The following is a 144179-nucleotide window of genomic DNA, read 5'->3' as shown; positions in this document are numbered from 1 at the left end:
TTGCAGAGTGCTGACATGGCAGCTGCCTCAGATGTGCTTTCCCAATGTGGCAGTAAGATCAATAGATTGGGATTCATTGGGACCTGCGAACAGCATTGTGAAAATTATCCTATATGGAGTTCAGAGAATTGCCTGTCTAAGGGAAAAATAATCAATTAATCCCTACAGAAAATGTACAAGAGATTGATTAAAAAGCAAAAATGGGCCATTTCAGCACCACCACGGGTCATATTTAAGTGATAATGTCTGAGAAGCCGGTGTTTGGAGGATATATTGGCATGGGTGTTAGTCGAGGGCCTGCAAACCGTGACAATATAAACTTTCCAAACACCGGCTTCGAGGGCATTACCACTTTCATACAACGGGTTATTTTCATTAAAAACGTTATTTTGATGAATGTATTCATACTATTTCATCCTTCCACAAGATACAGTCCCGACATAAATCTAGGGTTACTAGAGATGCGACCCAGTCGTTCAGTCTTGTTGTTCTGTATCCAGTCGTTCGTTCTAAATGTGGCTGGCAATGTTCTTATCCCTTGCTTGATAGCTAGCCAACTGCGACTAATTTACAGTCACGTCAAAAAGTGCAGCCAGAATAACAGCAAAGTAGTTGCATTTGCATTTGCTTAAGCTGTTTTCTAGTGATATTTATTTGGATACATCTATAACAATGAGCTCTGAGGCACGATTTAGCCTGGCATAGAAAATGTGCTCACTCGTCAGGACACTGTTGTTCAGAGGAGCTAGCCAACAACACAGCAACAGTAACACAATCACTTCAAACTGAAGCTGGAAAGACTGCAAATTAGATGCGTTTCATTTTTAGCTTTTTCAGTTGACATTTTTTTGTATATATCCATAAAAATGATGTCAGCTGATTCATGATTTCGACTGGCTGAGAAACATTGACTGCCTTTCTGGCTCGTCCCGATTCCTGACATGTTCATTGCTATGGGACAGCAGGAGATTAAATTTGAATATTGAAACAATGTCGCAAATGTCGGAGAGACAGACAGCAAACTTTATTCAAATCTCCACTGTTGAAAATAGTCTAAAAGAAATGTGAGATAATGTCTAGATGCTTTTTATAGTGGAGATCAAGTTTATAAATTGCCTGGCTGGGCTGATGAGACAGTGGATTGCGCAGTCAAATGTAACAGAGTAAATAGGCATTTTACCGTCATAGATTTAGCCGGTGGAAATTTGTGTAATAGACACCGGCTGAAATGCGCTTTTAACCAATCAGTATTCAGAATGATACACACCTGTTGTATAAATGCACCATACTCTATAGGCTGGATTCAACAGACAAGGGATGTGGCAGTGTTTTGCAGTCAATCTTTTTAAGGTCCTTGGAGGGAATGTGTGACTGTGAGTGCCTCAGCGCATAGCCTAGTTGTGTGCATTCAAGTATGTGTGTACATGTGCACGTGTGTGTGTAAGTTATAGATTCAAAATTCATTTTGTACAATAGCTTACACACACTCAATTATTCATGATTTCAACAAGCTCTCAATAACTCATTATCTGTTGCATTGAAAAAGGGCAACATCATGAGTAATCTGACTGCTGAATAATATGTCTCACGTTATTCAGGAAGAGAGTGTTGTTTTCACGCAGCACACCCACTGTGTCCTCCAAGGAGCAGAGCTAGTCTATACCCTGTCAGAGATCAGCCCACTCTGTGTATGTTTGTAGTGTACTGGATGATTCCCAACCTTTCCCTTGATGTGTACTTTATCCAATGCTTAAGTTACTTTAGTGGGCCTGTGATTTATGTGCTTTGGTCTGGGGAGAATAGAGTCACCCAAAGGATGCATGTGTGACAATAAGACTGATGAGATGCAAACTACTCTCTTCTATGAGTGGAGGCACAAAAACAGATGAAGCATGTAAGCATGTTGGAATGAGGACTGTGGCGGTCATGAAATTTTGTCAGCCGGTGATTGTCAAGCAAGTAACTGCCAGTCTCATGGTAATTGACCGTTAATTAGCAAAATCACATTTAGCATCTGATGGCTTCCACACATAGCCTACAAGCCAATAACGCAGCATTTTGGAAAATCTACCTTTGAAAAAGTCTAACAAATCCATGTAATATAGCCTACACCATCAAAATTATTTTAGACAGGTCTAAAGAAGTTTAATATGAAGAACATGTAGTATATTTCAGAAGGACAGAATAGCATACTCTGAGTTGTCCTAATGTTAGGCCCTGATCTGGCTATGCCATATGGCTGTGGGCTATACAAGCTCATTTAGCAGACAAGATTTGCTTAGAATTCCGTGGCATTATTTTATATTATTTTATAGTATGAAGAATACAATTGAACATAGCTGAATAAAATGGAAAGGATATTTTCTCCAAATGATTTGAGGGAGTGCACACATGTGGCTATTCATGTTGAGCAGTTAACAAAGAAACAGGTACTCCTATATGCTTAATTTAGAGTTATTTATGTAACTTCAGTTGTGATATAAATGTTGGGCTATATGTTAAGATTTATAAGACATTCTAAGGCCGCATGATGCGACTCTAATGATGATTTGAAAAAAGTTGCATGAAAGGTCTGAGCTCTGCTTTGTTTATTTTACAGGCTGTACACACGTCATCAGTTTCTCATTCACAATTTGACTAGCATAAAAAAAAACAGTTTTAGGGCCTTCTGAGTGGCGCAGAGGTCTAAGGCTGGAGTCTGGGATCGAGTCCAGGCTCTGTTGCAGCTGGCCGCGACCCGGGAGACCCATGGGGTGGCACACAATTGGCCCAGCGTTGTCCAGGTTAGGGGAGGGTTTAGCCGGCAGGGGTGTCCTTGTCCCATCATGCACTAGCAACTCCTGTGGCTCGCTTCTGGGTTAAGTGGGCATTGTGTCAACAAGCAGTGCGGCTTGGTTGGGTTGTGTTTCGGAGGACGCATGGCTCTCGACCTTCGCCTCTCCCAAGTCCGTATGGGAGTTGCAGCGATGAGACAAGATTGTAAATACCAATTGGATACCACGAAATTGGGGAGAAAAGTGGTTTTTAAAAAAACGGTTTTAATGAGCCTGGGGCAACAGATTTAGCCTAAATGTTTAGCCCTAAACATTTAGCCTAAAATGTTGATATACTATTAACGCTATTTCTTCACATTATAACCTCAGCAATGCGCACATGGTAGTAGGCTATAAGCGTGAATGTTCCATTACACAAATAAGATTATGCATGTAATGCCTTTATTGTAAAGGTGCATTTTTATGGTGAAAGTTATCTTCCCCAAACTTGAAACTCACCCGCTACATATGTATGCCAGTTAGGGTCTACACCCCTTGTAAAACGGGTTAAGGTGCTTCATTTTAAGAAGTTATTTTTCCGCTTTAGTCATGAGCCAACCCTATCAAAACATATAGACCTATGGGCTTCATGAGGTGTGCAACTATGATTTGAAAAAGTCACAAAAAAAAGCATGCGCTGTTTGGCATCATTCACAAGTGACAGGCTAATATTTTCACCCATCAGACTATTCTTGATTTAATCTTGTCTTAACATATACTAAAAAATATATGTGGGAAATTTGTTTTGATTTAGAATGGACATTATCATGCAACTGTTTCGAAACAGGGGCAGTGGGGGCGGGGGGGGGGGGGGGGGAATACATGTCATCTATGCACTTAAATAGCGAATGGAGGACGCTTTCCCATGGTTCATTTTCATGCTAGCCAGGTAGGCTATACTCCTGTTTTAAAGAGAAGCAATGTGCTTAATATTATGACGGCTGAGAATAAATATAGTAGGCCTAGCCAAAAAAAGCTGATGGAATCCTCCTCTATTAAATAGAGGCATTCACTCTGTTTTCTCACGCAATTGCATAGCCGATAGAAATGTTAGGCAAAACATGAGCTCATGGGCTCTCGTGTTTGATTAGATTTTAGATTATATTTGCATTGTCGAGTGATTAGAGGGACAATAGAGTGCTGAGTTCCAGGCAGTTAGCAAGTTTGGTAGGCTACTAATGAACATCACCAGCATCAGAGCTTGGAGAAGCCTAATTATCATAACTAAATAGTCACATGGAATTTGACTGCCATCATGATTCGTGACCGCCGGTGTGGCAGTAATATGTTCACTGTAACAGCCCTAGTTGGAATGCACTTTATTTCCTTCCAAAGTTCCATGCTGACCCCAGAATAGACTAACTAATAAGATAAAGCCCTTCTTACATCAACTGATGTCACAAAGTGATGTACAGAAAACCAGCCTAAAACCCCAAACAGCAAGCAATGCAGGTGTAGAAGCATGGTGGCTAGGAAAAACTCCCTAGAAAGGCCAGAACCTAGGAAGAAACCTAGAGAGGAACCAGGCTATGAGGGGTGGCCTCTCTGGCTGTGTCGGGTGGAGACTTTAACAGAACATGGCCAAGATGTTCAAATGTTCATAGATGACCAGTAGGGTCAAATAATAATAATCACAGTGGTTGTCGAGGGTGCAACAGGTCAGCACCTCAGGAGTAAATGTCATTTGGCTTTTCAGAGCCAATCATTCAGAGTATCTCTACCCCTCCTGCTGTCTCTAGAGAGTTGAAAACAGCAGGTCTGGGACAGGTAGCACGTCCGGTGAACAGGTCAGGGTTCCATAGCTGCAGGCAGAATAGTTGAAACTGGAGCAGCAGCACGGCCAGGTGGACTGGGGACAGCAAGGAGTCATCAGGCAGGTAGTCCTGAGGCATGGTCCTAGGGCTCAGGTCCTCCGAGAGAGAAAGAAAGAGAGGGAGAAAGAAAGAAAGAGAATTAGAGAGAGCATACTTAAATTCACACAGGACACCGGAAAAGACAGTAGAAATACTCCAGATATAACAGATTGACCCTAGCCCCCCGAAACATAAACTACTGCAGCATAAATACTGGAGGCTGAGACAGGAGGGGTCAGGAGACAATGTGGCCCCGTCCGACGATACACCCGGACAGGGCCAAACAGGCAGTATATAATCCCATCCACTTTGCCAAAGCACAGCCCCCCCCCCCCCCACCACTAGAGGGATATCTTCATCCACCAACTTACCATCCTGAGACAAGGCCGAGTATAGCCCACAAAGATGTCCGCCACGGCACGAACCCAAAGGGTGGGGGGCGCCAACCTGGACAGGAAGATCACGTCAGTGACTCAACCCACTCAAATGACGCACCCCTCCTAGGGATGGCATGGAAGAGCACCAGTAAGCCAGTGACTCAGCCCCTGTAATAGGGTTAGAGGTAGAGAATCCCAGTGGAGAGAGGGGAACCGGCCAGGCAGAGACAGCAAGGGCGGTTCGTTGCTCCAGTGCCTTTCCGTTCACCATCACACTCCTGGACCAGACTACACTCAATCATAGGACCTACGGAAGAGATGAGTCTTCAATAAAGACTTAAAGGTTGAGACCGAGTCTGCGTCTCTCACATGGATAGGCAGACCATTCCATAAAAATGGAGCTCTATAGGAGAAAGCCCTGCCTCCAGCTGTTTGCTTAGAAATTCAAGCGTCAGTAAGGAGGCCAGCATCTTGTGACCGTATCGTACGTGTAGGTATGTACGGCAAGACCAAATCGGAAAGATAGGTAGGAGCAAGCCCATGTAATGCTTTGTAGGTTAGCAGTAAAACCTTGAAATCAGCCCTTGCCTTAACAGGAAGCCAGTGTAGAGAGGCTAGCACTGGAGTAATATGATCACATTTTTTGGTTCTAGTCAAGATTCTAGCAGCCGTGTTTAGCACTAACTGAAGTTTATTTAGTCCTTTATCCGGGTAGCCAGAAAGTAGAGCATTGCAGTAGTCTAACCTAGAAGTGACAAAAGCATGGAGACATTTTTCTGCATCATTTTTTGGTCTGATTTTTGCTGTTATGTTATGTAGATGGAAAAAACCTGTCCTTGAAACAGTCTTGATATGTTCGTCAAAAGAGAGATCAGGGTCCAGAGTAACATTGAGGTCCTTCACAGTTTTATTTGAGACGACTGTACAACCAGCAAGATTAATTGTCAGATTCACAGAAGATATTTTTGTTTCTTGGGACCCAGAACAAGCATCTCTGTTTTGTCCGAGTTGAAATGTAGAAAATTTGCCGCCATCCAGGGAGGGCAATTTTGGGGCTTCACCATGTTTCATCAAAATGGACAGCTATGTGTTGTCTGCATAGCAGTGAAAGTTAACATTATGTTTCCAAATGACATCACCAAGCGGTAAAATATATAGTGAAAACAATAGTGGTCCTAAAACAAAGCCTTGCGGAACACCAAAATGTACAGTTGATTTGTCAGAGGACAAACCATCCACAGAGACAAACTGATATCTTTCCGACAGATAAGATCTAAACCAGGCCAGAACTTGTCCATGTAGACCAATTTGGGTTTCCAATTTCTCCACAAGAATGTGGTGATCGATGGTATCAAAAGCAGCACTAAGGTCTAGGAGCACGAGGACAGATGCAGAGCCTCAGTCTGACACCATTAAAAGGTCATTTATTACCTTCACAAGTGCAGTCTCAGTGCTATGATGCGGTCTAAACCCAGACTGAAGCGTTTTGTATACATTGTTTGTCTTCAGGAAGGCCGTGAGTTGCTGCGCAACAGCTTTTCAAATTTTTTTGAGTGGAATGGGAGATTCGACATAGGCCGATAGTTTTTCATATTTTCTGGGTCAAGGTTTGGTTTTTTCAAGAGCGGCTTTATTACTGCCACCTTTAGTGAGTTTGGTACACATCCGGTGGATAGGGAACCGTTTTTTATGTTCAACATAGGAGGGCCAAGCACAGGAATGCACAAAACATTCCCCTAATGTTGCCAACATTTTCATATATATTTTTTAAATGTTATTTTCTGTTTAAAAGTTTACAAAATATTTAATGAGGTTGTGGGAACAGTCTTGGGACATTACAAGAGATTCCCAAAACACAAAATCTGTCCAGTTGTTCTGACATTCATACAATGTTTCTTTAACGGTGCACAACGTTCTCGCGATGTTGCAGTTCCCGCGATGTTCCAGGAAGGTACACATACATTTTTTTATGTATTCTTTAAAGATTTCAGAAATATTGTATTTAGGTTATACCAAGCATTGCCTTAATGTTCTTAGAATGTTAGTCCTATGTTCATAGAACAGTAAAACTAAGTTGAACAGTCCATGGGGGTTTCTTTCATGTGTTAGTGCTATCTTACTGTTGATGTAGAATTCATGTAGAAACACACAGCAGTTTCTTGTAATCACATGACATTTTATTAAATTATAATATTGGCAATTATTTATAGTAATGTGACATTTTACCAGATTATTATTGTGCAAACACAGTTTAACCAAAAACATTTTGATAGCTCCAACCAGGGATTAAACCTGACACAAACACTTACACAAACAGTCTGACACTATTGCAGCAATAGGATAACTAGGGCTCTATCAAATATTTTGGATAATTAACCCAAGATAGACCACAGCCTGTCATTTCAAATGGGAGCAAAGGAATCATAGTGGGCTGAACAAGCAAGGAGATGGGCAGAGCCAAGCACGAGCTAGTGAGAGGCTATTGGTATGTTCTAGCATGTATTTGCATATTTATGTAAGGGAACACCTACGATGTGAAGTGTTCATGTGCAGTAACTCAATTCACCCTTGCACTCCTTCTAAACAACGCAATTTTAGGCAAAGGATAAAGTCCACAAAACGCAGTCCACTCTGTTCTAACAGATTCTAGTTTTGGAAACAGAAAACTGTACTGAGATTAAATGTTTCATAGACGAAAAAATTAGCAGAATCCATCTCACTCCATCTTCCCAAACACTGGGCTTCCTCTCACCACCATATTTGGTAGTGAGTGCAAACGCCAACCGCATGCTTCACATTTATACATCTGGTGAAATATCTGTCTCGTTGTTCTATCTCTGGCTCTACTCAATCAGTAAAGCTGAAGTGTTACAGATTCCGCAATAGAAATGTAAAGGTAATTTCTGATTGAACCGACATATGCATCTTTTACTGTGAATGCAGTCTCCGCTAAAGCGTGAACATTGCTTTTAAATTTCAATCATGCTGTAAAGCTGAACTTCCAAGATGAGGATAGAAAATATGTATCCTCAATTTCAAATCTTCTGTTTCATTAGAACGTTGCAAGAACATTAATGTGTCCAGTTTTCTGAGGGTTGGGAGAGTATTCCATCACCAATGTTTCGACTTTTATTTTCCCTACAAATCTGAATTGAGAAATCATATAATTTTACATTATTGCCAAATAGATTTTGGTGAGGTGCAAATATTTGCTAAGACATTTAGCCATAATTTGCAATGTATACTGATCAAAAATATAAACACAACATGCAACAATTTCAAAGATTGTACTGAGTTACAGTTCATATAAGGAAATCAGTCAATTGAAATAAATGATTTTGTCCCTAATCTATGGATTTCACATAACTGGGCAGGGGTGCAGCCATGGGTAGGCCTGGGAGGGCATATGCCAAACCCACTGGGCAGCCAGGCCCAGCCAATTATAATGAGTTTTTCCCCACAAAGGGGTTTTCTTAAAGACAGAAATACTCCTCAGCATCCCCCATTAGCCCTCCTCAGACGGTCCCACAGGTGAACATGCCGGATGTGGAGGCCCTGGGCTGGCGTGGTTACACGTGGTCTGCGGTTGTGACGCCGGTTGGACGTACTGCCAAATTTAAAAAAAAATAACGTTGGAGGCAATTTATGGTAGAGAAATGAAGAATTACCCTAATAAAATAGAATCACGTAAGACGATTGAAATGCCGTTTGTAAGATACATTTCTAAGTTTGGGGACTTCATATAATAATATTGCACATCAATATTATCAGAACATTGCAGCAACGTTTTCAGAACCACATCCATTATCACTTACAAAAACATTATTGGAACATCATGTCTGTCACAACATTACAGAATAACTTCATAAGACTCGCAGGAATGTTTGTTGTTATAGGTGTAATGAATAACATCTCCATCAAAATTTGTCAATTATTTTCTCTGAATAATTTTACTAGTGAAAGTATGTTCTTAGAATGTTATTGGAACATGTCAGAAACATCAGACTATAACTTCATGAGAGTCTTATGGGAATAGTCCCTGTTTGGTATCATGGGTTTGAGATTGTCTCTAACGTTAGCAGAACGTTCCAGTAATGTTCTTTTTAACGTACCACTTGTATTAAATCCAGACATATTTGCTGAAGTTTGTTTAGAAAACATTATTGGAACAATCATGTTATAACATCCAACGATGACTTTATGAGAGTCTTGTGGGAATGTTCCCTACACGTTGTTATGGTTGTTTAGGGTGACGTCTCCATCTACGTTTGCAGAACCTTTCTTTAATGTTTCAGAATGCCGACGTAATTGCTGGAGTATGTTCAGGGAACATTTTTGGAACATCATGTTATAATGTCATACTATAACTTTGAGACCATTGTGGAAATATCCGTCCACTTCAAATGAAATCAAATGCAATTTGTCATATGCGCCGAATACAACAGGTGTAGAACTTACCGTGAAATGCTTACTTCACAAGCCATTAACCAACAATGCAGTTAAGAAAATAGAGTTGAGAAAATATTTGCTAAATAAAGTAAAAAATAAAATTAATGTCGCACAAAAAGATTACATAACAATAACAAGGCTTTATTCAGTGGGTACCCTGGAGGTTCTTGTTTAGTTCCCGGCTTGTTCCGGGGACATCTGTAAAGATGTTCTCCCACCTCATTCCCAGCCCATCAAGGACATGATTGGTGAACCACTGATCCATTCACAGATCCTTGCCTGTTGGCAAGATTAGGGACACACACATACACAGTGCTTTCAACTTACATATTTGACAGACTTTGACATATATGATTGCGTTGCGCATGTTCATTTATGCTGTTATTATGATTCAACATGTTCTCACCTGAGATTTGAACTAAAAAAACTCTTAGTTCACGGAATTCCGGTCTTCCTGCTGCGTCATCATATCTGTATCAATGACTGATTTCACCTTTATTTCTACACTTAGCACTTCAAATCTCAGCTCTGTTAAATGTACACTCAAGAAAAAATATTTGATTTGTCATAGTGATGAAGAAGCTACATTAAAACAGAGTAATATGCCCCACCAACCCCAAACTTGCTGAAATAAGTCAATAGAATAGTTAGATTAACTGACACAGACATGGTGGCGTAGCAGGAAGATCAAAATGCCATGAACCAAGAGGTTGTGATTGCACATGTGCACCTCGGACTGTGTGCTTTGGCATTCTAACCCAGCAGCTCAGATCGATGTCCCTGTGATGACATTGGCCTGTGAGAGGATAGATCTCCTCCATCCTCTCACTTCTCTTCCTTTTGTCTGACTGGCTCATTCATTAATTGGTCCAATGGGAGCACATTCTGGGAGATGACTGTGGAGGGCCAAGGCTGAACCACAACTGGGAGAGACTCAGTGGTGTGAAAAGGTCAGCGGATTACAGGGGTTAGAGTTAGAACATGAAAGGGGCATCCCTCCTGTGTTTTCTTTTCTCTTTGTATCTGTAAGGGCCACAACATGGCTCCCAAGTGTGCAGACTGACTGAGAGTACTTGGTACCGTACTTTGAGATGACAGACATTCTACTGACACACCTACACAGGTATATAAAGAGTGCTTATCTTATATTATACTACCACCTGAGTGCCCTCTGATAAGACATTGCAGACCGCTCAGCAGGTCAAGCGAATGCTACACCTTCACGTTATCACTTTTTTTTTCATACAGTAATTTTGTTATCATTAAGGATGTATTGCGTTACAGTGAGGGGGAAGCATGTTCATATGATTGAAATGTGTATGCCTTCTACCTGCAGGCCCCAAGACGTGGGACTGAACCATGTCCACTTTACTCCGGGTCTGTGCGGAGTTCACTGCTTTCATTTTTTTTTAAGCCTCTAGAAAGGTTTTACTTTCCATTTGCTGTCAGTTCTTCCCTTGCTTCCCATTTTTAAATCTCAGTCGCCCCATTTCTCTGTGTGAGTAAATGAATTCCTCTCTGATAGACAGGGTGAGATCTGGGCGCAGCGATCGGGGGGATTTTAATCTGAGCGATCCATCCGGGAGGCTCTCCCACGCCTCAGTGCTCTCTGTTCAAACACAACACTTCCTAGCAATCCGAAAGGGATTACAGGACGGTCAGATCTCTATCTCTTTATCCAAGGGGAGACCTTCTCTGTTGGAAGGAAAACCCTGTGTGCTCTTCCCAGGGACTGAATCAAACATCCCATTATACAATATGCATTTTTGTTCACCTCAAATTTGCAAGTGTGTCTGCTGTAATGTAATGTAAAACATGTTTGTAATAGGTCACCTGTACAATACATTGATTGTATCATGCAGGGTTCTGGCATCACATTTTACAGATTGTGTGTGACATTTGCAATCATGCAAACCAGCAACTACAGAGCACAAAACGTTCTTTAGATTTTGTCATTTTAATAAATGCAATCATAACAAACACAGAAAAACAAGGCAGCACAAGTGCACATAACTAGAAATCCATCATCTGTGAAATTACTGTTTCAGAGACATCTGCACCATCTCAATGAGACAAAAAGGAAAAATAGTCAATGAATAAATTACTCCTCAGCTGCAAGGGCCCTATATTTAGGCTAGGGTAGACAAGGTTTGGTTGTCACACTTTTCTGTCTTGTGTATATCTCAGCGGGAAGGTTCCTGTCTTTTTCTGTGGCTAAACCAACTAGGCTCGTAATTTAACAACTTTATTCATACTTACAGCTGGCATACAAGTTTATTATTTAAGGCACATGAAAGTTCAAAAGTTCCAGAAGACAATTCAACATTTCAACTTTCAAATGCCTCTCATGTGAAGTTGTGACTTGCGACATATACTATTTAGAGAATAAAAAAACATAGGATCATGTGAATTTGGAGTGTACACATTTTTTGCAATTTTCCTTCCATTATGGTGTCACGACTTCCGCCAAAGTCGGTCCCTCTCCTTGTTCGGGCGACGTCGCCAGCCTTCTAGCCATCGCCGATCCACTTTTCATTTTCCATTTGTTTTGTCTTTGTTTTACACACCTGGTTTCAATTCCCCAATTACATGTTCATTATTTAACCCTTTGTTTTCCCCATGGTTTTTGTGTGTGTTTGTTTTATGTATTTCGGTCCTTTTGTGTGGGCTTGGTATTACTACATGTAGACGCAGCACTTCCCAGGAGTCACGTGTATCCTCTGTCACATGAGGAGATGGCGGCTATGGAAACATATGTCTCCGAATCCCTGGGGCAGGGGTACATTCTGCCCTCCACTTCACCTGCCTCTTCTAGTTTATTTTTTATGAAGAAGAAGGATGGAGGTCTGCGCCCGTGCATTGACTATCGAGGTATCAACCAAATCACTGTGAGGTACAGCTACCCGCTGCCTCTCATAGCTAGTGCCATAGAGTCAATGCACGGGGCGCGCTTCTTCACAAAATTGGATCTCAGGAGCGCTTACAAGTGGAAGACAGCATTTAGTACCACCTCAGGGCACTATGAGTACCTTGTCATGCCGTACGGGTTGATAAATGCTTCATCAGTCTTCCAGGCATTTGTAGACAAGATTTTCTGGGACCTGCACGGGCAGGGTGTAGTGGTGTATATCAACGACATTCTGATATCAGAAGGCGAGCGCCGATCGCCACCGCATTGAGGCCCCGGTGTTCGCACCGGGGCCATTCAAAGTCCTGAGGAGACTGAGCGAGGTTTGCTACAGGTTACAGCTTCCCCCAGATTACCGTCTTAACCCCTCGTTCCATGTGTCTCTCCTCAGGCCGGTGGTGGCTGGTCCACTCCAGGAGTCTGAGGTGCGGGAGGTTCCTCCGCCCCCTCTGGACATCGAGGGGGCCCCAGCGTATGCTGTTCGAGCCATACTGGACTCGAGGCGTCGGGCAAGGGGCCTTCAGTACCTCGTGGAGTGGGAGGGGTGCGGTCCAGAGGAGAGATGCTAGGTGCCAGTGGAGGATGTTTTAGACCCTTCGTTGCTGCGGGAGTTCCACTGTCTCCATCCGGATCGCCGTGCGCCTCGTCCTCCGGGTTGTCCCCGAGGTCGGTGTCGACGCGCTGCTGGAGCCGCGTGTCGGGGGGGGGGGGGGGGGTACTACATTTATTTGGTAGTTTTGAGTAAAGTTACTTTTATTACTCATCTCCGCTGTCCTGCGCCTGACTCCCCTGCACCAACTACACCCAGACCTTTTACATATGGATACACTTAAGGAAAGTGATTCTGCCTTCTCGGTCTTCGCCTTTACCCAAGATGGGAATTTTGAGTTTCTTATGTATCATTATGATTACATCTTTAGTTTTGTTTGGAGCTGATGAAAAGCACCCAGTTTGTACAAATGGTTCTCTATTCTATGCTAGTCCTTTTGGAGCAGGTGTGTTTCTTGGAACATTGCTATATCAACATGGTTTCTTGCTAGGATATCAAGACAGCCGGACAGTTTAAAATTCTAATTCTAAGAGAGAATAGCTAGTGTTGCCATTGTGGTTTAAAAAAAATGTATTATTAATAACGTAACTGTAGTCTTTAGTGTTAGTAAGCCCATGGATGTGAAACAAAAAGCAGGACCCACAGGGAAACCCACCGAAGGTCAAAATGAGTTTTGCCGGATGGATAAATCCACAGCTTGCATACCTCGGATCTCACCTCGTTGAAGGTCACCCTCTGTTTTAGCAGTTCGGCACTCATATCTGGGTAGATGCTTTTCTCCTCATAGATCACGCACCCGTGGGTCAATCTAATGAACAATATATTTAAAAATCCCCATCAAAACCTGTCAGTTGAAGCTAGGGATGTTTTTTTGCATGGACTGCGTCTCAATCCACCGCATCCTATGTCGCTCTCCACATCCGGGGTTGGAAAATGACTGAAAGTGATAGTGCTTTTTGTCAGACAAGGAGATACCGAAAGTCTGTCTTCTTACGAAAGCGTCTGTAATGTCCAAACAGATTGACCTACTAACTAATATGACCACTCTATGGAAAGATGACTCTCACGAACACTTCGTGTTCTAACGTTTTGGTCTACGACCCTCTGTAACGGCATTCATTAGAAGAAGGTGAAGACCAAGGTGCAGCGTGGTACGTGTTCATATTATTTATTCTGACTGAACACTGAACACAAAATAACAAAAAGAATAGCCGAAACAGTTCTGACAGGTGCAACAAACAGTAAACAGAAAATAACCACTCACAACCCATAGTGGGAAAACAGGCTACCTAAGTATGGTTCTCAATCAGAGACAAAGAAAGACAGCTGTCTCTGATTGTGAACCATACCTGGCCAAAACATAGAAATACAAAACCTAGATATACGAACATAGAATGCCCACCCACATCACACCCTGACCAAACAAAAAATAGAAACATACAAAGCAATCTACGGTCAGGGCGTGACACCCCCACAAGTGCCAGGGGACCCATATGAATTATTGGAATTATGGAGGTAGTTTTGCCAACACAAATACCTGGCCAAAACATAGAAATACAAAACCTAGATATACGAACATAGAATGCCCACCCACATCACACCCTGACCAAACAAAAAATAGAAACATACAAAGCAATCTACGGTCAGGGCGTGACACCCCCACAAGTGCCAGGGGACCCATATGAATTATTGGAATTATGGAGGTAGTTTTGCCAACACAAATAAATAAATAAATAAATAAATATGTTTTTTTTTTTAAACAAATATTTCCTGAGCCTTGTTCTTTATGATACATTTTTTTTACCGTCTTTTTAGCCATTTATGAATGTGTTATTCAATGCGTTGCTATGGGCTATAGTAGTAAAGGCCAAATTCTATATTTTATCAACGGCTTAGACTTTTAGAGTTTAATGTGATGCAGTGTTGTAGTACTCAAGATGGGTCTGTTATACTCACGGACAATATTTTGACAGTTTTGGAAACTTTAGAGGGTTTTCTATCCTAATCTGACAATTATATACATATTCTAGATTCTGGGCCTGAGAAATAGGCAGTTTAATTTGGGTACGTTTTTCATCCAAACATCAAAATACTGCCCGCTACACTCAACAGGTTAAAAGTCGTTTTTCAACCACTCCACAAATGTCTTGTTAACAAACTATAGTTTTTGCAAGTCGGGTTAGGACATCTACTTGAGCATGACACAAGTCATTTTTAATTAGATTTTTTTTCTTCTATTTTGTGAAGTGCACCTGACCCTCCTGCAGCAAAGCACCCCCACAACATGATGCTGCCACCCCATGCTTCACGGTTGGGATGGTGTTCTTCGACTTGCAAGCCTCCCCCTTTTTCCTCCAAACAAAATGATGGTCATTATGGCCAAACAGTTGTATTTTTGTTTCATCAGACCAGAGGACATTTCTCCAAAAAATACAATCTTTGTCCCCATGTGCAGTGGCAAAACGTATTCTGGCGGTTTTAGAGCAATGGCTTCTTCCTTGCTGAGTAGCCTTTCAGGTTATGTCAATATAGGACTTGTTTTACTTTGGATAGAGATACTTTTGTACCTGTTTCCTCCAGCATCTTCACAAGGACCTTTGCTGTTGTTCTGGGATTGATTTGCACTTTTCGCACCAAAGTACATTCATCTCTAGGAGACAGAACGAGTCTCCTTCCTGAGCGCTATGACTTCTGCGTGGTCCCATGGTGTTTATACTTGCGTATTATTGTTTGTACAGATGAACGTGGTACCTTCAGGCATTTGGAAATTGCTCCCAAGTACACTGCTCAAAAAAATAAAGGGAACACTTAAACAACACAATGTAACTCCAAGTCAATCACACTTCTGTGAAATCAAACTGTCCACTTAGGAAGCAACACTGATTGACAATAAATTTCACATGCTGTTGTGCAAATGGAATAGACAACAGGTGGAAATTATAGGCAATTATCAAGACACCCCCAATAAAGGAGTGGTTCTGCAGGTGGTAACCACAGACCACTTCTCAGTTCCTATGCTTCCTGGCTGATGTTTTGGTCACTTTTGATTGCTGGCGGTGCTTTCACTCTAGTGGTAGCATGAGACGGAGTCTACAACCCACACAAGTGGCTCAGGTAGTGCAGCTCATCCAGGATGGCACATCAATGCGAGCTGTGGCAAGAAGGTTTGCTGTGTCTGTCAGTGTAGTGTCCAGAGCATGGAGGCGCTACCAGGAGACAGGCTAGTACATCAGGAGACGTGGAGGAGGCCGTAGGAGGGCAACAACCCAGCAGCAGGACCGCTACCTCCGCCTTTGTGCAAGGAGGAGCACTGCCAGAGCCCTGCAAAATGACCTCCAGCAGGCCACAAATGTGCATGTGTCTGCTCAAACGGTCAGAAACAGACTCCATGAAGGTGGTATGAGGGCCCGACGTCCACAGGTGGGGGTTGTGCTTACAGCCAAACACAGTGCAGGACATTTGGCATTTGCCAGAGAACACCAAGATTGGCAAATTCACCACTGGCGCCCTGTGCTCTTCACAGATGAAAGCAGGTTCACACTGAGCACGTGACAGACGTGACAGAGTCTGGAGACGCCGTGGAGAACGTTCTGCTGCCTGCAACATCCTCCAGCATGACCGGTTTGGCGGTGGGTCAGTCATGGTGTGGGGTGGCATTTCTTTGGGGGGCCGCACAGCCCTCCATGTGCTCGCCAGAGGTAGCCTGACTGCCATTAGGTACCGAGATGAAATCCTCAGACCCCTTGTGAGACCATATGCTGGTGCGGTTGGCCCTGGGTTCCTCCTGGGTTCCTCCTAATGCAAGACAATGCTAGACCTCATGTGTCTGGAGTGTGTCAGCAGTTCCTGCAAGAGGAAGGCATTGATGCTATGGACTAGTCCACCCGTTCCCCAGACCTGAATCCAATTGAGCACATCTGGGACATCTGGGACATCATGCTCCATCCACCAACGCCACGTTGCACCACAGACTGTCCAGGAGTTGGCGGATGCTTTAGTCCAGGTCTGGGAGGAGATCCCTCAGGAGACCATCCGCCACCTCATCAGGAGCATGCCCAGGCGTTGTAGGGAGGTCATACAGGCACATGGAGGCCACACACTACTGAGCCTCATTTTGACTTGTTTTAAGGACATTACATCAAAGTTGGATCAGCCTGTAGTGTGGTTTTTCACTTTAATTTTGAGTGTGACTCCAAATCCAGACCTCCATGGGTTGATAAATTTGATTTCCATTGATAATTTTTGTGTGATTTTGTTGTCAGCACATTCAACTATGTAAAGAAAAAAGTATTTAATAAGAATATTTCATTCATTCAGATCTAGGATGTGTTATCTTAGTGTTCCCTTTATTTTTTTGAGCAGTGTATGAACCAGACATGTGGAGGTCACAATTTGGAGGTCTTGGCTGATTTCTTTTGATTTTCCCATGATGTCAAGCAAAGAGTCACTGAGTTTGAAAGTAGGCCTTGAAATACATCCACAGGTACACCTCCAATTGACTCAAATGATGGCAATTAGCCTATCAGAAGCTTCTAAAGCCATAATTTTCTGGAATTTTCCAAGCTGTTTAAAGGCACAGTCAACTTAATGTATGTAAACTTCTTACCCACTGGAATTGTGATACAGTGAATTATAAGTGAAATAATCTGTCTGTAAACAATTGTTGGAAAAATTACTTTTGTCATGCACAAAGTAGATGTCCTAACCGACTTGCCAAAACTATAGTGGTTGAAAAACAGGTTTTAATGACTCCAACCAACAAGTATATGTAAACTTCCGACTTCAACTGTAAACTCCCCGTCATTTATTGGGTAAAACACCAATGTTTCGGCATCACATTCTTCAGGAAATATGAACACAGAAATAGTGGATATTTTGAACTCTTATTATGGTGGTGATTTGACAGAATTACAATCATAGTCCTGAATTGGGCTCGCATTTTTCTGGTCTCGGTCTTGACTCGTTCTCTGACCCCTTTTCTTTACTTTGGTCTTAGTCTTGAATCGGTCTCGCTTTAGGTGGTCTCAAACACAACGCTGATGTGATGTTGAATTTTTACAATCATTTGAAAATAGGTCAGTTTATTCATAGTTATTTTGCTACAGAAATCGATGAGAAAGCCATACATATGACATTATGAGTACATTTGTGTGTGTTTGTGTGTTTGCACATGCTTGTGTGGGTGTGTGGCAGAAAACATATGTGTGTGAGATGTGTGTGAGAGAGGCAACAAAGGGACCTCTTTATAGCACAACAACAAACGAGCTTGGAATGTATTATATGCTGGCAGTGGCAATGTTAATAGTGACAACCATCCCCACATTCCATGTGACAACCATCCCCAAACATCTCCTCCCCAATGCTAATTAAGATGCTAGTTACCACATTGCTTGACCTTGGTACTCAGAAGTATAGCTTTGGTTTGAATATAGCATTCACTTTTCAACAAACACAATTGTTCATGGATATTCCCATAATTTAAACCTTTACATTAAACATTTATTTTACTTTCACCTATGTAAAACACAAATTCCCCTCACCTCAATGTTTTGTTATGGTGTCATGCATTGAACAGGTGAATAAGTTATTTCAAATAATTCACACATTTTAACCTTAAAATTATAACACAGTGCCATTTAGATTGGAGCAATTAGCACTGTGACGACACACCCGTGAGACAACCAACCCTAGTGTCCCCTACCTGTTTCTGTGTGTGTTGCACTATACATTTGTGTGTGTGTGGGGGGGGGGGGGGGGAAGGGTATTAATGCATGTTATGCATACACACACATTAAGATTCACTGTTGGTTGGACATTTGATAGTATGCCAATCACAACTTCACAAAAATAACAACATATTCAAGAATATATACAAGACATAGCATGACATATACAATTGCAAGAATCGTAGAAAGGACAATTGTTTTGGCAGAGAGTGGACGCCAATTTGCCATTCCCTGGGTGATGAGCAGGTTCATAATGCTTTGATAGCAGTATCATATTCATTGCACCCAGATCACTCAGTTCATTGTTGTGCTGGAAGGAAGAAGAGTAAAGAAAAACAATAATGTTCCTGAGGTCTAAATTGTGTTTGCTGATAGCGCTATCGCCTCACTGGCTGTTGATGGATATTACTTTCCATGCCATTCCCTAGGCTGTCTTGGTGAATCACTACCTTTTGAAATGAGCGATTGTGTGATGCTCCTCTTAAACTAGTTCAGCATGGCCTCATTCATCATTCCCTGCTCTGCCAGTGGGGAGCCATGAAGTCCCTGAGTCTGCAAGTCACAATGGGGTTACATCAGGGGCGGATTGGCCATCTGGCAATTCTTGAAAATGCCAGATGGGCTGGACCACTTTATAGTTGGGTGAAAATAAAAATATTGTTTTTATATACAAATAAAATAATGAAAACGGTAACCTGGTCGGCAGTCCATGGGCCTGTTAATGTTATTATTATTTTCTTGCTCAATATCTCTGTTATACTAATCTATAATGAGCCTTTGGCTGATCAGTGGGCAGGGGCTGGTGGCCTGGTATTCCGATGAGCTAAGGTCACGCAAACTAACATTCAAAGTCATGAGCAAAGAGACCTGCTCTGACTCTGTCATCAGTTAGACAGCCAAGGTCATGGATCGTAAAAATCGGACAGGATGCCTATGCACGTAGAATCAGCACATTCTACATTGTCACCTCAAAATGTCCTATTTGTTTTTTAACCAGGATTTGGTCAAGCAGTAAAGTGCATTATCTTCATGATTCCTGTAATGAAGGTGTCTGCCCTGCCGCTGTGCCTGTGCCCTCACTGGGGACTGCTGCTGTGTTGAGCAAGCCACTCTCTTCTCCCCCAATGCACTTGAGTGAAAAATGTGTTCTGATCGTATAACAATTCACATTGCAGTTGCGGGAATAATACATATTTAGAAGCTTCGTCCCCTTGTCGCTGTCACACAGCTTTCTGCAGGTATAATTGTTTTTTCTCAGCTCTCAATATTCAGCGCAATAGCAACTATTTTACGACCAAGATATGGAGTAGAGGTCTTCTCAGATCCTGAAATTGAGATCCGAACTGAATTGGATCTGGGAAATTCCCATCCGAGACAGACAGAACAGATTCATTTTTTTTTTTTTTTTACGATACCCGATCTGATTTGGATCCGAAGTGTACCAGATTGAGGTGTACCAGAGAATCGGATCCAAATTGGGTCGTGTCTGTATCGGTCCCAAATGGATCCAGCAGATAAAAAATGCAAAAAAGGTTGACTTGCCTGGCAGTGAACGTTAATATTTCACATACATTTTCAGGTGTACAATGCCTTCAGAAAGTATTCACACCCCTTGACTTTTTCCACATTTTGTTTTGTTGCAGGCTGAATATAAAATGTATTACATTTCGTTTTTTGGTCACTGGCCTACAATACCCCGTAATTTTAAAGTGGAACGATGTTTTTTGAAATCTTTACAAATTAATAAAAAATTTGTGCTGAAATGTCTTGCGTAAGTAAGTATTCAACCCCTTTGTTATGGCAAGCCTAAATAAGTTCAGGAGTAAATATTTGCTTAACAAATCACATAATAAGTTCCATGGACTCACTCAGAGTGCAATAATAGTGGTTAACATGATTCTTTGTAAGGTCCCTCAGTGAATTTCAGCCACAGATTCAACCACAAAGACTAGGGAGGTTTTCCAATGCCTCGCAAAGAAGGGCACCTATTGGTAGATGGGTAAAAATGAAAAAATCAGACACCGAATACATGGTGATAAATCAGACACCCTTTGAGCATGGTGAAGTTATGAATTACACTTTGGATGGTGTATCAATACACCCAGTCACTACAAATATTTCAGGCATCCTTCCAAACTGCTTAGGAATTTCACCATGAGGTGAAATAAAGAAGAAGAAAAAGGAAAACATTTAAAAATGTCAAAGCTTGTTTTCACTTTGTCATTATGGGGTATTGTATAGAGATGAGTGAGAGAAAAACATATATTTATCCCGTTTTGAAATCAGGCTGTAAAACAATCAAATGTGTATTAGGTCAAGTCTTGATTTGTTGTCAACAATACAGCTTAGAATTTTCATTAATTATACCCCTAATTTAGAATGTCCAGACAAGAAGAAGGGATGGGGTGTGTGTCTCCAGAATTTGCTCTCTGTCTCCTGCTAGTTCATGCTCATTCATTATTTAATCGTTTGAATTGTTTACCCTTTTTGTTCATGTTTATTTGATACATATATTTTGCTTGCGCACACATAGAAGTAGCCTACCTGGCCAGTGCACAAATGTAGGCCTTTAGGCCTAAAAATTCCCATCTGATGATTGTTTTTCTGATAGTATTTATTTTGTTGTTGTTTTTAGTTGTTTTTTTATTTTAATTTTACTCCCTTTTCTCCCCAATTTTGTGGTATCCAATTGTTAGTAGTTACTATCTTGTCTCATGGCTACAACTCCCGTACGGGCTCGGGAGAGACAAAGGTCGAAAGCCATGCGTCCTCCGAAACACAACCCAACCAAGCCGCACTGCTTCTTTAATCCAACCCGGAAGCCAGCCGCACCAATGTGTAGGAGGAAACACCGTGCACCTGGCGACCAGGTTAGCGTGCACTGCGCCGGCCCGCCACTGGAGTCGCTAGTGCACGATGAGACAAGGATAACCCTACCGGCCAAACCCTCCCTAACCCGGACGACGCTAGGCCAATTGTGCGTCGCCCCTCGGACCTCCCGGTCGTGGCCGGCTGCGACAGAGCCCGAACCCAGAGTCTCTGGTGTCTGATAGTATTTCTGATCAACTCACCACCACTTGAGCTGTTCAGCTTCTCAAAGTATTTTTTTGCATCACCTCACACAAAAAGTCAGTAGTGTTTTACAGCCAATGTTAATAGTTCCTCACTGCATTTGAAAAATCTTTCCAACATTCTCCTTCTTGATAGGCCTAACCATCATGCCTTAGTGTGAATAAGCAACATATTTCTGATCCCATATCTCCAGTGGAAACTGGTCATATAATAGCCTACCTGAACACGTCTTCCTTATGCAAATACAGCTGTGTCTGTCCCTAGTGTATCATTGGCACTGAAACGGTGAAACCTGTTGCAGGTTGCCTATAGCAAAAGCTCAAGCCAGACAGAGAGGCAGACAGACAGAGAGATATTCATATATTGAAAGATCCTGATCCAACATGCATATGTAGAAAAAGTAATGTATAGATGATACAGTGCATTCGGAAAGTATGCAGGCACCTTGACTTTTTCCACATTTTGTTGCGATACAGACTTATTCTAAAATTGATTAAATTGTTTTTGTCCATCATCAATCTACACAAAATACCTTACAATGACAAAGTAAAGACAGGTTTTTAGATTTTTTTTGCAAATGCATTAAACTGGAATATCCCATTTCCATCAGTATTCAGACCCTTTACTTAGTACTTTGTTGAAGCACCTTTGGCAGCGATTACAGCCTCAAGTATTCTTGGGTATGACGCTACAAGCTTGGCACACCTGTATTTGGGGAGTTTCTCCCATTCTTCTCTGCAGATCCTCTCAAGCCCTGTCAGGTTGGATGGTTGAACGTAGCTGCACAGCTATTATCAGGTCTCTCCAGACATGTTTGATCGGGTTCAAGTTCGGGCTCTGACTGGGTCACTCAAGGACATTGTCCTGAAGCCACTCCTACGTTGTCTTGGCTGTGTACTTAGGGTTGTTGTCCTGTTGGAAGGTGAACCTTCACCCCAGTCTGAAGTCCAGGGATATCTCTGTACTTTGCTCTGTTCGTCTTTCCCTCGATCCTGCCTACTCTCTCAGTCCCTGCCGGTGAGAAACATCCCCACAGCATAATGCTGCCACAACCATGCTTCACTGTAGGGATGGTGCCAGGTTTCCCCCAGACGTGACGCTTGGCATTCAGGCCAAAGAGTTAAATCTTGATTTCATCAGACCAGAGAATCTTGTTTCTCATAGTCAGTCCTTTAGGTGCCTTTTGGCAAATTCCATGTGCCTTTTACTGAGGAGTGGTTTCCGTCTGGCCACTCTAGCATAATGGCCTGATTGGTGGAGTGCTGCAGAGATGGTTGACCTTCTGGAAGGTTCTCCCATCTCCACAGAGGAACCCTGGAGCTCTGTCAGAGTGACCATTGGGTTCTTGGTCACCTCCCTGACGAAGGCCCTTCTCCCCCGATTGCTCAGTTTGGCCGGGCAGCCAACTTCTTCCATTTAAGAATGATGGAAGCCACTGTGTTCTTGGGGACCTTCAATGCTGCAGAAATGTTTTGGTACCCTTCCCCAGATTTGTGTTGAGACACAATCCTGTCTTGACACAATCCTGTCTCAACGCTCTTTGGACAATTTCTTCGACCTCATGGCATGGTTTTTGCTCTGACATGCACTTTCAACTGTGTGGCCTCATAAACAGGTGTGCTCCTTTCCAAATCAAGTCCAAGCAAATTAATTTACCCCAGGAGGACTTCAATCAAGTTGTAGAAACATCTCAAGGATGATCAATAGAAACAGGATGTACCTGAACTCAATTTCGAGTCTCACAGGAAATGATCTGAATACTTCAAATTAATTTGCAAACATTTCTAAAAACCTGTTTTCGCTTTGTCATTATGGGGTATTGTGTGTAGATTGATGAGGGAAGCAATTTATTTAATCCATTTTAGAATAAGGCTGTAATGGAACAAAACGTGGAAAACGTTGAGAGGTCTGAATACTTTCTAAATGCGCTGTATTTAGGCTATTTTTATCAGGATATTTTCTTCTTAAAATATCATTTAGGATCTGGAAGATTAGTGCATTCATCTGTCTCCTCCGGTTTCTAATCTTCTTCTTCATGGCATTTGGTATCTAACATGTTGCATTACCACCCCCAACTGAACTATGGTAATAATCCATTACACTTTGTGAGACAACACAGGAAAAATCAAATAAAAATAAAACAATACATTTTTTTATTACCCTAACAACTAACCCAACACTCAGTAAACCCACTACCCCATTCCACTACTTTAACCCTATCGGATTCTACCCCAGGCCAATGACCTGAGAGGACGGGACACTACCATTCAACTCTTCTGAAGTCAAATCTCCTACTTCTCAGCCCAAAATTGTCAGCCCAAAATCCATCACAATTAGGTTGCACATCAAAATATCTTGAATCATGCAATCCTGATTAGACGTAATTGCAATATAGCCTAAGTCGTTAGCTTGGCTTTTATAATGCATAAGGTTAAGTAGACAGGTAGACAGGCAAACAGACAGAGAACAATAAAAAGCACAGAGTGACAGCAGAGAATATGCTGTATGTGTGGGGATGGGGTGTGTGTGTATGCCTGGTGTTCAAATCAAATTGTATTGGTCACATACACATGGTTAGCAGATGTTAATGTGAGTGTAGCGAAATGCTTGTAGTGTAGCGAAATGCTTGTCGGCACCGTCGCTCGGCATGATGTGGGCTGGTGTGGATAAAATACCAGGGCTGAATTCTTATCCCCGTCCGCCCCTTGGTTACAGAGAGAAAAGCCTGCAATCAGCTAAACCCATGGCTTGCATTCTCCTTCACTGAGGGAAATCTAGAATCTGATAGGAGTTCTCTCCCATCTATATACGCTATTGAAACTAAAGCCCAGCTGTATCAACTAGCCTGTTATTAATTACCATGTTATTGCCTTGGTGGCACAGCACCACCAAACATCCCTCTCACTTTGATGGTATGCCAGAGATAGGGAACCCCCTGATGAAAAATAAAGCTATTTTGAATGTGGGAACGAAGCTATGGTGGTTTAGACAGAGGAGAGTGTAATAATAAACTATCAATGAAACATTCCAATGCTCTGATGCAGGTACACCTCCTGGGCTATGAGTTCTTTATTCAATCACATCTTAGAGGGTTCTATACCTCCATCACAATGCTCTGATGCAGGTACACCTCCTGGACTATGAGTTCTTTATTCAATCACATCTTAGAGGGTTCTATACCTCCATCACAATGCTCTGCGAATTAGTAATGTCCAAGTATTTATTATTATCATATTTCAACATCGTTTATACTCAGCCATCATCTTAAGTGTAACAAGCACAATAGCTACTGTATATAAGATTCATGATGCATTAAGCTCTTCGCTTTTTCAAGCTGCACAGCTAATCAGAACAAATAATTATCCATGTGAAGTAGCATCCATACATTTTCATTCAGGGCAGATGTTTTTGGAAAATGTGTCGACCAAAGCTCTTTTACCAGGCTAATAAAGAGTGTAGCCCACAAACACCAAAGTAGCATCCAACCTTTACTGCCATTTAGTCAGTTATTTAAATGTTGGGTATTTTTTCAGATGTTTAGACAATGATATGCCAACTTTGAAGCTTTGAATAGCATAAATGAAGCTATCAAAAAAGTTACACAATTATAGTTGAGGTATATTTTTCACAGTTTTCCGTGCTGATAGTCTCTTGGCTTGTTAGTAGAAAAGTGAAGCTGGAGCTTTCTTTTCTCTGCAGGTGGTGAGGCTCCACTATGATTGTGTCTCTCTGGCAGAACTTTGATTCCGATGTCTCTGGCTTTTGTGGTAGGGGAGAAAATAATACAACTGAGAGATCAGTTTAATGCTGAAGTGGATGGCATGCAAAACTGCCAAATCCATTATGAGTCACACAGCTGGATTTCATGCAGAAGAAGTGAACATTTTTTTGTTTATCTGCAGTGTGGGTCATGCCTGTCAGTTGTGCATCATTTGTTGTTTTATTCATGTACTGCAGTGTGTGACGCAGCCTTTATGTGGTGCTTTATTACAAGACAGTTACACAAATGGTCTGATACGAACAATAAAGTGGTATTGAAATTAAATATGGAGAAATATAGGTAGCTTTGGGTAGATACAGATTGATTTGTGACTCCATGAGCCAACAAACTTCTACTTTTGTTACAGAGGATGAATAACCCCCAATACATAAAACGTATGCACACATGACTAAATCGCTTTGGATGAAAGCATCTGCTAAATGGCATAGACATGTATTATTATATGCGTGCATATTATCATGATGTGTGGCTGAACCATCTGTACAACATGATCTTTTTATCTCTTTTAATAGTCATCTCGAAGAATAAATCTGTCGACTCCTAAGGTTATTATTCCTTAGCAAACTCCATCTCCATTCTGTCTTAGTTGTCAAGGTCTCATCCATTTGTCTTGGTATCAAAACATGTCATATTTGCCTTGGTGACAAACTTCTGTCTGCATGTTGTTTTTTCTCCAAATGAAGTAATGGAAATGCCATTGTCCTTGGTTAGCAGTGTACTGTAAGTGATTGAAGAGAGAGTGCACTGTCTCAATGTGCAAATATATTTAATAGTCAAATGCACCTCTGTTCCAGTTCCATCTTTTCTCTTTTCTAGTGGAGAGTAGCTTTTAAACGAGTGCAAAAGGATGATGTGACATCAACAGTGATCTTTTTTTGTCACCCCCCCATTCCCAAAGTTCAATTGCTAATGAGCGTTAGCCTGTAAAAAGCGAAGCCATCGGAACATAGCAGAGAATAGGGAGCCTGACAGTTGACAGTGAGAGGGAGAGAGATAGAGAGATGAATGGAATGAAACATAACTGCAAGTATGCTGAATAATTTAGTTTGCAGTCCCCAGTACAGATCTGACTACTCCTTCATTTAGAAAGATTAACTGAGTCTACAAATCACTCTGGTGTCAATCTTTTGCACTTTTCTGTGAACTAAAACTATGAATAATTCTTCTTTCATATCTCCCACTGTAGTTACTCTTTTTATGGGTCCCCCTCTCTTTATCCCTATTCTTTTCATTTTTAAAGAGCGAGATGCATTTGTTATCTGTGCAGTCAGTACCTGTGGTTTAATGAATGTTATTTCTGTGTGCTGCCCTTATCTCCCTTATTCAAGGCAGCAACTTTTGAAACAGATTGATTCACAAAGCATAATTTGTGCTGGCCTCAGAACTACATAATGATAAAACATAGTGTGATACAGTGATACAGATAGGTGAGTCCTACTTTGTCAATGTTTAGATCAACAGGAGACAACTCAGCCAACTCCTCTGTGGTAGTCAGAGACACTATACTCAAACAGAGTATTGAATTAATCAGTGCTACTGTTTGTTCAACTATGGCAAAAAAATCTAACATGTCACAAAAATAGCATCCTAACATTTCATTAATCCAGAATCTTCAAAGAGGGAATGGGAATGCCACTGACAATGCCTCCATTTCTTTATTTATCATATTCACTTGCAGTATTCATTCCCTCCACTTGATTGAGACATTTCCCAAACTCTCCTGTTGCCTTAGTGATGAGCGTCATCCCTCTACCCTCAGTAACACACTGGTCTGCTTCACCGGTTTCATTAAATATTATTATCTTCCAAACTCTTAAATGCATTATTAAATTATTTTTATATGTTTTATTGTTACATACACCAGATAGGTGCAGTGAAATGTGTTGCTTTACAGCAGGGGCGTCCAACTCATTCCATTGACAGACTAGTGTGTGCTGGTTTTTGTTTTTTCCTTTCAATTAACCAGTTATTCCCAAACTGGGGTACGCACAATGATGTCGGGGGTACACCAAATAAAAATGTGATTCACATTTTTCTTTTTTTCAAAAAAATAAAAAAAATAAAAAAATCTTCACATTTTCAAACAGTCCATTTATATTTTCCAACAGGGCTATACAGTTGGGTGAGGTTTTTTTCTCGCCTGAGTAGCCTCGTTTCACTGCCAAAAATACAATTAAACCATCTAGTGTTCAGAAAAATAATAACACAATATCAAATACAGGTAGCCTAGTCAAATAATGAATATTCAATCACATTAACCGTTGCTCTCTCGCGGGAAACCTTCACTCTTGCGCAGACATTTAGAAATGAAACATGATTAAAAAAAAAAAAAAGTTTGAGCAAGAATAAAGATGACTTTCGTGTAATAAGACATGTATAAAAGCAACAGATACAGTTGAAGTCGTAAGCTTACATACACTTAGGTTGGAATCATTAAAACTCCCTTTCCAACCACTCCACAAATTCTTGTTAACAAACTATAGTTTTAGCAAGTCGGTTAGGACATCTACTTTGTCCATGACATAAGTAATTTTTCCAACAATTGTTTACAGACAAATTATTTAATTTATAACTCAATTCCAGTGGGTCAGAAGTTAACATACACTAAGTTGACTGTGCCTTTAAACAGCTTGGAAAATTCCAGAAAATTATGTAATGGCTTTAGAAGCTTCCGATAGGCTAACTGACATTATTTGAGTCCATTGGAGGTGGACCTGTGGATGTATTTCAAGGCCTACCTTCAAATTAGTGCCTCTTTGCTTGACATGGGAAAATCAAAAGAAATCAGCCAAGACCTCAAAAAAACAATTGTAGACCTCCACAAGTCTGGTTCATCATTGGGAGCAATTTCCAAACGCCTGAAGGTACCACGTTCATCTGTACAAACAATAGTGCGCAAGTATAAACACCATGGGACCATGCAGCCGTCACACCACTCAGGAAGGAGACTCGTTCTGTCTCCTAGAGATGAACGTTCTTTGGTGCGAAAAGTGCAAATCAATCACAGAACAACAGCAAAGGACCTTGTGAAGATGCTGGAGGAAACAGGTACAAAATGATCTGTTTCCACAGTTAAACGAGTCCTATATCGACATAACCTGAAAGGCCGCTCAGCAAGGAAGAAGCCACTGCTCTAAAACCACCTTAAAAAAGCCAGACTACGGTTTGCAACTGCACATGGGGACAAAGATCGTACTTTTTGGAGAAATGTCCGCTGGTCTGATGAAACAAAAATAGAACGGTTTGGCCATAATGACCATCGTTATGGAAGAAAGGGGAGGCTTGCAAGCCGAAGAACACCATCCCAACCGTGAAGCCCGGGGGTGGCTGCATCATGTTGTGGGGGTGCTTTGCTGCAGGAGGGACTGATGCACTTCACAAAATAGATGGCATCATGAGGAGGAAAACTATGTGAATATATTGAAGCAACATCTCAAGAAATCACTCAGGAAGTTGAAGCTTGGTCGCAAATGGGTCTTCCAAATGGACAAGGACCCCAAGCATACTTCCAAAGTTGTGGCAAAATGGCTTAAGGACAACAAAGTCAAGGTATTGGAGTGGCCATCACAAAGCCCTGACCACAATCCTATAGAAAATATGTGGCCCAAACTGAAAAAGCGTGTCTGAGCAAGGAGGCCTACAAAGGAGGAATGGGCCAAAATTCACCCAATTTATTGTGGGAAGCTTGTGGAAGGATACCCGAAACGTTTGAACCAAGATAAACAATTTAAAGGCAATGCTACCAGGATTGAATGTCAGGAATTGTGAAAAACTGAGTTTACATGTATTTGGCTAAGGTAAACTTCCGACTTCCGGTGCTAGAAGCATCTTACATGGTGAGCTACAGAGTGGCTGGCTAGGACAGGCAAGCCCCATACTATTGTGGAGAACTTAATTCTTCCTGCTGCCGCGGATATGGCTGGGACAATGCTTGGGGAAAAGGCCAAAAAAACGAACTAATTGGGTACACTGCAGCATTCGAGAGGCTCTTGCTGCCAAGGGAATGCCTGACAGCTTGAAAGACGTTTTGGACACTACAGTGAAAATTTGTATTTTCTGCACTATGCAATGATATGGGCAGCGACCATGTAACACTTTTACAACATACAGTAGTGTGCTGGTTATCAAGGAGCAAAGTATTGACACATGTTTTTAAATTGAGAGATGAGCATAAAGTTCTCTTTACTGACCATCATTTTCAGTTGTCTGACTGCTTGCAGAATGACGAGTTTCTAACACGACTGGCCTACCTGATGTTTTTTCTCGCCTGAATTATCTGAATCTAAGATTACAGGGACTCTCCGCAACTATATTCAATGTGCATAACAAAATTTAGGCTATGATTAAGAAGTTGGAGCTCTTTTATGTCTGTATTAATAACGGCAACACACAGGTCTTTCCATCATTGTTTGATTTTTTTGTGTGCAAATGAACTCCAGTTTATGACGGAATTACGCAGGTACTTTCCCGAAACGGACGACACAAACAACTGGATTCATTATGCCTTTCATGCCCTGCCTCCAGTCCACTTACCGAGCGAGCCTCTTCGAAAATGCAATAAGCGATTCTGTGAAAATTGAATTTAATCAGAAGCCACTGACAGATTTCTGGAATAGAGCTGCGCTCAGAGTTTCTTGCCTTGGTAAATCGCGCTGTTAAGACACTGATTCCCTTTGCTACCACGTACCTATGTGAGTGTGGATTCTGGGCCCTCACTAGCATGAAAAATAAATACAGGCACATACTGCGTGTGGAAAATTATTTAAGACTGAGACTCCAATACAATACAAAGTGCATCCTTTCAAGCAAACCCTTCTCATTAACCTGTGTTGAGTTCTTCACAATTTTTGATGAACAAATATGGTTTTGTATGTAAGATGGCTAAATAAAGAGCAAAATTATTGATTATTATTATATTATTATTTGTGCCTTTGTCACTTCCCACGAGCCGGGTTGTGACAAAACACACTCATTCTTATGTTTAATAAATGTATCGTGTCACGTCCTGACCATAGAAAGTCTTTATTTTCTATGGTGGAGTAGGTCAGGGCGTGACTGGGTTCTAGTTTATTATTTCTATGTGTAGTCTAGTTTTTGTATTTCTATGTTGGCCTGGTATGGTTCCCAATTAGAGGCAGCTGTTTATCGTTGTCTCTGATTGGGGAGCATATTTAGGTCGCCTTTTCCCACCTGTTGTTTGTGGGATCTTGTTTTGTATTGTTGATTTTGAGCCCTACAAGGCTGTACGTTCGTTTGTTTCTCTTATTTGTTTTTGTTGCTGGTTCTCATTCAAATAAATTATGATGAACCCAAATCACGCTGCGCCTTTGTCTATCCATTTCGACGAGCGTTACAGAAGATCCCACCACAAATGGACCAAGCAGCGTGGCCAGGAGAAGAAGAGATTCTGGACTTGGGAGGAGATAATGGCAGGAGACAAAAGCCTTCCATGGGAGCAGACGCAGGAGGATCCGAGCAAAGAGGAAGAGCAAATAGGAATATTGGGATAGACTGAGCGAAGAGTGTTGTGAGTTAGTTGAGGGGAGTGATGAGGTAGAGTGGATGTTTTGGTGTCTGGAGCAAGACAGTCGCCGTGAGGAGCGTGGGACCAATCAGGCACCATGTTTTGCGGAGATACGTGATGTGTCTCCAGTGCGCATCCACAGCCCGGTGCGTTCTGTGCCAGCTCCTCACATTTGCCGTGCGAAAGTGAGCATCCAGCCAGAACACGTTGTGCCAGCTCTACGCTCCAGATCTCCAGTGCACCTCCACGGCCCAGTATATCCTGTGCCAGCCATACGTACTGTGTCTCCAGTGCGCCTTCACAGTCCAGTATGTCTTGTGCTTCCTCCCCGCACTTGCCCTGAGGTGCGTGCCATCAGCCCGGTGCCACCTGTACCGGTCCTAGGCATCAGGCCTCTAGTGCGCCTCTACAGTCCAGTACGTCCTGTGCCTCCTCCCCGCATTCGCCCTGAAGTGCGTGTCATCAGCCCGGTGCCACGTGTACCGGTCCCATGCATCAGGCCTCCAGAGATTCCGGCGACAGTTCCCAGTCCAGAGCTTCCGGCGACGGTTCCCGGTCCGGAACCTCCAACGACGGTCCACAGTCCGGAACATCCTGCGATGGTCCACGGTCCCGGAACCTCCAGCTCCATGGCCGGAGCCTTCTCCTGCACCGATGCCCAGTCTAAGCATGGCGTCCAGTCCAGCTCCACGGTCAGAGTCTTCTTCTGCGTTGGTGCCCAGTCCAGGCACAGTGTACAGTCCCGCTCCATGGCGGGAGCCTTCCCCCTAAGTCAACTCAATTGTCAGTTTAATTATTAAGTTCTTTGAAAAACATAATTGTATTCACTGCAATTAGCCAAACACACAGGATCTTCTGGACACTCACAGTGAGAGAAAAGCTCTGTCTGATTGAAGGAGATGTGCTCCCAGTAAAAACACTTCTGCATGCTGCTGTACAGAAACACCAAAATGGCTAGAAAATCAAACTAATGAGCAATTAGCCCACCAATGAACTTATGTCAACATCTTTTTTTAGACCGCATCATAGACCGCATCACATAGATGGCCTTCACTTGCTCGGATGCTTTCTCCAGTGAGATTAAATTTTTACATTTATTTCACCTTTATTTAACCAGGTAAGCTAGTTGAGAACAAGTTCTCATTTACAACTGTGACCTGGCCAAAATAAAGCAAAGCAGTGCGACACAAACAACAACACAGAGTTACACATGGAATAAACAAGCGTACAGTTAAAAACACAATAGAAAAATAGAAAGTCTATATACAGTGTGTGCAAATGGTGTGAGGAGGTAGGCAATAAATAGGCCATAGTAGCAAAGTAATTACAATTTAGCAGATTAACACTGGAGTGATAAATGAGCAGATGATGTGCAAGTAGAAATAATGGTGTGCAAAAGAGCAGAAAAGTAAATAAAAACAATATGGGGATGAGGTAGGTAGATTGGGTGGGCTATTTACAGATGGACTATGTACAGCCGCAGCGATCGGTTAGCTGCTCAGATAGCTGATGTTTAAATTTAGTGAGGGAAATATAAGTCTCCAGCTTCAGCGATTTTTGCAATTTGTTCCAGTTACTGGCAGCAGAGAACTGGAAGGAAAGGTGGCCAAAGGAGGTATTGGCTTTGGGGATGACCAGTGAGATATACCTGCTGGAGAGCTTGCTACGGGTGGGTGTTGTTATCTTGACCAGTGAGCTGAGATAAGGTGGAGCTTTACCTAGCATAGACTTATAGATGACTTGGAGCCAGTGGGTCTGGCTACGAATATGTAGCGAGGGCCAGCCGACTAGAGCATACAGGTCGCAGTGGTGGGTGGTACATTCAGCCTATTCAAATTGAAAGACAATTATAAAAACACAGAGAGATGAAGGATAAATTATTAGTAATATTTATTTTTTTATACATTTTTTGGGGAAGCCTGGCTTCCCTTGGCATCAATAAATACACGCCACTGCTGGCATTATACCTAAAGCGGACATTGCCATTGGCTGCACAGAGTCGCATACACAAAAATCCCATGTAGCCTTGATTTCAAGTTCGAACACTGAAATATAATCCGAAACTCGATTACGCTGATAGAAATCCTCATTATTTTGTTGAGAGATGTTCAACTTGAGTGTTATTATTTCTATATAGCCTACACTTTCTTGTTCTGATGCTCACCAGAACAAGAATAGACTGACGAGTTTCAGAAGAAAGTCTTTGTTTCTGGCCATTTTGAGCCTGTAATCAAACCCACAAATGCTGATGCTCCAGATACTCAACTAGTCTAAAGAAGGCCAGTTTTATTGCTTCTTTAATCAGAACAACAGTTTTCAGCTGTGCTAACATAATTACAAAAGGGTTTTCTAATGAACAATTAGCCTTTTAAAATGATAAACTTGGATTAGCTAACACAACGTGCCATTGGAAGACAGGACTGATGGTTGCTGATAATGGGCCTGTGTACACCCATGTCGATATTCTATTTAAACAATGACCACAAGAGCAGTTACACCTCAGACACTGCCAAAACATCAGCTATGCAGGTGTCAGCTATCGCCGGTTAGCGCTTGATCTGATTTTATCTAGGCCCTAGTCATCCAATAACGATCAGTGCGATCTCTCTCTGACTCAATCACTGAACCCAAAGCAAACAGGGATGCTCTAGTTTGTGACAACCAATCACCCAATAATAAAACCGGCTTCATGGTCTTTATACAAAGTTGTGTCTTTGAGTAATGTAAAGACATTCATTCTGCACGACAACCTCATTTTTGTATCATCATTACCCTTTTGTTCTGTTAAGGCATTTGTTCACTGGCCTATGTAAATATTTGTCATCTCTTTGAGCTAAAAACCATGAACACAGACAGCAATGAATGTGAGGAGGCACCAGATGCATCAGACAGAATAAAGTACAGTGCTATCTGCAATATTAATGGAGTCATTTTGGAAATGAGGTTATTGCTTTCATCAGTTACAAAACCACACACAGATGCAGATGAATTGACCTTCCTCATCATTTAGCCTGGCCTATTCCGTTTGTTCACAAACATCTCCCCAAATTACTGTTGTCTGAATTGTATATCTTTAACTCCAGTTCACTTATCAATGAATGACATTGTGGTGTTCCAATTCACATCTAATGATCAGCAGCGACCTTTCACTGTGTATTTCTAACTGTCCCAGTCACGTCAGTTCCAAACAATCACATCACTGGAAATGTATTTGAGGACTACGGAATAGTAAAAAAAAAAATACAGTTGTCAACTTTTGGTGATAAAAGTTTATTATTGCGCACACAACTCAAACAATCAAAGAACAGTAGTTTCTATCATGCAGTCATTATAACCAACTGAAGCCTAATCTTGTACCGGGAACAACACACACTTTGGGTTCAGCATCATGGTCAGCGTCTGAAAGCACTAGTGATGTCTGGTGGTCACTGCACAGTGGAGTTATAGCTACGGTCAAGGATCCACACGTACTTTATTTCAATCATTATGTTATGGTTGAGAACTTCAGGGAAAAACCAACAGGAATAGGAGGGGATCCCATTGGAAACTAGATTAAAGCACCACTGTTTATGTAGTGTTACTGTGATGCTCTGTAAGGCTGCATTTAGACAGGCAGCCTAATTCTGATATTTTTATCACTAATTGGTCTTTTGACCTATCAGGTCAGCTCTCAAAAGACCAATTAGTGGGGGGGGAAATTGGCCTGCCCGTCTAAACGCAGCCTTAGATTCATGTGGAATAATTCACTTCAATCTCCCATCTCCTTGTCCATGGTACAGCAATATTGGTAAAGGAAATTTCAGAATTTCAATAACTGATCTTTAGACCAATGATGCCCCCTAGTGTTCGACAATATGAACAAGCACAAGTTAATTTAAGATTTAAAGACTGCTGCCACTAGAGGTCCCTGTAATCACCTCATGAATGTACACCTGCTGGAGCAGAAACTATGGCCATGCTGTAGTTTGAAGAAACGGATCTTAACAGCATACTTAACATGTTTAGTGGCAGTTGTTTTTGTTAAAATATAGTTGGTGTTGTTACTCAGAGATCACAGTCAATACTACTCACAAGAGGTCTTCTCAGGTCCAGAAAGTTGGACCCGGACCCAAACAAACTCAAAGACAATCAGACCCTGACACAAACAGACCCGATCATAAAAATAAATATAAAAGGGGGGACCCGGATGGACCCAAGAATAGTCAGACCTGAATACAAATGGAACGGACAACAACCAGACCTAGACGCGACCCGTACCCTAATGGGTCCGGGTTTAGACCATACCCGATTGGACCCGAGTGACAAAAAAAATATGCAAGTTGCTCTTTTGCTTAACAAATATGTTGACATGGCCTTCTATAAGTCCATAAATGCACAATATTAGCATAAAATAAATATGCTATAGACCAGAGGTATTTAACTCTTACCTATGAGGTCCAGATCCTGCTGGTTTCAGTTCTACCTGATAATTAATTGCACACACCTGGTGTCCCAGGTCTAAATCTGTCCCTGATTAGAGGGAACAATGAAAAACACAGTGGAACTGGCTTTGAGGTCCAGAGTTGAGTTTGAGGGCTATAGGTTATGTAGAACCGTGGTCGTGTCCATTTGGTTCCATTCGGGTCTATCAGCTGTAGTTACATAGACCTGAGACCCAATGACAATCAATCAGGACCCGACCCTGACCCGAGGGAAAAGTTAGAATTTTGGATCTGGGTCTTGGGTATTTGCTTGGGTCTTGGGTATTTGGGTTTGGGTGGACCCGTGAAGACCTCTACTTCTCACATCCCTTCTTCCTCCCACTGACTGTTCCTCTTCAGCCACCATTTTCCACTGCAGAGCACTGGGGATGGACACATTACCAAGGGAACCAGCCTCAACAGCAGAGAGTGCACTGCCTAGAAGAAATCACCAGATTACAGACTAGAAATAAACTGCAGGTCAAAGGTGACATCATGAAGGAATGTCTGAGATTAAAAATATGAATTGGTTTGAATAGCCCCACCTGTGGCTCTCTCTCTCCCTCAGTGTTACCCATCCTCATTAGGTAGTCTATAGCGATGAAACGTAGAGATGGTAACACGTCTATTCATACAACACTTTTAGATATTTGATAATTTATGTGTAATGTAAGCCATTGCTCAATAAGCAAATTAATGCAGGTCTGGGGAACATATATTTTCCTCTTGTGTGCAGTAAAGTACTTCCATCATAATGCCCATATTTTCAACTTTCATTCATTTGTCAAGAAAGCATATACTACAAATAATGGAGATTTTTTTCAAGAAAATAAACATATTGACGATGTATTACATTTTTATTTCACAATTTTATACAATCTTTACCTGTATAAATCATCGCTTTATCTATAGAAAAAAATGCAATCGCTAAATACAATGCAGAACAGGATATCAGTAAAAGCTACATTTTGACTGTAAAAATAAACAGAGAAGCGCAACCTGAAACCTGTAAATGCTACCTTTTTTTTAAACAGGAAAAACAAACAATTTGTTCCACGTTCAGAGAATCAGTAGCATCTCTGTCTGCACTGTATTCCTCTCAGAGATTCACATCAAAAGATAAGAACAAAGGCAACTTCAGTCCAGAGTCAATCCCAACAATCCAGGTAGCTACACTGACTTCCTCCGTGTGTGAGAATTGCTCATCCCCAGGAAAAGGGCACCGCTGCTGGGGGAGGACTGGGCTGAGGTGCCCCTGGAGCTGCAAGAGGCTTCATCCACCCTGTAGGAGATGGAGTTGTAGAAGAGAGGGTTGCTGTGACAGCCTGAGTGCTCACAGCGGGATGGAAAGGGGCTGTCACAGGCACACAGCCTGAAGCACATACAGGAGCAGAGGGCGCTGATGCAGAACTCAGGGTGCTTAGCAGATTCCCTGACCCCAGGGGTCCCCCTGAGCTCCTCAGATGGACAGGGGATGAGGTTGGTACGACTGGTGCCTCCATCCATGGAAAGGGAGAAGTTGCAGCGGCTACTATGCCCATCCTCAGCTTCTTTCTGCTCCATCCCATCAACTCTGTCCCGTGCTGATGCTTCCACATCTGCCTCCTCCACCGCCTTCCCACCCCATGGCCTCTTAGGCACTGCTGCCTGCTCCTCTCGCTCCACCTCCAGGCTCCTGGTTCCCTCCTGTGTGCTGTAGGTGAGGAAGCGCAGCACCACCAGGTTCAGGAAAGCCCCGATCACAGCCAGCCCCACCAGGATGTACATGAAGCTGAAGGCCACATAGGGAATCCTCCTCTGGAGGGCCTCCTTCTTCTGCAGGGCCACAAAGTCCCCGAAGCCGATGGTGGTGAGCGTGATGAAGCAGTAGTAGTAGGCATGGAAGAAGGTCCAGCCCTCAAAGTGGGAGAAGGCTGCTGCCCCGACACAGAGGGTGCTCATGCAGGACAGGAGGCCCACCAGCACCATGTTCCCCATGGACACGTCAGTCCACCGTAATCCCATGCAGCACTTGAGCCTGCAGAGGAGGTAGCGGACTAACGTGTTGATCCTCTCCCCCATGCTTTGGAACATGACCAGCGTCAGTGGGATTCCCAGAACAGCATAGAACATGCAGAATGTCCTGCCAGAGTCTGTGCCTGGAGCAGCATGTCCATAGCCTGCAGAATATCATAGTTATAGACACATGTCCATTACGAAAACATATTGCTGTCAGAGTGCAGTATGACTGCAGTTATTCTGCAATTAGTGTCCAACCATCACAGTCGACTGTAGTTACTGCACTTTTATTACAGCTTCAAATCTGCAAACGTTTTTTTGAAAGGGGTGTGTACATGGACACACAGACAACCACAGTAACTCTTTAAAACATTTGTTATAGATATATAGATACAGTATCAGTCAACAGTTTGGTCACAACGACTCATTCAAGAGTTTCTTTATTTTTACTATTTTCGACATTGTAGAATAACAGTGATGACATCAACACTATGACATATGGAATCATGTAGTAACCAAAAAAGTGTTAAACAAATCTGAATATATTTTAGATTTTAGATTCTTTAAAGTAGCCCTTTGCCTTGATGACAGCTTTACACACTCTTGGCATTCTCTCAACCTGCTTCACCTGGAATGCTTTTCCAACAGTCTTGAAGGAGTTCCCACATATGCTGAGCACTTGTTGGCTGCTTTTCCTTCACTCTGCGGTCCAAGTCATCCCAAACCATCTCAATTGGGTTGAGGTTGGGTGATTGTGGAGGCCAGGTCATCTGGTGAAGCACTCCATCACTCTCCTTCTTGGTCAAATAGCCCTTTTTTATTTTACTAATTCAACCTTTATTTAACTAGGCAAGTCAGTTAAGAACAAATTCTTATTTACAATGACGGCCTAGCAACAGTGGGTTAACTGCCTTGTTCAGGGCAGATTTTTAGCTTGTCAGCTCTGGGATTCGATCTAGCAACCTTTTAGTTACTTGCCCAATGCTCTAACCGCTAGGCTACCTGCCGCCAAATAGCCCTTACACAGCCTAGAGGTGTGTTGGGTCATTGTCCTGTTGAAAAACAATAGTCTCACTAAGTGCAAACCAGACGGGATGGTGTATCGCTGCAGAATGCTGTGGTAGCCATGCTGGTTAAGTGTGCCTTGAATTCTAAATAAATCACAGACTGTCACCAGCAAAGAAACCACACACCATCACACCTCTTCCTCCATGCTTCACGGTGGGAACCACACACGCAGAGTGTCACGGCCGTTAAAAGATGAGGACCAAGGTGCAGCGTGGTGAGCGTACATTTTCTCTTTATTTGGAAAATGACGCCGAACAAAACAATAAACACTACAAAAAACAAACCGTGAAGCTAAAGGCTGTGCCCTAAACAAAGTCAACTTCCCAACAAACACAGGTGGGAAAAAGGGCAGCCTAAGTATGGTTCTCAAACAGAGACAACGATAGACAGCTGTCCCTGATTGAGAACCCTACCCGGCCAAAACATAGAACTACACAACACAGAACATAGAATACCCACCCCAACTCACACCCTGACCAAACCAAAATAGAGACATAAAAGAATCTAAGGTCAGGGCGTGACAGAGAGATCATACGTTCATCTACTCTGCGTCTCACAAAGACATGGAAGTTGCAACCAAAAATCTCAAATTTGGACTCATCAGACCAAAGGAAAGATTTCCACCAGTCGTATGTCCATTGCTATTGTTTCTTGGCCCAAGCAAGTCTCTTCTTCACATTGGTGTCCTTTAGTAGTTGTTTCTTTGCAGCAATTCGACCATGAAGGCCTGATTCATGCGGTCCCCTCTGAACAGTTGATGTTGAGATGTGTCTGTTACTTGAACTATGTGAAGCATTTGTTTGGGCTGAAATCCGAGGTGCAGTTAACTCTAATGAATGTATCCTCTGCAGCAGAGGTAACTCTGGGTCTTCCTTTCTAGTGGCGGTCCTCGTGAGAGCCAGTTTCATCATAGCGCTTGATGGTTTTAGCGACTGCACTTAAAATAAACTTTCAAAGTTCTTGACATTTTCCGCATTGACTAACCTTCATGTCTTAAAGTTATGATTTCTCTTTGCTTATTTGAGCTGTTCTTGCCATAATATAGACTTGGTATTTTACCAAATAGGGCTATATTCTGTATGCCAACCCACAACTGGTTGGCTCAAACACATTTTAAGAAGGAAAGAAATTACACAAATTAACAAGGCACGCCTGTTAATGGAAGTGCATTAGAGGTGACTAACTTATGAAGCTGGTAGAGAGAATGCCAAGAGTGAGCAAAGCTGTCATCAAGGCAAAGGGTGGCTACTTAGAAGACTCTCAAATCGCAAATATATTTTGAATTTTTTAACACTTTGTTTTATTACTACATGATTCCATATGTGTTATTTCATAATTGTGATGTCTTCACTATTGTTCTACAGTGTAGAAAATAGTAAAATAAAGAAAAACCCGGAAATGATTAGGTGTGTCCAAACTTTTGACTGGTGCTGTATATATAGGGGTCTATGTTATTTTACTCTCTAGAACAGTAGTATCTTTCATGCAACCCTTTATAACTTCCAGTTTTGCTAATAATTCAAACCAAAATGCAGCACCAGTCACTCAGCGCCCGTAAGGATAAACTCTAGGCTAGAGGAATTTTTTATTTTTACATGTAAAAACAGATTTGTTGTGGTTAGTCATACCAGTATGCATGGTTTAACTTACAGAGCAGAGAAACCCATAAAACATCGAGACATATCAAATTAACTTACCAATCGTTGTGATAACAGTGATGGCAAAGTAAAAAGATCCCGCAAATTTCCACTGTCTCCCAGCGCGATGTGGCTCCGACTGTAGAACCACTCTCTCGATCTCCCGGTAGTCGTCCTGAGTGAATCCGTACTTCTTCTTCAGCTCGTTGCGCTTTTGTTCCAGAATTTTTTTCTTCGAGCTCTCGGTCTCGGACTCGAGGGCGTCGAACACCGCGGCTCCCACAAGCAGGTAGGATATCATACACAGGATGAGAGAAAGGGTCCGAATGTTCTGCACCTTCATCCTCACTCCAAGCGAACTCGAGTGGGCACTGAGAGGAGAGTGGGTGTGTTCCCGAAGAGAGAGACCGGTGGACACGCCAATTCTGTTAGAACCAAGCGCGCATGAACTCATTCATCCATTCACATACCAATTAAGAGTGGCCTACATAGTTGATTGATATAACTCATCAGTGGCCTAGGCTTATAGTATTATGGTAGATTTTAAGGTAAATGTGCCGCTCTCTTTTTTTTACACAGGCACTGCATACATTTTCCATAGGCTTTGGAGTTTGTATTCTCATTTAGGCCCTATGAGTTCCGGTGTGAATAGTCTATTCTGAATGGCCCAAATTAAGATTGACGTGTTCATCCGAGACACGAAGGTTAGGCTACTGGAACGTTTTTTTTACGAGGCTACCAAAGAGCATCCTCTAGCCTACATTGCTCTCACTCATCTTTAACTGACCCAACCTCTAATGTGAGAAGGCAGCTTTGTTGATCATTTGAAATTATACCATTATCTTTATTTTAACCTAAATTACTTAAATAAACTGGGGGCCTTGACCAAAAGTCATGTGATTGCATTGAGCTGGTGCTGTCGGTGATGCTTGGCCCTGTTTTGTAATTAATGAATGGTGGTCAGTGGGATGGCTTCAGTTGGTGATTGCTGTTAAGTTCTTTTGGTTCTTATTAAAGGGGGCACGGCACTGTGGAAACAGCTGGCCTTTTCATACTCTTCTCTCTTGATTACTTTGCTTTGTGAAGCGTAGCCTACATGTGTGAAGTATTCACAAAACGCTTGGCTAATGTATTACTCTGACTGATGAAGCATGAGCCTGTGGCAGATTTGACCTTTATAAAGCACACTTAGTCCCAGAGTGATCAATGGAGCCTTCATAATTAAAGCGGCAATCAGCAGTTGAAACAATAACAAAGCATCTTCCCCACCCCTGTTTCTGTAAAGAAAAAAAAGCTGAGTTATAGGGCTCGAGAAATGCAACCACTCTTAAATTCATAAACAGCTCCAAGGAAGGGCTGACCATGCATGATATCAAAAGTATAGTTTGCTTTGTTTACAAACATTGGAGTGAAACAAGTTTATATTTTGGGTTCTGATCTTGTACGACAGTTGGAACTAAGCTCATGAGGCATTTATAAGTTATATTCTTCAATAATAAATCGCTACCTTTAACTAATTCAACTTGAACTAATTTAAGTCCAAAAATGGATGAAGCAACTGCAGATTGCCCTTTTAACCATGTCAGAGAGAGAGAGAGAGAGAGAGAGAGAGAGAGAGAGAGAGAGAGAGAGAGAGAGAGAGAGAGAGAGAGAGAGAGAGAGAGAGAGAGAGAGAGAGAGAGAGAGAGAGAGAGAGAGAGAGAGAGAGAGAGAGTGTCAAGGTAGCTAACCATGTGTGTATTTAATGAGCCCCAAAGCATCAAGACTTAAATGTCACGATTGCTCTGAAATCCTCAAAGACTAGGACATGAGGCAAATTTACATGGGTCTGATTAGACACGGAGACCATGATACAACATTTAATTGGTCACGCCCAACAACACACCAGAGGTCAGAAGAACATAAGGAAATTATTATTACTCTAAAACAAGTCTAACAGTGTTATTTTTGTTTTTGTGCATACCAGGTTACATTTATGTGGCATCTACATGCATAGTTATTATGGCAGATCACTTATAAAACTACAGCTTTAAAGTAAGATACAAATAATACAATAGAAATACAGTGAGTGTACAAAACATTAGGAACACTTTCCTAATATTGAATTGCACCCCCTTTTTCCCTCAGAACAGCCTCAATTCGATGGGGCATGGACTCTACAAGGTGTCGAAAGCGTTCCACAGGGATGCTGGTCCATGTTGACTCCAAAGCTTCCCACAGCTGTGTCAAGTTGGCTGGATGTCCTTTGAGTGGTGGACCATTCTTGATACACACGGGAAACAGTTGAGCATGAAAAACCCAGGACTGTTGCAGTTCTTGATACACTCAAACTGGTGCGCCTGGCACATACTGCCATACCCTGTTCAAAGGCACTTAAATATTTAGTCTTGCCCATTCGTCCTCTGAATGGCACACATACACAATATATGTCTCAATTGTCTCAAGGCTTAAAAATCCTTATTTGACCTGACTCCTCCCCTTCATCTACACTGATTGAAGTGAATTTAACAAGTGTCATCAATAAGGGACCATAGATTTCAGCTGGATTCACCTGTTCAGTCTATGTCATGGAAAGAGCAGGTGTTCCTAATGTTTTGTACCCTCAGTGTATTGGCTTGTGATTCTATATAAAACAGAAAATGATCTTTGAGCATTAGTCCCCAAGCCCTCTAATGACTTTCTGGCTGCTGATGCCTACGGAGTATTAGAGTTGTTATCTGATTTGCTAAGCTCCTATTTTATATCTCTCTCTCTCTCTCTCTCTCTCTCTCTCTCTCTCTCTCTCTCTCTCTCTCTCTCTCTCTCTCTCTCTCTCTCTCTCTCTCTCTCTCTCTCTCTCTCTCTCTCTCTCTCTCTCTCTCTCTCTCTCTCTCTCTCTCTCTCTCTCTCTCTCTCTCTCTCTCTCTCTCTCTCTCTCTCTCTCTCTCTCTCTCTCTCTCTCTCTCTCTCTCTCTCTCTCTCTATATATATATATATCTATATATATATAGATATATATATATATATATATATATATATATATATATAGATATAGATAGATAGGCAGGCAGATCAGGGCCTATCCCAAATGGCTGTGGGCTACACTAGTTCATTTATCAGACAAGATTTGCTTTGAATTCCATGGCATTATTTTACATTAGTTTATAGTATGAAGAATACAATTGAACAAAGCTGAATAATATAGACAATTTATTTTCTCCAAAGATTTGAGGGAGTGTGCACACTCGTCTATTCTGTGTTCAGCGGTTAACAAAGAAATAGGTATTCCTATATGCTTAATTTAAAGTTATTCATGTAACTTTAGTTGTTCAACAAACATTGAGCTATATGTCTTGATTTTTACAACATTGTAAGGCTGAATGATGCGACTCTGATGATTTGAAAAAAGTTGCTTGAAAGGCATGAGATCTGCTTTGTTTTTTGTGCAGGCTGTACACACTAGAGGTCGACCAATTAATCGAAATGGCTGATTAATTAGGACCGATTTCAAGTTTTCATAACAATCGGTAATCTGTATTTTTGGACACCGATTATGGCCGATTACATTGCGCTCCACAAGGAGACTGCCTGTTACGCGAGTGCAGCAAGGAGCCAAGGTAAGTTGCTAGCTAGCATTAAACTTATCTTATAAAAAACAATCAATCTTAACATAATCACTAGTTAACTACACATGGTTGATGATATTACTAGTTTATTTAGCTTGTCCTGCGTTGCATATAATCGATGCCGTGCCTGTTAATGTTTCATCGAATCACAGCCTACTTCGCCATGTGGTTGATGATTTAACATGCGGATTCGTGAAAGAAGCACTGTCGTTGCACCAATGTGTACCTAACCATAAACATCAATGCCTTTCTTAAAATCAATACACAGGTATATATTTTTAAACCTGCATATTTAGTGAATATTGCCTGCTAACATGAATTTCTTTTAACTAGGGAAATTGTGTCACTTCTCTGACTCAGAGTCAGGGTATATGCCACAGTTTGGGCTGCCTGGCTTGTTGTGAACTGTGTGAAGAACATTTCTTCCTAACAAAGTGTTCATTCAGTATTGTTCTAATTGTCATTATTACAAATATATATGTAAAAATTGACCGATTAATTGGTATCGGCTTTTTTTGGTCCTCCAATAATCGGTATCAGAATGAGGTTGAAAAATCATAATCGGTCGACCTGTAGTACATACTATATCGGTCACTCATTCAAGATTTGACAAGCACTTGATAATGCCTAGAATTTCACGGCGGCATCCCCTTTGTCTGGCCGTAATGCACCCTAAAAAAATCCATGCCTTTTGTGGCCAGTGGCCATTGTGCCCTTTTCTCTGAGTACTGCGCGCTCCTCACAGACACATCAGGGACGCAACTGCCGAGTCCTTATCCAATTCCTATTTGCATATTGAAGATATTATATAGATAACTGTCCACATTTACTTTTCGTCAGACAACAAGATGAGCAGGCCTAATGAACAGCAAAAGCACTAGCCTATGTCAATCTACTATCCCCCATAGTACAAAGGTCGACCTATTCTATTCTGTGTGAGAAATAAATATTCCACAGTTGTGGGATGCAATAGATCCCAAATTAATACAACCACTAGCATTAAAAAAACTTTTTTACACAATGTGGTTTACCCAACAGATGAGAACGTTTAGCTTAAAATGTTGATAAACTACTAGGCTATTTCTTCACATTATAAGCACAGCAATGCACCCATGTTAATAAGCTATAAGCGCGAATGTTCCATTAGCGGGAAACACCATTTTTAAAAGTGACCGCAAATGCAATTATGCATGTAATGCTTTTATTATAAAGGTGAATTTTTATGGTGAAAATGATCTTCCCCAAACTTGAAACTCACGTGCTGCTTATGCATGCCAGTTAGGCTCTACACCCCTTGTAAAGCAGATTCATGTGGTTAATTTTAAGAAGTTATTTGGCCACTTTAGTTGTGATACAAACCTTATTAAAACACATAGGTCTATGAGGTGTGGTTCGAAAAAGTCGCAAAAAAAGGCATTGTTTCTTATGCTGGGCATCATTCACAAGTGATAATATATAATTCACAAGTGTCGGGCTAATATTGTCACCCATCAGACTATTGTTGATTAATCTTGTCTTTATATATACTAAATAATGTATGTGTGAAATTTGTTTTGATTTAGAATGGACCATAATCATGAACCTGTATCGATACAGGGGCAGCAGGAAAAATACATGTCATCTATGCACTTAAAAAAGTGAATGGAGGTCGCTTTTCCCCGTGGTTTATTTTCATGCCAGCCAGGTAGGCTATACTCCTGTTTTTAAATATTAGGAATGTACTTAATATTAGGAAAGTTGAAAAATAAATATAGTAGGTGTCACGTTCTGACCTTGATTTCCGTTGTTTTGTATTTATTTAGTATGGTCAGGGCGTGAGTTGGGTGGGCAGTCTATGTTTGTTTTTCTATGTTTTGGGGCATTTCTATGTTTTCGGCCTAGTATGGTTCTCAATCAGAGGCAGGTGTCATTGTTGTCTCTGATTGAGAATTATACTTAGGTAGCCTGGGTTTCACTGTGTGTTTGTGGGTGATTGTTCCTGTCACTGTGTTTGTTGTCACAGGATAGGCTGTATAGGTTTTTCACGGTCCGTTTGTTGTTTTGTAGATTTAGTTATTTCATGTATCGTTCATTTTCCATTAAAGAACATGAGTAACCACCACGCTGCTTTTTGGTCCGCTTCTCCTTCTACAGACGAACGTCGTTACAGTAGGCCTAGCTTATAGAAGCTGATTCTCCTCTTTTTAATAGAGGCCATCACTCTGTTTTCTCTTGCAATTGCATAGCCTATTGAAATTTTGCACAGCATGAGCTCATGGGCTCTCATGAAGAGTTTGATTAGATTGATTAGCATTTATGTCAGAGTGATTAGAGGGACAACAGAGTGCTGAGTACCAGGCAGTTAGCAAGTTTGGTAGGCTACTAATGACCATCAGCAGCATCAGAGCTTGGAGAAGCCTAATTACCATGACTAAACAATCACGTGGAATTTGACTGACTTCATGACTCGTGAATGCCAGTGTGGCGGTTTTACGGTCACCACAACAGCCCTAAGTGTGTCCCTTGAGAACCCATTTTAAAACCCCACCTGTTTTGTTCTCATTTGTAAGTTACTGGTCTCTGTTTAGTAACAGTATTTTTGGTTTCTTATTGGGAAACTCAACAAGTATACAGAGACCTGTGTGTAATACACATTTTATGCTGAGTTATTCAGAATGAAGGGGGATCAGTAAGATTTCGGGGTTTGCATGATGGTAAAAAAGGACCTACTGACTTTTTCAGCTCTCTCATTGTGCTAATACCTAAGGCACTGGCTCTTTTCCCCAGAGGGATACACAGGTGTCACAGAAGGACACTGACTTGAACTTTACAGATAATGTGAGTATGCTTTGAGGCTTATTAACCAAAAGGGCAGAATGACAGACCTTTCATTCCTCTGGGACAGCACCTTAAGGGAGGCCTGATGACTGTGACCAAGTATTCAACTGGAAGGATCACAACATAAATTAGTCTATCTGGTTTATTGGGAGAAATGATGAACAGACATGAAACAAACAGTGAATACAATGTAGGCTATATTGTAAAGTACAGCATATTAATTTATAGTATCATTTTGAATATGCCCCATTACTTTCCTTGGTGACTGCAGATGGAATTTAGCTAGATTTATAACTCAACATACTACACAACACACAAGTTGTGCAAATAAAACACAAATAAAAAAATACATGTATTAACAGACAATTTACAACAAGGGGCGAAAAGGTATCATGCATGCAATTTCTGGACCACACATTTTGTATTGGTTCTCAAGTGCCCTATAACGTCAGCCCTTGAAATCCAGAGCTCCCACCCAGACCCTATACAAGCTGCCTGTGCAGATGTCCTGAATCATGACTACTAATTGATACTTAGAATTGGAGTGCCCTTCCTATGATGCTCTGAGAGGAAGGGTGGGAAAGGCTATGGCTGAAAATGGAGAACACTGTTCTACTGGATATTTTATATTCTGGATTTGGCAACAAAAAGGAACATCGATGTGATCAGTCAATGGGGTCCAGCATGTAGAGTAACCTCTTCATACACCCCACAAAGGAGTGATTTGTTATTTATTCTTATCGCTGGGCACTAAAAGCCCACCAAGTTGAGTTGTTCTCCTGTCTAAGCTCTAAAGATCTTATCACACCCCTATCTTAGACACATAGGCTGTTAGAACTGGTTAGAACCTGCTTTTATTTATTTTAATGATGTAAGGGAGTAGAGCTAAATACTCCTTATCTCTCATGTTGTCACGACTCCTACCGAAGGTGGCTCCCCTTCCTGTTCCTGGCGCTCGGCAGTCATCGTCACCGGCCTACTAGATGCCACTGATCCTTTTCCCCCTTTCTTTTTATTGGTTTCACCTGTTTTGTGTTTAGGCTGATTAGTCGGGCTATGTTAACCATTAGGCCCGCATGCTCTTTGTGTGGGATTGTTTGTGTAACTAGTGTGCACGTTTGAGTTTAACGTGGTTCCCATTTCGTGGGGTTTTGCTGGACTGTTTAAGTCCCCGTGTTTGGGGCATTTGTTTTGTGTGCTCCCTGTGTTTCGTGGGATGGCTTATGTTCGCCGTTTGTGCATTAAATAGCACTACCCTGAACTCTCTGCTTTCTGCGCCTGACTTCGCACCCACTACACCCAGATCGTTACAGAATCCCACACCTTGTAATGGAGTCAGCAGGAGCAGCTGCCAACCTCTTTCCATCGATGGAGGAACGCGTCCTCCATCATACCATCATACCATCGGATAGGATCGGCGATGGATCAGATAATGGAGAGAATGGACCGATGGGAGAGCAGTGGTCTCCGCTCTTCACCTCCGGTTCCTCCGACGAGTCCACCTTCTCCTCCTTCCGCATCCGGCTCCGGCGCACTTCGTCTTGCGCTCCCGAGGGAGTATGATGGAGCGGCGGCTGGGTGCCAGGGGTTTTTGCTCCAACTCGAGCTGTACCTGGCGACCATGAGACCAACTCCCTCGCGGGAGGAGAGTGTGAGTGTCCTCGTCTCCTGCCTGACGGGTCGTGCTCTGGAGTGGGCTAACGCGGTCTGGAATGGCCCAGACTCGGCGAAGGAGCACTATCCGCTATTTAACCACCCTCCAGAGGGCCGAGCGGCAGGTGAACGACTATTCCATCTTAGGCAGGAGAAGAGGAGCGCGCAGGATTTCGCGTTAGAGTTCCGGACCTTGCCGCTGGGGCTGGGTGGAACGACAGGGCCCTGATAGACCACTACCGGTGTAGTCTCCGGGAGGACGTCCGCAGGGAGCTGGCGTGTCGGGACGTCGCTCTCTCCCTCGACGAACTAATAGACATGTCTATCCAGCTGGACAATCTGCTGGCTGCCTGCAGGCGTTCGGAGAGGGTCCTGTCTGTTCCACCACCTAGCACTCCCGCTCCCATTCCTATGGAGTTAGGGGGGGGCCGTGCCGAGGGGTACCGGAAGAGGAGGCTCCTCCTGCACCAGCTGTGGTCGGAGAGGACACACGGCCGACCGGTGCTGGGGGAGCCCGTCTGGGAGTCGAGAGGGCAGGCGGAACACTTCTCAGGCACCCCAGGTGAGTCAGCACCAAACTCACCCAGAACCCCCTGTTGGTCACATGTTTGTATTTATTTTGTTTCTTGACTTTTCTCCCTCTTCCCAGCATAAGGCGCTTGTCGATTCAGGCGCAGCTGGGAACTTTATGGATCGCGGACTCGCCATCAAGCTGGGTATTCAGCTAGTGCCAATAGATCCCACCTTCCCCGTGCACTACCTAGATACCCGGCCATTAGGGTCAGGGTTGGTCAGGGAGGCCATGGTTCCACTGGACATGGTAACGCAGGGGAATCATAAGGAGTGGATTAGTCTATTCCTTATCGATTCACCTGCGTTTCCAGTGGTACTGGGGGTTCCCTGGCTGGCTAGTCACAATCCTAGGATTTCGTGGAGACAGGGGGTTCTCCAGGGGTGGTCAGAGGAGTGTTCAGTGAGGTGTATGGGAGTTTCCATCAGTGCCACGTCGGTGGAGAGTCCAGACCAGCTTTCCACTGTGCGCATTCCCCCTGAATATGCCGATTTGGCTATCACTTTCTGTAAGAAGAGGGCAACTAAATTACCACCTCATCGACAGGGGGATTGTGTGATAAATCTCCAGGTAAACGCTGTGCTTCCCAAGAGTCACGTGTACCCATTGTCACAGGAGGAGACTTTGGCTATGGAGACATACGTCACGGAATCTCTGGGACAAGGGTACATTCGGCTCTCCATTTCACCCGTCTCCTCGAGTTTCTTTTTTGTGAAGAAAAGGGAGGGAGGTCTGCGTCCGTGCACTGATTATAGAGGTCTAAATGCCATTACGGTGGGGTTTAGTTACCCGCTACCTCTCATCGCTACTGCGGTGGAATCATTTCACGGAGCACGGTTTTTCACAAAACTGGACCTCAGGAGCGCGTATAATCGGGTGCGTATTCGGGATAGAGACAAGTGGAAAACCGCGTTTTGTTAAGGTGAGTGAATGAGGACCCAAAAGCGAACTAACTTAAACAGAGCTTCTTTAATAACCAAACTTAGGTAGGCTCAGATAGACCGGCAGATTCCGACAGGACAGGACAAGGTTACAGCAAACATGACGATAGTCTGGCTCAGGCATGAAACACAAACAAACAAGAATCCGACAAGGACAGGAGCAGAAACAGAGAGAGATATAGGGACCTAATCAGAGGGAAACAGGGAACAGGTGGGGAACGGGTAGTTAGAGGAGACAAGGGACAGCTGGGGGAAAGCGGGGGAGAAAAGGTAACATAACAACGACCAGCAGAGGGAGACAGGGTGAAGGGAAAGGACAGAGACAAGACACAACATGACAGTACCCCCCCACTCACCGAGCGCCTCCTGGCGCACTCGAGGAGGAAACCTGGCGGCAACGGAGGAAATCCTCGATCAGCGCACGGTCCAGCACGTCCCGAGAGGGAACCCAACTCCTCTCCTCAGGACCGTACCCCTCCCAATCGACAAGGTACTGGTGACCACGGCCCCGTGGACGCATGTCCAAAATCCTGCGGACCCTGTAGATGGGTGCGCCCTCGACAAGGATGGGGGGGGGGGGGGAAGACGAGCGGGGGCGCGAAGAACGGGCTTAATACAGGAGACATGGAAGACCGGGTGGACGCGACGAAGGTATCGCGGAAGAAGAAGTCGAACTGCGACAGGATTAATGACCCGAGAAATACGGAACGGACCAATGAACCGCGGGGTCAACTTGCGAGAAGCCGTCTTAAGGGGAAGGTTCTGAGTGGAGAGCCAAACTCTCTGACCGCGACAATATCTAGGACTCTTAGTTCTACGCTTATTAGCAGCCCTCACAGTCTGCGTCCTATAACGGCAAAGTGCAGACCTGACCCTCTTCCAGGTGCGCTCGCAACGTTGGACAAAAGCCTGAGCGGAGGGGACGCTGGACTCGGCGAACTGAGATGAGAACAGCGGAGGCTGGTACCCGAGGCTACTCTGAAAAGGAGATAGCCCGGTCGCAGACGAAGGAAGCGAGTTGTGGGCGTATTCTGCCCAGGGGAGCTGTTCTGACCAAGACGCAGGGTTGCGAAAAGAAAGACTGCGTAAGATGCGACCAATAGTCTGATTGGCCCGTTCTGCTTGACCGTTAGACTGGGGGTGAAAGCCGGAAGAGAGACTGACGGAAGCCCCAATCAAACGGCAAAACTCCCTCCAAAATTGAGACGTGAATTGCGGACCTCTGTCCGAAACGACGTCTGACGGAAGGCCATGAATTCTGAAAACATTCTCGATGATGATTTGTGCCGTCTCTTTAGCAGAAGGAAGCTTAGCAAGGGGAATGAAATGGGCCGCCTTAGAGAACCTATCGACAACCGTAAGAATAACAGTCTTCCCCGCTGACGAAGGCAGTCCGGTGACAAAATCTAAGGCGATGTGAGACCACGGTCGAGAGGGAATAGGAAGCGGCCTGAGACGGCCGGCAGGAGGAGAGTTACCGGACTTAGTCTGCGCGCAGACCGAACAAGCAGCCACGAAACGACGCGTGTCATGCTCCCGGGTGGGCCACCAAAAACGCTGGCGAATGGAAGCAAGCGTACCCCGAACGCCAGGGTGGCCGGCTAACTTGGCAGAGTGAGCCCACTGAAGAACGGCCAGACGAGTAGGAACGGGAACGAAAAGAAGGTTCCTAGGACAAGCGCGCGGCGACGGAGTGTGAGTGAGCGCTTGTTTTACCTGCCTCTCAATTCCCCAGACAGTCAACCCGACAACACGCCCCTCAGGGAGAATCCCCTCGGGGTCAGTGGAGGCTACTGAAGAACTGAAGAGACGAGACAAAGCATCAGGCTTGGTGTTCTTAGAGCCCGGACGATAAGAAATCACGAACTCGAAACGAGCGAAAAACAGCGCCCAACGCGCCTGACGCGCATTAAGTCGTTTGGCAGAACGGATGTACTCAAGGTTCCTATGGTCAGTCCAAACGACAAAAGGAACGGTCGCCCCCTCCAACCACTGTCGCCATTCGCCTAGGGCTAACCGGATGGCGAGCAGTTCGCGGTTACCCACATCATAGTTACGTTCCGACGGCGACAGGCGATGAGAAAAATACGCGCATGGGTGGACCTTGTCGTCAGAGAGGGAGCGCTGAGAAAGAATGGCTCCCACGCCCACCTCTGACGCGTCAACCTCGACAACGAACTGTCTAGAGACGTCAGGTGTAACAAGGATAGGAGCGGATGTAAAACGATTCTTGAGGAGATCAAAAGCTCCCTGGGCGGAAACGGACCACTTAAAGCACGTCTTGACAGAAGTAAGGGCTGTGAGAGGAGCGGCCACCTGACCGAAATTACGGATGAAACGACGATAGAAGTTCGCGAAGCCGAGAAAGCGCTGCAGCTCGACGCGTGACTTAGGGACGGGCCAATCAATGACAGCTTGGACTTTAGCGGGATCCATCTTAATGCCTTCAGCGGAAATAACAGAACCGAGAAATGTGACGGAGGAGGCATGAAAAGTGCACTTCTCAGCCTTCACAAAAAGACAATTCTCTAAAAGGCGCTGGAGGACACGTCGAACGTGCTGAACATGAATCTGGAGTGACGGTGAAAAAATCAGGATATCGTCAAGGTAAACGAAAACAAAGATGTTCAGCATGTCTCTCAGGACATCATTGACTAATGCCTGAAAGACAGCTGGAGCGTTAGCGAGGCCGAAAGGAAGAACCCGGTATTCAAAGTGCCCTAACGGAGTGTTAAACGCCGTCTTCCACTCGTCCCCCTCCCTGATGCGCACGAGATGGTAAGCGTTACGAAGGTCCAACTTAGTGAAAAACCTGGCTCCCTGCAGGATCTCGAAGGCTGAAGACATAAGAGGAAGCGGATAACGATTCTTAACTGTTATGTCATTCAGCCCTCGATAATCTATGCAGGGGCGCAGAGACCCGTCCTTCTTCTTGACAAAAAAAAACCCCGCTCCGGCGGGAGAGGAGGAGGGGACTATGGTACCGGCGTCAAGAGCTACAGACAAATAATCCTCGAGAGCCTTACGTTCGGGAGCCGACAGAGAGTATAGTCTACCCCGGGGGGGAGTGGTTCCCGGAAGGAGATCAATACTACAATCATACGACCGGTGTGGAGGAAGAGAGGTGGCCCTGGACCGACTGAACACCGTGCGCAGATCGTGATATTCCTCCGGCACCCCTGTCAAATCACCAGGCTCCTCCTGTGAAGAAGAGACAGAGGAAACAGGAGGGATAGCAGACATTAAACATTTCACATGACAAGAAACGTTCCAGGAGAGGATAGAATTACTAGACCAATTAATGGAAGGATTATGACAAACTAGCCAGGGATGGCCCAAAACAACAGGTGTAAAAGGTGAACGAAAAATCAAAAAAGAAATGGTTTCGCTATGATTACCAGAAACAGTGAGGGTTAAAGGTAGCGTCTCACGCTGAATCCTGGGGAGAGGACTACCATCCAGGGCGAACAAGGCCGTGGACTCCCTTAACTGTCTGAGAGGAATGTCATGTTCCCGAGCCCAGGTCTCGTCCATAAAACAGCCCTCCGCCCCAGAGTCTATTAAGGCACTGCAGGAAGCTGACGAACCGGTCCAGCGTAGATGGACCGACAAGGTAGTGCAGGATCTTGAAGGAGAGACAGGAGTAGTAGCGCTCACCAGTAGCCCTCCGCTTACTGATGAGCTCTGGCTTTTACTGGACATGAAGTGACAAAATGACCAGCAGAACCGCAATAGAGACAGAGGCGGTTGGTGATTCTCCGTTCCCTCTCCTTAGTCGAGATGCGGATACCTCCCAGCTGCATAGGCTCAGCTCCCGAGCCGGCAGAGGAAGATGGTAGTGATGCGGAGAGGGGAGCAACGGAGAACGCGAGCTCCTTTCCACGAGCTCGGTGACGCAGATCAACCCGTCGCTCAATGCGAATAGCGAGTTCAATCAGGGAATCCACGCTGGAAGGGACCTCCCGGGAGAGAATCTCATCCTTTACCTCTGCGCGGAGACCCTCCAGAAAACGAGCGAGCAAAGCCGGCTCGTTCCAGCCACTGGAGGCAGCAAGAGTGCGAAACTCAATAGAGTAGTCTGTTATGGATCGATTACCTTGACATAGGGAAGACAGGGCCCTGGAAGCCTCCTCCCCAAAAACAGATCGATCAAAAACCCGTATCATCTCCTCCTTAAAGTCCTGATACTGGTTAGTACACTCAGCCCTTGCCTCCCAGATTGCCGTGCCCCACTCACGAGCCCGTCCAATAAGGAGAGATATGACGTAGGCGACACGAGCAGTGCTCCTGGAGTAAGTGTTGGGCTGGAGAGAAAACACAATATCACACTGGGTGAGGAACGAGCGGCATTCAGTGGGCTCCCCAGAGTAACACGGCGGGTTATTGATTCTGGGCTCCGGAGATTCGAAAGCCCTGGAAGTGGCCGGTGGATCGAGGCGGAGATGGTGAACCTGTTCTGTGAGGTTGGAGACTTGGGTGGCCAGGGTCTCAACGGCATGTCGAGCAGCAGACACTTCCTGCTCGTGTCTGCCTAGCATCGCTCCCTGGATTCCGACGGCTGAGTGGAGAGGATCCGAAGTCGCTGGGTCCATTCTTGGTCGGATTCTTCTGTTAAGGTGAGTGAATGAGGACCCAAAAGCGAACTAACTTAAACAGAGCTTCTTTAATAACCAAACTTAGGTAGGCTCAGATAGACCGGCAGATTCCGACAGGACAGGACAAGGTTACAGCAAACATGACGATAGTCTGGCTCAGGCATGAAACACAAACAAACAAGAATCCGACAAGGACAGGAGCAGAAACAGAGAGAGATATAGGGACCTAATCAGAGGGAAACAGGGAACAGGTGGGGAACGGGTAGTTAGAGGAGACAAGGGACAGCTGGGGGAAAGCGGGGGAGAAAAGGTAACATAACAACGACCAGCAGAGGGAGACAGGGTGAAGGGAAAGGACAGAGACAAGACACAACATGACACGTTTAGTACCACATCGGGTCATTATGAGTACCTCGTCATGCCGTATGGGTTAAAGAATGCTCCAGCCGTTTTTCAACCCTTTGTAGACGAGATTCTCAGGGACCTGCACAGGCAGGGCGTGGTTGTCTATATCGATGATTTTCTGATCTATTCCGCCACCCGCACCACGCATTTGTCTCTGGTGCGCAGGGTGCTTGGTAAACTGCTGGAGCATGACCTATACGTCAAGGCTGAGAAGTGTGTGTTCTCCAAACGAGCCGTCTCCTTCCTGGGTTATCACATTTCCACCTCGGGGGTTGTGATGGAGTGTGACCGCGTTAAGGCCATGCGTAATTGGCTGACTCCAACCACAGTGAAGGAAGTGCAGCGGTTCTTAGGGTTTGCCTGTCTTATAGACCAGGCTCCCTTAACATGAAGGCTGACGCGCTGTCCCGTCTCTGCCCACTGATCCTACTCCCATCCTTCCAGCCTCTAGGCTGGTGGCACCAGTGGTATGGGAGGTGGACTCGGACATCGAGCTGGCGTTACGGGTGGAACCTGCGCCTCCTCAGTGTCCGACTGGTCACAAGTACGTGCCGCTTGGTGTTCGTGATCAACTGATTCGGTGGGCTCACACACTACCCTCTTCAGGTCATCCTGGTGTGGCGAGGACAGTGCGGGGTCTCAGGGGGAAGTATTGGTGGTCCACGTTGGCTAGGGACATTAGGTTCTATGTCTCTCCCTGCTCGGTGTGCGCCCAAAGTAAGGCTCCTAGGCACCTTCCTAGAGGGAAGTTACAGCCCCTCCCCGTTCCACAACGGCCATGGTCTCACTTGTCAGTGGATTTCCTGACCGATCTTCCCCCGTCTCTCGGTCAGCCTGACCTCTAACCCTAACCTCCAGTTATCACCCCGAGAGTAATGAGCAGGTGGAGAGAGTGAACCAGGAGGTGGGTAGGTTTCTGCGGTCGTATTGCCAGGACCGGCCAGCGGAGTGGTCTAGGTATGTCCCATGGGCGGAGTTGGTCCAGAACTCACTCTGTCACTCCTCTACGAACCTATCACCATTCCAGTGTGTGTTGGGCTACCAGCCGGTCCTGGCACCATGGCGTCCGAGTCAGACCGAGGCTCCTGCGGTGGAGTAATGGGTGAGGCGCTCCAAGGAGACCCGTCCAGGAATCCCTCAAACAAGCCAGTGGACGACAGAAGAGGAGTGCTGACCGCCACCGCAGTGAGGCCCCCGTGTTTGTACCGGGGGACAGGGTCTGGCTCTCGACCCGAAACCTACCCCTCCACTTTCCCTGCTGGAAGCTGGGGCCGCAGTGTGTGGGGCCCTTCAAAGTCCCGAGGAGGATAAACGAGGTGTGTTATAGATTACAACTCCCTTCCTATTATCGTATTAACCCCTCGTTTCATGTGTCTGTCCTCAGGCCGGTGGTAACTGGTCCCCTGCAGGAAGGTAAGGTGCCGGAGGTCCCTCCGCCCCCTCTGGACATCGAGGGTCCCTGGCGTACATGATACGTGCCATTCTGGACTCGAGACGTGGGGTGAGGGGTCTGCAGTACCTTATGGACTGGGAGGGGTACGGCCCGGAGGAGAGGTGCTGGGTATATTACGTATATATATATAAAATGGGCATATATGGCGGAAACATACATGTATCCACACATATAAGTACATATTGTTACGGTGCGTGAATGAGGACCCAAAAGCGAATTAACTTAAACAGAGCTTCTTTAATTACCAAACATAGGTAGGCTCAGACGGACCGGCAGATTCCGACAGGACAAGACAAGGTTACAGCAAACATGACGACAGTCTGGTTCAGGCATGAAACACAACAAACAAGAATCCGACAAGGACAGGAGCAGGAACAGAGAGAGATATAGGGACCTAATCAGAGGGAAAAAGGGAACAGGTGGGAAAAGGGGTGACGAGGTGGTTAGGAGGAGACAAGGCACAGCTGGGGGGAAGAGGAGGAGAAAAGGTAACCTAACAACGACCAGCAGAGGGAGACAGGATGAAGGGAAAGGACAGAGACAAGACACAACATGACAGTACATGACACATATAGTGCATTCAGAAAGTATTCATACCCCTTGAATATTCCACATTTTGTTGTGTTACAGCCTGAATTCAAAATGGATTTTATAGATTTTTTTCTCACTCATCTACAAGCAATGCCCCATAATGACAACGTGAAAACATGTTCTTTGGAAGTTTTGCTAATTTTTGTACTGAAAATGAAATACAGAAATATCTAATTTACGTAAGTATTCACACCCCTGAGTCAATATTTTATAGAAGCACCTTTTGGCAGCGTTTACAGCTATGAGTCTTTCTGGGAAAGTCTCTAAGAGCTTTTCACACCTGGATTGTACATCATTTGCCCATTATTCTTTTCAAAATTCTTAAAACTCTGTAACATTAGTTATTGATCATTGCTAGACAACCATTTTCAGGTCCTTTTGCCATAGATAATGTAGATTTAGGTCAAAACTGTAACTCAGCCACTCAGGAACATTCACTGTCTTCTTGGTAAGCAACTCCAATGTAGATTTGGCCTTATGTTTCAGGTTATTGTTTTGCTGAAAGGTGAATTCATCTACTAGTGTCTCCTAGTGATTGAAAGCAGACCATTCCGTTTCCTTTTTATCATGAAAAACATCCCAGTCCTTAACGATTACAAGCATACCCATAACATGATGCAGCCACCACTATGCCTGAAAATTTGGAGAGTGCTACTCAGTAATGTGTTGTATTGGACATGCCCCAAACATAACCCTTTGTATTTAGGACGAAAAGGTAATTCATTACTTTGCCATATTTTGTTGCAGTATTACTTTAGTGCCTTGTTGCAAACAAGATGCAAGATTTGGAATATTTTCATTCTATACAGGCTTCCTTCTTTTCAATTAGGTTAGTATTGCGTGTAACTACAATGTTGAAGATCCATCCTCAGTTTTCTCCTATCACAGCCTGTGACTATTTTAAAGTCACCATTGGCCTCATGGTGAAAACCCTGAGTAGTTATCTTCCTCTCCAGCAACTGAGGAAGGAAGGAGTCGAACGAAGCCTGAATCTTTGTAGTGACTGTGTCACACCCTGATCTGTTTCACCTTTGTGCTTGTTTCCAACCCCTCCAGGTGTCATCCATCTTCCCCATTATCCCCTGTGTATTTATACCTGTGTTCTCCGTTTGTCTGTTGCCAGTTTGTACAGCGTTTTTCACCTTGTATTGTCTAAGTTCCTGTTTTTCTAGTTTTCCCGGCTTTGACCCTTTTGCCTGTCTTGACCATGCCTGCCTGCCATCCTGTACCTTTTCCCCTGTTGTTGTAATAAATGTTGTTACTTCGACACAGTCTGCATCTGGGTCTTACCTTAAACGTGATAGTACGAACTGGCCATGACTGAACCGGCAGACGTGGATCAGATCCCCAACGCCCTCGCCTCCCAAGAGGCCATCATTGGACGGCATGAGGAGTTGCTTCGTGGTCTGATGGAAGGGTTCCAGACCATGGCCGAACGTCATGACCAAGCATTGGACACATTGCGGGAGCAATTCCGTGGGTTGTCTACTAGGCAGCCTACCCCGACGGTAACCTCCCAGCCCCTCAGTAACCTTGTTGGTAGCAGCGCCGTCACCCCAGTTTCCCGGGAACCACGCTTACCTTCCCTGGAGTACTTCGATCGAGAGTCGGGCACCTGTCGGGCGTTTCTCAATCAGTGTTCCCTCGTCATGAAGCTGCAGCCTTTCTCCTTGTCCTTGGACTGCTCTAAGATAGCGTACCTCATCACCCTGATGTCCTTGAGGGCTACAGCCTTTTGAGAACAACAGTTGGTCTGGAGGGATTCGTGGCAGAGGTGAAAAAGGTTTTCGAGGCTCCGTTTGCCGGGAGAGAGTCTGACTCCCTCAGACTCCCTCAGTGTGGCAGACTATGCTGTGGATTTCCGCACGCTAGCAGTGGAGGGTGACTGGAACTCGACACGTTCCTGCATGGATTATCGGAGAAAGTAAAGGACGAGCTTGACTCACTCATCGCTTTAACAATCCGGATCGATGGTCGACTACAGGAACGTAAGGAGGGAGAAGAGGTCTGACTGCGGTCCCAATCACTCACTCAAGGATCCCACCTTGCATCTGATGATCTCCGGAAGTCCCCGGCGTCTACGTCCCTGAGAGGATCCGAGCTTATCCGAGTTCCTCCAAGAGCCTCTGAAGACTGCCGATTAACCCCTTCACGAGCCGATGCAGCTCGGCAGGGCTAAGCTGTCTCCAGCCAAATGCATACGCCAACTTGACACCCAGAGTTGTCTGTATTGCGGTACTGACACTCATTATGTCCCTTCAAGAGACCAAGCTCATTCGTTGGAGGGAGTACTCTGGTGGGTCTTAAAGATATATTTTTCTCCCCTTACTCGCCCCCCTCTCCATGCCATCCTGCTGTGGGGCGGCCAGTCCAAGTCTCTAAAAGGTACTCATCGACTCAGGGGCTGATGTGAGTCTTATGGACGTTACCTTGGCGTCCGAGCTGGGCATCTCCACTCAACCCCTCTCCATTCCCATGGATATTAGAGCACTGTACAGGCGCTTTATAGGCCAGGTCACCCACCACACCCATCAACCTGCTAGTATCAGGGAACCAGAGCAAGACTAGACAATCCCTCTATTGACAGGGCTACTGGTGCCATTGTGGGCTGGAGCCTGTCCTGCCACACTCATTGCCTGAAGTCAGCTCTGCTTGCCCCGGGACATCTTCCTGGGGGCTTGGAAATTGCCCTGGACCTCCCTGCCAGCCCCACGGAGTACCAGGAGAGATTCAGTAAGGCCTGGGCCACTTTGCTTCTGCAGCACTGACCGGTATCCAAGAAGGTCAAGCCTGATGCGCTATTGCTCTGCGGCCACACCCACGGAAGCCGAGATCTTTTTCCTCCGCTCCAAGATCATTAGCCCCTCTGCTGTTCATCCTCTGTTGCTCCGTACCCTCCGTATTCTTCCTACCTTTCTTGAGTCTAGAATTAAAACCATGTCTAACAATCCTTTGTACTTGTTTCCCCATTATCACCTGTGTATTTATACCTGTGTTCTCTGTTTGTCTGTTTGTCTGTCTAAATTCCTGTTTTCTAGTTTGACCCTGCCTGCCGTCCTGTACCCTTGCCCCACTACTCTGGATTACCGACTTCTGCCTGACCTGACCTTGAGCCTGCCTGCCATCCTGTACCTTTGCCCCTGTTGTTGTAATAAACATTGTTACTGGGTCTTACCTTAAACATGATAGACTGGGTGTATTGATACACCTCCAAAGTGTAATTAATGACTTCATCATGCCTTCCAGAAGCAGGATGAGAACTGAGGACCATGACCAGAGACCATGTCGAACGAAAGTCCAAGGACCCGGAAGATGTGCTGCACCATGAGCTCAGCCGTCTCCTTGGCTGAGGAGTGGTGTTGCTATCTGATGGAGGAAGAACAGTAACAAAGTCCAGGTATATATGGGACCAGGGGCGGTGAGGAGCAAGGAGGGGTTGTAGAAGGCCAGCCGTAGCCTCTGAGTTTTATTTTGTGCACACACAGTGCAGGCGGCGACGAATGCGGCAACATCAGGAACCATGGAAGGCCACCAAAAAAAAGCGTTGTCGGATGAAAGCCAGGGTCTGACCGGAGCCTGGATGGCAGGTCCGTTTCGAGGAATGTGGACCAGAAAATGGGCAGACTCCGGGACAAACATCTGGTTAGCCAGAGCCCCCCCTGCGCCTTACGGATCAATCTCTCTACCCCAGAGTGCAGCCGGTAGACAGGAGGCAGGGAGGATGGTATCAGGGTCAGACGGAGTAGCAGCGGGGATATACAAATGTGAGTGCATCAAGTTTCACATTCTTGGACACCGGGCGGTAGGAGAGAGTGAAATTGAACTGGGTGAATACAAGGCCCAACAAGCCTGCCTAGAGTTGAGGCGCTTTGCGATGTGTAGTGTAGATATTCCAGGTTCTTATGGTCAGTCCACACTAAGAATTGGTGTTCCACCCCCTCCAACCAGTGCCTCCTCTCCTCCAAAGCCATCTTGACGACGAGGTGTTCTTGATTCCCCACATCATAGTTCCCCTCAGCAGGGGTAAGACAATGGGAGTGAAAAGCTCAGGGGTGCAGCTATTGGTCCTGGGCAGAAAGCTGGAACAGGGCGACCCCCACTCCGACATGCGAGGCGTTGACCTCCACCACAAACTGATGGGACGGGTCTGGAAGGATTAAGATGGGGCTGTAGTGAATCGATTTACACCAAGACAGTCGTGAAGTGGGCACGACAAAACCTATTCCCCCTCAGGAGACTGAAAAGATTTGGCATGCGTCCTCAGATCCACTGCACCATCGAGAGCATCCTGACGGGTTGCATCACTGCCTGGTATGGCAACTGTTCGGCCTCCGCCCGCAAGGCACTACAGAGGGTAGCACATTCGGCCAAGTACATCACCGGGGCCAAGCTTCCTGCCATCCAGGACCTCTATACCAGGCGGTGTCAGAGGAAGGCCCTAAAAATTGTCAAAGACTCCAGCCAGCCTAGGCATAGACTGTTCTCTCTGCTACCGCATGGCCAGCAGTTTCGGAGCACCAAGTCTAGGTCCAAGAGGCTTCTAAAAAGCTTCTACCCATAAGCCATAAGACTCCTGAACATCTAATCAAATGGCTACCCAGACTATTTTTGAGGTCAGAGAACGCCCGGTCAGCTGCTGGAGACCACATGAATGGAACCTTGAGAGAGGTGAGTGCTGAGAGGAGGGTGACTGTCATTAATCTGATGACTGTTATTTTATTTTATCAACTAACTATGTTTAATTGTTACTCAATTAAATGAATCATGTAACAATTAACGCATTATGAATTTGGGACACCACGGGAAACAACGGGATCTCCCGACTTAAACTCTAAAGATAAATAGATATCTCTTACATCAATAACAGTCACTTATTAATCATTATTACCTCATATCAGTCTCATACTCCTTGATATCTGCAACAACCCTAACCTTATTGATGAATCATCCATACACAAAATGGCTTATTTATTTACTAACAAACAGTATAGGTTATTGATTACTAACGTAATACAATTTATTTTACCAGGTAAGTTGACTGAGAACACATTCTCATGTACAGCAACAACCTATGGAATAGTTACAGGGGAGAGGAGGGGGTTGATTAAGTGACCATGATCGTATGAAGGACAGCTTGGGAATTTAGCCAGGATACCAGGGTTAACACCCCTACTCTTACGATAAGTGCCATGGGATCTTTAATGACCTCAGAGAGTCAGGATACCCATTTAACGTCCCATCCGAAAGACGGCACCCTACACAGGGCAGTGTCCTGGGGCATTGAGATATTTTTTTAGACCAGAGGAAAGAGTGCCTCCTACTGGCCCTCCAACACCACTTCCAGCAGCATCTGGTCTCCCATCCAGGAAGTGACCAGTACCAACCCTGCTTAGCTTCAGAAACAAGCCAGCAGTGGTATGCAGGGTGGTATGCTGCTGGCATACATGTATGTAGATATTCCATTAACAATCTGGCTTACAATGAAAACAGCTCCCTATTGGACTAACAAAAGCATGACCGTTTGGTTATAAAAGATGGCGGGTTGGAATTAGAGGGAGAGGGAGAGGGAGAGACAAAGAGAGTGAACTATCGTTGTTATATTTGGAAGCTATGCTCATGGAAATATGAATACTTTACACCCTAACCACCGCTCATTCGGATTAGAAATGCAATATATATTTACGCATAGCTGTCTTTCTCTTGAACTTGATGGGTCCTATGGTGAAGTTGTCGAGGGATGTAGACTGATTTGTTCACCAGTGTTCACAATGTTCTTTGTAGAGCTTCTCTGGTAGTGGAGTTGTTGTTAGACAGATACTTCAGACGTACCAATGGTTGTCTGAGAGGGATCTGTTCTTCCCCTCATGCCTTTGGTCAAATGTCCTAGACTACTTTACATGCCAGCTGCAGACTGGTAAATGCTACAGTCTAGTGAGTTTCTTCTTCTTGTGTCGAGATTGAGAGTTTCAGAGTTTCACCATTTCAAACATATGGACTAACGTCTCACGTTTTCTGGTCTGTAGAGTTTAAGCAATTTGTCACGTTCAGCTCGTGCTGTACGTTCTCTGGTCTCGTAGTGGTCTTAAGGTTGAGATTCAGGCTCCTGACCATTTTACATGCCAGCAGCAACCCGGTATGTGTTGGTCTCATTGTGGGGGTTATCTCCTCATCTAGTGTTGGTGTTCAGAAGTTCCAACCATATCGTAACGTTCAGCTCACATATGTCTTTTTAAGCACTCTGGCCAAAGGAGGCATTCCGTCATGCTTACACAAACACTTGGACATGGCTACTGACTGTGCATAGCTTATGTGAAAAACAATTATCTCATTAGAATACTAAAATCACATTTCTATCTTTTCAAAAATACTCTCATACTTAATCATTTATTTTACACAATATTTAGATGTAAACTTGACAGATAGGAAGGAAACACATTCTAACTTACAGTATTTGTGTTATACAGTTTTTAATGACATCACAAAAGCATAAACAATGTGACAGGATTATTCTTTAGATCCCCAGGACCATTTTTAACATTCCTATCTTGTGAATATTGTTCCAAAGTCCATTATCTTGGAGAAAACGGTTTTGGCAGTAAAAATCCTTCTGTAACAAAGATATTGTAGTCTTCCCATAATAGAGAGCCAGATGGAGTTTCTGTAAACTATTTATGACTGGCTGTTAAGTCATAAAACCGTCCCAACTCCCCCCTCTCCTCTTCTGTGTGGGTCAGGCTTTGCCAGCTAGAAGAAAAAGAAATGCACAACTATTAAGACGAGGTGCTGGCTAGCGGAGTAGAAAACTTGAAAATAAAAGAGAGCCGCACACTCTAGGAGCTCAGATGCAAAAATGTAATTACCAACGTTTTGACAGCCAAGCTGTCTTCATCAGGGTATAATCACAAACACTGCGGGATGACTCGTTTATATAAAAGACACAGGTGTCTGTAATCATGGCCAAGAGTGGCCTAATATCATTGGTTAATAATCAAATATTAAAATGTCATACAAAGAACAGCATACAAACAACAAATGGATAGCATCGATCATAGATTAATTTGACTACACAAGCTTACAAACAATTACAATTGCAAAGTCACAATAATCACAAGAATGGCTTCAGATCAAAGTCTACGTTGAGACCAAAGGGCGCAAGCGTCTTTAAATTAAAGATCCAGGCAGCCTCTCGTTTTAACAATAAATGATCAAGGTCACCCCCTCTCCTACCGAGACTATCATCGGATTTTAGGATGTGCCAATGTTTGTGAACAATTCCCTTCATTTGTTCAGAGCACTTTGAATAGCGGGTAATTAGAACGCAAGAATACGTCTTTTTGCGAGACTGACCTTGAAAAAGGTCATGTCTCGTTTTGTTTTGAATTTTCTCAATGGCAATATTAATCTGATCATTCTTGTAGCCCCTCTCCTTGAACTTTCTTTGCGTCTCAGCCATATTTCTGTCGAAATCTGATTGTTGTTTGCAAATTCTTTTGATTCGACAGAATTGGCTGTAGGGCAAACTATTTTTCAAGGGAAGTGGGTGACAACTATCAGCCCTCAACAAGCTGTTACAATCAGTAGGCTTCCTGTAAAGATCAGTGTATAGAACATTATCTTCACACAAGATCAGAAGATCAAGAAAACTGATTTGACGTGTATCAGATTGCATAGTTAATCTCAGATGCTCAGAACAGGAGTTAAGAAAAGCATGGAATGCCTGGAGCTGTTTTGCATCACCCCTCCATAGAACAAAAATATCATCAACATACCGTTTCCAAATAATGATGTGAGGCAAGAAAACATTTTTGAGAGGATTGAAAATAGACTCTTTCTCCATGTAACCCACATACAAATTAGCATAGTTAGGATGGGGATCCCATCCCAGGGGATCCCATAGCAGTACCTTTCATCTGAATAAAGAAATCATTTAGAAACATGAAATAGTTATGCGTGAGTACTATTTCAGCCAATGTTACAATGCATGCACTAGAAGATAGTTCATTAGGGTCACGTTGCAGAAGAAAATGTTCCATAGCTTCAATACCGCCCTCGTGTGGAATATTAGTGTATAATGACTCAACATCAAAAGTAACTAACAAGGTATTCTCAGGGAGAGGATCAAGAGATTCAATGATAGAGATCATACTGCTGGTTTCCTTTACAAAGGAGGGGAGCTGTTCTGCGAGTGGTCTAATAAAAAAGTCAACAAAAGTAGATAAAGGGGCCATTACTGCATCAATGCCCGATACAATAGGGCGCCCTGGAAGTTGTGTAATACATAAAGTATAGAAAGTGGCAATTTTAGGGTGTTGAATAGCCAAAAAAGCATGTTCCAGAAAAGATAGAACAAATATTACAACAAATGTTATGGTTAAACTCAAATATACTGATTAATAAAAAAAACATTCTTTATGTATTAAAAAAATGGTATTATATGAATTAATGATATTATGAATAGAAACGGAGGAGCAACTATCGAAAATATATGTGAATATCTGCTCAATCCAAACTTACAACCAACTGATTGATTGCAGCATTACCACGAAATTGGAGGAGGCAAGCAGAAAAAAGGCTGGGACGGAGATTTGTCTTCCAACAAGACAATGATGCAAAACATAAAGCAAAATCTACAATGGAATGGTTCAAAAATAAACATATCCAGGTGTTAGAATGGCCAAGTCAAAGTCCAGACCTGAATCCAATCGAGAATCTGTGGAAAGAACTGAAAACTGCTGTTCACAAATGCTCTCCATCCAACCTCACTGAGCTCGGGCTGTTTTGCAAGGAGGAATGGGAAAAAATGTCAGTCTCTCGATGTGCAAAACTGATAGAGACATAACCCAAGCGACTTACAGCTGTAATCGCAGCAAAAGGTGGCGCTACAAAGTATTAACTTAAGGGGGCTGAATAATTTTGCACGCCCAATTTTTCAGTTTTTGATTTGTTAAAAAAGTTTGAAATATCCAATAAATGTCGTTCCACTTCATGATTGTGTCCCACTTGTTGTTGATTCTTCACAAAAAAACATGTTTGAAGCCTGAAATGTGGCAAAAGGTCGCAAAGTTCAAGGGGGCCGAATACTTTCGCAAGGCACTGTATATGGGGCATACAACAAATTCAGCTCTGTAGATTTTACTGTGGAGACAGGATCAACAGATAATATATTCTGGTATTGCCCCTATGTAGCTTGTTTCTAGTCACAGGTTCAGGAAAGGTTAAAAAATCACAACTTACGCTTAAAATTAACCTTACAAATAGCAATATTGGGCGATTTGGAAAGCCGTAGTCAGTCAATGAATAATATAATAATACTGGTAGGAAATGTTTTCATCTTTAATCAAATCAAATTAAAATCAAATTTTATTGGTCACATACACATGGTTAACAGATGTTAATGCGAGTGTAGCGAAATGCTTGTGCTTCTAATCCGACAGTGCAGTAATATCTAAGAAGTAAACTAACAAATTCACAATGACTACCTTATACACACAATATAAGGGGATGGAATAAGAATTTGTACATATAAATATATGGATGTGTGATGGCTGTGCAGCATAGGCAAGATGCAATAGATGGTATAAAATACAGTATATACTTATGAGATGAGTAATGTAGGATGTGTAAACATTTTTAAAGTGTCATTATTTAAAGTGACTAGGGATATCATTATTAAATCCATTAATTAGAGTGGCCAGTGATTTGCGTCTGTATGTTGTCAGCAGCCTCTCTATGTTAGTGATTGCTGTTTAACAGTCTGATGGCATTGAGAAAGAAGCTGTTTTTCAGTCTCTCAATCCCAGCTTTGATGCACCTGTACTAACCTCGCCTTCTGGATGATAGCGTCGTGAACAGGCAGTGGCTCGGGTGGTTGTTGTCCTTGATGATCTTTTTGGCCTTCCTGTGACATCGAGTGCTGTACGTGTCCTGGAGGGCAGGTACTTTGCCCCTGGTGATACGTTGTGCAGACCACACTACCCTCTGGTTGAGGGCGGTGCAGTTGCCGTACCAGGTGGTTATACAGCCCGACAGGATGCTCTCGGTTGTGCATCTGTAGAAGTTTGTGAGGGTTCTAGGTGACAAGCAACATTTCTTCAGCCTCCTGAGGTTGAGTAGGAACTGTTGTGCCTTCTTCACCATGCTGTCTGTGTGGTTGGACCATTTCAGTTTGTCCGTGATGTGTACGCCGAGGAACTTAAAACGTTCCACCTTCTCCTCTACTGTCCCGTCAATGTGGATAGGGGGGTGCTCCCTCTGCTATTTCCTGAAGTCCACAATCATCTCTTTTGTTCTGTTGATGAGAGGTTATTTTCCTGACACCACACTCTGAGGGCCCTCACCTCCTCCCTGTAGGCTGTCTCGTCGTTGCTGGTAATCAAGCCTACCACTGTAGTGTTGTCTGCAAACTTGATGATTGAGTTTGGGTGAACAGGGAGTACAGGAGAGGGCTGAGAATGCACCCTTGTGGGGCCCCAGTGTTGAGGATCAGCGGGTGGGGATGTTGTTTCCTACCTTCACCACCTGGGGGGCGGCCCATCAGAAAGTCCAGGATCCAGTTGCACAGGGCGTGGTCGAGACCCAGGGTCTCAAGCTTAATGATGAGTTTGGAGGGTACTATGGTGTTGAATGCTGTAGTCAATGAACAGCATTCTTACATAGGGATTCCTCTTATCCAGATGGGATAGGGCAGTGTGCAGTGTGATAGCAATTGCATCGTCTGTGGACCTATTGGGCCGGTAAGAAAATTGGAGTGGGTCTAGGCTATCAGGTAGGGTGGAGGTGATATGATCCTTGACTAGTCTCTCAAAGCACTTCATGATGACAGAAGTGAGTGCTACGGGGCGATAGTCATTTAGTTCAGTTACCTTAGCTTTCTTGGGAACAGGAACAATGGTGGCCATCTTGAAGCCTATGGGGACAGCAGACTGGGATAGGGATTGATTCAATATGTCCGTAAACACACCAGCCAGCTGGTAAGCGCATGCTCTGAGGATGCGGTTAGGGAGGCCGTCTGGGCCGGCAGCCATGAGAGGGTATAAATTGTCTAGGAGCGAGACTTCGATGTCCGCGACAGGGCTGGTTTTCTTTTTGTAATCTGAGATTGTCTGTAGACCCTGCCACATACGTCTCGTGTTTGAGCCATTGAATTGGGACTCTACTTTATCTCTATAGGAGGACCTTGTATGCATTGTGGAAGTTAGAGTAGCAGTGGTCCAATGTTTTGCCAGAGCGGGTGCAACAATAAATGTGCTGGTAGAATTTGGGTAACCTTGTTCTCAAATTAGCTTTGTTAAAATCCCCCAGCTACAATAATGCGGCCTCAGGATCTATGGTTTCCAGTTTGCATAAAGTCCAGTGAAGTTCTTTGAGGGCCGTCATGGTATCTGTTTGGGGGGGGGAATATACACGGCCGTGACTATAACCAAAGAGAATTACAACTACAAGTCCACTCCGAATATCTCTTCTCCACCGGCGGTGTTTTGGATCAGCCTCTGGAATCAATTCAATTGCCCTGGGGGGTACGGACAAAGGATCCAATTCAGGAAAGTCGTATTCCCGGTCGTAATGCTGGTGAGTTACCACAGCTCTGATATCCAAAACTTCTTTCCGGCTGTATGTAATAACACACAAAAAAAATCCTGGGCTAATAATGTAAGAAATAACAGCGAAGAAAAATACTACAAAGTTGCTTAGGAGATAGAAGCAGAGCTGCCATATCTGTCAGCTCCATCTTGCTTTGTGACAACAATTTGGGGAAGGCCATTTCCTGTTTGACAATGCCCCCGTGCACAAAGCAAAGTCCATACAGAAATGGTTTGTTGAGGTTGGTGTGGAATAACTTGACAGGCCTGCACAGAGCCCGGACCTCAACCCCATCGAAACACCTTCGGGATGAATTGGAACGCCTACTGCGAGCCAGGCCTAATCACCTAACATCAGTGCCTGACCTCACTAATTCTCTAGTGTCTGAATGGAATCAAGTCCCCGAAGCAATGTTCCAAGATCTATTGGAAAGCCGTGCCAGAAGAGTGGGGTTGTTATAGCACCAACTCCATATTAATGCCCATGATTTTGGAATGAGATGTTTGACGAACAGGTGTCCACATTCTCATATATGGCCATATATTACTTTTCCGTATAGGTGGCAAAAAACAAATTGGTCTTAATTTAAGTTTAGAGTTAGTCATAACGTTAGCAGTGTGGTTAAGTTTAGGGATAAGTTTAAGTTTCAGATAAAATGTATGAGTAACTTTCATGAAGAATAAAAGTTCATTAAAAAAAATGCTGTTTTAAGATTAGTTATAGTGAAACATGTCAATTCTGGTCTTAATTTTGACCGTCCGTTGCAAAAGTGATATACACTGAGTGTACGAAACATTAGGAACACCTTCCTAATATTGAGTTGTACCCCCTTTTGCCTTAGAAACAGCCTACATTTGTCGGGGCATGGACTCTTCAAGGTTTCGAAAGCGTTCCACAGGGATGCTGGTCCATGTTGACACCAATGCTTCTCACAGTTGTGTCAAGTTGGCTGGATGTCCTTTGGGTGGTGGACCATTCTTGATACACACGGGAAACTGTTGAGTGTCTTGCCCATTCACCTTCATACACAATTAATGTCTCAATTGTCTCAAGGCTTAAAAATCCTTCTTTAACCTGTTTCCTTCCTTTCCTCTAAACCAGTGGTTCCCAAACTTTTTATATTCCGTACCCCTTCAAACATTCAACCTCCAGCTGCGTAACCCCTCTAGCACCAGGGTCAGCGCACTCTCAAATGTTTTTTTTCCCCCACCATTGTAAGCCTGCCACGCACACACTATACAATAAATTTATTGAACATAAGAATTAGTGTGAGTTTTTGTCACAACCCAACTCGTGGGAAGTGACAAAGAGCTCTTATAGGACCAGGGCACAAAAAATAATATAATAATAATCAATAATGTAGCTCTTTATTTAACCATCTTACGTATAAAACCTTAATTGTTCATCAAAAATTGTGAATATCTCACCGCAGGTTAATGAAAAGGGTGTGCTTGAAGGGATGCACATACCTCTGCAATGTTGAGTTGTATCATAGAGAGTCTCAGTCTTAAATCATTTTCCACACACAGTCTGTGCCTGTATTTAGTTTTCATGCTAGTGAGGGCTGAGAATCCATGCTCACATAGGAACATGGTTGCAAAGGGCATCAGTGTCTTAACAGCGTGATTTTCCAAGGCAGGATACTCTGAGTGCAGCCCAATCCAGAAATCTGGCAATGGCTTCTGATTAAATTAAATTTTCACAGAAGCGCTTGTTGCAATTTTGATGAGGCTCTCTTGTTCAGATATCGGTAAGTGGACTGGAGGCAGGGCATGAAAGGGATAATGAATCCAGTTGTTCGTGTCATCCATTTCGGAAAGTACTTGTTTAATTGCGCACCCAACTCACTCAGGTGCTTTGCTATTTCATATTTGACATTGTCTGTGCTGCCATCCTTTTAGAAGGTAACAGATTATTTTATTACAATGGTTCAACTGGATTTTCATTGTGTTCAATGGTGTTATTTGCCCCCTAGTGGATGTTTCTGGTACTTAGAAAGACTACGCAAACAGGAAGTAGAGAATTTGTTCTGCACGCATAGAAGCAGCTACAAACAACGCTACGGTGCAGGTCTTTCAATGTAGTTATTTCTTGTCACGCTTCAGCCTTGGAGTATATTTGTTTGTAAGTTCAATTCAAGCATTTAGCTAATGATTATAATCTTGTTATTGATAGAGTTGCTTACATATCAATGTTGGTTGCATTTCCTCACAAATTGCAATGCCTTTCATGTATGTCGTTAGCTGTATTACTTTGCTCGTGCGTCATGCAAACGAATTGTAAAATATACAATACTGTAGTTTTGTTACTGTTCCTAGTGTAATATGCTTTGTTATTCTACATAAATGGTTGTACATTATTAGAGTAATGAAAGGAGCCAATTACCATATGAGTAACAATTAGCTATATGGTTTGGCATCATGCCAGATGCATGGTACCTTAGCGCGTGCTTTGTATTTATGCAACTTCAAATGTATAATGTACAGCTACAGTGTTTCGGTGTGAATTGAATCCTAAAGTATATTCTTTTCTGTATTTTGCAGTTTCACAACATAAACGTTTTCAATATATTCATTCAAGAAAAGTCACGCCTTGGGAGTTTTATTGAAGACTTAGTTGTTAGCTATCTGTCTAGTTTTGCATGGGAACGCAACTCAAGGGCAGAATATTGTCCATAAGCTTGAGTTAATTTGCACACAAACAATCATACACTGATGGAAAGACCTGTGTGTTGTCCTTGTTAATGCAGACAGAGAAGTGCTTCAACTTCTTGATCATAGCCTCAATTTTGTCCCACACATTGAATATAGTTATGGAGAGTCCCTGTAATCCTAGATTCAGATCACTCAGGCAAGGAAAAACATCACCCAGGTCGGTCAGTCGTGTGAGAAAATTGTCATCATGCAAGCGGTCAGACAAGTGAAAATTATGGTCAGTAAAGAACACTAAGCTTGGCTCTCAATTTTTTTTAAACGTGTCAATACTTTGCCCCTTGATAACCAGCGCACTTCTTTCTGTGTGTTGTAAAAGCTTTACATGGTCTCTGCCAATATCATTGCATAGTGCAGAAAATACACAAGAGTTCAGGGGCCTTGCTTTAACAAAGTAACCATTTTCACTGTAGTGTCCAAAACATCTTTCAAGCTGTCAGGCATTCCCTTGGCAGCAAGAGCCTCTCGGATGCTGCAGTGTACCCAAGTGGCGTCGGGGGTAACTGCTTGCACGCTACATTACCACTCCACTATGTCTCTCTGTCATGGCTTTTGCACCATCAGTACAGATACCAACATATACGAAATGCTTCAGTCTGGTTTTAGACCCCATCATAGCACTGAGACTGCACTTGTGAAGGTGGTAAATGACCTTTTAATGGCATCAGACCGAGGCTCTGTATCTGTCCTCGTGCTCCTAGACCTTAGTGCTGCTTTTGATACCATCGATCACCACATTCTTTTGGAGAGATTGGAAACCCAAATTTGTCTACACGGACAAGTTCTGGCCTGGTTTAGATCTTATCTGTCGGAAAGATATCAGTTAGTCTCTGTGAATGGTTAGTCCTCTGACAAATCAACTGTAAATTCCGGTGTTCCTCAAGGTTCCGTTTTAGGCCCACTATTGTTTTCACTATATACTTTACCTCTTGGGGATGTTATTCGAAAACATAATGTTAACTTTCACTGCTATGCTGATGACACACAGCTGTACATTTCAATAAAACATGGTGAAGCCCCAAAATTGCCCTCGCTAGAAGCATGTGTTTCAGACACAAGGAAGTGGATGGCTGCAAACTTTCTACTTTTAAACTCGGACAAAACAGAGATGCTTGTTCTAGGTCCCAAGAAACTAAGAGATCTTCTGTTGAATCTGACAATTAATCTTAATGGTTGTACAGTCGTCTCAAATAAAACTGTGAAGGACCTCGGCGTTACTCTGGACCCTGATCTCTCTTTTGAAGAACATATCAAGACTGTTTCAAGGACAGCTTATTTCCATCTACGTAACATTGCAAAAATCAGAAATTTTCTGTGCAAAAATGTTGCAGAAAAATTAATCCATACTTTTGTCACTTCTAGGTTAGACTACTGCAATGCTCTACTTTCCGGCTACCCGGATAAAGCACTAAATTTACTTCAGTTAGTGCTAAATACGGCTGCTAGAATCCTGACTAGAACCAAAAAAATTGATCACATTACTCCAGTGCTAGCCTCCCTACACTGGCTTCCTGTCAAGGCAAGGGCTGATTTCAAGGTTTTACTGCTAACCTACAAAGCATTACATGGGCTTGCTCCTACCTATCTCTCTGATTTGGTCCTGCCGTACATACCTACACATACGCTACGGTCACAAGACGCAAGCCTCCTAATTGTCCGTAGAATTTCTAAGCAAATAGCTGGAGGCGGGGGCTTTCTCCTATAGAGCTCCATTTTTATGGAATGGTCTGTCTACCAATGTGAGAGACGCAAACTCGGTCTCAACCTTTAAGTCTTTACTGAAGACTCATCTCTTCAGTGGGTCATATGATTGAGTGTAGTCTGGCCCAGGAGTGTGAAGGTGAACGGAAAGGCTCTGGAGCAACAAACTGTCTTGCTGTCTCTGCCTGGCCGGTTCCCCTCTTTCCACTGGGATTCTCTGCCTCTAACCCTATTACAGGGGCTGAGTCACTGGCTTACTAGGGCTCTTTCATACCGTCCCTAGGAGGGGTGCGTCACTTGAGTGGGTTGAGTCACTGATGTGATCTTCCTGTCTGGGTAGGCGCTCCCCCTTGGGTTGTGCCGTGGCGGACATCTTTGTGGGCTATACTCGGCCTTGTCTCAGGATGGTAAGTTGGTGGTTGAAGATATCCCTCTAGTGGTGTGGGGGCTGTATTTTGGCAAAGTGGGTGGGGTTATATGCTTCCTGTTTGGCCCTGTCCGGGGGTGTCATCGGATGGGGCCACAGTGTCTCCTGACCCCTCCTGTCTCAGCCTCCAGTATTTATGCTGCAGTCATTTATGTGTCGGGGGGCTAGGGTCAGTTTGTTTATCTGGAGTACTTCTCCTGTCCTATCCCGTGTCCTGTGTGAATTTAAGTATGCTCTCTCTAATTATCTCTTTCAATCTTTCTTTCTCTCTCTCGGAGGACCTGAGCCCTAGGACCATGCCTCAGGACTATCGGGCATGATGACTCCTTGCTGTCCTCAGTCCACCTGGCCGTGCTGCTGCTCCAGTTTTAACTGTTTCTGCCTGTGATTATTATTATTTGACCATGCTGGTCATTTATGAACATTTGAACATCTTGGCCATGTTCTGTCATATTCTCAACCCGGCACAGCCAGAAGAAGACTGGCCACCCCACATAGCCTGGTTCCTCTCTAGGTTTCTTCCTAGGTTTTGGCCTTTCTAGGGAGTTTTTCCTAGCCACCGTGCTTCTACACCTGCATTGCTTGCTGTTTGGAGTTTTAGGCTGGGTTTCTGTACAGCACTTTGAGATATCAGCTGATGTACGAAGGGCTATATAAATACATTTGATTTGATTTGATTGTGGTATTCCCGTGAGAGAGTAACGGTTAATGTGATTGGATGTTAATTATTTGACTAGGCTACCTGTATTTGACATTGTGTTGTTATTTCGCTGAACACTAGATTCATTTTAGGCGGTGAAACGAGGCTACTCAGACGAGAAAAATACTCACCCAAACATATAGCCCCATTGGAAAATATAAATGGACTGTTTGAAAATGTGAAGAAAAGTTCATTTGGCGTACCCCCGACGGCATTGTGTGTACCCCTGGGGGAACGCGTACCCCAGTTTGGGAATACCTGCTCTACACTGATTGAAGTGGATTTAACAGGTGACATCAATAAGGGATCATAGCTTTCACCTGGATTCACCTGGGCAGTTTAGGTATGTCATGGAAAGAGCAGGTGTTCTCAGTGTATTTTGGTATTTTAGTAGTAAATCTAGCTCTTTTTGCCACTAGCGGTTCAACACTACCATTGAAATTGTGATGGAAAAGCACCTTGAAAAGGTGCCTCTATGTCATCTCAAGAGAGGGGTTTGGTATGAAATTCACTACCTTCTAGATGTGCTAAGTGGTAACACCTCAATGCCTTATCACGAAGTTTGTAAACCCAGAGGTGCAACATCACAAGACTTCTGGGAATTTTTGTGAAACAGACCAGACCGGGGTTTGGGTTTGAGAAGTCAACGGGAGAAGTGAAAAATGCATCCCTAAATGTTCCTTTTCTCGACATCTAAAGGCAGAACCTAGATTTGAAGCGAATGTCTTAAGTAGTTGAACATGTTATTACTCCAATCTCGTGAAAGTGGATAAACTGACACATTTTCATTTTACCTTAAAAACAACTTCACAGTGCATTCGGAAAGTATTCAGACCCGTTGAATTTTTCCACATTTTGTTACATTACAACCTTGTTCTAAAATGGATTAAATAGATTTTTCCCTCATTAATCTACACACAATTTCCCATAATGACTAAACAAAAACAGGTTTGTAGAATTTTTAGCTAATTTATTTTTAAAAATGTAAAAATGAAACCACATTCACTTACGTATTCAGACCCTTTACTCAAGACTTTGTTGAAACATCTTTGACAGCGATAACAGCCTCAAGTCTTCTTGGGTATGACGCTACAAGTTTGGCACACCTGTATTTGGGGAGTTTCTCCCATTCTTCTCTGCAGATCTGATCAAGCTCTGTCAGGATTGAATGGGGAGCGTCGCTGCACAGCTATTTTCAGGTCTCTCCAGAGATGTTTGATCGGGTTCAAGTCTGGGCTCTGGCTGGGCCACTCAAGGACATTCAGAGATTTGTCCCGAAGCCACTCTTGTGTTGTCCTGGCTGTGTGCTTAGTGTCGTTGTCCTGTTGGAAGGTGAACCTTCACCCCAGTCTGAGGTCCTGAGCAGTCTGGAGCAGGTTTTCATCAAGGATCTCTCTGTATTTTGCTCCGTTCATCTTTGCCTCGATCCTGACTAGTCTCCCAGTCCCAGGCTCTGAAAAACATCCTCACAGCATGATGCTGCCACCACCATGCGTCACCGCAGGGATGGTGCCAAGTTTCCCCCAGAAGTGACACTTGGCATTCAGGCCAAATAGTTAAATCTTGGTTTCATCAGACCAGATAATCTTGTTTTTCATGGTCAGTCCTTTAGGTGCCTTTTGGCAAACTCCAAGCAGGCTGTTATGTGCCTTTTCCCGAGGAGTGGCTTCCGTCTGGCCACTCTACCATAAAGGCCTGACTAGTGGAGTGCTGCAGAGATGGTTGTCCTTCTGGAATGTTCTCCCATCTCCACAGAGGAACTCTGGAGTTCTGTCAGAGTGACAATGGGGTTCTTAGTCACCTCCCTGACCAAGGCCTTCTCCCCCTACTGCTAAGTTTGGCCGGGCGGCCAGCTCTAGGAAGAGTCTTGGCGGTTCCAAACTTCTTCCGTTTAAGAATGACTGTGTTCTTGAGGACCTTCAATGATGCAGACATTTTTTGGTACCCTACTCCAGATCTGTGCCTTGGCACAATCCTGTCTCGGAGCTCTACGGACAATTCCTTCTACCTCATGCCTTGGTTTTTGCTCTGACAATCACTTTCAACTGTGGGACCTTATATGTCCAATCAATTGAATTTACCACAGGTGGACTTCAATCAAGTTGTAGAAACATCTTAAGGATGATCAATGGAAACAGGATGCACTTAAGCTCAATTTCAAGTCTCATAGCCAATGTTCTGAATAGTTAAGTAAATAAGTATTATTTATTTATTTTTTAAATGTGTAAACATTTCTAAAACCCAGTTCTCGCTTTGTCATTATGGGGAATTGTGTGTATTTTGATGAGGGAAAAAAAGTATTTAATCCATTTTAGAATAAGGCTGTAACATAACAAAATGTTGAAAAGGTCAAGCGGTCTGAATACTTTCCGAATATACTGTATATCAAAGGAGTGCTTTGATTTGACGGCCTGTACTTGCGCAGTTCAGCTCAAGACAACCATTAGACTTGATGGCGTGTTCCTATGCATGAACTTAGCTAGCCGATTTCTATTGGAGAAGCAGTTTTAGCCTATCTTCATACTGTACTGTCTTTGGCCTTACCTGAGATAGAACAATGAGACAGATATTTCAGCGGATTTATAAATGTGAAGCTTCCTGTTAGCGATGATGGTGATGAGAGGAAGCCCAGTGGCTGGCAAGTGGGAGAAGATAGAGTGTGATGGATTTTGGCCAACATTCTGCACATTTTCTCATCAATGGAACAATTGATCTCCATACAGTTTTCTGTTTCCAAAACTAAATATTTCTAAGAAACAGAGGGGACTGCGTTTTTGTAGACTTTACCCTTTGCCAAAGTTTCTAAAAAATGGTGTGTTTAGAAGAGTGAAAGTGCGAATTGAGTTATTGCACAGCGCACTTCACAGAGTAGGTGTTCCCTAACGGAAATATGCAAATAAATGCTAGAACACGCCAATAGGATCTCACTTGCTTGTGCTTGGCTCTGCCCACCTTCCTGCTTGTTTTTCCCACTATGATTAATTTGCTCCATTTGGAAAGACATGATCTGGTCTATCTTGGGTTAGTTATAAAAATCTTTGTCCTTACGATCCACCTAATTTTCTAAAGTTGCTATAGGAACAGCCAAACAACAGAAGTGATGGATTATTTCTATACATGCCATGACTTGTTCAACTACAAACATTTGTTTTTTGAGGATACCAGACAGACCTTTTTTTATTTTTTACTATAACACATTTTGATTATGTAATAATTACTTTTAACAACAAATTCCAAATGCAAGCTTCATAAGAAAATTATGAATTTCAAGCAATTGTTACACCAAAGACCAGTACTAGGACTATGCAAGTAATTGTTGATTGAAGCCCCATTGCTGGTGAGCTTGCAAAGTCAACAGTTAATATTCTTAATCACCAACATTATTTGGGTGCTAGATATTTATTTATGGCAATCCTCTCTCCCTGCAATTTGACGAGTGCCCTGCACCTGATGCTATAGATGTACAGCAAATCTGAAATCTGTTCGCAAGTGCTTTCTGGTCACAAATCGTTCGATACGCGCGTTTGCCTTTGCGCGCAAATGCTGTTGACTGGTCATTGGTCAACAATCAAGACAATCAACTTTTTGGTTCTGAAGCACAGATGAGATGTTTTTGAGACAAAGGTATAAAATACAAATGGTAGGCTATATGTAGTTTATTAAAATATCTAAGAAAAACATTAATTTTCACACATGCGACCCGACAAAAGAACCACTATGCTAGCTCACCTGACCTAGGTTGATTGACAGTTTACTGGTCCAATCAGAGGGCCAAGTGTGCGTTTCACTAGCCAATCTGTTGCACGTTTTTTTGCAAGTCGATTCTGCAGCTAGTGTCTGGCTGCGTGGAGAGTAATCATGGAGACTGTTCCACAAAATGAGTGACAATGTTACAAAACCTAGCCAGATCATTTAAAGTAATCAGTCTTAAGTTAAAGTCGAGTCCCAAGTTTTGAGGCTCCAATTTCAAGTCAAGTCTCAAGTTATTTAATTTTCCATCAAGTTAAGTCTTCATGAATATGCATATACATCTTTTTGTATTTAACTAGGCAAGTCAGTTAAGAACGAATTCTTACTTACAATGACGGCCTATCCCGGCCAAAAATCTCAAGACAACTCCTATATTAAGTGTTTTTTTTCTCAAAGTTACCTGGATAGACAGTATATCCGTACACGAATAACAACTAAGGTATTACGAAACTTCTATTTGATCAATAACCCATTTTTGGTTGACCACTCTCATTGACCTCCATACAAAAAGTCTTTCCTCTGCAAAACAAGGAAAAAACTTCACCTGCTGGAAGGAGACAGATTTTCCTGCGAGTTGGGCTTCTCTCTTCCTCTTTGTCCACACCTATGCCATTCAGTGCTTTGAGAGTGTTCATTGTCATTATGACAATTGCAAATAATACTTAAATGTAGGCTACATGTAGGCCTAATGAAAAATAATATAATAACTGATATTTAAAGGTAGCAATTAAACAACAAACGCTGTTTAGTCTGCGCATCTATTACAACATGTCATTGTCTCCTTGCTCAAGTGGTTTACAAGTGATTTCCATTTTTGTAATGGTTGCCAATTCCTATGGATATTTTTTTTCACTGTGCTCATCTTTCTGTCTGTCCTGTGCAACTATTTGCAATGCATCAGTGCAATAATGTGATCATAACCGGCCAAAAGTGATAACACCAATGCACTTTTTCTCCACAACATTACCGGACATGCATTTTCTATGCTTCTTTCCTTGAATAGGCTATTAGGCCTACATTTTTAGACAAGAAAATGATTATCCCTCGGCTACAGTGCAATGAGGAATGTATTATTGTTATCAAGTGAGGTCACCATTATTGTTCATTGGCTGTAAACTGTAGTGATGTAGGGTAATTTGAACAGGGGTGCAACTTTCTATTTATTTTTTGTCCTCCCCCTCCCCAGTTTTATCATTGTACTGTGATACAAAAATGTGGCATCCGGGGTTCGAGGGTTTCGTGCTGATTGTATGGAGATTGTGCAGCAGTGTGTAAGAGGGAGGTTACTAGGTGTGAGAAGTGTGCAGAATGGCATGAGACAAAAGAATGTGTAGCATTGGGGAAAGAAGTGGTATGTGTTAATTGTAGGGGTGCTCATGGGGCTGGGGATCAGAAATGTCCCGTAAGAGAGTGGCAGGTTGAGGTTTCCTGGGTTAGAGTAGTGCAGTAGTTGTCATATGCTGAGGCAGTGAAGAAAGTAGAGGAAGATGGGTCAAGGGGGAGGGATCCTGAGAGGAATGGTGTGAGTAGTAGATCTGTACCAGTACAGAGATAAACCAGCAAGTGATATATGTTTCAGTAAGATTGGACTGTACTGCTGGGATGGAACGTAAGTCACAAAAAAAATGAGATTGTGATGGCAGCTGCAGAGAGGTATTTGGGTGTGTGAGACTTTGTCAGAAGAGTAGCAGGGTGTGTTAAGTGGTGGTGTCCCATCCTTTCAAGTTGTTGGCCTGCGGTAGGACTAAATAGATGTAAATAGTGGAGTAGGGTGATGTTTATTTATTATTATGTATATATATTTTTTTTGTGAGTGTAGTGTTAAATGGTAGGGTATTTGTTTATTTTTTTTCAAGCAAAGTATAAGGGAGTTATACTCCAGTCTAGTAGGTGGCGGTAATGCAAAATGGATTGGATGCCAATAGCCGTTAAACCTCATCGAATAATACAATTTAGCATCGGTGTGTTTTAGGACCATGCAGACCCGTCGGGTAGGCTGTTTGGTGGTTTCAGCTGGCTGAATTACAGTGCACTCGGAATCATGAGCCCCACCGTCTGCACAGTTGAAACATGGACACGTATTTTACATTTCTTACAGTGGTTTGCGGACAAACGCGCTTAAAATGTATCTTACATAACCAAGTTTCACATGCGTAGGTAGTTTCTTTAAAACAGGACAGACATACTTTTATTTTTCTCCATTCACCCTGCGGGTCAGACGCCGGCCACAAACACACCAGGAATTCTCTTCAGGTAGGCTGCTCAACCTGAACATCCGTCTTCACCTTTGAGATGACTCCTTTGACGAGTGCTCTACTCCTAGATGCAAAGCACGAAACTTGACTACACTTTTCCCAGCTCATCGGCAGCTTCACAATTTGACAACTCAAAATGGGTCTCCCACATATGCATGCTTACTCAACCAACGCATCCCAACACAAAACAAGTATCATTCATACACGTATCCTCCATTCAAGTTTTAGGCAACTTCCTTTTTGATCCAGTTTTCGACAATACTGTTATCCATTCAGGACGTTCATCTAAACCAACTTTGCTCGACGCACTGCTTAATTCGAACTCATCATCCACTTCCACCATCTCTCCCCCGGAAAATGTTGCTATTGCTGCGTACAAAACAAACTGGCAACTCGGAAAGATACAGGTCAAATCATTACGTCAGCGACCTTCAGGTCGGAGCTCTAGAAAGAGGCCCGATTCAGTTAAGAACAAACTCGTATTTACAATGACTGCCAAAACCGGACGACGCCGAGCCAATTGTGCGCCGCCTTATGGGACTCAATCATGGCCGGATGTCATACCGCCTGGATTCGAACCAGGGACTGCAGTTACGCCTCTTGCAATGAAATGCAGTGCCTTAGACCGCTGCTCCACTCCGTTCTCGAGTTGTATGACCGTTCAAATAGATGTTTCCCAGTCACCTCGTTTTATTTCGAGTTCCAAATTGTTTGTACTTATGTTTCTAAAGAAGATGAGTCGGTTAGTTGACACAACTACTTGTACATTTTTAGTTATAAAACGAAGAAAATATATTGATGGGTGTACGGCTCCTTCAAGCGTGTGCTTGTTGTGACTGTCATGCTGATATTGGCTACCTAGAGGTAGCTACTTCCCACGCCATTGCTGGACAGTTGTCAACATATTTTGGTATTACTTGTCAAGCGGGAGCTAAAGGGCACTTTGTCATCGTTGTTGCCGTTCATGCCCTCCCCATTGAGTGGTAGACTGTATGCCTGTATCAATGTGTAGGCTGCTATCTTGAAATAAAGTAATCTGAGAGGAAAATGGCCACGTAACTACCATCGCCGACACGACCATGATACACAGTACGAAGCACTTCAAATCCGTAGGCACAACACCAGAGGTAAGTTTACTATCGACTAATAGTGAAGCCCAATCAGTCAAGCGAAACGGTCTTGAGTGGCAAGAAACATACCCAATTAGCGGATTCACTTTACATACACCCATTCTTTTCGACACACCCACTCCCCGGTCGCCATTGGGCTGCAGTTACCCATACTTGAACTAGCGCGAGTCAACCAACACTACATGAAAATGGAGGTCTGAACGTGGACCGTGCAAGAACATAACGTCGAGGTTTACAAGTGGGTCGAATTGTACGTTATTTATCAAAACGATACTTGGTGAGCATTATTTGTAAATTGCAAGCCATGTTTCAATAATGTTTGTTTGAAATTATTGGATAGCTAACTAGTTGAAAGCTAGCGTCAGCTATCTTGGCGAAGCGCATGGTTGTGGCCTAGCTTGTTCGCGTACGTTACGCGTTTTGTAGTGACGTCAGTTACGGGTGATACAGCACGCTAATTAGTTAACTATATGTTCGTAAATGATTTAGCTTTAAACGATACCTTGTTTGTGTGTGCATTAATAACGCATGTTGTGTTGTGGCACGAGTTAATGTTGAGGTCACTGTGGTGATAGTTAGCTAATCCCAGCAAATGTCTAACGTTAACGTTAGGTTAATTTACCGTGTGACTGACTAGTTGCGCCATCCAACACGAGTCTCGTCGTTAGCTAGCATGGTAGCATGCCGTTTGATTTACCCACCGCGACCTAGCTATAGTAGCTCGCAATCTATGGTGTCGGAGTTCTCAGTGCACGCAGACTCCTTGCGACGTATTGGCGTTTCTTCCGTGTGGCAGCCACATTACGACGGTCAGGATTCTGTGCGGCCTGAAGAGCTATCCGGCATCTAGTTAGCACAGTCGGAATGAAATGACGTTAGGTATGTTTAAATAACAATTCCCCACGCTTTAGAATAACATTGTAACTCACCGAACGTTAGCTAGTTAACAATGTTGCATTGACCACCCCTCCCCCACACGACAACTGGGGTGGGTCTGGGAGTGTTTCCCCGCTTTCTCACGTGGCTGTGTGCGGTGACCATAGTCAGGGAACAATCTGTGGTGAACCTCTCTTTCTCTCACCCCAACATCGTAGTTCTTAAATAGTTTATGTTGAGTCACTGCTTCTTCAAATCTAGACATTTCAAATTCCATCTTGTTTTATTTTTTATAACGATGTTTCCAAATGGTATGGACGGTAGGAATGATCAGAAGGCCTGAAGTTACCACTGCCTTTTGTTTGCGCCCCATCTATTGGTGAGTTGTAATAATGTGGTGGGCCATTTTGCATTGCGTTTGCAAACCATCAATGTGTTGCTTTGGAGAAAAAGATACCGTTTCTATTCAGAGATGAGCAGTGAATATGAAAAAGATCAGACCAATTATTGAATGTTCAGTGAAAGTAAATGTCAATGTTTCCCTGCATGTGTGTTTGTCTGTCATTGAAACATGGATCAGGGTACACATTTAAAACTGAATAACTGTATTGTGCTACTTCGATTGAATCAAAAGCCAGCCCCAGAGCTGTACTAATGTAATCAAGTGGATTTTGACTTGACGTTTTTGGTGTGAAGTGTTTATTTGGTGTGGAAAGCGTTCAGTAGGATTTTACAATCTAGTTCACTGTCATTGTGCACATTATGGTGCAATGTTTCTTAATGTACCAATTCACAAAATAAAAATATGACCTACTTGTATTCCAAACAACCCCAACAAAAACTGCATAAATGGTGTCTCCATTTCTTGCTATATTTGTATATCCCCAATCCCCCCTTTTCATTGGGATATTATCATGCTGCATTGATATATTTGAATCACTCTTGCTGTAGAATGATAGTACCCATGTTTTGGTTATGTTTGTAAAAATCCATGCTCTTACCACAATTCTACAATTGCAACCTAGTTGGTTCTATTTATTCTCAGACATGTTTTCAAGATTGAGGTGTTGTCAGTGGGATTCAGGCCAGACTGCTCTTCTGAAAGTTGTACATGTATAGCAAGCTGCTTTGATCATGGGGAACATGTTCCACTTTGTTTATTTGAATAGGTTAAAAAAAATGTAGTGACAAGTTACTTTAGATACACTACTAGGAATGTTTTATTGAGCTGTGGATTGATACTTTAGCTAATTGTTTATCATGCTACAGAGTTATTGCTCAAAATAATGATTGAAATGCTACCGTTAGCTGTTTTCAGTTCAACTGCTCTGATTTTTAAGCAGGCCAGAATTATATTATTTTTGGGCAACATTTGTCACATACTGCATTCTGTTACTCAGGGGTAAGAGCATGCATGGTTTGTAACATGTAGGTCTACTTGTTGTGTTTTGTGTGATTTGATAGTGTAAACTACAATGTGGGATTTATGTTAGTTGGGATTGGGACACATTTTTTGTTACTCTGAATGAAGTTAGGTGGGGCTGATAATGATTACCTAGCCTCTTTCTTGAGTACTCCCAAAATCTTTTCTGACAAGTTGACTTTGTCTACCTTACATTGAACATAATTTGCAGTTGCAACTATTATTTTGCAACCCATTTATTTAAATATATCTGATTTGAAGTGAACTATCATGAGACTAAAGGAAGTCAATCTGATAATGGCAAATTGTCAGTGATGACATACTGTTTCAGCAGCTTCTTGAATTTTTAATCGGTGACCTATGATCTGAAGTCCCAGACATTGAACAAAGTTAGGAGTTGGCTGGGTGCCAATACGTTGTGATGTATTGTGCTTTTCAAGGCTGCATACTGTTGCAATTTCCAAACCCTCAAATACTTAACAGTTTTATTCTGACTTATCTACAGGTCCAAGATCCCACTACCAGGCCTGTGATGATTACTGATCAGAACCTGCTGTGTGCGGAATCTGAAATCATCAGATAAGCCCTCGGTCAGTGTCCCACCACTACAGATCAGCAGGTTGGCTCATTTTTTTTATTCTGTGAAAGGACAAATGCCATTTGACTTTTGTAAACCGTATTTGTAGTCTAGATGTAGTGTAGATGCTTGATGACATTGGAGTATTTTGCCTAATTAGTGAACTTCCTCCGATTTTCTGCGCTTCCAAAATTATTTCCAATAGTAGATCTCTTTTGTTAGTGAGTTGGGATGTATCAATGAGCAGCAAAGTCCCAAAATATGGCTTTGTAAAACCTGTGCATTTACAAATATTGTTCTGTGGAGGGGTTTTAGAATATTCAAAACTTTGTTACATGAAAATGCTCCTGCTGTGGTTTGGTCATCTGGGGTGGGCGAACTACGGGCTATATCCTGCCCACCAGCCGATTTGAAATGTGTCCTGCGGGGGATTTGGTTTTTAAAAAATGTGGAAATTGTAATGGACCCATTTATAAAGAACTGCCCTTCTCTGATGTCAAATCTTAAGTGTCAAAATCCAGATGTGGCCCCGAGCCAAAATGTATTGCCCACCCTGATATAGACTAACAACTGGAGCGTTATCATAACTACAGCAGCCAGCCTGCTGTAGCTTGTTTGTGGAAAGGAAGACATTTGGTATGAGAGGACTGCACTCGCTGTCACAAACAAATCTGGGATTTTTTTTTTTTGAAAGGGTTGTCTATGGATATAAAGAAAGTAGTTGTTCATGACAGTGCTGATCCAACCCCCCTCCCCAAAACAACCACGCACTTCAGTTAAATGGAGTTGAAGAGTAGCTGTCTCACAGTTCGTCTCTTGTGCTCTTCTCTTAACTGTAGATATTCTGTTTGAAAGTAGTGAGTGACTCCATCTATGGAGGAGAATGTGAGTCCTGAGCTCTCTCTAGCTCCTGAGCCAGAGCAGAGCCAGGACCCTATGGATAGCAGCTCTCAAGGTACCTTGGACTAGCTTCTTTTCCCCTTTTCAGTGAGGGGGGGGGGCGTCATGATTGTCTCACTTTAAAAGGCGCTGCACTGCTGGATCCTCTGCAAATCATTTGTAGGTTGTTAATTAGGGTATAGGGTCAGGATTGCTAGAATCATGACCAGCACAAGGGATTTCACTATCCCCTTATACGCTTTGAATACCTAATTAGCTTTCTAGTCTTTTGATTGGCAAAATCTGCTACTTTACCTAAATGTATTGTCCCTTAATGTGTCATTTACATCAACAGCTATTCTTGAGGACTATAAAGCCGAGAAGGAGGACGGAGAAGATAAAGACCAAGAGCATGGTAACAATGATACGGAGGAAAAGCTAGAGAACGCAGAGCAATCTGCTAAGACCACAAACGAGTTCAAGAAAACCTGGGGATTCCGACGGACCACCATAGCCAAGAGAGAAATGCCCGGAGACACTGCTGCTGAGAGCCAGGATGGCCATGCAGGGCCTGTACGTCGCAGTGGAAGGCAGGCAAAACGCACTGACAAGCTGGAGGAGTTCCTGCTCACCACCAAGAGAACGCGCACAGTAGGGAGGAGGAGTGCACCTGGCAGCATAGAGGCTGGGGATCCTCCCTCACAGACCCCTACAGATGCAGAGACGGCCTCCGAGGCCAGTTTTGACGGCAACGCAGAGGCCAAGTCTGTGGACGATAAGCCAGATTCTCCAGTGAGGAAGACGAGGAGCAGGAAGAAGACAACTCGGAAGGCTAAAGGCCGTGGCAGAAGCAGGGTTGGCTCTGTCAGTGATGATGGAAGCTCTGACAATGAGAAGTTTAGTGGTGATGCTCTCAAAGAGCTCCAGGAGGAGAAGGGTAGTGGGGATACACCCAAAGAGCTCCAGGAGGAAGAGGGTAGCGGAGATGCACCCAAAGAGCTCCAGGAAGAAGAAGGTAGCGGAGATGCACCCAAAGAGCTCCAGGAAGAGGAGGGTAGTGGAGATGCACCCAAAGAGCTTCAGGAAGAGGGGGGTAGCGGAGATGCGCCCAAAGAGCTCCAGGAAGAGGAGGGCAGCGGAGATGCATCCAAAGAGCTCCAGGAGGAGGAGAACGGTAATGGAGATGCACCCAAAGAGCCACAGCCCGAGGAGAAGGAGCAGCAGGACAATAAGACAACCAGCCCTGAGGAGGAAGAGAAGGATGACACAGTGCCGCCAGAGCAGGACTCTGTGAAGAAAGAAAAAGAGGAAGAGAAGGAAAAAAAGGGGTGCGTGGAGAAGCCCATAGACGCCAGTGGCGAGCGTGCCTCCAGGTCCAGGAGTCCTGCTAAGGCAGCTAGTAGGGGAACCACCCCCAACAAGAGAGACACCAAGTCCAGGGGAGGGATAAAGACCCGCAATGACCAGGAGGAAGATGAATCCCCATCGTCATCCTCGTCATCCAGTGACTCCGGCGACGATGAAGGATACGACCCTAATGCACTGTACTGCATCTGTCGACAGAAACACAACAAAAGGTATGCATTTGGATGTCTTTCAATTGGAAATCCAATGCCTCTAGTTCTTACAATTGCTCTATCTGATCCTTCATGGATTACCTCCGTTGCCCACCTACAAGGGGATGAGTGGTTAGTGATTAGTTGGCCGGAGTGATGTGCTTGACTTGTATTCTATGCTTTAGCAGCGACTTTGTTCCACATTGTTAACCCACTTTTGGACTAGCTATTTTTTCATATCTGTCTCTGTGCTCTGCTAAGTGTTCTGTGTGCACCCAGGTTCATGATCTGCTGCGACCGCTGTGAGGAGTGGTTCCATGGAGACTGTGTGGGCATCACTGAGGCTCGTGGACGTCTGATGGAGAGGAACGGGGAGGACTACGTCTGCCCCAACTGCACCACCAAGAAGAGTCAGACGGCCAAGCCCAATGGCAAACCCAAAGCAGCTGCCCCCGGGGCCCTCAAGGCCGAGCAGAGCCCCTCTGTGGCGGCTCCCTCAGCTGGGATGGAAGAAAGGGGTGACGACTTGGGGATCAAAGGGAGGATAGAGAAGACCACCAACCCCAGTGGGAAAAAGAAGATCAAGATCTTTCAGGCGGTAGGTTTCTGTTACTTTTCTCACAGCCCCGGTGGATGAAATCAACAAATGATCTATTCAGGCTTATAATGTCATGCCAATAATGACTTACTTAAAGATGTCTGAGAGCACCATATTAGGGATGGGCGTGAGTACTCGATTCAAGGTCTGTATTTGATTATTAATAATTGAGTACAAGCACTCAATGTATATGCACAGATATAGAGAATGTCAAGTGTAGTGAGAGAAATTCCTTTTCGGTTGTGTATCATAACCAGTAATTGGAACAACCAATGGTGTACCGCAAACTGTATTTCCATCAGCTTCTTAAATAATTGAGTATACGAACATACTTTCTTTGAAATGACCATCCCTACTCCATATGACAATTTGTATATTGTAATCCCTGACACTTTTGCCTGTACAAGAATCCGTCTGTGTTGCACTGTGCACCTTTGTGACCTGTTTGAATTTCATCAGGCGGCAGAGGAGTCTAAGCTGCCCAAATGCATCGGGCCAGGCTGTGAGAAGACCGCCCTGAAGGACTCTGTCTACTGCGGCAGCGAGTGCATCCTGAGACACGCCGCCGCAGCCATGGCAGCCAAGTCAATTTCTGAACCCAAGCAGAAAGATCAAGACAAGGCTAAGGGACAGAAAAAAACACCTGGTGCCAGGGCAACGACCAAGGTAAACAAAGGGTTCATAAGATGACAACGATGTTTATAACTTTTCACTGATCTTATTGGAACCAGTGCACTGGTTATTAATACAATGAGTGGAGCATAATTTAAGCCCAATATGTATTCCAATGTTTTTTGAAATAAGTTTTCTAAATCTGCCCCAAAAATGTACACCAATTTCTTATATGAAATTCTATATTTCTTTCTGTGAAATTGTGACTCATTACCAATGACTAACAAGGCCAGGCTAGATTTTTTTTCTTCTGAAATATCTGAGTAATTATAGTGAAATGACAAATGTCTGTTTACTTGCTAGATTATTTTTTCCTGGGTCATTGTTAACATTCATGGGAAGGTTGGCAATTGATTGCATCAGCAGGAACTACAAAACAGAATTCTGTTATGAGGAACATCTTGCCGAGGAGGGATGGGGTGACGTTGCCCCAGGAGAAATGGTGCCGTCAGAAAGTTTTCATGCCTTTTGACTTATTCTACATTCTGTTGCAGCCTGAATTAAAAAACACAAAAAATAAAAAAAAATATTTAAAAAAACATCCAGCCCATCTACACGCGATACCCCATATTTACAAAGTGAAAACATGTTTTTAGAAATTTTAGCTCCATTTAATTTTCAATAAATTAGCCATCTAAGTATTCACACCCCTTTGCTATCACCATCAAAATTTAGCTCAGTTAAAAACCTACACTGGTCCAAAAAGTTGCACCCCTTCCAAAATGGCCCGGGGGCTTTCCCATCCCTACCCGATATGCGTTCTAAAAAAATGTATAGACCTGGTCGGGTCTGCTCCAAGTGAGGGAAGCAACAGAAAAGTCAAATTTTAAGCTACTTTATTAGCCGGAGCTGATTAAGCTTGAGGTAGGAAGTGGTGACACGAGCACGGGCCTTGCTGTGTGTGTGTAGGCTACTGTGAGAGTGAGCAAGGGACACTGAGTGCAGGGAGGAGGGAGAAATGGCAACCACCAAGCCGACTTGAGCTATAGTAGACTAATAGCTGCCATATCTAGGTTATTTCATTCAATATGATTACGTAGTACCTGTCTTGACTGCATCAAACTGTGAGAAGCTACTCCATTCAGAATATTTAAGTAGCAGCCTACATGTTGGCTCTTGGTTGTTGTAGCCTATCCTTCAACTTTTAATTCCATCTTCCATTGATTTTTAGGTATCTCATAACTTTTGCCACACAGGGAGGCTCTGACTAGCCTATTTTCATGACTTATGATTGGCCAACAACAAGCTACACTCTCCACTCTTGTGAAAAGCAAGACCCGCAGCATAAATTATACAATATCGCTCTCTACTGCATTGGTCACGTTTGGGTATGTATGGGTCCCTCCTGACAAGCCAGTTAAAGTTACACTGACTTGTGACATTTATTTAGAATTCTGGCTCCGGACCCCCTCAGGTATTTGGGTAGAGGTGGATCCGTGACGACCTCTAGCACAGGTGCATCCAATTTCCTTTGATCAACTTGATTGGAGTCCACCTGTGGCCAATTAAATTCTTTGGACATGATTTAGAAAGAAACACACCTGTCTATATAAGATCCCACAGTTGACAGTGCATGTCAGAGCAGAAGCCATACCATGAAGTCCAAGGAGCTCTCCGAAGATCTTCAAGTTGGAATTGTGATAAGGCATATAGTATCTGGGGAAGGGTATAAAACGATTTCTAGATTGTTGAACGTTTCCAAGAGTAGTGGTCTCCAAATCTGGAACTACCCAGACTCTGCCTAGAGTTTGCCGTCCGACCAAAATGTGCAACCGGGCAATAAGGACCTTGGTCAGGGAGGTGACCAAGAACCCAATGAACACTCTGACAGAAATAGAGAGGGGATAACCTGGCAGAAGGACAACAGTCTCTGGTGAAGTGCTGTAATCTGGGCTCTATAGGTTAGTGGCCAGACAGAAGCCACTCCTGAGAAATAGGTACATGACTGCATGCCTGGAGTTTGCAGAAAGGCATGAGAAAGACTTGTAATTTAAGGCAAACGAGTCTGGTGTGATGAGACACATTTTACTCTGAATGCAAAGGGCTATATCTGGAGAGGAGCAGGCACAGCTCATCACCTGTCTAACACAATCTATACTGTGAAGTATGGTGGTGGTAGCTTAGTTACAGTTCATATAAGGAAATCGCTCAAATCATATAAACTCATTAGGCCCAAATCTATGGATTACACATCACCTGGGAATACGGAAATGCATTGGTTGGTCACACAGTGCATTTGGAAAGTATTCAGACCCCTTGACTTTTTCCACATTTTGTTACTTTAGTCTTATTCTAAAATTGATAAAATATTTTTCCCCCTCCTCGATTTACACACAATACCCCCACAATGACGAAGCAGGTTTTTAGAAATTTTAGCAAATGTATTACAAATAAACTGATCACATTTACATCGGTATTCAGACCCTTTACTCAGTACTTTGTTGAAGAACCGTTGGCAGCGATTACAACCTTGTGTCTTTGGTATGACGTTACAAGCTTGGTACACCTGTATTTGGGGAGTTTTTCCCATTCTCTGCAGATCCTCTCTAGCTCTGTCAGGTTGGATGGGGAGTGTCGCTGCACAGCTATTTTCAGGTCTCTCCAGAGATGCTCGATCGGGTTCAAGTCTGGGTTCGTGCTGGGCCACTCAAGGACATTCAGATGTGTCCCGAAGCCGCTCCTGCTCCGTTAATCTTTGCCTCGGTCCTGACTAGTCTCCCAGTCCCTGCTGCTGAAAAACAAGCCTTTCATCTTGCCACTCAACCATAAAGGCCCTGACCAAGACCCTTCTCCCCCGATTGCTCCATTTGGCCAGGCGGCCAGCTCTAGGAAGGGTCTTGGTGGTTCCAAATGATAGAGGCCGCGGTGTTCTTAGGGACCTTCGATGCTGCAGAAATCTTTTGGTACCCTTCCTTAGATCTGTGCATCGACACAATCCTGTCTCAGAGCTTTACGGACAGTTCATTCGACCTAATGGCTTGGTTTTTGCTCTGACATGCACTGTCAACTGTGGGACCTTTATTTAGACAGGTGTGTGCCTTTCCAAATGATGTCCAATCATTTGAATTTACAGCAGGTGGACTCCAAGTTGTAGAAACATCTCAAGGGTAATCAATGGAAACAGGATGCACCTGAGCTCAATTGTGAGTCTCATAGCAAAGGGCCTGAATACTTATGTAATTAAGGTATTTGATTTAACTTTTTATAAATTTGCAAACATTTCTAAACATGTTTTTGCTTTGTCATTATGGGGTAGTGTGTGTGTGTGTGTGTGTGTGTGTGTGTGTGTGTGTTGAGGAAACATTTAGTTAATCCAGCTTAGAATAAGGCTGTAATGTAACAATGTGGAAAGGTCTAGGAGTCAGAATACTTTCTGTTGTGCACTGTGCCTTAAGAAAAAGGGCCGTGGATCAGAACCTGTCAGTATCTGGTGTGACCACCATTTTTATCATGCAGCCTGACACATCTCCTTTGCATGGAGTTGATCAGGCTGCTGATTGTGTTCTGTGGAATGTTTTCCCACTCTTCAATGGCTGTGCGAAGTTGCTGGTAATTGGCGGCAACTTGAACACGCTGTCGTACATGTCAATCCAGAGCGTCGCAAACATGCTCCATGTCTGGTGAGTATGCAGGCCATGGAAGAACTGGGACATTGAACTTCCAGGAATTGTGTACAGATCCTTGGGGGCCGTGCATTATCATGCTGAAGCGTGAGGTGATGGCAGCAGAGGAATGGCACGAAAATGGTCTCAGGATCTCGTCACGGTATCTCTGCTTTCAAATTGCCATCGATAAAATGTTGTTTGTTCGTTGTCTGTAGCTTATGCCTGCCCATAACATAAACCCACCGCCACCATGGGGCACTCTTTACGGAGTCTTCCATCATCTCGGTGAAGTTGAAACTGGGATTCGTCCTTGAAGAGCACACTACTCCAGCGCACCGGTGAGCATTTGCACTTGGAATTCAGATCAAAACCTTGATGAGGACGACGAGCACACAGATGCGCTTCCCTGAGATGATTTCTGACAGTTTTTGCAGAAATTCGTTGTTTGTGCAAACCTATAGTTTCATCAGCTCCCCGGCTTGCTAGTCTCTGACCATCCCTCAGGTGAAGAAGCCGGATGTGGAGGTCCTGCGCCTGCATGGTTACACGTGGTCTACTGTTGTGAGGCCGGTTGGATGTACTACCAAAGTCTAAAAACAATAACGTTGGAGGCGGCTTATGGTAGAGAAATTGCATTTAAATTCTCTGCCAACAGCTCTGGTGGACATTCCTGCAGTCAGCATGCCAATTGCACGCTCCCTCAACTTGAGACATCTGTGGCATTGTGTTGTGTGACAGAACTGCACATTTTAGCGTGGCCTTTTTTGTCCCCCAGTACAAGGTGCACCTATGTAACAATCATGCTGATATACCACACCCGTCAGGTGGATGGAATATCTTGGCAAATGAGAAATGTTCACTAATAGGGATGTAAACAAATTTGTCTACAATTTGAGATTTTTTTTTTTTGCGTATGGGACATTTCTAGGATCTTTTGTTTCAGCTGATTGGACCAACAGTTTAGATATTTTTGTTCAGTATACATCCTGCATTACACAAATCAAGTTTTGCTATGGAACCTTTCCTGTGCCCTGTTACTGATTTTTGACTGAATGTCTCTTCATGCAGAAGAGTTCCACCACCGGAAGGAAGACCAGCAAGAGGTCCACAGAGGAGTCGTCGTCTGACAGTGAGGATGACAAGAAGGATGGTGATGAAGAGCAGAATGCAGAGCAGCAGCCACCACCACCCACCATGTCGTCCTGGTCCAGCGACCATAATTACAATGCAGTAACGCCAGAAAAGACTACACCCATAGCACCACCAACAGTGTTAAACAAAACGTGTATGTATCTCTTTGAAGGTCTTAATAATCCACTTTTAAACAATTTGTCGTCTCTCACTATAGGGGTTGTCAAGTGAGCCATCTGAATGTATTTGCATCGCTCTATTACGAGTTCTTAAACAAAACCACATTATTTTCCCATTGATAAATGTGGTTGCTGTTATGGCAACGTAATGCCTTCGATCAGTGGTGTCACGTTTATTTCATGGAGGGCCTAGCTTTAGTTCATCAATCAAGTACAAGGGAGGAGCGAAAACCCGCAGACACTTGGGCCTCTTTGGAATGAGATTGACACACATTAATGGCCCAGATCTTTGGGGAAAGCACTAATGAGAATGGGTCCCCAAATGTTTTTGGAGTTTGAAAGTGTTTCATGGTTACTTAGTCAGGTATACAGAGTTACTGAGTGGGTAAGTACACATTTCTATGAAAGGATACAAACGTGACTATTTTAGGATTTATTTCTAAAGCTGTGTAAAAAAAAAACAAAAAAAAACAAAACGGTAACCATGAACAAAGCAATGATTGGGGATTATTTATGATAATTGAATCAAAGGTTACTGTATGCTGTGCGAATGTGTGTTGGCACTCATGTGGTGCGTGTGAGAATCTCCACGTGCTCCTCCAAACTGCTGTTCATCTAGAGGCAGTCCCTCTCGAGCAGGTAGGTCTCAGCGTTTTTTTAAAGTTTTTAATCCTGGATTTATACAGGGAACTATACAGAAATACAGCTCACACTGTTGATGAATTGAGCTATAAGTATTCGGTGCAACCAAGGAAGTATTCACGATTAGCATTGTGAATGGTGTGCTGTTTCTTTATTGAATGTCATGCATCCAAACTCCCTCTGGGGCACTGGCGATAAAATAAAAGGTGTTAAGACAGATTTTTTGGAAGCCTTGATTGATTATATGAGGGGTCTCGGATTACTTAGGATGTCCTGGCCAGTTTCTCTCGGACAGCATGTGACACAGATCTACACGCCACGAGAGGAAGTGAAAGTCTGAAGCGGACTGACTCGGACAGCTGGAACAGGAAATCTATTGTTTCTTCTACTGAGACAAGACCTGCTGAAGACACTGCCCAGAAGTCTTCAGCACAGAAGTATTAGATGACTAGAAGAAGAGTGGAACACCAGAGTCGTCATCAACTAAACATAAAGAGCAGGGTGGCAGACCATTATTACCTAAGTTCTACCACACTTCTGTTTTACTGATATGAAATTACTGAGACTTTTAGGGACAATTTAGTATTTTTTGCTATGAACTCAGCTTTGTTTCAAAGCTTTAGCCAGGTTTCTAATTTTGAGGGAAGTAATTAGACAGGTTATGTATAGTTTGGAATGCAAGTATTTTAAATGTGTGTGTTTGCATTGGTAGTTCATGACTTCAGGAATCTGCTTAGCCATGTAATTACAGCTGCCTGTTCTTCAGATGTATGGGGAGTGATGCCATATGTTATTAACTCATGACCTGCTTGCATGTCTATATACATTAAGATCTCCAATATATTATTTGCGCACATACATTTTGATAGTTTGCCAAGTGTTTTTGTGAGCAAATCAGTCGCATTGAAATTCCTATTGTGGCCCGTTTGTCTAAAAGGGTCTTGTTTGAAATCTGTGTATATGAACATATTGGTGATTTTAAAAGAATGCAAGTGATAATTGTTGTACAGGTAAGAACAGGTTGAGTAGTTAGGGCTGGAGGTGAATGATATGTGCCTTTGGCTCAACGAGCAATTGTGTAATTGGACATGGCAGTAGCATTTTCTACTGATGGCACTCACAGGTATTTCCGTTTTTAATGTACAGACATTTCTCATACTTTGGTAATGAGAAACAACGATGTGGCAGAAAATATCTGCTTTAACAAAGCTATGACTAATATCGATGTCCAAAATTTTACATATCAAGTCATACAAAAGCAATTGGTACTAGTATACTTGTCAGGCACAACCGGTGCCCCTGGGGAAAGATGTTGCATTGATCTTGAATTGTTCAACTTAATATTCCTTGACAAATATTTTGTCTTTATTGAACGCTCATTAGATGTGTGTACAGCTGAAGGTAGATGGTATTGTTAGAACAACCATAGCTCTGTGTGCTGGCCTCACAGCAATATGAATTTTCAGTGGTGAAAATATCAGATTTGGTGTGGGATGTATGAAGATATGTAGAAGGAGATGAACGTTCAGACATTCTTTGCCCAAACATGGTAAGTTGGACTATTGGTTGTTTTCTGGCCACTTGATACAGTGGGTCAACTAGTGGGATCTTCAAAGGGAGAGTTGCATCCTAATGGAATCTAATTTTAGTTTTGTGTAAACCCCTGTACCCAGTGACTTTCCAGACAAGTGTTTTTTTTAGGGCTTAATATCTGATGGGTTGTTGATTGGGGTCTAGTGCTGTAGCTCAGGAATGGATGTAAAATGGTATGCATTTTATGTGTTGCTTTTTTTTTTGCTAATTTAGTACACAGTCGGGCCTAGGAGCGTTTAGTACGTTGGTCCCTTCTGATAACACTGAAGTGGTGTCTCGCCTACATTCTTCATGAAGAGGATCACCACCATTTGAACTAATGTTGAGACGATTGGAATTGCAGCACCCCAAAATGGGTCCCTTTTATCCAAATTCATTTTACATCAATTTTAGCCAGAGAATAAAAGATTTCCAAATTCTGATTTATATTTATTGAACCTATTTTATGTGCATGCTTATGGTTGGCATTCTCCGTGTGTGGAAAGATGTATTTTAACCAGGTTTATTTTGTGTTTGTCGAGGTATTTATCATTAGATCCAAAAGGGGGAGGAGGTCCATCTTCAATATTTTGTTCTTTGGATGCATTCTGGTGTTTTTTTCTGGCAGTCTGTCAATAAGTGAATCTAAGATCACATTACATATGCCATCATTGTAAATACTTAATGTGTTCTTAACTGTTTTGCTATTGAAATGTTTTACATTTTTCCCCCTGAATTCAATTGACTTGTCATATTTTTTCATGATGGGTCATAAACTGTTTCTACTTGTGTTTAATGCAAGCTGTTTTACGCTCCACAGCTCTTGTAGAGAAGGGGAGTGAAGAGGACCAGAGTGAGAAGGAATCAACCCCTTCTGAGAAGAAGTCACCTGCTTCTACAGCGCCGCTCAAAGGAGGAAAGAAGTCCCCCAGCCCCAGATTATTAAAGACATACACCAGACGCAATAAACCAGCAACTCCAGGCAGCAGTGCTAAGGCACCAAAGAAACAACCACCTCCCCCTCCTAACAAAACCAAATCCAAGAAACCACATCCACCGCCTGCTGTCCTGACCCCTTCTGCCCCAGGTTCTTTAGATGCCCCACGACATCACGTCACAGGAGCCCTGAGGGTTGGCAAGTCCAGCTTTACCATCCCCAAGAAGCAGGCCCAGCCCCAGCCCCAGCAAAGGGACTCCTCAGGTCGTAGTCCGTCCAGAGTCGCATCCTCAGCCCCTTCCACCCGACACCATGAGCCAGGCGCTTCTGCACCTTCCATGATGTGCCCGACAGCTCCGCCCAACAACCAGATGAGACAGAACATCCGCCGCTCGCTCACAGACATCCTCTACAAGAGGTGAGTATCCCAGAAGTCCTAGACCTAGACTGATCCAAGTTTCGAGAGAATGGCTTAAATTGTCTCTTGAACTTCATGCAAGGTCATTCATCTGATTTATGGTTTGCATGTAGATTTTTTAAGAGAATACTAAGAAGTTGTTGTAGGCCAATGGAAAATACATTTGAAGTCAGAAGTTTGCATACACTTAGGTTGGAGTCATTAATACTCATTTTTTAACCACTCCACAAATTTCTTGTTAACAAACTATAGTTTTGACCAGTCGGTTAGGACATCTACTTTGTGCATGACACAAGTCATTTTTCCAGCAATTGTTTACAGACAGATTATTTCACTTATAAATGTCACAGTTCCAGTGGGTCTGAAGTTTACATACACTAAATTGACTGTGCCTTTAAACAGCTTGGAAAATTCCAGAAAATTATGTCATGGCTTTAGAAGCTTCTGATAGGCTAACTGACATAATTTGAGTCATTTGGTGGTGTACCTGTGGATGTATTTCAAGGCCTACCTTCAAACTCAGTGCCTCTTTGCTTAACATGGGAAAGTCAAAAGAAATCAGCCAAGACCTCAGAAAAACAATTGTAGACCTCCACAAGTCTGGTTCATCCTTGGGAGAAATTTCCAAATGCCTGAAGGTGCCACGTTCATCAGTACAAACAATAGTATGCAAGTATAAACACCATGGGACCGCGTAGCCGTCATACCGCTCAGGAAGGCGACGCCTTCTGTCTCCTAGAGATGAACGTATGTTGGTGCGAAAAGTGCAAATCAATCCCAGGACAACAGCAAAGGGCCCTGTGAAGATGCTGGAGGAAACGGGTACAAAAGTATCTATAGCCACAGTAAAACAAGTCCTATATCGACATAACCTGAAAGGCCGCTCAGCAAGGAAGAAGCCACTGCTCCAAAACCGCCATAAAAATGCCAGACTACGATTTGCAACTGCACATGGGGACAAAGATCGTACTTTTTGGAGAAATGTCCTCTGGTCTGATGAAACAAAAACAGAACTGTTTGGTCATAATGACCATCGTTATATTTGGAGGGAAAAGGGGGAGGCTTGCAAGCTAAAGAACACTATCCCAACCGTGAAGCACGGAGGTGACAGCATCATGTTGTGGGGGTGCTTTGCTGCAGGAGGGACTGGTGAACTTCACAAAATAGATGGCATCATGAAAAAGCAGAAATGGTGTGGATATATTGAAGCAACATCTCAATACATCATTCAGGAAGTTAAAGCTTTGTCACAAATGGGTCTTCCAAATGGACAATGACCCCAGGCATACTTCCAAAGTTGTGGCAAAATGGCTTAACGACAACAAAGTCAAGGTATTGGGAGTGGCCATCACAAAGCCCTGACCTCAATCCTTGTGTAAATTTGTGGGCAGAACTGAAAAGGCGTGTGTGAGCAAGGAGGCCTACAAACCTGACTCTGTTACACCAGCTCTGTCAGGAGGAATGGGCCAAAATTCACCCAACTTATTGTGGGAAGCTTGTGGAAGGCTACCCAAAACGTTTGACCCAAGTTTTAAAAAATGAAAAGCTTTGCTACCAAATATTTATTGAGTGTATGTAAACTTCTGACCCACTGGGAATGTGATGCTGAAATAAATCACTCTCTACTATTATTCTGACATTTCACATTCTTAAAATTAAAGTGGTGATCCTAACTGACCTATGACAGGGAATTTTTACTAGGATTAAATGTCAGGAATTGTGAAACTTAGTTTAAATGTATTTGGCTAAGGTGTATGTAAACTTCTGACTTCAACTGTACATGTTCCCCACATCTTTACAACTACATTGTCTAGAATGTATAGCTCTAAAATGTGTGTGACCAATGCAATTTAATTTATTGTCCCGCCAGGGTGAGTGACAGTGATGATTTGAACATGTCTGAGAACGACGTGGGAAAACTGGCGGTCAGCATTGAGAAGGAGATGTTCAACCTGTGCCTTTGCACAGACAGCAAGTACAAGAACAAGTACAGATCCCTCATGTTTAACCTGAAGGACCCCAAAAACAAGGTGAGTCCACAGGTGTCTGCAGAAGTGACTAGTCAAGCGATAAGTGGTGTAGGCTAAACCAAATATGGTAAATGTTGGAAAGCCATGTACATGTAACTGCCAAAACAACGTAAATACCAACATAAAGTGTCTTAATAGGGCGTTGGGCCACCATGAACCAGAACAGCTTCAATGTGCATAGATTCTACAAGCATCTGGAACTCTATTGGTGGGATGCGACAGGAAATTCCTTTGTGTTTTGTTGTTGTTGTTGGAGAACGCAGTCTCAGGCGCCACTCCAGAGTCTCCTATAAGTGTTCAATTGGGTTGAGATCTGGTAATTGAGATGGTATATGGTTTACATTGTTTTCATGCTCATCAAACCTTTGTGATCACTCATGCCCTGTGGATGGGGGCATTGTCATCCTGTGGGGGTGTAACCATGGTAGCCAAAATAACTGGGCCTGCCCAACATTTATACATGACCCTAAGCATGATGGGACATTTAATTGCTTAGGAATAGCTCAGGAACCATAACTGTGGAAGCACCTGCTTTCAATATATCCCTCATTCACTCAATTGTTTCCTTTTATTTTGGCAGTAACCTGTACATTTGAATGAGTATTTCTATATTATAGTATTGCGTTGTTGGTATGTGGGTGAATTGATCGTGAGTCATGAATTCAATTTAAATATTATTGAAATGTTTTATATTCACAAGCCATAAGTGCTAGGTGAGTAAACGGTATGTTGTGCTTGTCTCAGGGCCTGTTCTACCGCGTGGTCTGGGGAGAGGTCAGTCCCTTCAGGCTGGTGAGGCTGAGTGCAGATGAGCTACTCTCCAAAGAGATCTCAGAGTGGAGGAAGCCTGACACCACTGAGGTAAGAAGGAACTCCTCTGTTGACCTATTAGAGATCATGATAATGAAACCAATAGTTATATAGACAGAGCAGTACTAGGAATGGTATTTATTGTGCAACTAAATATCACTACTAAAGAGACCATATAATTAGCCTAATCTTCACATATTGAACATATAGTGTCTAACAATATACAATAAGGCCTACATCCAAGTTGATGACCTCTGTTGTATCCCATAGGCTCCCAGTGCTAGATCCCAGACAGGGCAGTCCAAATCGGGCCGTAGGCTTGATTCTGGCCCCCTTGATGTGGACATGGAGGACGCTCCTCCAATGTCTGATGGAGACGTATGTAACTCTGGCACCTCTCCATCTCCTCGCATGGCTTTTTCTGCAGTAAGTGGTGGCTTTCTCACCCTTTCTTTCACTTCCGCTTGCCTTTCATCTTCATTTTCCTTGCATAAGACAAATAACCATATTGTCCTGGGTGTTAACATGTGGGTAACATATTGTGGTTTTACAGTTTAATTCTCTTGCCGACCTGTCCCATACCTCTTTAAACTGTCGCTTTGTCCTACTGAAGCTCACTGCCACCCGCCCCGTGCATCACTCAAATCATGTTTCACACCCACTGTGCATCAATGTAGCTATTGTTTTAGAGATGATCTAATGATTCATGTGCTCAGAATATTTCTTCCATTCAGGACCTCATCATATTTGGCTATGGTTTGATGTGCTATTTGAGATTCCATTGTCAGTTTGTAGTGTTGACTGTCTCTCTGTTTTCATTTTACAATGTGTTCAGGAACTAGAGGAAGCTATCTCCGCTCCCTCTTCTGGCTCTGTTCAGGTGGGGGTGAAAAGTGGCAGTTCCCTACCAGACATCTTCAGCATGATGCGGGACACCACAGCCGAACACAGGGCCCACCTCTTTGACCTCAACTGCAAAATCTGCACAGGTAAAAATAGATGATGCAAGAAACAGTGGCATAAAAACTTTACGCGTACCTGAATTCCCCTCACATATGTCCCGCATATCTTCATTGTTATTACTCCATGCTTAACTTTGATTAGTGGATTTGAAGGTTTAGGAGGTTTAAGTAACATCTGTCTCCCCTCTTCCAGGCCAGAAGTCTGCAGACGATGAACCAGCCGCCAAGAAGGCCAAACTCTCCAAGAAGCCTGAAATGAGGCAAGAGGTGAGGCGCTTGTCCAGGTCCTCCTCAGGTGAAGGTGCCCCGGTCTCTTATCCCGGCAGTGAGACGCCAGTCCCTGAGCCCTTGCCCTACCAGGAGGACACAAGCATCCATTTTCCTCCGTCCCAGACCCCAGCCCCTATCACCGCACCAGCCGTCTCCTCTGTCAGCATCACCCGCAGAGATCCCCGCATGGCAAGACACAGCTCTGGAGTGACGGTCACCCACTCTGCCCCAGACGCATCCATGGTAGCATCCATCTCAACAGATACCTATTCAAGACCCATTCCAACAGAGTCCTATTCAAGACCTATCCCAGCAGATACTTATTCAAGACCAGCCGTCTCAGTAGAGCCCGCTCCTGTTGCAGTGATGGAGGTGGTGCCCAAGGGGCCTCTGCCCATGCCCCCGGCTCCTCCACCTTCCATCCCCAGGCCCATTGTGCAGAAAGCTGCCTCGTCAGAGACTCCTCCAGAGGGCGAGACCGCCATCTTCCTCCATGGCCAGGAGATGATGTGGAAAGGATTAGTCAACATGCACACCGTGGCCAAGTTTGTCACTAAAGCATACCTAGTCTCAGGATCCTTTGAGCACCTGAAAGAGGTTGGTTATTCATTTGTTAGAAAAGATTACTGGTAGTTGTAGGTTTTTTTATGTGAGCTAAGAAAAACCACAACGAAGACAACAACTGCTAAGATAACTGTTATATTTGATAATAGTGAAAGTCTCACTACATTTTGGCCTTCAGTGCCTTCAGAAAGTATTCACACCCCTTGACTTTTCAACATTTTGTTATGTTACAGCCTCAATTTAAAATGGATTAAATTGAGATTGCGTGTCACTGGCCTACACACAATACCCCATAGTGTCATAGTGGAATGATGTTTTTAGACATTTTTACAAACTAATTCAAAATGAAGAGCTGAAATGTTTTGAGTAAGTATTCAACCCCTTTGTTATTTGAAGTCTAAGTTTAGGAGTCACATAAATTGCATGGACTCACTCTGTATGCAATAATAGTGTTTAACTAGGTTTTTGAATGACTACCTCACACATTTAAACTTTATTTAACTAGGCAAGTCAGTTAATAAGAACAAATTCTTATTTACAAGGATGGCCTAGGAACAGTGGGTTAACTGCCTTGTGACAGATTTTGAAGTAAAACTGCAAGAAATGTGACAAAGAAATTCACTTTATTTCCTGAATACAACGCATTATGGTTGGGGCAAGTCCAACACATCACTGAGTACCAACCTTTGTATTTTCAACCATGGCGGTGGCAGCATCATGTTATGGGTATGCTTGTCATTGTCAAGGACTAGGGAGAACATAATAGAGCTAAGCACAGGCAAATCCTAGAGGAAAACCTGGTTCAATTTGCTTTCCAACAGACACTAGGTGACAAATTCACCTTTCAGCAGGACAGTAACTTTAAACACAAGGCCAAATATACACGGTTGCTTACCAAGATGTCATTGAATGTTCCTGAGTGGCCTAGTTACAGTTTTGTCTTGAACATCTATGGCAAGACTTGAAAATGGCTGTCTAGCAATGATCAACAACCAACTTGACAGCTTGATGAATTTTGCAAAGAAGCTCATAGACTTATTTTCATTAAATTAGCTACAATTTCTACACATTTTCACTTTGGCATATGGGATATTGTGTGTAGATGAAAATAAAGATTTAATCCATTTTGAATTCAGGCTGTAATAACAAAATGTGGAATAAGTCTAGGGTTATGAATACTTTCTGACGGCACTGTACTTGTTTGAATTGTTTGTGAATATATGGTAATATCATCTGAGTTTAACACAAAGGTGACATTGTTAATCCTGTACAGGATCTGCCTGACACCATCCACATTGGAGGCCGAATCTCTCCCAGCACTGTGTGGGACTATGTGGGAAAACTGAAGACATCTCTGTCCAAGGTAAAGCTTCCACCACAATCTAATGTGCGGTATTTATACACAACCTACTTCCTGGTTGAGGACCCTAAAGTCACACCCCTCTCTTTGTTTTTGCCTCATCTCCAGGACCTGTGTCTGATCCGGTTCCATCCAGCCACAGAGGAAGAGGAGGTTGCCTACGTCTCTCTCTTCTCTTATTTCAGCAGTAGGAAGCGTTTTGGAGTGGTCGCCAACAACAACCGCCGGATCAAAGACCTGTACCTCATCCCCCTGAGCTCCAAGGACCCCCTGCCCTCCAAACTGTTACCTTTTGATGGGCCAGGTAAGCATCTGCAGGGAGACGCACAGAGGCCTCTGATAACCCTAACACCCAAACACTGGATTGAATATGATGTGCCAAAGTCTCTATACCTCAAGACAATTAAGTTAGGCTTAATGTCAGTCGATAGTTTTGTCCAGAGTGGTCACTATGTTCAGGATTTTATTAATTTACTTAGTTTTCCTCTGTGTGAAAGGAGAGCTTGTTTCATGAAGTTTATTCATGATATACCTTGTAGGGGGCGAGCATGTCCTTCTGCTGTTGCCTTCCTCCATAAACATCCCTCTGTACTTGTTCTATGCCCCCAGTGTACTCTCTGTGTGTATATCACCTTGTATCACACGTCGGTCTTAAATAAAGGATGTTGTGCATCACAGGTTGGTGCGGCCTTAGACGTCAGTCTCAGCCTGTTGTTTTTAAGGCTCAGCTTTTATTCTGTAGATACTTGTGTGAAATGTTTGGGTAATGATGGTGTTACTGAAAATGACATCTGCCACAGTGTGTTACATTTAAATGACTCCTCACTGCAACTTGGTGTACTGTGTTAGTGGATCTGCCTGCATCTCCAGTACCCACACATCATAACTGAATGGGCAGCACCTGACCTACACCTAGTCCATCCCATACCACCAACAATGCCTGGAAAGCCATGGTAAGTTATTATGAGAGGTCCAGCTTGGAGAGCCTTGGACAGAGATGGTTCTACTCATGTTGGGGTTTTAAAGAAGATGAAGGACAAGAGAAGAATCTATGGATCTCAAACATTTACTGAATTGAAGAAACAAACACTTAGCCATCCATATAAATAGTTGTCAGCAGAGGTTGGATAAGTAGTGTCATAATTAAAAATGTTACATATAAGTTCAGTGGAATGCACTGTACAACACATATTGTCCGTTTTTATATAGAATAGTAAAGAATATGGAGATGTCCACTAATATTGACATGTGACTTCATGAGAATGCATGCTAATGACAATCTAGCAAGATGAGAAGCTTCGTGAAAGTTGCCTTTTTGTGTACCTGCAAAGTGTGATGTTAGATCAACAACAGAAACATGCAGTCTAATGCAGAGCACCGACAGTCAGTTCTCAAAGTATCATGGGGAGTTTAAGACTGCTCAGCAGTGTGATGACTAAGCACTCTTATAAAGGTTGTCTGTAGCTTACAATTCTTGTTTGTATTCTTTTGACACATGAATATTTTTAATTTAATGGTTATACTTGAAGCTGATTATACATGTGGCGTTTTGTGCTCATATTTTTTTCGTTAGAACAATTCGAAATGGGGAGAGTGAAGACCACAGCTTGTGGCTTTAAATCAACAGACCTTTTTGTGATCCGTTTTATTGTGATCTGTGTGATTCCCGGTCTGTGAAATCCTGTTGTCGTCCATAGCATCTGGCATTTGAAACAAGCTCTCATTTCAGTTTCACTTCAAACAAATTATCTCTGGAAATTTTAGTAATTTAGCAGACAAATCTATCGGAGATATACAAGTATGTAAGTGGATAAACGATATGTTCTAGAATGCTTTTTATTCAATTTTCACTAATTGTTTTAACTTTGCCTTGTAGGACTTGAACCAGCGCGCCCTAACCTCCTGCTTGGGTTGGTGATTTGCCAGAAGGACAAGAAGCGTGCTGGAGCCTCTTTGGAGACTGAGGAGAAGCGTTCCAAGATCCAAATCAGAGACCTAGATGATACTGGCCTTCCAAAACCAACCACCACCATCAAAGCTGAAGTCAAAGCTGAGAAAGCCTTGCGGTACACCCAGGATCTTCCCTTTAGCACAACCCCCCCAGGTACACCTCCCCCTCTCAACTCCTCAGAGACCTCCTCCACGTCCATGGCAGCCTTATCAGTGCTGTCATTCCTGTCCTCTGTCAAAGCCCCTGCTACAGACAAAGAGTCACCTGCCTCAAGCTCTGCTGCATCATCTGCTGCCAATGCCACTCCCCTTCAGACCATCCTGAAGACTTTGTTTGGGAACAAGAGGCAAGACTCTGAGGCCTCCATGTCTCCCTCAGAGCATGGTGCTGTTGACATCTCAGCCGTGCCTGCTACTCTGCTAGATCCCATTGTTCAGCAATTTGGACAGATTTCTAAGGAGAAGCAGGTGGAGGAAGATGAGGATGACAGACCATATGACCCAGAGGAGGAATATGACCCAGGCATGGGCTATGGAGCACCCCAGAAGTCAGTTAAAGAACCTGAGGTCATCAAGCAGCCAGAGGCTACAGATGTGGATGATGTGGCTTATGACCCAGAGGATGACACCATCTTTGAGGAGGTCAAGACTGAGGGCCCTGGTCAAGCCAAGGCCACCGGGGATCTGACCAAACAGCAGAAAATGGTGGATCTCAACAAACAGATTGAGGAGCAGAAACAGCAGCTGGAGGAGCAGGAAGATTCCATCCACGAAAAAAAGTTGACCACAGGGACATCAGCTGCCTCGTTCTCAGTCACAGACGGTTTGATCTCACCATCCCTACTGGCCAACAGTCGGCTCCTGCAGCTGGGCAAAAAAGTTGAAGAGTTTGTGAAATTTTCTTCTGCTGCTCCTTTGATTAACCAGAGAAGGGACCCAAGGCAGAGTAGGGATCCCAGGAGGCTAACCTCAGACTCAATAGAAAAAGTGGAGATGCCTCCTGCCAAAGACACCACGCCACCACCACAGACTGATGTCCAAGAACCAGAAACACCACTGCCCCAAGAAGAGGTTATAACAGATTCTCTTCCCTTTCTGGAATCAGACGCAACAGAGGTTTCCATTCCTCTCTTAGGTGAGCATGTAGAACCTGCTACGGAGGTCAATTACATGGAGGAACAAACTGTTGAATCTGAGGAAGTCGACCCAACCAAGAGTGACTTGGACAAATACAGTATTTGGCCAAATGCAGACAGCATTTTAAAAACAGGGGAGATTTCTAGTTTTGAGAAGAACCGTCAAGAGCCTACCTCCTCTGGCTACTTCAACATGTCCACAAACAACAACTCCTTAGCTTCACCTACAATTAATGTACTGTCTCAGAATGTCACCCAGGATAGCTCCACCCTGGTGAACACTCAATCATCCCACATTTCACATATGGGAACATCAAGCTACATGGACTACGGCGCTCCTCCTGACATTCTCCCAACAACCACGTTCCCACCCCAGCTTGTACCACCACCAATGCAGGGTCCACCCCCAATGCTTGGGCCACCACCCATGTCAGTTCCCCCACCCATGCAGAGTATTCCTTCCTTGTCAGGCCCTCTACCTATGCAGAGACTTCCTCCACCCATTCAAGTTCCTCCACCCATGCAAGTGGAGAGCAACCAGTCTCCGTACTCCCAATATGGGCCACCTCCTGCTGCTTATCCTCCCTATCAGAACCAATGGGGAGGCTCTCAGCAGCAGTATGAGGCCCCCCCTGGTCCTCCACCCCAGACCATGATGCCACCCAGGGGACCCCCTCCATTCCAGCCGATGGGCCCGAGAGCCCCACCTCCCCAGATGTTCAATGCCCCCATGGGCTCCATGCCTCCCCAGCACATGGGGCAGCAAGGCCCCCCTCCAGGCCAGTTCATGGAGAGCCATGGCCTGCCCAGACCTAATTTTGACGGGCAAAACGGTTTAGCTCCACCAAGGATCAGTGGACTCCCTCCTCCATTCAACTTCCCTGGACCCAGAGCACCCCCTCCACCCTTCACAGGGCCTCCCCCAGGCCACTTTGACAACAGAGGACCTCCTCCATCCCACTTCCCTGGGCCCAGAGGTCCACCTTCTCATTTTGGGGATCATGGGTCCCAAGCCCACATGATTGACCCACCAAGAGGCCCTGTAGATCAGTACAACAATGTCAGTGTTGGGTCCTACCAGCAGGGCATGGACCATCACCAGGGTCAGACCCCTCCACACATGTACAAAGACAACCAGGCTCCCCCACAAGGCCCCTCTTACAGAGGACCTCCACACAACCAGTATGAGGGGCGGAGAGGCCCGCCTCCCAGTGGAGATATGGGTGGACAGCGCTTCCAGCCACCTAACCAGTTTCTGGGATCTATAGCACCCTCCCCACCACCACACAGGGGGTCTTATGATGACCAGGGACCCCCTCAGGACCACCGTGGGGCCCCACCACAGCATTTTGGAGGACCTGACCAGTATCGCCTTGACAGTCCAGGGGACTTAAGACCAGTTCGCCACAGTGGGCCTCTGCTCCCGACCCCACCAGAGGGCCCCATACCTCTACAAAACCGCATGGGGGGTCACAGCCCAGAGTCCCACAGGGATGACCACTGGCGACGACACTCGCCTGATATGAGGAGAAGGAGCAGCTCCACCAGAGAGGGCTCAGAACCTTGCGGTGGAGACAGGCCCAGTCGGTTTGAGGGGGGCCACAGAGACCGGGAGCCAATCCCTGGCTCCTCTCAGTTGTCTGAGGAAAGGCAAAGGGACCTGTCTGAGGACCGCAGGAGGGAGCGGGACAGAGAGGGGCCCCATGGAGCCAGGCCATGGGACAGGGGCCAGGACAAGCCCTGGAGCCGGGAGAGAGAGTGGGACAGAGGCAGGGAGAGAGACAGGGGCGAGAGGGAACGAAGCCGGGAGAGGGAGCGCAGCAGAGGGAGGGAGGGAGAGCGACATGGGGAACCCGAGGGTGACAAACGCAGGGAACCCGAGGGTGACAAACGCAGGGCGCCGGAGGGTGACAGACGCAGGGCGCCGGAGGGTGACAGACGCAGGGCGCCGGAGGGTGACAGACGCAGGGCGCCGGAGGGGGACAGACACAGGGCGCCGGAGGGGGACAGACACAGGGCGCCGGAGGGGGACAGACACAGGGCGCCGGAGGGGGACAGACACAGGGCGCCGGAGGGGGACAGACACAGGGCGCCGGAGGGGGACAAGAGAAAGGACAGGGAGAGAGACCGAGACAGGGGCAGAGAGAAAGAGCCTGACAGGGGCAGGGAGAAAGAGCCTGACAGGAGAGACTACGACCGAGACAGACCCAGGATCAGAGACCGGGAGAGAGACCGCGACAGGAGAAGGGACAGGTCCAGGAGCAGAGACCGGGACAGAGGCAAGGAAAGAGAGTCTGACAGGAGAGACAACGACCGAGACAGAGCACGAGACCGAGATAGAGAGAGGGATAAAGACCGGGACCGGCACGACAGGAGCAAGAGCAAAGAAAAGAGAGAAGACAAAAAAGAAACAAACAAATCTGATGTCCCAAAGGAGAGCGATAAACCTGCAGAGGTTGAAACTGATAAAAACACATCGTAATGTCTTACTTTTGAGGACAATTCACTGTAGTAAATCAATCACCCTGTAACTTTTACTTTCAGCACCATAACTAAATGTAAATAGACATTGGGAATGTGTTTCTACATGACAAATGATTTCATGGTACAATACTCTTGTAGTTCGAAAGGTTGGACCATTTTTTGCCACTTCATATTTTATGAATGTTATCACATTTGAAACTAATATTGAGGTCATTTAAGTTCATCTGACTATGATACCAGGTCATTTAAGTTCATCTGACTATGATACCATGTCATTTACATACAAGTACCTTTCTCCTGTCAAAGTACCTTTTCTAAGAAACACATGAAAGTAACTGATTAACTCCCTGACCTTTAATGTAAATATGAATGTATTTGTGTATATACCGGTATGTTTTTAATCACATTTTTCTAAGTAGAGAAATTATAAGCCATATATCTGGAATGGATAATGTGAGAATTTAGGAAACATTGATTGCTATAGTCTGAAGTCATTGGACAGTATGTGCTATATGTTCAGCAGTTACCACTGAATGGATGTACCTATAGTATTGCTAATTACAGTTGACATTAATTTTGTTTAAACTTGGCCAATTAAACCTTCTTTATGGCAATCTGTCATTAATGGGTTCTGTCTTTCCATTACATCTGACTTTAAAAAATGTCATGTTCAACGACTGTAATAAACACCACAGACTCCGTTTATCTATTTGTTTTATTAAAATCAAATGTATACAAATCATTAGGCACCCCTGGTGGTACATGGTTAGGCACTAAATATATTTTAAGCAGTAGAAAGTATTTTGAAATACCTTCTGAGGCAAGCATAGTCATTCAAAGCTGAACATTTACCCAAAACTCCATATAACAAATTCCCCAAACTAAAAATATGCTATTACAAAATAAACCACTAACATAATCGTTGCGGGTTTGAAAACCGTAATCAATATTATAACATTTGTGTTGTTTTGAAAAGTGTGGTTAACATCCCACTGATATTATACATGTGATCAGAAATCAGATATAATAAATTGATTCACTAACATTTGTTCATATAAATGGAAATGATTAGAATTACATGGCATACATAATGTTCCTTTATTAGTGCATGACATGGTTGAATACTCTAATCAATCGTCACTTTTACGTCAAACACTGAATATTTCCTTTTGGCATCTTCTCTTCATTTTCCTTTGCTGGGCTCAGCAGTACCTCTTCGGTAGGTTTCTTATTCAATTAACTATCACGGGATGTGCTAATATGGCCCTCTGAAACGTCAGTGCATGGTTCGCTCCCTTATTCTCCCCATCACCATCATTTTCATCTTTGCTGTCTGTTTTCCTCTAAATCTCCCCTGTCCCTCTCTGGTTGCTCATCTGTACTCTCATGACCATTGGTGTTAGTCATTCCCTCTGAAACATCATTGATCTGCTCCCTTATTTTTTCTTTCATCATGATCAGCGTTAGTCGTTCCCTCTGAAATGTTGATACGTTTGGGAAGTTCATGCTCTGTTGGCTTATCTGCAGCTCTCTTTCTCCAATTATCAGTATTTCCCTCTGGATGGCCACTGCTAGTTTGATAATCTGATTGCTTCAGAGAATCGATGGTGGGGTGTTGACTAGTGTTGGGGGTAGTTATAGAGCTACCTCTATCAGAAGCTTCATAACTGGATTGCGCAGTATCGATTTGCCGATAACTGGCAGTGTTGTCAATGTCATCCTGTTTCAGATCAATTGGGTTATTATCATCTGGGAATGTCTCTCCCCTGAATATACTCTGGATTGTCTTGGGGCACCACACAAACTCATGTTTGGGCTCATAGTGTGCGTAGGCATACTTAACTAAATTCCTGCGCTCTTGCTTATCAATGACAGCGAAGATGAAGTAGTTCAGGGCACTTTCCTTCACATTGTACAGCTTGTCTTTGACAAGAGTCTGCTCTAGGAAGAAGCGGACCAGTGGGGCCTGGTAGTGGGGGAACCCCAGAGTGCCCAGGCACTTCAAGATGCGGGTGATGCGCAGGTTGTTGTGTGTGTTTCTGCCATGAACAAAAACACAAGAACAACAAACATACAAGGGTACTGTTAACCTCAAAAGCACTGTTATTCTCAGAAGGTTAATTTGAAAGCTGAAATCTTAGCTATTATGTATTGCAATCACTATAAAATAACAGTTAAATGACCAAAGGAAGAAATTTCTAACCTTTCCAGGTTGTCAAATCTCTCACGCCAGTTGTTCGCCCGTTTCACTTCCCCTGTTATGTCATTTGACAGCTCTATGCCGTAGAAGTCCAGCATGAGCTTGTAGGATGCAACCAGCCTCTGCTTTGCTGTGCCATCTTCAAGGAAAGCCTGAGGAGGAAGCGGATTGTCATTCAGAACGATTATGAACACATTTCCATTTGTCTCTAAGCCCCCAGTCAATAGATAATGTAATGACATGTAAATGCAGTATGCAGAGAACACTTTCCTTGCTCAAAGAAACTACTAGAAGTACCTCAATTTCCTTCTTGGTGAGTTCCTTGGCTTGATAATTCATTCCTGGTTCTTGAAGTGGGAACAACCTAAATAAAATGTTTGTTGTGTATTAAACAAATATTTTACACAAGTTAACTTAGACATGTAAAGGAAACTGACCATTGGATGTATGAGTGAACTTCTTCCAGTTTTGAATATTTCCTGTGCCATTTATTGTGAAAGTCCTCAATGAAGACACCTAATCAGAGCAAAGTTTACAGTTAAACGTGTCCATGTCTTGTCAAATTGAAACGGCGCTGAAAGAAACAGTAAATAGTTTACCATCAGGGGAGGAGGGTATTTGTCCACGGTAGAACTGTAAATTAGGCATTTCATCCTGGGGGGGAAAGTAATGCAAATTCAGAAATGAGGATATTTCAGAGAGCTGTATTAAAACAGTACAATAATCTCAGAGGAATTGGCCAGTAAAATTACGACTCAAATCATCCCGCCTTTCCATGTACTACATAAAGAGATGAGTACTTGCTTACTTGTTGTTGCCCGCCAAAGTACAAATTTGATTCTTGCCCCTGTGGAAACAAGAACAAAGATCTAAAGACTATGTACAAACTATTGACTGATTGATAGTCAGCAGCAGCAACATACTATGATTGAGGTGGATATATTTTATAGCATAAAGTGTGTAAGATTGTGTGAAGAGAATAATGACTTACTGGATAATCATGCCTGTACTTCTGCATGTCCCTTGCTGCACTTCTGAATCTGTTAAACTTGTTTGACTGAAAACACATTCACTCCATGAGTTCACAAAATGGCAGATACTGGAAACACCTGACCAATACTTATACGCCCACGTGTCTGAGCTATATAAAGTAAAACAAACTTGGAGGGAAACTTTTACTAGCTGCAAAGGCCGGCTTGTATTCTACTTGGCTACTGACGGGCCTAGCAGACTTTGAGTCATATCCATTTTATGTATCTGGAAGTTATTAGATCACATAGATGTAATAAAAACATCATTAGACTTAAACCCTTGACTAAAGCTTTGCATGGTGAACAGACGCACCACAAGTCCTCAACTGGCATTAAATAGTACCCGCAAAACCACAGTCTCAATGTCAACAGTGAATCCGGGATGCTGGCCTTCTAGGCAGAGTTGCAAAGACAAAGCCATATTTCAGACTGGCCAATAAAAAGAAAAGTTTAAGATGGGCAAAAAAAACACAGATCCTGGACAGAGGAACTCTGCCTAGAAGGCCAGCATGCTGGAGTCGCTTCTTCACTGTTGACATTGACACTGGTGACTTGCGGGTACTATTTAATGAAGCTGCCAGTTGAGGACTTGTGAGGCGTCTGTTTCTCAATCTAGACACTCTAATGTACTTGTCCTCTTGCTCAGTTGTGCACCAGGGCCTCCCACTCCTCTTTCTATTCTGGTTAGAGTCCGTTTGGGCTATTCTGTGAAGGTAGTAGTACACAGCGTTGCACAGGATCTTCAGTTTCTTGGCAACTTCTAGCATGGAATAGCCTTCCTTTCTCAGAACAAGAATAGACTGATGAGCCTGTAATCGAACCCACAAATGCAGATGCTCCAGATACTGAACTAGTCTAAAGAAGGCCCATTTTATTGCTTCTTTAATCAGAGCAACAGCTTTCAGCTGTGCTAACATAATTGCAAAAGGGTTTTCTAATGATCACTTAGCCTTACAAAATGATAAACTTGGATTAGCTAACAACGTGCCATTGGAACACAGATGGTTGCGGATAATGGGCCTCTGTACACCTATGTAGATATTCCATTAAAAATCTGCCGTTTTTAGATACAATAGTCATTTACAACATTAACAACGTCTACACTGTATTTCTGATTAATTTTATGTTATTTTAATGGACAAAAAATATATATTTTCTTTCAAAAACAAGGACATTTCTCTATGTGACTCCCAAAAATGTGCACGTTATTCTTGAAAAAAAATATTCAAGCCCTGTCATGTTTATCATTGCTAGTCAGTCCTTTTTAAGTCTTGACATTGATTTTGAAGGCAATTTAATGCACAACTGTAACTAGGCCACTCAGGAACATTCAATGTTACCTTGGTAAGCATTTCCAGTATATTTGGCCTTGGGGTTTTAGGTTATTGTCCTGCTGAAAGATTCATTTGTCTCCCAGTTTCTGTTGGAAAGCAGACTGAACCAGGTTTTCCTCTAGGATTTTGTCTGTGGATAGCTCTATTCCGTTTCTTTTCATCCTAAAACTCCCTAGTCCTAGCCAATGACAAGCATACACATAACATGATGCAGCCACCACCATGGTTGAAAATATGTAGAGTGGTACTCGGTGATGTGTTGTGTTGGATTTGCCCCAAACACAAAGCTTTGTATTCAGAACTTAAAGTTAATTTCTCTGGCACATTTTTTTTTCAGTTGTACTTTAGTCCCTTATTGCAAACAGGATGCATATTTTGTAATATTTTTATGTACAAGCTTCCTTCTTTTCACTCTGTCATTTACTTTCATTTTTTGGAGTAACTACAATGTTGTTGATCCATAATCCATTGATCCATAATTCCACTTTGACATTATGGGGGTATTGTGTGTAGGTCAGTGACACAAAATCTAAATGTAATCTATTTTAACTTCAGGCTGTAACCCAACAAAATGTGGAAAAAGTTAAGGGGTGTGAATACTTTCTGCAGGCACTGTATGAGAGAGCACATGTATGAGCCATTGAAGCAAGCATTTTATATAATACATATCTATCTGAAAATTCTGAAAGATTGAGTTATAGATTGGAGAATTTTGTTTTAAATTGAAATGTTTTGGGGGGAAATTAAACATGCCAGTTGTATTTTATGGTGCCAATAAGAGACGTTTGATGATGAGCTACAGTATTCTGAAACTCATCTACCGAGAGACCTCACCAAAAACATTATCAGGGCCCAAGGGCCTGCATACGTACATGTTTGGTCCTTCTTTCACTTGTTTCTTCGCTTGGATGATCCTCCCATGTCGAGTCGTACATGCAGGAGTATTCATCGGTGTCTTCAATATAAAATGACCTGAGAACCGGAACCTCCACTTTTCCACTGGGAAAGGATTCAGGCTCCACTACTACACTTACTTGAGAGTCTTGACTCTCCACTTCATCTCTGGGAAGGGAATTCGGACTAGGATCATTTGGCATGATAAATCTCCAGATGCGTTCCAGCCAAGGCCAACAAGTTGGTATGAGCGACTTCCAGCGCAGGCCCATGTAGGCGAGAACTGGAACCAGTAATAAAGTGCGTTTGTGCCTAAACCGTTCAATCCCGGGAAACATCCTAGACATGTGTCGTCTCAATTTAGTAGACGATTTCAGCGCTGCTCGCAGACCTGTTCCAATTATCATTCGAAGCCCACTAACTCCGGAGCGGCGCACAAGATAATGATGTAGGACTCCGCCGTAGCCTATACAAAATGTTCCAAGGTAACAAATATTCGTTTTATCAATAACTAAATGACGAGAGCCACCACGATATCTTGCATTCGGATTCGAATAATATGTTCATAATTTCACTTTCGTTTCTTCCTGTCACTATGTTCTATACTCAACGTAAATCGAAACACTGGCGAGACTTCCGGGAACGCTTGCGAAACAGACCAAGCAGACCGGGATTTGAATGAGAAGTCAATGAGAGAATCGAAAAATTCTTCCTTAGTAGTTCATTTTCTCGAAATCTAAAAGCATAATCTAGATTTGAGTTCATGGGTCCGTATAATTTTTGTCCAATTAATATTTCCTATCGGATGACAAGATAAAAAACGAATAAAAAATGTAATTGCTCGTTTATTTGATTTGAATCAGAAATCAAACAACGCATGAACGGTTTTGTTTTTTGTTTTTATTGTCTAAAGGAAATATTAAAAAACGAGAAAATAAATAATTATTTGATTATTTATATGTTGTGTTTTTAAATTAACGGTTCTGGTTCGACCCCTGCACCATACGTTTTGGTCAATGAATAGTCGTGGTTTCTTGACAACACAGAAAATGATGAATGAGTCTTTCTTCATGTTTTTGATATGCATATGTAATCGAATAAACAATTAAACGTTATATATATTTGTTTAATGTATCATTCCAATGATTTGATGATTGACAGTCAACTGTAGTGGGTCATGTGACATGTCCTGAGTCTAATTTTTTTCATTGTTCCGCTCTAATGAGGTACTGATTTAGACCTGGGACACCAGGTGTGTGCAATCAATTATCAGGTAGAACAGAAAACCAGCAGGCCCCGGACCTCGTAGGATAAGAGCTAAGTACCCCTGCTCTATAACATGTCACCGATCACTACAAGATTCAGTGCCTATGAGAATAGACGACATAACCACATAGGCAGTCAGTCCGATGAAATTTGCCTGTCATGACCGATGGAAAACAGTTTTTAGTGTTGCCTATATCAGGATCTGGCCATTTGTGATGAGCCTATAAGGTACACCAATAACAAGGTATTATATTTTTTTTAAGATCTGTCAATTGACCTATAGCATATGACACGTCCTTTGAAACTCGCTGATGCACAACCATGGGTAAAGACCAAGGGCCTGTTTCCCAAAATCATATTTGGTTCATCGTTAGAACCATATGATCCGATGGTTCTTACGATGAACTTCGCCTTAAGATGCTTTTGGAAAATCGAGCACTGGGCTTCGTTTCCCAGAGCCTTCGTATAGTGTTAAAATCACCGTTAGAATCATTTTACGATGTATCTTTAGTAGTCGAGGTGTTTCCCATAACCTTCGTTACTAACGTGGTTCTGAAACCCTTGTACATCTACGACTGATCCAGACCACTCGTAGAGCAGCCAAAGTGCACCGTTAGGCTTATTTTCTGCCTTACCTCACAAGATATAATTCTAAAGCCATTTATAAGAGTTTTGTGTAAAGGGGCATGGTCATAAAACGATACATGTTTTATTTGGGCAATATATAGGATCAAATGTAATATTTTAAAAAATGTAGTTGTAACATCCCAAGCTGAATCTTATCCGGTACAAATTGGGAACACTGGAAACGACAAACCATTGCCAGATGTCAGCGGAACAACCAAAATACAGCATATGGCTGCTATGCAGCAGATTGTTGCTCTGCGTTTACGCAGTGGGGAGTTTTCTCCAAGTCCCTGGGGATGGACACATCCTCAGATAAAAAAATATAAAAAATAAAACATGTGGGCTGTAAAGGTTCAGTTAGGCTACTGTATATAGCTGTGGGCTAAAACCAAACTATCTGAGACATATTTATTTAATTATTAATTTATTTGTCCGAGACACTGCGCAACAGAAACAAAGGCTAAGTCTCAGCTGACTGAGAAAACATGTTGCAACAGATTTAGCTAATAGCTCATTTCCATGTGTAACCCCTAAAACATCAAGACACGGGGTGACATCTAGACATGGAATCATTATATACAAAACAGAAACCCATCATACAGTTAAACAAAACAAAAAACAGATAAGGACGTTGTGATGCAGTGTGCAAATCAAATCAACATGACATGACAAATGGCAGGTTTGGAGATTATGGTGTTATTTTCGTTAATAAAACCGAGTCTGCGAAATATATAGGCCTAGACTGCGTTTAACGTGCAATGTGGTCTATTAAAGGCTCTGCAGTGGCAGAGCAGAGCTGTTGCAAATAAAGTTTTCGAGGAAGTGAGGTTGTGTTTATACTGGATCTCCCGCCCTTACCTACCGTCAACAAATCATGTCAATGGGGAGCTATATGGAGCCCCCGCATTGATACAAAATTTGGGCGGCGCACAGTGATGCCGAACAGAGCTCAATTTGGCCCCTGCGTGCCTGCAGAGGCTCCGCGATTGCGTCACATACTTCCATACTCTGACCACATTTTCAGATCAAGCATAAAATTACTTTTAGTGGTGTTTGATTTTGACGCAGGCTGCATCGATTTCAACACCAGGGAACTGGACAGCTCCCCCAAAGGAATCGTGAAAAAGCAAACATTGCCCAAACAACAACGCTCTTAGCTGACACAGGTTAACTCAACGTGCTTGCTTGGAAACTATTAAAAAGTTGAATTGTAAATAACGCATCTTCTACGACCATGAAATGCTTAATGCGGTAATCAGCAGTATTGCAACAATAACAAAGTGGACTCCTCACCCTTGGTTTGGTAAAAAGTCGAGGGATGGGGCTGGAAAAATGATACCATTCTCAAATTCATAGACAGAGCTATGGACGCCAGGACCATCCATGATCTAAAAATTGTTTTTGTGACTATATACGTTTGTTCATTTTTTTCGTTTTCTAACGTTGGAGTAAAACAAGCTTATATTTTGGTTTCTGATGGGGTATGACAGTTGAACTAAGCTTATGATATATAAGTTATATTCTTCAAGAATCAATGGGTACATATCTTTAAATTATAAATCCAAGAAATGTATGTAGCAACTACTGATTGCCCCTTGAAGTTACATCGCAACTGCGAAACTAGGCCCCTGATTTATCCGTCGGTCTCTCTTGGACTGTCACCTTCAGTGTTCTCCAGACAGTCCCGCGGAAAATTGCCAATATGGTTTTCAAAGTGTGAGGCAATGACGTAGGCTACGCTATGGTTTACAATGGTTATTTGTCCAATTATGTAGGCTATATGCCGTGGTTCGCCATATAAGATGGATAAAAGTAGCCTATGCCTACAAGTGGATATCGATCAACTTGAAACGTACTTTACTCTGCCTCTCTCTGAGCTGCTATTTCACTGACGACCAGCAACTATTTTCTAGAATTCCTAGCTTCCCGAATTTCCAGCGATTTTACTATTGCCCCTATTCTGGGCGCAGGCCTAGGCCTATATGATCAAATGCGTCGGATAAATTACTTCCCAACGATTTCACAAATTATATTTTTTCAGTAGCCTATTGTGAGGGAAATGGTTAATAGAAATAGGCCTGCCTATAGGCTACTGTGATTGGACAATAGCCCACTATTTGATTACGCTACAAATGAATAGGCCTACGATGGCATATATTTTATAATCGAGGACGGGGTTTATGCAGTATTCCATGGCGTCCGTCTCTATAGCCTACCAGTATTGTCGGCCAATCTGTAGGCCTAGATACTGCATCTGTCTCAAAGGCTACATAATCTCACTCACGCCAAATTGGAACATCGTCCATTTTAGCGGGGCTAGAAACTGTTGTCTACACGGCTGTTGTCACCGGTAGTAGTGGAATACTGAGATTCGACGTGAAGATCCGTGTCTGGGTGTTAGCAGGCAATGCGGAGGCTGGAGGGACAACGAAAAGTCAACAGCCTAACATACAAGTCAACAGCCTAAATAACACACGCTGTATTCGTAGGTAGTTCGAAAATACCATGTCTCAACAGCAGAGCTGGAGAGCTTTGTATCATTTAGCCTTCCGTCTGGGCTCGGAAGAGCGGTCATGTTTCTCCTCCTCGGACAGTATGTGCTTGTATGTTCAGCAGTTAAGCACTGAATGGATGCATCTATAGTATTGCTAATTACAGTTGGCAGTAATTTTGTTTAAACTTGGTCAATTAAACCTACTGTATGGCAATCTTTCTGTCATTTATGGATTGTCTTTCCATTACATCTCAAACAAAAAAAATGTAATGTTCAGAGACTGTAATAAACACCACATAGACTCCGTTTATCTAAACTTTATTAAAATTACATTTCGAAGTCATATTTATGCAAATCATTAGGCTCCCCTGGTGGTACACATAGTTAGGCACTAAAGATATTTTAAACAGTAGAAAGTATTTTGAAATACCTTTTTAGGCAAGCATTCAAAGCTGAACATTTACCACCAAATCAAAATAACAAATTCCCCAAACTAAAAATATGCTATTACAAAATAAACCAATAACATAATCGTTGCAGGTTTGAAAAAAGTAATCAATAGTATAACATTTGTATTGTTTTGAAACGTGGCTAACAACCCACTGATATACACTGCTCAAAAAAATAAAGGGAACACTTAAACAACACAATGTAACTCTAAGTCAATCACACTTCTGTGAAATCAAACTGTCCACTTAGGAAGCAACACTGATTGACAATAAATTTCACATGCTGTTGTGCAAATGGAATAGACAACAGGTGGAAATTATAGGCAATTAGCAAGACACCCCCAACAAAGGAGTGGTTCTGCAGGTGGGGACCACAGACCACTTCTCAGTTCCTATGCTTCCTGGCTGATGTTTTGGTCACTTTTGAATGCTGGCGGTGCTTTCACTCTAGTGGTAGCATGAGATGGAGTCTACAACCCACACAAGTGGCTCAGGTAGTGCAGCTCATCCAGGATGGAACATCAATGCGAGCTGTGGCAAGGTTTGCTGTGTCTGTCAGTGTAGTGTCCAGAGCATGGAGGCGCTACCAGGAGACATGCCAGTACATCAGGAGACGTGGAGGAGGCCGTAGGAGGGCAACAACCCAGCAGCAGGACCGCTACCTCCGCCTTTGTGCAAGGAGTAGCAGGAGGAGCACTGCCAGAGCACTGCAAAATGACCTCCAGCAGGCCACAAATGTGCATGTGTCTGCTCAAACGGTCAGAAACAGACTCCATGAGGGTGGTATGAGGGCCCGATGTCCACAGGTGGGGGTTGTGCTTACAGCCCAACACCGTGCAGGACGTTTTTCATTTGCCAGAGAACACCAAGATTGGCAAATTCGCCACTGGCGCCCTGTGCTCTTCACAGATAAAAGCAGGTTCACACTGATCACATGTGACAGACGTGACAGTCTGGAGACGCCGTAGAGAACGTTCTGCTGCCTGCAACATCCTCCAGCATGACCGGTTTGGCGGAGGGTCAGTTATGGTGTGGGGTGGCATTTCTTTGGGGGGCAGCACAGCCCTCCATGTGCTCGCCAGAGGTAGCCTGACTGCTATTAGGTACCGAGATGAGATCCTCAGACCCCTTGTGAGACCATATGCTGGTGCGGTTGGCCCTGGGTTCCTCCTAATGCAAGACAATGCTAGACCTCATGTGGCTGGAGTGTGTCAGCAGTTCCTGCAAGAGGAAGGCATTGCTGCTATGGACTGGCCCGCCCGTTCCCCAGACCTGAATCCAATTGAGCACATCTGGGACATCATGTGTCGCTCCATCCACCAACGCCACGTTGCACCACAGACTATCCAGGAGTTGGCGGATGCTTTAGTCCAGGTCTGGGAGGAGATCCCTCAGGAGACCATCCGCCACCTCATCAGGATGCATGCCCAGGCGTTGTTGGGAGGTCATACAGTCACGTGGAGGCCACACACACTACTGAGCCTCATTTTGACTTGTTTTAAGGACATGACATCAAAGTTGGATCAGCCTGTATTGTGGTTTTCCACTTTAATTTTGAGTGTGACTCCAAATCCAGACCAGACCAGATTTCCATTGATAATTTTTGTGTGATTTTGTTGTCAGCACATTCAACTATGTAAAGAAAAATGTATTTAATAAGAATATTTCATTCATTCAGATCTAGGATGTGTTTTTTTAGTGTTCCCTTTATTTTTTTGAGCAGTGTATTATACATGTGATCAGAAATCAGATGTAATAAATTGATTAACTTTAAATAGCTTCTATACCCAATCCATAACACTCCTGAACAGCTAATCAAATGGCTACCCAGACCACTGCCACTCTCTGCTTTCCTGTCTGTAGCTACCCCACTCTTATGATCATTGGCATTAGTCTTTCCTTTCAAAACAATACCGCTTGGTTCACGATCTGCTCCCTTACCCGCAGCTCCCTTCTTTTTTCTTTCATCATGATCAGCGTTAGTCATTCCCTCTGAAACATTGATACGTTCTGGAAGGTCATGCTCTGTTGGCTTATCTGCAGCTCTTTCTCTGATCATCAGTAATTCTCGTTGAATGATCGTCAGTAATTCTCTCTGAATGATCGTCTGTAATTCTCTCTGAATGTCCACTGCTAGGTCGACAATCTGATTTCTTCGGAGAATCAATGGTGGGGTGCTGACTAGTGTTGGGGGTCGTTATAGAGCTACCTCTATCAGAAGCTCCATAACTGGATTGAGCAGTATCGTTTTGCCTAATTGGTAGATCCTCATGGGATGAATCAGCATTGGTGTTTTGATTCCTTCCACCAGTAGACTTTGTGCCCTGACTTGTCCCTTTGTTTCTCAGAGTGTACCTCGTCGACAGATCAGGCACGTTATCACGAGGTATGGATACATTTTTATTGATTTCACCTTTATTTAACCAAGTTCTCATTTACAATTGCGACCTGGTCAAGATAAAGCAAAGCAGTTCGACACATACAACAACACAGAGTTACACATGGAGTAAAACAAACATACAGTCCATAATACAGTAGAAAAATAAGTATATACAGTGCCTTACGAAAGTATTCGGCCCCCTTGAACTTCACGACCTTTTGCCACATTTCAGGCTTCAAACATAAAGATATAAAACTGTATTTTTTTGTGAAGAATCAACAACAAGTGGGACACAATCATGAAGTGGAACGACATTTATTGGATATTTCAAACTTTTAACAAATCAAAAACTGAAAAATTGGGCGTGCAAAATTATTCAGCCCCCTTAAGTTAATACTTTGTAGCGCCACCTTTTGCTGCGATTACAGCTGTAAGTCGCTTGGGGTATGTCTCTATCAGTTTTGCACATCGAGAGACTGACATTTTTTCCCATTCCTCCTTGCAAAACAGCTCGAGCTCAGTGAGGTTGGATGGAGAGCATTTGTGAACAGCAGTTTTCAGTTCTTTCCACAGATTCTCGATTGGATTCAGGTCTGGACTTTGACTTGGCCATTCTAACACCTGGATATGTTTATTTTTGAACCATTCCATTGTAGATTTTGCTTTATGTTTTGGATCATTGTCTTGTTGGAAGACAAATCTCCGTCCCAGTCTCAGGTCTTTTGCAGACTCCATCAGGTTTTCTTCCAGAATGGTCCTATATTTGGTTCCATCCATCTTCCCATCAATTTTAACCATCTTCCCTGTCCCTGCTGAAGAAAAGCAGGCCCAAACTATGATGCTGCCACCACCATGTTTGACAGTGGGGATGGTGTGTTCAGCTGTGTTGCTTTTACGCCAAACATAACGTTTTGCATTGTTGCAAAAAGTTCAATTTTGGTTTCATCTGACCAGAGCACCTTCTTCCACATGTTTGGTGTGTCTCCCAGGTGGCTTGTGGCAAAGCTTTCTTCTTGCCACTCTTCCATAAAGGCCAGATTTGCATCTCTGATCAGTCTTCTCATTGTATGAGCTGAAGGTTTAGAGGGACGGCCAGGTCTTGGTAGATCTGCAGTGGTCTGATACTCCTTCCATTTCAATATTATTGCTTGCACAGTGCTCCTTGGGATGTTTAAAGCTTGGGAAATCTTTTTGTATCCAAATCCGGCTTTAAACTTCTTCACAACAGTATCTCGGACCTGCTTGGTGTGTTCCTTGTTCTTCATGATGCTCTCTGCGCTTTTAACGGACCTCTGAGACTATCACAGTGCAGGTGCATTTATACGGAGACTCGATTACACACAGGTGGATTGTATTTATCATCATTAGTAATTTAGGTCAACATTGGATCATTCAGAGATCCTCACTGAACTTCTGGAGAGAGTTTGCTGCACTGAAAGTAAAGGGGCTGAATAATTTTGCACGCCCAATTTTTCAGTTTTTGATTTGTTAAAAAAGTTTGAAATATCCAATAAATGTCGTTCCACTTCATGATTGTGTCCCACTTGTTGTTGATTCTTCACAAAAAAATACAGTTTTATATCTTTATGTTTGAAGCCTGAAATGTGGCAAAAGGTCGCAAAGTTCAAGGGGGCCGAATACTTTCGCAAGGCACTGTATACAATGTCAGCAAATGAGGTGAGATAAGGGAGGTAAGGACATGGTGGCGAAGTAAATGCAATATAGCAAGTAAAACACTGGAATGGTTGATTTTCAGTGGAAGAATGTGCAAAGTAGAGAGAAATAATGGTGTGCAAAATGAATAAATAGTTGTTTGGGCTAAATTATAGATGGGCTATGTACAGGTGCAGTAATCTGTGAGCTGGTGCTTAAAGCTAGTGAGGGAGATAAGTGTTTCCAGTTTCAGAGATTTTTGTAGTTCATTCCAGTCATTGGCAGCAGAGAACTGGAAGGAGAGGCGACCAAAGGAAGAATTGGTTTTGGGGGTGACCAGAGAGATATACCTGCTGGAGAGTGTGCTACAGGTGGGTGCTGCTATGGTGACCAGCGAGCTGAGATAAGGGGGGACTTTACCTAGCAGGGTCTTGTAGATGACCTGGAGCCAGTGGGTTTGGTGACAAGTATGAAGCGAGGAGCCTGCCAATGAGAGCGTACAGGTCGCAGTGGTGGGTAGTAAATGGGGCTTTGGTGACAAAACGGATGGCACTGTGATAGGCTGCATCCAATTTATTGAGTAGGGTATTGGAGGCTATTTTGTAAATGACATCGCCGAAGTCGAGGATCGGTAGGATGGTCAGTTTTACAAGGGTATGTTTGGCAACATGAGTGAAGGATGCTTTGTTGCAAAATAGGAAGCCAATTCTAGATTTAACTTTGGATTGGAGATGTTTGATGTGAGTCTGGAAGGAGAGTTTACAGTCTAACCAGACACCTAGGTATTTGAAGTTGTCCACATATTCTAAGTCAGAGCTGTCCAGAGTAGTGATGTTGGACAGGCGGGCAGGTGCAGGCAGCGATCGGTTGAAGAGCATGCATTTAGTTTTACTTGCATTTAAGAGCAATTGGAGGCCACGGAAGGAGAGTTGTATGGCATTGAAGCTCGTCTGGAGGGTTGTTAAGTGTCCAAAGAAGGGCCAGATGTATACAGAATGGTGTTGTCTGCGTAGAGGTGGATCAGAGACTCACCAGCAGCAAGAGCGACATCATTGATGTATACAGAGAAGAGAATCGGTCCAAGAATTGAACCCTGTATTGTTTCTTATCGATGGCGGTTAAGATATCGTTTACGACCTTGAGCGTGGCTGAGGTGCACCAATGACCAGCTCTGAAACCAGATTGCATAGCGGAGAAAGTATGGTGGGATTCGAAATGGTCGGTAATCTGTTTGTTGACTTGGCTTTTGAAGACCTTAGAAAGGCAGGGTAGGATAGATATAGGTCTGTAGGAGTTTGGGTCAAGAGTATCCTCCCCCTTTGAAGAGGGAGATGACAGCAGCTGCTTTCCAATCTTTGGGACCAATCTTAGCCACTGTAACAGTACTCTTCCTGTGTTGTGTTCAATCAATCATCGACACGAGCTCCAACTTGTAGCACCAGTCATGGAGCTTTATTCTGATAGAAACAGCACAAAATTGCACATCATGCAATGCACAGCTCACCATCCAACTGCCCTCACGCAAGCTGGTTTGGTGCTTGTTCACTACATGTCTCAACCATGCATCGTTTGGCGACCCTAATCACATAACGTCACTAACCTCACCTGCCATTCCACTCCTATCCATTGGCTCATTCTTGTTAACATCGTGAGAGACAGACTGATAGCTGGCAGTGTTGTCGTCAATGTCATCCTGTTTCAGATCAATTGGGTTATTATCATCTGGGAATGTCTCTCCCCTGAATATACTCTGGATTGTCTTGGGGCACCACACAAACTCATGTTTGGGCTCATAGTGTGCGTAGGCATACTTAACTAAATTCCTGCGCTCTTGCTTATCAATGACAGCGAAGATGAAGTAGTTCAGGGCATTTTCCTTCACATTGTACAGCTTGTCTTTGACAAGAGTCTGCTCTAGGAAGAAGCGGACCAGTGGGGCCTGGTAGTGGGGGAACCCCAGAGTGCCCAGGCACTTCAAGATGCGGGTGATGCGCAGGTTGTTGTGTGTGTTTCTGCCATGAACAAAAACACAAGAACAACAAACATACAAGGGTACTGTTAACCTCAAAAGCACTGTTATTCTCAGAAGGTTAATTTGAAAGCTGAAATCTTAGCTATTATGTATTGCAATCACTATAAAATAATAACAGTTAAATGACCAAAGGAAGAAATTTCTAACCTTTCCAGGTTGTCAAATCTCTCACGCCAGTTGTTCGCCCGTTTCACTTCCCCTGTTATGTCATTTGACAGCTCTATGCCGTAGAAGTCCAGCATGAGCTTGTAGGATGCAACCAGCCTCTGCTTTGCTGTGCCATCTTCAAGGAAAGCCTGAGGAGGAAGCGGATTGTCATTCAGAACGATTATGAACACATTTCCATTTGTCTCTAAGCCCCCAGTCAATAGATAATGTAATGACATGTAAATGCAGTATGCAGAGAACACTTTCCTTGCTCAAAGAAACTACTAGAAGTACCTCAATTTCCTTCTTGGTGAGTTCCTTGGCTTGATAATTCATTCCTGGTTCTTGAAGTGGGAACAACCTAAATAAAATGTTTGTTTATTAAACAAATATTTTACACAATTTAACTTAGACATGTAAAGGAAACTGACCATTGGATGTATGAGTGAACTTCTTCCAGTTTTGAATATTTCCTGTGCCATTTATTGTGAAAGTCCTCAATGAAGACACCTAATCAGAGCAAAGTTTACAGTTAAACGTGTCCATGTCTTGTCAAATTGAAACGGCGCTGAAAGAAACAGTAAATAGTTTACCATCAGGGGAGGAGGGTATTTGTCCACGGTAGAACTGTAAATTAGGCATTTCATCCTGGGGGGGAAAGTAATGCAAATTCAGAAATGAGGATATTTCAGAGAGCTGTATTAAAACAGTACAATAATCTCAGAGGAATTGGCCAGTAAAATTACGACTCAAATCATCCCGCCTTTCCATGTACTACATAAAGAGATGAGTACTTGCTTACTTGTTGTTGCCCACCAATGTACAAATTTGATTATTTCCCCTGTGGAAACAAGAACAAAGGTCTAAAGACTATGTACAAACTATTGACTGATTGATAGTCAGCAGCAGCAACATACTATGATTGAGGTGGATATATTTTATAGCATAAAGTGTGTAAGATTGTGTGAAGAGAATAATGACTTACTGGATAATCATGCCTGTACTTCTGCATGTCCCTTGCTGCACTTCTGAATCTGTTAAACTTGTTTGACTGAAAACACATTCACTCCATGAGTTCACAAAATGGCAGATACTGGAAACACCTGACCAATACTGATACGCCCACGTGTCTGAGCTATATAAAGTAAAACAAACTTGGAGGGAAACTTTTACTAGCTGCAAAGGCCGGCTTGTATTCTACTTGGCTACTGACGGGCCTAGCAGACTTTGAGTCATATCCATTTTATGTATCTGGAAGTTATTAGATCACATAGATGTAATAAAAACATCATTAGACTTAAACCCTTGACTAAAGCTTTGCATGGTGAACAGACGCACCACAAGTCCTCAACTGGCATTAAATAGTACCCGCAAAACCACAGTCTCAATGTCAACAGTGAATCCGGGATGCTGGCCTTCTAGGCAGAGTTGCAAAGACAAAGCCATATCTCAGACTGGCCAATAAAAAGAAAAGTTTAAGATGGGCAAAAAAACACAGATCCTGGACAGAGGAACTCTGCCTAGAAGGCCAGCATGCTGGAGTCGCTTCCTCACTGTTGACATTGACACTGGTGACTTGCGGGTACTATTTAATGAAGCTGCCAGTTGAGGACTTGTGAGGCGTCTGTTTCTCAAACTAGACACTCTAATGTACTTGTCCTCTTGCTCAGTTGTGCACCAGGGCCTCCCACTCCTCTTTCTATTCTGGTTAGAGTCCGTTTGGGCTATTCTGTGAAGGTAGTAGTACACAGCGTTGCACGGGATCTTCAGTTTCTTGGCAACTTCTAGCATGGAATAGCCTTCCTTTCTCGGGGGGGGGGGGGAGAGTAATGCAAATTCAGAAATGAGGATATTTCAGAGAGCTGTTTTAAAACAGTACAATAATCTCAGAGGAATTGGCCAGTAAAATTACGACTCAAATCATCCCGCCTTTCCATGTACTACATAAAGAGATGAGTACTTGCTTACTTGTTGTTGCCCACCAATGTACAAATTTGATTATTTCCCCTGTGGAAACAAGAACAAAGATCTAAAGACTATGTACAAACTATTGACTGATTGATAGTCAGCAGCAGCAACATACTATGATTGAGGTGGATATATTTTATAGCATAAAGTGTGTAAGATTGTGTGAAGAGAATAATGACTTACTGGATAATCATGCCTGTACTTCTGCATGTCCCTTGCTGCACTTCTGAACCTGTTAAACTTTGTTTGACTAAAAACACATTCACTCCATGAGTTCACAAAATGGCAAATATGTCACGACTTCAACTGAAGTCGGTTCCTCTCCTTGTTTGGCAATGTTCGGCGGTCGGCATCACCGGTCTTCTAGCCATCGTCGATCCACTTTTCATTTTTCATTTGTTTTGTCTTTTTTTCCTACACACCTGGTTTTCATTTCCCTCATTAATTGTTGTGTATTTAACTCTCTGTTCCCCCCATGTCTTGTGTGGAATTGTTTGTTGTAAGTGCTTGTGCACATGTTTACTGGTGCGGGTCGGGTTTTGTACCCATGTTTGTCATTTCTTTATGCCGTTGGTTTTGCTATTAAACTGCTCCGGCTATTACCTAGTTCTGTGTCTGACTTCCCTGCCACCAGTTATGCACCCCTTACAAAATACTGGAAGCACAATATTGATACGCCCACGTGTCTGAGCCATATAAAGTAAAACAAACTTGGAGGGAAACTTTTACTAGCTGCTTATTAATCATATCCATTTTAGATGGACGTAATAAAAACATAAGAATTATTAAACCCTTGACTAAAGCTTTATATGGTGAGCGATAGCCTTACATTACTCAATACAACTACTCATCAATTTGAGACCCAATGTTGTACAAATGCAATAATGGTTCAATAAATATTTAGAAATTAGGTCCCAAAAACCAGTCTCTCAATGTATCAGTACATAAAGTATAAGAACAAAGCATTTACTTGTTGCGACCAACCGGTGTACTGGTGTATCCGCTCCTGAGGAAATACAACAGTGAGCATGTGGTACAAAGGACAATAGTGATTCATAGGCCTGACATTTCTCTGCAGATGTTGGCATATACAGTGCCTTCAGAAAGTATTCATACCCCTTGACTAATTCCACATTTTGTTGTGTTACAGCCTGAATTCAAAATGGATTACATTTTTTTTAAATCCACCTCTCTACACACAACGACAAAGTGACGACAAAGTAAAAATATGTTTTTAGAAATGTTTGCAAATGTTTTGAAAATGAAATACAGACATATCTAAGTATTCAAATCCCTGAGTCAATTCATGTTAGAATCACCTTTGGCAGCAATTACAGTTGTGTCTTTCTGGGTAAGTAAGAGCTTTGCACACCTGGATTGAACAATATTTGCACAATATTCTTTAAAAATGATTCAAGCGCTGTCATGTTGATCGTTGCTAAACAGACATTTTCAAGTCTTGCCATAGATTTTCCAGATGATTTAAATCAGAACTGTAACTAGTCCACTCAGCAACATTCAATGTCTCAGGAAAATTAAATGTCGTCTTGGTAAGCAACTCCAGTGTATATTTGGCCATGTATTTTAGGTTATTGTCCTGCTGAAAGATTCATTTGCCACCCAGTGTCTGTTGGAAAGCAGACTGAACCATGTTTTTCTGTAGGATTTTGCCTGTGCTGAGCTCTATTCCGTTTCTCATTCTAAAACTCCCTAGTCCTAGCCGATGTCAAGCATACCCATAACATGATGCAACCACCACCGTGCTTGAAAATATGAAGAGTGATGTGTTTAGTACTGCTCTGCTGGAAGGCACCACACTACAGAACGCCAAACAGAATGTCAAGGTAATAGATGGTATATTTCTCATGGGAAAAAATCTGTTGTACCAGTTCACGAAGTCCAATGACTTCACAGTGGAGCAGCTGTTGGTTCCAACCCCGTTTCCCGTTTCGGCGGACAGTGCTGAACCTGGCCCATAGCCACATAGCCACATGATGGGAGGACATTTATGGAGAGAATAAAAACAGGAATGGGTGTTACAATGCTTCTTCTGGCCGGGGGTGTATGCGGATGTGATACGGTATTTCCAAGGGTGTCCTGACTGTCAGAGAACCTCACCCCTTCCTGATTTACGAAATCCCTTAATCCCATTGCAAGTGATCGACAAACCATTCGATATAATTGCTATGGATTTAATTGGACCATTACCACGGTCTGCAAAAGGTTTTCAACATATACTGGTTGTAGTGGATTATGCCACCAGGTATCCCGAGACTATTCCCCTGCATAGTGCCTTCACCAAGAGCATCACGAGAGAGCTGCTACAGATGCTCTCCAGGGTAGGCTTTTTTTGGTCACTACATGATTCCATATGTGTTATTTCATAGTTTTGATGTCTTCACTATTATTCTACAATGTGGAAAATAGTAAAACAACAAAAAACACTTCAATTAGTAGATGTTCAAAAAAGTGTATATACATTACCAGTCAAAAGTTTGGATACTCCAACTCGGGACTGTTTTGCTAGCACAGACTGGGATATGTTCTGGGATTCATCCAATGCCGTTAAAGAGTATACCATCTCAGTCACCGGCTTAATCAATAAGTGCTTCGAGACGACGTCCCCACACCGCAGGTACATTTCCCAACCAGAAGCCATGGATTACAGGCAACATCCGCACCGGGCTAAAGGCTAGAGCTGCCACTTTCAAGGAGCTGCCACTAATCCAGATGCTTATAAGAAATCACGCTATGGCCTCCGATGAACCATCAAACAGGCAAAGCGTCAATACAAGACTAAGACTGAATCTTACTACACCGGCTCTGATGCTCGTCAGATGTGGCAGGGCTTGAAAACTGTTACAAACTACAAAGGGAAACCCAGCCATGAGCTGCCCAGTGACGCAAGCCTACCAGACGAGCTAAATGCCTTTTATGCTAACTTCGAGACAAGCAACACTGAAGCATGCATGAGAGCACCAGCTATTCCGGGTGACTGTGATCACGCTCTCCGTAGCCAATGTGAGTAAGACCTTTAATCTCTCTGGGGTTGGCGGGGCGCTTGCGTCCCACATGGCCAATAGCCAGGGAAAATGCAGAGCGCCAAATTTCTATAAAAATCTAACTTTCATTAAATTACACATGCAAGATAGCAAATTAAAGCTACACTCGTTGTGAATCCAGCCAACATGTCAGATTTCAAAAAGGCTATTATCTGATGATAGCACAACAGTAAACAATGAGAGTAGTATATTTCAACTCTGCAGGCGCGACACAAAATGCAGAAATAAAATATAAATCATGCCTTACCTTTGACGAGCTTCTTTTGTTGGCACTCCTATATGTCCCATAAACATCACAAATGGTCCTTTTTGTTTGATTAATTCCGTCGATATATATCCAAAATGTCCATTTATTTGGCGAGTTTGATCCAGAAAAACACCACTTCCAACTTACGCAACGTCGCTACAAAACATCTCAAAAGTTACCTGTAAACTTTGCCAAAACATTTCAAACTACTTTTGTAATACAACTTTAGGTATTTCTAAACGTATATAATCGATCAAATTGAAGACGGATGATCTGTGTTCAATACAGGAGCAAAACAAACTGATGCTACTTTTCTGGTTACGCGCCTCTATCAAAAGGTACACATGAAGTGACGTTCGTTCTGAGCTATGGTACTTCTTCATTACACAAAGGAAAAACGTCAACCAATTTCTAGAAACTGGTGACATCCAGTGGAAACGGTAGAAACTGCAGGAAAGTTGATTAGAATTCTGGATTCCCCATGAAAACATTGAAAAGACAGTGACTTAAAAAAAACATCTGAATGGTTTGTCCTCGGAGTTTCGCCTGCTATATAAGTTCTGTTATACTCACAGACATGATTCAAACTTTTTTAGAAACTTCAGAGTGTTTTCTATCCAATACTAATAATAATATGCATATATTAGGATCTGGGACAGAGTAGGAGGCAGTTCAGTTTGGGCACACTATTTATCCAAAAGTGAAAATACTGCCCCCTTCCCCAAACAGGTTAAGCAGGTCAACATTCACAAGGTTGTGGGGCCAGACTGATTACCAGGAGGTGTACTCAAAGCATGTGTGGACCAACTGGCAAGTGTCTTCACTGACATTTTCAACCTCTCCCGGGCCGGGTGTGTAATACCTACATGTTTCAAACAGACCATAGTCCCTGTGGTCAAGAAAGCAAAGGTAACCTGCCTAAATGATTACTGCCCCGTAGCACTCACATCAGTAGCCATGAAGTGCTTTGAAAGGCTGGTCATGGCTCACATCAACACCATCATGCCAGAAACCCTAGACCCACTCCAATTCGCATACCGCCACAACAGATCCACAGATGACGTAATCTCAATCGCACTCCACACTGCCCTTTCCCACTTGGACAAAAGGAACACCTATGTGAGAATGCTGTTCATTGAATACAGCTCAACACCATAGTGCCCACAGAGCGCATCAGTAAGCTAAGGACCCTGGGACTAAACACCTCCCTCTGCAACTGGATCCTGGACTTTCTGACGGGCCTTCCCCAGGTGGTAAGGGAGGTAACAACACATCTGCCACGCTGACCCTCAACACTGGGGCCCCTCTGGGGTGTGTGTTTAGTCCCTTTCTGTACTCCCTGTTCACCCACGACTGCGTGGCCAAGCACGTCATCAAAACCATCATTAAGTTTGTTGATGACACAACAGTGGTAGGCCTCGTCACTGACAACGATGAGACAGCCTATAGGGAGGAAGTCAGGCAGTTGTAATGTTTTTAAAATTGTATAACATATTCACAACAGATTCCCCAACACGTTAAGTGTGTACCCTCAGGCCCCTCTCCCCACTCTACTACCACATATCTATTGTGTGTATGCATGTGTCTGTGCCTATGTTTGTGTTGCTTCACAGTCCCTGCTGTTCCATAAGGGTTATTTTTATCTGTTTTTTAATAAAATGTATGTGCTTGCATCAGTTACTTGATGTGGAATAGAGTTCAATGTAGTCATGGTTCTATGTAGTACTGTGCGCCTGTAATGACGTTCGTCTGTACGAGAGGCGGACCAAAGCGCAGCGTGGTTGTTTTGATTCATGTTTTTAATAAATAACTTCACATGAACAAACTAACAAAAACAAGTACCCCCCCCCCCCCCCCAAAGGTGCGGACTCCGGCCGCAAAACCTTGACCTATAGGGGAGGGTCTGGGTGGGCGTCTGTCCGCGGTGGCGGCTCTGGCGCGGGACGCGGACCCCACTTCACCATTGTCTTAGTCCGCCTTATTGTCCGCCTCCGTGGCTTTCTCACCATGGCCACCCTTCTCAATGACCCCACTGGACAGAGGGGCTGCTTGGGACAGAGGGGCAGCTCGGGACAGAGGTGAAACAGCTGCTCGGGACAGAGGTGAAACAGCTGCTCGGGACAGAGGGGAAACTGCTCGGGACAGAGGAGCAGCTGCTCGGGACAGAGGGGCGGAAGCTGCTCGGGACCGAGGGGCGGCAGCTGCTCGGGACAGAGGGGCGGCAGCTGCTCGGGACAGAGGGGCGGCAGCTGCTCGGGACAGAGGGGCGGCAGCTGCTCGGGACAGAGGGGCGGCAGCTGCTCGGGACAGAGGGGTGGCCGCAGCTCGGGACAGAGGGGCGATAGCAGCTCGGGACAGAGGGGCAGCTGCTCGGGCGGCACTGGCGGCCCCTGGCTTACTGGCGGCCCCAGGCTGACTGGCGGCACTGGCGGCCCCTGGCTGACTGGCGGCACTGGCGGCCCCTGGCTGACTGGCGGCACTGGCGGCCCCTGGCTTACTGGCGGCCCCTGGCTGACTGGCGGCGCTGGCGGCCCCTGGCTGACTGGCGGCGCTGGCGGCCCCTGGCTGACTGGCGGCACTGGCGGCCCCTGGCTGACTGGCGGCACTGGCGGCCCCTGGCTGACTGGCGGCACTGGCGGCCCCTGGCTGACTGGCGGCACTGGCGGCCCCTGGCTGACTGGCGGCACTGGCGGCCCCTGGCTGACGGGCGGCACTGGCGGCCCCTGGCTGACGGGCGGCACTGGCGGCTCCTGGCAGACGGGCGGCACTGGCGGCTCCTGGCAGACGGGCGGCACTGGCGGCTCCTGGCAGACGGGCGGCACTGGCGGCTCCTGGCAGACGGGCGGCACTGGCGGCTCCTGGCAGACGGGCGGCACTGGCGGCGCTGGGCAGACGGGCGGCACTGGCGGCGCTGGGCAGACGGGCGGCACTGGCGGCGCTGGAGAGGAGGAAGGCTCTGGAAGCGCCGGACTGAGTAGCTCTCGTAGCGCCGAACAGGCGGGAGACTCCGGCAGCGCTGGAGAGGAGGAAGCCCCTGTAAGGATGGGCCGGAGAGACAGCCTGGTACGGGGAGCTGCCACCGGAGGGCTGGTGCGTGGAGGTGGTGACGGATAGACCGGGCCGTGCAGGCGCACTGGAGCTCTTGAGCACCGAGCCTGCCCAACCTTACCCGGTTGAATGGTCCCGGTCGCCCTGCCAGTGCGGCGAGGTGGAATAGCCCGCACTGGGCTATGCAGGCGAACCGGGGACACCGTGCGCAAGGCTGGTGCCATGTAAGCCGGCCCAAGGAGACGCACTGGAGACCAGATGCGTAGAGCCGGCTTCATGGCACTTGGCTCGATGCCCACTCTAGCCCGGCCGATACGCGGAGCTGGAATGTACCGCACCGGGCTGTGCACCCGCACTGGGGACACCGTGCGCTCCACAGCATAACACGGTGCCTGCCCGGTCTCTCTAAGCCCCCCGGTAACCACAGGAAGTTGGCTCAGGTCTCCTACCTGGCGTAGCCATACTCCCTGTTAGCCCCCCCCCCAAGAAATTTTTGGGGCTGACTCTCAGGCTTCCATCCACGACGCCGCGCTGCCTCCTCATACCGGCGCCTCTCCGCTTTCGCCGCCTCCCGTTCTTCCTTGGGGCGGCGATATTCTCCTGGCTGAGCCCAGGGTCCTTTACCATCCAAATCTTCCTCCCATGTCCATTTCTCCAAATAGTGCAGCCTCTCCCACTGCTGCTGCTGCTGCTCCTGTTGCTGCTGCCTCTGTTGCTTCTCCTGCTGCTCCTCTTGCCGTTGCCCGTTACCACGCCGCTTGGTCCTGTTGGGGTGGGTGATTCTGTAATGACGTTTGTCTGTACGAGAGGCGGACCAAAGCGCAGCGTGGTTGTTTTGATTCATGTTTTTAATAAATAACTTCACATGAACAAACTAACAAAAACAAGAAATGTGAAAACGCAAAACAGTCCTATCCTGTGACAACAAACACAGTGACAGGAACAATCACCCACAAACACCCAGGCTACCTAAGTATGATTCTCAATCAGAGACAACTAATGACACCTGCCTCTGATTGAGAACCATACTAGGCCGAAACATAGAAATACCAAAATCATAGAAAAACAAACATAGACTGCCCACCCAACTCACGCCCTGACCATACTAACTACATACAAAGGAAATAGAGGTCAGAACGTGACAGCGCCTCCCATAGTCTGTTCTGGACTTGGGGACTGTGAAGAGGCGTCTGGTGGCATGTCTTGTACTGTCCTGTACTACAACAAGCAGGTTTAACATCCCCTCCCCAAACACACCTACATACATACTTTACTTATTTAAACAAAGCACTGTGGGAAATTAAATGTGTAGGCCTATTTGATCCGACCCCCGTTTGAAGTTGACTATCACTCTGCAACTACCATAAAACAGTCATATTTTCTTCCTTCCCATCCTGACCGATATTTACATTTTAGAAATTTAGCAGACACTCTTATCCAGAGCGACTTACAGGAGCAATTAAGGTTAAGTGCCTTGCTCAAGATTTTCCAACTTGTTGGCTCGGAGATTCAAACCAGCGACCTTTTGGTTACTGGCCTAATGCTCTAACCGGTGACGTAAGATACCTGCTTTTTAATATTCTCTCTCATCTTCTCTAACATAGTGAAGGTTGGTCAGATAAATCATTGATGTGACTGAGGGGGGAGTAGAGATTATTTACCTTGTCTGAAATATTTCCCCTGAGGACCAAGAAGGTATGGCAACAGATAGGAGAGATATCTTCCTCTGTTCTGTTCTCACCACAACATGCTCTTCCGCACACTCTCTATCACAGATCCTAGCCTGAGTCTCAGTCTGTTTGTGCCATCATGCCAACTCCCTGTCACTCATGGTGAAGCCAAATGTTTGGCTTCACAATGACAGCAATGGAATTGGCAGGAGCAGGAGCATAAATCTATGACCATCCTACACACCTATGCTTATTCCTGTAGCCAACTCACACTGCACCACAAAAACACACACACTAACCCCCTTACCTGTATGTCCCCCTCCGTCTAGGAGCAGTAACTGTGTGAGTCTCTCAGCCCTCATCTCGCCGGAACCTGTCCATCACTCATGGATCCTTGACCTCCCATTGGACAACAGCCTGCTGTTCAAGTTCCTGCTCTTCCTCTACCTGCTGGTGGCGCTGTTTATTCAGTACATCAACATTGAAAGGACCGTGTGGTGGTACCCGTACAGTAATCTTGCCACTTCTACGTCTCTAGTGGGTTGTAGTACAGACACACACACACACACACACACACACACACACACACACACACACAGTACATTAATATCTACAGGACCATGTGGTGGGAACTCAATAGTCATCCAGTGGCCTCAACGTCTCTGGTTAGTAGTAATATAGACACACACACGTCCACGCAATTACAGACACACACACACAGCCACCTGCTGCCTCTACCTCTCTGGTGAGCTAACGCATGCACACAGAGCCCTGCCCTCATTTCTCTCTCCCTCCCTTAGGGTTGCTGAAGACACAGTCCTGGTTAAGATCATCCATGAGTCTGTCAGAGCCCAGATTAGGAAGAACTTTGCCAAGAGCGAATGGAGGGTTGGTTACTCTTACTGCACTCTCCTACTATCAACTATTATAACTTTATTTTATGAGCTTTAAGGTGCAAAATGGCATTGTACAACAAGGGACCCTTTACAAAGGGTTTATAATTAGCTTAGTAATGGTTAATGAATCATTTGTAAATGCATACGTCTCTGATGGGAATGTGTTTGGTCCTGCAGCAAGCGTTTAATGCCATAGCGTTGGTCCATCACATGAGGCGTCTCCAGACAGACCACACTGCCCAGCCCCTGTAGAAGACACCTGCTGCTGGCTGAGGAGGAACACAAAGATCAGTGGCTCACAGCAGGACCCATATTAGGATGACATGTAGTGGAATAGCAAAACAAGTGTCTCACTTACTAAAACTATGATAGTTCTCACTTACTAAAACTATGATAGTTAGTAATGTCATGACATTGCCCTCTTTGGGTACAGCGAGCACCATCCCTCTCTCTCTGCACCATCCCCCTCTCTCTCTCGCTCCTACACCCAGGCTGCTGTTAGGCAGGTCATAAATTCCTGGAGGAGATTCTTCCTCATAGCCAGACAGTATAGAGAGTGAGTTTTCATAGAGATAACAAAGGAACTTCTTCCACCTCACAGAACTTGAGAACTGAACTAAATTCATGTTCTGGAGAATGTATAAACTGTCGGTGAAGCAGCCAGCTACGAACTGGTCCATTTGGTACAATTTTGTGAAACTCTTGAGAGACAAGACCGCCACATTACCATAACCCTGTTTATACAAGAGTCTCAGTTGTGAGGCTTGCATCTAATTGTTGTATAAAATGAATGAGTAAAGATGAAACTATTTGTGAAATTATGTAATGTGATTTTAACTTGTTATGGCTGCATTCCCAATACCGGGATCGATATGACAACTACCAGTGAAAATAGAGGGCGCCAAATTCAAACCACAGAAATCTCATAATTACAATTCCTAAAACATACATGTGTCATTTTAAAGCTATTCTCGTTGTTAATCCCACCAAAGTGTCCGATTTCAAATAGGCTTTTCAGCGAAAGCACCACAAACGATTATGTTAGGTCTCCACCAAACCACAATAAGCACAGCCATTTTCCAGCGAAATATAGCATTCACAAAAAACAGAAATAAAGATAATTCAAGGTTAGTGATTCATTTTATCTTCATCAGATGACACTCATAGGACTTCATGTTACACAATACATGCATGTTTTGTTTGATAAAGTTCATATTTATATAAAAAAAAATCTGAGTTTACATTGGCTATTTAGATTCACTAGTTCCAAAAACATCAAGTGATTTTGCATTGCCACATCGTTTCAACAGAAATACTGATCATAAATGGATATGATAATACAAGTTATATACATGGAATTATAGATATACCTCTCCTTAATGCAACCGCTGTGTCAGATTTCAAAAAAGGTTTACGGAAAAGCAACACATGCAATAATCTGAGACGGCGCACAGAACAGAAGCCAAATTAGCCGCCATGTTGGAGTCAACAGAAACCAGAAAATACATGATAAATGTTTCCTTACCTTTTGATGAACTTCATCAGAATGCAGTCCTAGGAATCCCAGGTCCGCAATAAATGCTTGAATTGTTCGAAAATGTCTGTTATTTATGTCCAATTAGCTACTTTGGTTAGCGCGTTTGGTAAACAATTCCAAAGTCACAAAGCGCGTCCACTATAACATGACGAAATGTCCAAAAGTTCCATAACAGTCAGTAGAAACATGTCAAACGATGTACTGAATCAATCTTTAGAATGTTGTTTACATATATCTTGAATAACGTTCCAGCCGGAGAATTAGAATGACTTCAAATGAGCGGTGGAACGCAGGTGCTTCCCCTGTGAACGTGCATAGTGAATGCATGGTCAACTCGTGGCAGTGGTGACTATTTCCTGTGTCATTCGACCCCCCTTCACATTAGAATCATCAGACAAAGTTCTATTGACTGTTGACATCTAGTGGAAGGCGTAGGAATTGAAAACTCATCCATATCTCGCTGTAATTTCAATGAGAGCTTGGTTGAAGATCTGCCAACCCCAGAAGAAGAAAAAACAGGAAGTGGAATTTCTCAGGTTTTTGCCTGCTATATGAGTTATGTTATACTCACAGACATAATTCAAACAATTTTAGAAACGTCAGAGTGTTTTCTATCCAATATTAATAATAATATGCATATATTAGCAACTGAGACTGAGGAGCTGGCCGTTTACAATGAGTACCTTTTCATCCAAGGTACTCAATACTGCCACTGCAGCCATAAAAAGTTAAACTGTTTAATGAAGGAAACTCCAATTCCCTTTGCAGTTTATCTAAATCATAGGCCCGCCCCATGAGCACAGACATTGATCTGGCGTCATGGGACAGCCCCTTTCTGCTCTTCCGAATATAACACCCACCTTGGGAATTTATCTTCAGACCATGCTTCTCCCAATTATGAGAGGGCTAAGGTTTGAGTAGAGACCAAGCTTATCTCAATTACAAGAGGGCTAAGGTTTGAGCCCATTGCTGAATTCTTAACCATACCACGTGGTTAAACTCTGAGACTATCGAACCGACAGAATAAGAACAAATCTTTGATACTAATTACTAGTCTGCAGCTAGGAATTCGGTATCTTTGAACACGAAGACTGACAACAGCCAAAACATCTATTCTCTAACAACATTGCTGAATGTTACTCTGAACTATCCATTCTAACCATGGGAGAGAGAGAGAGCGAGAGGGCGGACAAACTCTCCAACAGAAACAAACTTTCCAACAGAGATCACGATGACACACTGAGCGTAAATATATATATATATATATTGATTGCAATTATTCCCTAATGAGTGAGTGTTCATGTGCAAAGGATTAGCATTTCAATTATCATAATTATCAACTTTGTGGTGTCTTTTATCTCAGTCGACCCCCACTTCCATTTTGTTTACCATGCCGCGATGCCGGTTTAGCCCACTAGGGCACATCTGCTATAATTTCCTTGTAACTATATCTACTGTTTGTTTGTGCATTTCTGTGATTGTTTAATTAGTTAATAAATAAATTATTTAAGACAATTGATGTATGGATGACTCATAGTGAAGACTGGGTTCGTGCAGATAACCAACAATTTACGATGTTTGGAATGAGACTAACGTGAGGTAAAGAATAATTCCTTAATTAGAAGACTAATTGATCAGATATTAAAATATCTGAAAGTTATATTAGGAAAATTATATTTTATATTTTATAATTTTCCTTCGTGCCCCGACTTCCTAGGTAATTACAGTTACATGATTAAGTTAATTTAATCATGTAATAATAATTACATAGAATTTTTGATAAAAATAAGTCTTCAATTTAATGATGCCAAAGACACGACTGTAAAGATCCTTGATATGCAAGATCACAGTGTGTCTAGTCCTGAACTCTCCCCGTCTCTCTGTTTGAGTCTCTAGTTGAGGGGAGCTGCTCCCAGAGTTTGGACCGGCAGGGCATGACTGTACCTACCGTTGCTATCCAACTTGCTGCATATGATCCCCCGGCACCTGGAGTGTAGCCAACCAGTCCAGAGAAACTCCCCAGTCTGGCCCGGAACACAGAGTTGTTGTTCCAGCGCCCTGCCACCAGATGAGGCAGGCATGTTAAGAACTCAGGATGGCGAGGAGGGAAGAGGGACTCAATGATAACATTGCCAATGGATAAGGTCACCTGCCCTAGATTGGGTTGAGAGTAGAGGATGAGAGGAGAGGAGAAGAGAGGAAAGGAGAGCTGAATGAGCGGTGTCATACATACCCAGCGTATGTCTGGGTGATATTATTTTGGAAGTGGGACAGAGCTTGGACAGTGTATTTACTGTTTTTTTAAATCTCTGTATTTCTGTACATGTTTTTTTATAGTCATTATCCTTACCCCTTGACAACATATAGAGGATTGATCCCCTGATGTTACCTGCAGAGGACAGGCAGACTAGATTAGATTAGATAGGTCCTCATGCATGTTGACTGGCACAGGTGTTTTTATAACATGAGGAGTCTACTGCAGAACTATGTGTGTGTGGTACCACCCATTGTGGAAAAGTTTCTGTACAGCAGATATTGTAGCTAATACCTAGCGAGAGCCGTTCCTTGAAAAACTAAGAAAAACGAATAGTCTCAGTTAACCCACACAGGTCTCAGTTAACTCAGTTTTACTCCTTGATGTTTAAACCACATTCTAACCTGAAAGGGCAATATGATTCTGTTGATAAATTCTATTTTCAGGGAGAGTTTCAGCCTGGCTTTGAACTGGTCAAAACTTAATCCATTTAAATCAAATCAAATCAAATCAAATGTTATTTGTCACATACACATGGTTAGCAGATGTTAATGCGAGTGTAGCGAAATGCTTGTGCTTCTAGTTCCGACAATGCAGTAATAACAAGTAATCTAACTAACAATTCCAAAACTACTGTCTTGTACACAGTGTAAGGGGATAAAGAATATGTACATAAGGATATATGAATGAGTGATGGTACAGAGCAGCATAGGCAAGATACAGTAGATGGTATCGAGTACAGTATATACATATGAGATGAGTATGTAAACAAAGTGGCATAGTTAAAGTGGCTAGTGATACATGTATTACATAAGGATACAGTCGATGATATAGAGTACAGTATATACGTATGCATATGAGATGAATAATGTAGGGTAAGTAACATTATATAAGGTAGCATTGTTTAAAGTGGCTAGTGATATATTTACATCATTTCCCATCAATTCCCATTATTAAAGTGGCTGGAGTTGAGTCAGTGTCAGTGTGTTGGCAGCAGCCACTCAATGTTAGTGGTGGCTGTTTAACAGTCTGATGGCCTTGAGATAGAAGCTGTTTTTCAGTCTCTCGGTCCCAGCTTTGATGCACCTGTACTGACCTCGCCTTCTGGATGATATCGGGGTGAACAGGCAGTGGCTCGGGTGGTTGATGTCCTTGATGATCTTTATGGCCTTCCTGTGACATCGGGTGGTGTAGGTGTCCTGGAGGGCAGGTAGATTTTTATTTTTTTTAAATTTTTTTACATTTTTTTTTTACTTCCGGCGCCGACAGAGATGGCCGCCTCGCTTCGCGTTCCTAGGAAACTATGCAGTTTTTTGTTTTTTTACGTGTTATTTCTTACATTAGTACCCCAGGTCATCTTAGGTTTCATTACATACAGTCGAGAAGAACTACTGAATATAAGATCAGCGTCAACTAACCATCAGTACGACCAAGAATATGTTTTTCGCGACGCGGATCCTGTGTTCTGCCTTACAAACAGGACAACGGAGCGGATCCCATGCAGCGACCCAAAAAAACGACTCAGAAAAAGAGGGAAACGAGGCGGTCTTCTGGTCAGACTCCGGAGACGGGCACACCGTGCACCACTCCCTAGCATTCTTCTTGCCAATGTCCAGTCTCTTGACAACAAGGTTGATGAAATCCGAGCAAGGGTAGCATTCCAGAGGGACATCAGAGATTGTAACGTTCTTTGCTTCACGGAAACGTGGCTCACTGGAGAGACGCTATCCGAGGCGGTGCAGCCAACGGGTTTCTCCACGCATCGCGCAGACAGAAACAAACATCTTTCTGGTAATAGCTGCACTGTTTGTATTCGGTCATGTTACCAGACACCTTGCCCTGATTAAAACTTTGCATTTAAGTTATTAAGACTATGGCGGATGTAATGAGCTCAGACCTCTTGCTTAAGAGCAGGAAATAGATGTGTGCGAATACAAAGCTAAATGTACAAATGTATTCACCGGGTAAATATAACCAACTAACATTCCCCTTTGGATCAGCCTTCCATGGATCTTTTCTTCATTCTTATTGGGGTTGACTTTTCAAGCCATTGCATGTGGTGGTTAATTTCCTTAATATCAAATGAGGAGAGGCAAACTTATCCTTATTAGGTCTTTTATAGACAAAATACGCCCTTTTCGACCTACATGACGAACAACAGATATATAGAATGGGTCACAAGGTTAAGATTTGTATGAAAGATACCTATTCTATTCTGTTGCATAAAACAACCACTTGAGGCAATAAAAGTATTATAACATAATCTTGCAATTTTCCACGATAGTTCAGCGAGAACTTAGTCCAAATGTCTCGTCTCACTTCATCATTACATCTCTCGCTCTCATCATTAGGTCACGTTAAATTGTTTATACTTGTTTATACTTTTCATAACCTATGGCACATAGAAAAGTGGGATGTTATGTTTTTCACTCAACTACTCTTTTTTTTCTTAAGGTTTTTGCACCACCCTATTTTTATTATTATTCCATTTAAATGTCTGACATTTTAATGTATGAGAAATAGCTTGACCTGGCAAACTTTGGGGTCTAATATGTTGAGATAAGTGGCCGATGAAAAGTCTAGCATGGATCTATACCCTAACCTGTGATCTGTGGAAGAGGCGATATTTAGTGAGAAATTGTCAGCTGTAACCCATTCGGCTGAGGTTTTCAGCCCTCCATCAAAATATTACAAGTCATATGAGCAAAAAATAACAACTTTTGGGGTCAAAGATGTTGAGAAAAGCGCCACTGCAGAGTCTGACATGAAATAACATGCCTAAACCTAACCTGTGAAAAATATCCTACCCAATTCAGTAGTGGTCTTCATTGAGGTGCACAGCTATAGCTGGAGTCTGAAGTTTACATACACCTTAGCCAAATACATTTAAACTCAGTTTTTCCACAATTCCTGACATTTAATCCTAGTAAAAGGTCCATGTCTTAGGTAAGTTAGGAGCACCACTTTATTTTAAGAATGTGAAATGTCAGAATAATAGTAGAGAGAATGATTTATTTCAGCTTTTATTTATTTCATCACATTCCCAGTGGGTCAGAAGTTTACTTACGCTCAATTAGTATTTGGTAGTGTAACCGATGTGAAATGGCTAGCTAGTTAGCGTGGTGCGCGCTAATAGAGTTTCAATCGGTGACGTCACTCACTCTCAGACGTTGAAGTAGTTGCTCTGCAAGGGCCACAGCTTTTGTGGAGCGATGGGTAATGATGTTTTCCGGGAGGCAGTTGTTGATGTGTGCAGAGAGTCCCTGGTTCGAGCCCAGGTAGGGGCGAGGAGAGGGACTGTAGCTATACTCTTACAGTAGCATTGTCTTTAAATTGTTTAACTTGGGTCAAACGTTTCGGGTAGCCTTCCACAACCTTCCCACAATAATGAGGCCAGGGCTTTGTGATGGCCGCTCCAATACCTTGACTTTGTTGTCCTTAAGCCAGTTTGCCACAACTTTGGAAGTATGCTTGGGGTCATTGTCCATTTGGAAGACCCATTTGCGACCAAGCTTTAACTTCCTGACTGATGTCTTGAGATGTTGCTTCAATATATCAAAATAATTTTACTTCCTCATGATGCCATGTATTTTGTGAAGTGCACCAGTCCCTCCTGCAGCAAAGCAGCCCCACAACATGATGCTGCCACCCCTGTGCTTCGCGGTTGGGATGGTGTTCTTCGACTTGCAAGCCTCCCCCTTTTCCCTCCAAACATAACGTTGGTCATTATGGCCAAACAGTTCTATTTTTGTTTCATCAGACCAGAGGACATTTCTCCAAAAAAGTACGATCTTTGTCCCCATGTGCAGTTGCAAACCGTAGTCTGGCTTTTTATGTCGGTTTTGGAGCAGTGGCTTTTTCCTTGCTGAGCGGCCTTTCAGGTTATGTCGATATAGGACTTGTTTTACTGTGGCTATAGATACTTTTGTACCCGTTTCCTCCAGCATCTTCACAAGGTCCTTTGCTGTTGTTCTGGGATTGATTTGCACTTTCGCACCAAAGTACGTTCATCTCTAGGAGACAGAACGAGTCTCCTTCCTGAGCGGTATGACGGTTGCGTGGTCCCATGGTGCTTATACTTGCATACTATTGTTTGTACAGATGAACGTGTGTCACGTTCTGACCTTAGTTCCTTTGTTATGTCTTTGTTTTAGTATGGTCAGGGCATGAGTTGAGTGGGTTGTCTACGTTCGTTTTTCTATAATTTTGGATTTCTATGTTCGGCCTAGTATGGTTCTCAATCAGAGGCAGCTGTCAATCGTTGTCCCTGATTGAGAAGCATACTTAGGTAGCATGGTTTCACTTTTGAGTTGTGGGTGTTTGTCTTCGGTGTCAGTGTTTGTTGCCACACAGGACTGTTTCGTTTATGCACGTTTATTGTTTTGTTCCAGTGTTCTGTTGTGTTTGATTAAACATTATGGACACTTACCACGCTGCACATTGGTCTTCCGATCCTTCTCGCTACTCCTCCTCAGAAGAGGAGGACAAGATCCGTTACAACGTGGTACCTTCAGGCGTTCAGAAATTGCTCCCAAGGATGAAGCAGACATGTGGACGTTTACAATTGTTTTTCTGAGGTCTTGGCTGATTTCTTTTGATTTTCCCATGATGTTTGAAGATGGACTTTGAAATACATCCACAGGTATACCTCCAATTGACTCAAATTATGCCAATTAGCCTATCAGAAGCTTCTAAAGCCATGACATAATTTTGGAGAATTTTCCAAGCTGTTTAAAGGCAGTCAACTTAATGCATGTTGACTGGAATTGTGATTATTAAAAAATTCTGTAAACAATTGTTGGAAAAATTACTTGTGTCATGCACAAAGTAAATGTCTTAACCGATTTGCCAAAACTATATTTTGTTAACAAGAAATGTGTGGAGTGGTTGAAAAATGAGTTTTAAAGACTCCAACCTAAGTGTATGTAAACTTCCAACTTCAACTGTGCATGTTTCTGTTCATCATGACTGGGGAAGGCATAGAATATCCTACATCCATCTTATTATATCAGAACAGTATGGATCATCAGTGATTCATATTTCTGGTTTACACCCCAAAATATGTTTTGATCATTGTCATCTCTTGGTTTCTTCCTAGGTTTCAGCCTTTCTAGGGAGTTTTTCCTAGCCACCGTGCTCCTACATCGGCATTGCTTGCTGTTTGGGGTTTTAGTCTGGGTTTCTGTATAGCACTTTGTGACATCAGCTGATGTGAAAAGGGCTTTATAAATACATTGAATTGATTATAAATAAATTTG

General features: G+C 43.5%; 4 protein-coding genes and 1 long non-coding RNA gene across 35 annotated transcripts; 1 reads left to right on the top strand and 4 right to left on the bottom strand.

Annotated features, from left to right (window-relative positions):
• Positions 1-36351: 36351 nt before the first annotated feature.
• LOC110527924 (potassium channel subfamily K member 15) lies at positions 36352-40739 on the bottom strand. The gene is made up of 2 exons (XM_021609552.3): positions 40277-40739; positions 36352-37672 (listed from the first exon to the last, which is right to left on the bottom strand). Exons 1-2 carry the CDS (start codon positions 40668-40670, stop codon positions 36684-36686), a joined length of 1383 nt encoding a protein of 460 aa, XP_021465227.3. The 5' UTR covers positions 40671-40739; the 3' UTR covers positions 36352-36683.
• A 38931-nt stretch (positions 40740-79670) lies between these two features.
• LOC110527922 (death-inducer obliterator 1) lies at positions 79671-108437 on the top strand. 29 transcript variants are annotated; one of them, XM_090241071.1, is made up of 17 exons: positions 81248-81351; positions 82302-82356; positions 83906-84019; positions 84817-84932; positions 85212-86433; positions 86692-87010; positions 87470-87676; positions 92356-92572; positions 95632-96166; positions 98037-98196; positions 98941-99057; positions 99277-99384; positions 99842-99995; positions 100162-100835; positions 102076-102165; positions 102271-102466; positions 104039-108437. In XM_090241071.1, the coding sequence occupies exons 4-17, from the start codon at positions 84851-84853 to the stop codon at positions 107728-107730; spliced, it is 7773 nt and encodes a 2590-aa protein (XP_090097197.1). In that variant the 5' UTR covers positions 81248-81351; positions 82302-82356; positions 83906-84019; positions 84817-84850; the 3' UTR covers positions 107731-108437. The 29 variants fall into 29 exon arrangements, with proteins under 29 accessions (XP_090097203.1, XP_036839304.2, XP_090097196.1 ...); XM_036983400.2 differs by having other exon boundaries at positions 99277-99432; XM_036983398.2 differs by having other exon boundaries at positions 81253-81378; positions 99277-99432.
• Positions 108430-115573, bottom strand: LOC110510677 (uncharacterized). 2 transcript variants are annotated; one of them, XM_036983413.2, is made up of 8 exons: positions 113170-115573; positions 110924-110989; positions 110741-110779; positions 110532-110586; positions 110370-110448; positions 110230-110296; positions 109936-110084; positions 108430-109771 (listed from the first exon to the last, which is right to left on the bottom strand). In XM_036983413.2, exons 1-8 carry the CDS (start codon positions 113596-113598, stop codon positions 109153-109155), a joined length of 1503 nt encoding a protein of 500 aa, XP_036839308.2. In that variant the 5' UTR covers positions 113599-115573; the 3' UTR covers positions 108430-109152. The 2 variants fall into 2 exon arrangements, with proteins under 2 accessions (XP_036839308.2, XP_036839309.2); XM_036983414.2 differs by lacking the exon at positions 110924-110989 and having other exon boundaries at positions 113170-115413.
• Positions 115574-120409: 4836 nt separating this feature from the next.
• LOC149982548 (opioid growth factor receptor-like) lies at positions 120410-126042 on the bottom strand. The gene is made up of 7 exons (XM_090241067.1): positions 125225-126042; positions 125042-125080; positions 124833-124887; positions 124671-124749; positions 124534-124600; positions 124240-124388; positions 120410-124072 (listed from the first exon to the last, which is right to left on the bottom strand). The coding sequence occupies exons 3-7, from the start codon at positions 124879-124881 to the stop codon at positions 123643-123645; spliced, it is 774 nt and encodes a 257-aa protein (XP_090097193.1). The 5' UTR covers positions 124882-124887; positions 125042-125080; positions 125225-126042; the 3' UTR covers positions 120410-123642.
• A 34-nt stretch (positions 126043-126076) lies between these two features.
• LOC149982547 (uncharacterized) lies at positions 126077-137048 on the bottom strand. Of its 2 annotated transcripts, XR_016497262.1 has the most exons (5): positions 136656-137048; positions 135277-135399; positions 134542-134768; positions 126391-126457; positions 126077-126246 (listed from the first exon to the last, which is right to left on the bottom strand). It is a non-coding gene; the product is annotated as an uncharacterized LOC149982547 (long non-coding RNA). The 2 variants fall into 2 exon arrangements; XR_016497263.1 differs by lacking the exons at positions 126077-126246; positions 126391-126457 and adding an exon at positions 132852-133328 and having other exon boundaries at positions 136656-137044.
• Between the last annotated feature and the right edge of the window lie 7131 nt (positions 137049-144179).

This window comes from Oncorhynchus mykiss, chromosome 7 (genome assembly GCF_057628025.1).
Source record: "Oncorhynchus mykiss isolate SJ-2025 chromosome 7, ASM5762802v1, whole genome shotgun sequence".
NCBI lineage: Eukaryota > Metazoa > Chordata > Actinopteri > Salmoniformes > Salmonidae > Oncorhynchus > Oncorhynchus mykiss.
Note: the sequence above shows the minus strand (reverse complement) of the source record. Positions and strands in the feature narration are given on the sequence as shown.

Coding starts and splice junctions, on each gene's coding strand:
- LOC149982548 (XM_090241067.1), bottom strand. CDS start 124,881: ATGCCTAATTTACAGTTCTACCGTGGACAAATACCCTCCTCCCCTGAT. Junction 124,750..124,832: donor AATACCCTCCTCCCCTGATG/GTAAACTATTTA, acceptor TGCTCTGATTAG/GTGTCTTCATTGAGGACTTT. Junction 124,073..124,239: donor AGATTTGACAACCTGGAAAG/GTTAGAAATTTC, acceptor TGTTCATGGCAG/AAACACACACAACAACCTGC.
- LOC110510677 (XM_036983413.2), bottom strand. CDS start 113,598: ATGATAATTGGAACAGGTCTGCGAGCAGCGCTGAAATCGTCTACTAAA. Junction 110,449..110,531: donor AATACCCTCCTCCCCTGATG/GTAAACTATTTA, acceptor TGCTCTGATTAG/GTGTCTTCATTGAGGACTTT. Junction 110,297..110,369: donor GTTCACTCATACATCCAATG/GTCAGTTTCCTT, acceptor CATTTTATTTAG/GTTGTTCCCACTTCAAGAAC.
- LOC110527922 (XM_036983401.2), top strand. CDS start 84,851: ATGGAGGAGAATGTGAGTCCTGAGCTCTCTCTAGCTCCTGAGCCAGAG. Junction 92,573..95,631: donor AACAGTGTTAAACAAAACGT/GTATGTATCTCT, acceptor TACGCTCCACAG/CTCTTGTAGAGAAGGGGAGT. Junction 99,058..99,276: donor GGAAGCCTGACACCACTGAG/GTAAGAAGGAAC, acceptor TGTATCCCATAG/GCTCCCAGTGCTAGATCCCA.
- LOC110527924 (XM_021609552.3), bottom strand. CDS start 40,670: ATGAGTTCATGCGCGCTTGGTTCTAACAGAATTGGCGTGTCCACCGGT. Junction 37,673..40,276: donor CACTGTTATCACAACGATTG/GTAAGTTAATTT, acceptor GATATTCTGCAG/GCTATGGACATGCTGCTCCA.